Consider the following 144,179-nt stretch of genomic DNA (forward strand, 5'->3'; position numbering starts at 1 on the left):
TTCTTCCCCCCTCCCCCCATCTCCCTCTCCCCTCCCATGATAGGTGTTTTACCTTTTCAATTTCTTCTCTAGACTAATGTCTTTTCGCAAAAGACAAAAAGTTGCAGGGAAAGCAAATAAAATTCTGCAAGTCACAAACTTTTTGCTTTTTCATCATTCTTTATAAGGTTCTGCCTCCCCCCTTCCCAACTATGTGGCTCTCACTTCTCGGGACATGTCCGTCACAGTAATCAGGCATGCCACTGCTATCTTAAACCTCTTATGGGAAAGCTCCTCCAGCAGTCAGGAGCTGCGCAAGGTTTGGAGCTCGCCCTCCCCATTCTGAAACACACATCCCTATCCTTTGGAGCCTAACACTAGTAAGAGGCAGAATGAAAAAAAAAATGCACAGAAAAGTATGGAAACATCCCACTAAAATGGCTTAGTTCACCTGTGACAAATCAGTATGTTACTGTGGCCACAAGGTCGCCCTCTCTTCACCTCAGCACTTCGCAGCCTAAGCAGAAACACTGAGAATTATCAAGACTAGGTAAAACCCACGCGTGTGCAATATGGCACCTGTTGCAGGCAGGCTGGCATTTACCTTTCTCGGCTGATTAAGAAGTCACCCGAGTACCCTCAGCATTGCAGGAGTCAGGCAGCCAGGACGGGGCAGGAAGCATCAGGGCATGTGTCAGATTCATCACTGCTCGCTACACCTCCCCGAATTACAGAGGGTTTTGCAAGCCACACTGGAAAGGAGAGGGAATGGGAAGTATCATGAACCACCTCGCTGAACTTGTCCCCTTCCTCGAGGCTGCTGTCGGGTTGCTGCCATTCCTCGCTCTCTGGCGTCCTTACTAGGGGGCGAGGGGGGAGATCTCCGTGCACCCGCAAAGGCGCAGCCCCACCGCTACAGCAGTGTGTTCTACAACAGGGGCGAGCGGGAGGACTCTTCTCTCTGCCTCACGCGGCACGCGGGCAGTTGTCAGAGGCCGAAGTGGTGGAAGAGGCTGTGTCTCTGGAGAATGCCTGGAGACAGCAGTCTTGCCTAGTTTGGAGGAAGAAGGGGAGAGCCCCATCCAGTACATGTAAGCTACGCTCAACTCCGCGGCTTTCCCTGCGTTGGGTGGTGCCGATCCTCCTTTCCATTGGGTGTGTATTTCCTCTTCCTTCCTGTGTGCAGTAGCAGCGGCTATTGGACAGAGAAGGAATGAAGAAAAAAGAGAGAAAGAATTAAAAAAAACCAAAACAGGTGGAGAAGGAAAGAAACTGGGAGACCTTGAGCCTAGGACGGGAAAGAGCTGAGGGGTGCAAGGAGTCAGTGTTCTTACAGTAACAATAGAAGAGGGAACAGAGGTGGGGACTCAGGAAGAGGGGTGTAGATTAAAGCGGCGGAAGAGGAAGAGAGGCCTAAGATTCACTGTATTGCGGCGCCTGGGAAGTTACTGCTGGTGGATCCGCCCCCCGGAGGGAGGGAGGGAGGGAGGGAGGCAGGCAGGCAGGCAGGCAGGCAGGCCGGCCGGCCGGCCGGGGCCGTTGGAACAGATATCTCTTTGCTTCACCCCTCCATTTCTTTCCCCTTTTTGTTGCTTGTTCGCTTCGCGCTTGGGGGTCAGTGCGTAAGGCGGGAGGGACCTAGGCTAAAGCGACGCCCGAGCAGCCCAGCGGGAGCCTAGGGACAGGCCTGGGCTGCAGCCTCAAAATTAGGATGTCCCGACATGAAGGTGAGAGACCCAAGGCCGCGGGGGAGGGGGCGGGGAAGAGATGTCCTTGGGCCTTGTACGGCATTAGGGCCTCGCATGCCGCCGTGTGAGGTGGGTCAACATGGCGGCGCTGCCGTCGCTGAGAGCGGAGCCTGTGGAGTCGGTCGCGGAAAGTGGCCGTGGTGGGAGGAGGAAGGCGGCGGCCAGGCCTCGCTTTGCAGTGTCGCGGGAGGGGAGGTGGCGGCCGTGTCCGTTACGGGTAGGCCCCGAGTCCCTTTTCTGTCGCCACTAAGCACGTACGCTAGGCCCGTGCTCGCTGAGGTTGAAGGGCCTGCTGCAGCTTGAAGTGGGTCTGATCTCTGTCACCCTTCACTCACCTGCGACTCGGGCCTTGCCTCGCCCTGGGCAAGGAGTATGTCCGAGGCAGATAATAGAGGGGAGGAGATAGGAGAGCTGTTTATTTTCACTCCTCTTACTTCACTGTTTGAAGGATGGGCCTGAGAGGTGGGCCTGGAGGAATCTGCTTTGGGGGAAAGGAGGAAGGTGTAAGGGGGGTGGGAGGTGTGTGTCAGGGTGGCTTGCTGAGGTGTCCTGGGAGTTGTGAATGGCATGATGTGAAGGGAGAAGGGGTGCAGGAGGGGAAGGGGAGGCAGGCTTGGCATGATGTGCTCCCTGTGAGGGGAAGTGCCCCCAGGTTTCTTAGGGTGGGGGGGAGGAGAAGGGACTGTGGGGTCTGAGGCACGGGGAGAGTAGTGCTTGAGGGGAGGCGATGCAAGGAGGGTGGCCTGGCATCCAGGGGAAATGGATTAAGGTGTGGTCTGCTTTGGTATAATGAACGTGGTGGTGGGGGGTTGTGCGGCAGGTGTAGAGTGAACTCGTGCATGTAACTTGTTGTGGTGTTGGGATTGGAAGAAAGAGTTTATGCAGTCTTCATGGCCTTGTTCAGGTGTAGTTTGTATTTTGGTAGCTTTGGCGGGTTGAGAAGTAATATTCTTTTTTTAGTTTTGTATTTTAAAAGAGGAAACATGCTAATGTAGTAGCAGCTTTTGCAGAGAGGTCATCATACAATTATTTTGTGTGTTTGTCCTTGTTCTTCTGTTTTGTGGGGTTTTTGTTTGTGGGGTGTTTTTTTGCTATGGGTAAGTGAAGTGGATAGTTAAGGATTAATAAAAAAAAAAGTGAGAAGAATGGAGAGAAAAATGAAAGAAGGGAATTTATGTAGAGTGAAGTTGTGTGTGATATTTGTAAAGAAACTTGCTTGGTTTTCTACCTCTTCTTACCAGTAGTTGTACTAGTATAAAATATTCTGTAGAAGTTCTGCCTTGTATCTCGAAAGGATGATTTCTTGCTCTGTTAGGAACTAAATTTAGCACCTGTCTCCATACATAACTTTGATTCTCCTAGAGCTGTGAGAATAATCTTTTTAAAAGAAATGGAGATATCTTTATTTAATCTTAATGTTTTGAAAGCAATGTGCTAGAAGACTTCAATGTTTGGGAGTAATAATACTGACTTCTAGATGGAGGGTTGGTAGCTTGATGCTGAACTAGAGTAAGTATGATGGCTATTCGGTGTATAGCTACAGCATTTTGTTAGTGTGTGTGCTTGCCTATCTAAGACCAGTCTTGCCTGAATCTAACAACACTTTTTTTTCTAGTAAAGGTACCAAATCCTCTTGGTTCTTTTCTGATTAAGATGTGGTTTTGTGTGTGTGTTGCTTTTTTTTGGCGGGGTGTGGTTTTTTGGGGTTTGTTTGCTGTTTTTGGTGGTTCCCCCCCCCCCCCCCCCCCCCGAAGGTGAGTGGGGTTGTTGGATTATGCAGATAATGAGGCAAATGCTAACAACAGTGAGTAAAATAAGGGTTAATAAAAAGTTTTTGTTTGTGGCTTTGTTGGAGAAAGTACTCTGTAATCTGCTGCTGTGATAGATATCCATGGTATGCAATTTAAAGTGGGGTAGTAGGATGCAGACTTGTTAGGTTGCACTGGTTAAAGCTACAAAAGTTGTATGATGTGTTGTTCAGTGTTGTGATGTTTTAATAAAGGAGAAGAATTATCAAAACAGTTTTTTTTTAAATGTTTCTGATTGATAGAGGTTATGTTTTGAGGTTTTTCTAGTGGATATTAGGTTTTGTTTGTAGCACAGGGAATAATGTTTTTCTCAGTCTTTCTATTCATCAGCAGAAATCGAAGTATGGAAATAACGTTAAGCGTGGTTTTGTTAAAAATTGGAAACAGGTATATCAATGTTCTTTGAAGTTGCATGTTTTTAAAAATGAAAATAGTTATTTTCTAATAAACTGTTGATGGTAATGTTACATTGTTGACATAAATATCTTTTTATATAAAGAAGGAAAAACCCTATCAAAACTGAAAAGATATAAAGCTGCAGCAACAGTTGTACTTTGATAGAATTTTTTTTTATAGGAACCTGTTTTTTCTTGAGTTTAATGTTTTTCTTTTACTCCCCATTTAACATGTTTTAAGTGTTAATTTTATATTGGTTATAAGGTTAGAATAAGTTGCCTTGATGTAGGGTTTGTGGTTGGCTGAGAGTTCTCAATCTGTAAGTTGATGGAAGTTGTTTTTGCAAGGATAAGGTATAGGAGAAAAGTGAGTTACAACTTATTAACATGATTGAATCTCTGCTGTGTGTGTTTTGTCAAAATGGCTTGTTCTTGCCAGAATCAGTTTTGTGATGGGGAAGGATGTATTTGAGAAGATAAATGCTGGAGAACTTGGAATTCCAATGTCTCAGGGCTCTAAATAAGTATTTGATGGAGGTATAAGCTTACTTTTCATCAGGGTCTCTTGGCAATTTTCTTTGCTTTGCGGCAAGAAATTAAGTCATGTTGTGGATCAGAAGTTGGTTGGGAGACAGGAAAAGAGAGAGTAGAATTCAACCATCGACCTTTTGCCATTGACTGTTTAATACCTTCAGAAATGGAACTGGTATAGAACTTTAAAAACTATCCAGAGAGTGGAGGATGTGGGGGAAGGGAATAGTGGGATAGAAATGTTTGCAAATAAGACAGTTATTTGAGCTAGGGGGTGACTAGAAGGTCTTCCAAGAAAGAGCTAAATAAGCTTTTAACTTTAGAAAGAGCTGAATAAGCTCAATGCATGAGCAGCACAAGATGAGTGAAATTAACTTGTGTTAAAAGGAAAAGCAATAGGGAGAAATTAACTCTTCAGGTTCCTTAAAGTGTCTACTTCAGTGGTATCAACTTGGGAAAGGTTGTGGGGTATCACTGTAGATAATCATGCTTCTGTTTTTACTGCTACTGTGTTTGTTGGTAAGATGTGAAAAATGTTACTGCATTCAAGAAGCTGCTCAGAACAGTAAAGTTGTCAAGTTGAGCACTCAGGAGTTGAGATGTGCCAGAACTAGCTTGCGCAGAGAAACCTAATTCAGCCCTCTTTGAGTACATGCACTGTGAAATTATAGCCTCATTATCTTCTCTGTTGTACCCTGCCTTGTCAAGGGTGTATAGGGAAGGAGGCTGTTGTATGTAGGGGAGGATCCTTGTTCTTTTTTTGGAGGTGGACAGTAAACAAGGAGATGAGGCATTGTAGAAAGAAAGTATTTTTGTGATGTTGATAGTTGAATTTTGTTGTGGAAAGCTGGATTCATTCCTGCCTCTTCTATGGAGTTCTTGGGAAATGCCAGGCAAATCACTTGGACAAGAGTTTACAGTTGGCTGCTATCTGTTTGTTTTTTGTTTCATGAAGGCCCAACTGAAAATTTTGGGCATTCACAGCTGCAACTCTAATACCTGCAAATTAGTGGCTTTTCTCCTATTTTAGTTCTTAGAAATGTTTTGGCTGAAACTTACAAACAAAATGCATTCTTGGCCTAGGGAACTTTAACTAGGTGGACAAATGTGGTTGTTAAAGGCTGTGAAAATGAGCCATAAGGAGAAGACCAACAAACAGTTAAATTCAGGCAGCACTGTCAGATTTCAGTATAACAGTGTTATAAACTATTGTATGCAGCTTGAATCCCCTCCAAAGAACTGAAGAAGTGATGTGACTGGGGGGGACGACAAAGGACTATTGCATGAATAGAGACTGAAAAAATCTTTATCTTCAAGGTTGACAAAGAGAATCTAAAAAGAATGAATAGCTTAATATAGATGAAGAGTGCCTATAACTGTGGTTTTTTTAATAATGCAAGAACAGGAGGTTATACAATTACAGAGGCTGATAATTCAAAACTGATTAACAGAAGTGCTTTTTCACACTGTGTAACTAGACTGTGCAATACTTTTTCTGTGAAAAAGTTATACCACCTGGTTTCCAGTTTGAAGGATTAAAACTTTGGATTCTATCTCAAACTTCATATTTCATGTCTCTTAACTATTTGAGACTAAAAGGTTGCTGTAGAGAATCTAATGTCTGATATTCTGTGATGTTCCTACAACTTTCCATGAATAGTCAGCTGAATCTCTGATCTGAACTCATGAGAATTCCTATGTTCTTATGTAAATATGATCCTTAATGTCGTTCACATGTATTGGGTTTACGTGGCAAGGCTTTGGTGGTGGTGGTGGGGGGCTGCAGGGGTGGCCTCAGTGAGAAGAGACATGGGGCTGCCCATGTGCTGGACAGAGCTGCTTCTAGCTGGCTCTGCAAAGAACCCACTGCTGGCCAAAGCTGAGGCAGTCATTGAAGCTGATGGCACCTCTGTTAAAACAAATTTAAGAAAGGGTAAAAATGCTGTGCAGCAGTGTGTGTAAGAAAGGGGGGAGGGGAGTGGAAGTGTAAGAAACAATCTTGCAGACAGCAAGGTCAGAAAAAAAGGAGGGGGAGGAGGTGCTCTGGGTGCTATAGCAGGTATATTTCCCTGCAGCCTATGGAGAGGAGTGGGAGCAGGCCAGTGGTGGAACCTGTGGCCTGTGGAGAGGACCATGATGGAGCAGGCTCCAGGAGGAAACTGCGGCCCGTGGAGATGATCTGGTGCAGGAGCAGGCTAATGGCAGAAACTGTGGCCCATGGAGAGGACCCCATGCTGGAGTAGTCTTTTCCTGAAGGACTATAGTCCGTGGAGAGGATCTGTGCTGGAGCAGGGGAAAAGTGTGAGAAGGGAGCGTGTTGTGGTTTAACCTGGCAGGCAGCTAAACACCACACAGCTGTTCGCTCACTCCCCCCACCCCCAGTGGGATGGGGGAGAGAATCGGGGGGGGGGGGGGAGTAAAACTCGTGGGTTGAGATAAAGACAGTTTAATAGGACAGAAAAGGAAGGGAAAATAATAATGATAAAAGAATATACAAAATAAGTGATGCACGATGCAATTGCTCACCACCCACTGACTGATGCCCAGCCAGTTCCTGAGCAGTGGCTGCGCTGCCCCCCCCCCCCCCCCCCCCAGCCAACTCCTCCCAGTTTTTTTTGTTCATCGTGACATCATATGGTATGGAATATCCCTTTGGCCAGTTTGGGTCAGCTGTCCTGGCTGTGCCCCCTCCCAGCTTCTTGTGCACCTCCAGCCTTCTCAGTCGGTAGAGCATGGGAAGCTGAAAAGTCCTTGGCTAGTGTAAGCACTGCGCAGCAACAACTAAACCATCCATGTGTTATCAACATTGTTCTCCTCCTAAATCCAAAACACAGCACTGTACCAGCTACTAGGAAGAAAATTAACTCTATCCCAGCCGAAACCAGGACAGAGCGGCAGAGACAAACTGTTATTAACTGACTGCAACCCCCAATTTCACATCCCTCTTGTGCCTCTTGGTTTGGGGGGAGGAAGTAGAAGAGAGGAATAAAGGAGTGAAGTTGAGCCTGGGAAGAAGGGGGGGAAGGGAAGGTGTTTTAGTTTTTTGGGTTTGTTTCTCGCCATCCTACTTTATTCTTAATTGGCAATAAATTAAATTAATTTTCTCCAAGTCAAGTCTGTTTTGCTTGTGGCAGTAATTGGTAAGCGATCTCCCTATCTTTATCTCTACCCATGAGCTTTTCCATTCTATTCCACCCCCCCATCCTCTTGAGGAGGGGGAGTGAGAGTGGGTGGCTATCTGGTAGCCAGCTGAGGTTAACCCACCCACATGTTTGTTTCAAAGTTAATTATGATAATGCTGTGATAAAGTAACAATGAAATAAGGTCATTTTGAATTTCTTTCAGTGCAGAGTATAGTGACATGCTCAGTAGTTTCACTGGTTTCCAGTATATGTAAATGAATTTTTTGGTTTTGAGCTATTTCATGAGACTTTATTTTGCATAAGCTTGACAACTGTCTAGACTGTGAAAGTGAGTGAGGTCTCTGCAAAGTTAAAATATTTTCTCCCTCGTAGAAGTACCTTCAACTTTTCTTATCACTTGCATAAGTGCTCTTCGTTCATAGAGTTCAGAACTGAATCTCAGAAGTGAGTACAAGCAGTTGCTTGACTCATACCTTTTGCAGCCTTTGGTTCAAGGAGCCCTTCTTGAACATGAATAAAACCTTGAGGGTTTAATTCATGAAGAGTGACTAGGTTTGTTGTTTAAGCTAAAGCTGTCTTCTCTACCTCTGCAAAACATTTGAGTTGCTCTACAGATTCATGGTAGTGTTGCAAGAAATTGGTGGTAGCCTCTGTGAATAAATATATGGGCATGTGCAAGTGTGCTAGAAAGCCTTCAGTATTATTTGGGGTCTGGACATAAGTGTCTTGAAGGTATCCAATTGGATAGTCATGCTCTAAACTGCTTTATTAGTGATGATATCTGGGTACCTATCTCAAGTATCCCAGCCCCAGCAGCAGTGGATTATAGGAGTTTCTCAAGGTTGAAAATGTATTAGGAGATATTAGTAGAAGGGCTCATTGTGTACCTGTCAGTAATTTCAATCTTTGCTGTGAAAAAAAATTACTAAAAATAGCGTTCAGATTTATTTGCTACACATTTATTGCATAATTTATATACTTCTGTGTAAACTGGCTGTATTTTAGAGAATTTTTTGCTTGGGTGGATCTTGAAATTGCTGGGAGTCTCAATATAGATAAGCCTTTGTCAGCTGGACTTCTATGATTATTAGAACGTCCTTGTAGCCAGACAACAGATTCATTTACAGCAGATTTCATTCTAAATTTGACTATGGAAAGGTAGGTGTCTGAAAGAAAAATTCAAGATGCCCTTTAAGAAGGGCATCAAAGCTTTGCCAAAGTAGCCATAGAGAATGCAACTCTTCGCAGTTTAAGCTTTTAAAACACCCCCCTCCCCCCAACTCTTAAGATTGTGTGAACTACTTTATATATCTTAATTCTGTCCCTGTCCCCTGCTATTGTATGTATTGCCCATGTAAGATGAAAATATCAACAAATGTAAGTTGACTTGATTGGTGTACAGATAGAAGGCTCATCCCCAGACTCTTACTCCTGCTGTAAACCATGATCATCTTTCATTTTATAGACTTGTAATTGTAAATTATATTCATTAAATCAATTGCAGATTTATTAAGTTGAATTGGAAGCTGGGTGGTATCAGTTGACTCCTAAAGACTTTAGATATGCTTCCCAGCACTCTTCTCCCTTGGTTATCTTCAACTTCAGAGAACTCTAAGGATGAAAAGCTTTTTGCCCTGTGTTTTGGATACTGAAAGCAGAATAGATGCAATGATCTGCAAAATGTTCTCTTTCAGGTCTCTTGGTATAAGGCCTACAAATTGCCAGACTGTTTGGTAGGCAGGACCCAACAGTATGGAAAAAAACCAACAACTTCCAGGATAAGGAAGACTTGGTGTGAGGAGCTGAAAAAGTAATATGGAACCTTCTTATAGAAGAAGGCTGAACATGAGCCGGCAGTGTGCCCAGGCGGCCAAGAAGGCCAATGGCATCCTGGCCTGTATCAGAAATAGTGTGGCCAGCAGGAGTAGGGAAGTGATCGTGCCCCTGTACTCGGCACTGGTGAGGCCCCACCTCAAATACTGTGTTCAGTTTTGGGCCCCTCACTACAAGAAGGACGTCGAGGTGCTGGAGCGTGTCCAGAGAAGGGCAACGAGGCTGGTGAGGGGTCTGGAGAACAAGTCTTATGAGGAGCGGCTGAGGGAACTGGGACTGTTTAGCCTGGAGAAGAGGAGGCTGAGGGGAGACCTCATCGCTCTCTACAACTACCTGAAAGGAGGTTGTAGCGAGGTGGGTGTCGGTCTCTTCTCCCAAGTAACAAGCGATAGGACGAGAGGAAATGGCCTCAAGTTGTGCCAGGGGAGGTTTAGATTGGATGTAAGGAAAAACTTCTTTCCTGAAAGAGTGGTGAAACATTGGAACAGGCTGCCCAGGGAAGTGGTTGAGTCCCCATCCCTGGAGGTATTTAAAAGACGAGTAGATGAGGTGCTTAGGGACATGGTTTAGTGGACATGGTGGTGTTGGGTTGACGGTTGGACTCGATGATCTTAGAGGTCTTTTCCAACCTCAGTGATTCTATGATTCTAAGAGTGCTTTATAAGTAAAGGATGTTCTTAGAGTAGTTCTGTGACCCTCATGGGTCAAACTACTAGTGGTAGGTGTTGCTATAGATGTTATTCCAGATTGCGGATCCCCTGTTCCTTCAGACAGCTGAGCACAAGTTATTAGGCTTAACGCATGGCAGCGTATTAAAGAAATCATATTTAAATGGTGTTTTCACATATATGGGCGTGTGTTATAGTCTGTAATGGTGTGAGAAAAGTAAATTATTCAGTCTTTTACGTAATGGAGAATCATGGCTTTCCAGTAACTGGTTCCCTGTTACTCTTTTGTTTCTTGTATCCTAGAAGCAGGAATGATTTAAGCAGTGTGACCAGAAAGCTAAATAAGGAGCTCATTTCTGATAGAATTGTTGAGAATCATATGTAAAAATACAACAGTCTATTCAGGAATTAAAAAAAAACAACAAAAACCAACAAAAAAACCAACTTTGAAATAATAATTGGTTGGGGGTACAGAACTCTGAATTCTGGCTTGGAGGGAAGCCACAATGGATGTTTTCTGAGCAACTACATCAGATTAGCAGCTAATGGCTTCTGTTTGTGATGCTTGCACTGAATTTCATGTTAAACTTGCTCCAAACGCATTTTCCCTTTCCTCAAATGTTCTTTTTGTTAATTAATGCTTTTGAAGACAATGGAATTTTTTTTAACTATGTAGGATAATGTGTTAAACCTCTCTAGACTGCAAGAAGTTGCCTGCATTCTTCTTCGTGGCACTGACTTGGATCTCAGCTGTATGATGCAGTTATAGTCGTCTATGCTGCTTTAATTTCTTTTGGTTAAAATGAGGCAATACCTTTGACTTATTAGACTTATAGTTCAAGAAAAAAAATTAGAAGTTCAGGAGGCTAGAGAAGTTGTGTATAAATAATAAGGTTGAGAATACTTTTGTTTTCTACCAGTGGTTGTTCTAAGGCCTCTGCAAATGGTGCAGAAGAAAAGCAGACCTGTTCATAGGCTCTAACTTGAAAAAGCTCGAGCTATTTTGTAAAATACATTCTGTGGTAAATATTACAGCTGCTACACTAGGGCCTTTGCTGTATCATATCTCTCTCTTCTTTGACAGGCTAATGCAGGATTAAAAAAGTCTTGGACATGCGTTGGTATTGTCAGGAGGCTGGTATGAGGTGCTGAGCTGCTTCTGAATTAGTGTTCTGCAAAGCAACATTGCCAGTGCTGTAAGGTGGTGACTGCTATGGTGTGTGTGGCAGAATGTGGAAGGAGAGCAATTCATCCTTAGGATCTCCTGCAGGAGCCAGGGTGGGCTAACTCTCTATATAGAGAGCTCATAAAAGATGTGAAAATAAGTTTGTTTAAAGTAGTACTAGGAATATGGAAGTACTGTGCTACAGGTAGACTTACTCTATAGGCTAGAGCACCCCCCAAATGCCACCTTCTTAAAAATTGCTCTGAAATGAATTGATGGAATATCAAGCTCATGTATGTGTGTACATAATTTCCTAGACTAGAGAACTGTGCTGCCTTGATGTGGTAAAACAGTAGGGTGATAGAGTTGTATATTTCTGTGATGTGCATTCTTAAAAGGAAACTTGAGAATACAGCACATGGGTGAGACCATCTTATGTGCAGCATCAAAAAAAGAATGGTTTAGGTTGGAAGGGACCTTCAAAGGTCATCTAGTCCAACCCCCCTGCCATAGGCAGGGAAATCTTTCACTAGATCAGGTTGCTCGGAGCCCCGTCCAACCTGATCTTGAATGCTTCCAATAACAGGGCAACCTTCCAACTTCTCTGGGCGACCTGTTCCAGTGTCTCACCACCCTCATCGTAAAGAAATTTCTTCCTTATGTCCAATCTAAAACTACCCTCTTTCACTTTGTAACCATTACTCCTCATCCTATTGCTACAGGCCTTGGTAAAAAGTCTTTCCCCATCTTTCTTATAAGCCCCCTTTAAGTATTGAAAGGCCGCAATAAGGTCTACCCCAACTCTCTCAGCCTTTCTTCATAGGAGAGGTGTTCCAGCCCTCTGACCGCTTTTGTGGCCCTCCTCTGGACCTGCTCTAACAGGTCCATGTCTGTCTTTTACTGGGGACCCTGGAGCTGGATGCAGGACTCCAGGTGGGGTCTCACCAGAGCAGAGTAGAGGGGCAGAATCCCCTCCCTCGACCTGCTGGCCACGCTTCTTTTCATGCAGCCCAGGATACGATTGGCCTTCTGGGCTGCGAGCGCACATTGGCGGCTCATGTCCAGCTTCTCATCCACCAGTATCCCCAAGTCCTTCTCTGCAGGGCTACTCTCAATCCATTCATTGCCCGGTCTGTATTGATACTGGGGATTGCCCCGACCCAGGGGCAGGACCTTGCACTTGGCCTTGTTAAACCTCATGAGGTTCACACAGGCCCGCTTCTCAAGCCTGTCAAGGTCCCTCTGGATGGCGTCCCTTCCCTCTAGGGAATCAACTGCACCACTCAGCTTGGTGTTGTCTGCAAACTTTGTGAGGGTGCACTTAATCCCACTGTCTGTCACTGTTGAATATTTTCATCAGTATTAGTCTCAGTACGGACCCCTGAGGGACACCACTCTTGTTACTGGTTTCCACTTGGACGTTGAGCCATTGACATCTTATGTGCATCTTATGTTTTCTAAAGAAGGTGCTAACTACTGGAGGTGCATTTCATGTGAGGGTGAGCGTTTCCTCACAGGCATCTGACGATTTCAGATTGCTTATAAATGTACTGAGCAAAAATGACCCTTTTAAATGGCATTTGAGTGAAGCTCAATAGAAAACAAGATAGGGCTTATAGTTCTTTGAAATTTGAAGTTGGAGCTGTTTGCTCTTCAGTGTTTCAGCTGTCATAATCTCTTTCCCTGACATACTTCTATATTGTTACCTCATGGTTTTTTCTGTATTTTTCAGTGTGTCCCCTCCCTTTATTATCTAGGTTTTCTTCCTGAGCATCTGATTTCCTTTCTACTCTAGTGGTCAATACATGTAAGAACATACTATGCTTGCAGCAAGAGAGCACTGGACCTTTCTTTTGAACTAACTTTAGAGCATTGTCTTTCCTCTTACCTTTTATATGCAGATCAGAGACTCATGCTTTTCCTGTTTCATGACACTAACATAGTCCAGAGATCACAATATTTTCATATCCTAGCTTCTACAGGCAGTTTTTACCATACTGCTATTTATTGTTCAGTTGTGAGCCTCAATCAAATCTATATTCTCTCCTGTTATTTATCAGAACTACTGGGTCTTATTTTGCCACCTAGCAGACTTCTTAAGTCCGAAGTGCTGACTGTATCTCAGTTTTTATCCAATTCCTTTAGCTAAATATTAGATAAAAAAACTTGCTTCTCTGAATAAGTGAACAAGACTAAAATATACTGACTTAAAGATCAAGGGGACTCTTAGATAATCAATTGTGATTTTTTTTTTTCCTGAATGTGACTCTGCATCATATAAAAGGTATAATTGACAGAGTAGCTGTTTCTAGATTTCTAGCTTTATTTAAAATCTCCTAATTCTTAAGCATTTTGTAAGCTTTGCTTTTCTAATAGACAGGTCACTGAAATCATAATTGTCCTGGTGAAGGTTTGTCAAACTTGTGTTAATATAGTTGACCCCCCCACACCTGTTAAAATACTATTAAATAATATTATACTATTTTGTGCCTTTTCTTTTTGTAGTTGCACCTTGGGGTCTGAGTATATAATTAGGAATCATGAGACCTGGATTTTGATGCTCTCTTTGCTTGTGTCTCAATCTATGGAGTGGGATACATGTGTGTTGATGCAATGATTTATTAAATACAATGTTGCATCATATATTTCAACATAATAGTATAATAAAGTTTGTATTTTCAGAAAGCTAGTTCAGCAAATAAAGGAAAACATCTCTGTAGCATAGAATCACTTAAATTTAGGAAAAAGTTTTTTGGCTTCAAGTTTAATGTTCTAATTTTTAAAACTTGGTGCGTATGTGTCTTGTTCAGTAAGTCAATTGCTAAATTTGGGATTCTGTACTAAGCCTTTTGGAAGGGGTTTATGTTGAGCATAAAACCACAGTGACTATTTTAAGGGAACTACTTTGGAGTCATTGTCCCCAAATAAAAACAAATGCTCTAAGTAATGGTCTTAATGTGTTTTCAGTTTCTAGACATGCAGAAATAGATGAATTTATTTTTTAAAACTGCATGTAATTCTTCTGTTTTGTAGAAACAAAAGTGAATTCTCTCTTCCTGTCATGAAATTTCCTAATATGATTTGGATTGTATGGCACTGTAATAGTGAGGCTGATAAACTTGTATTTCTTATTTGTTCTCTACAGTATGTTGATCCGTTGCTATCTGGTGTTGACAGCATTATGAATTTGCTTTTTCCCAACTGTAGTCAGTGATGTCTCTTCTAGCTGCATTAGACTAAAAATGATGCTGCATAATGTTTTTGTTGTGGATCAGACTTTTATTTTCAGAGGATGGGTTTTCACACATACTCTAATTAAAGCATAGCAGTTTCACTTAAGTGTTAATTTATAGTGAAAAACTGAATTATGAAAGATTCCTCGCCAAGAGAAAGTGGTGGGTGATGATAGTTGGAGGCCTCCTGTGGGGGATTGAGGCATCCATCTGCCAGCCTGAATTGCAGTCTTGGGAGGCTTGTTGCTTATCAGGGGCTTGGATTTGGGCAGTAAGAGCAGAGACTCATCTGGCTCTTGGAATATTACCTCTTTTTGCTCATGCATGTGGGCACCAATGATAATGCTAGGGTGATCTTGAGTGTATCAGAGTTTTTATAGAGTTGTGGGCAGCCCAGGACATTGTCTGAGCATGCAGGGATGGAGTTAGGAAAGCCTGAGATCAGCTGGAGTTGCAACTAGAGAGGGATGTGAAGGACAGCAGGAAGGGTTACATTGGCAGCAAAAGGCCCGGTCTTCTCCTCAATGAACATGGAAAAGGCTGAGGTACTTAGGTACTAGATGCCACTTTGCCTTGGTTTTCACTGGTAAGGTCTGCCTTCTGGCCTCTCATGTCCCAGAGTCTAGTGACAGTTTGTGGGAGTGAAGTATTGCCCACAGTAGACAAAGATTAAGTTAGGGACCGCTTAAGCAAATTGCAGATTCACAAGTCCATGGGACCAGATGGGATGCATCTGAGGGTGCCGAGGGAACTGGCTCATGTTATTGTGAGCCCACTCTGTCATCTTTGAAAGGCCATGGTCATTGGGAGAGGTTCCTGATGACTTGGGGGGTTGGACGGGACAGGACACAACAAACAAACATTACTCCCATTTTCAAGAAGGAGGATCTGGGAAACTACAGGCCGGTTAGCCTTGCCTCAGTCCTTGGAAAAGTTAAGGAACAAATCCTCCTGGAAGTCATGTCTGAGAATGTGAAGTACAAGAAGGTGACTGCGAGCAGCCAGCCTTGGTTTACCAAGCGTAAATTGTGCCCGATTGCCCTCTCTGCGATGACTGGCTGCGTGGACAAGGGGGAAAACAGTGGATGTTGACTTTAGAAAGGCTTTTGATGTCGTCTCCATACCTCACAAATTTGGTGCAGTGGATGATAAGGTGGGTGGAAAATTAGCTGGACTGCTGGACTTGGAGGGTTGTGATCAGCAGTGCAAAGTCCAACTGGTGGCCAATTACTAGTGGTATCTCTTAGAGATGGATATTGGGGCCAATACTGTTTAATGTCTATTAACAACTGGATAATGCAACTTTGTCCCCTCTCTGCAAGTTTGCAGATAAGACCAAATTGTGGGGAGCAGTCAATATGTTATAAGGCTGGGCTGTTATTCAGAGGGACCTCAACAGGCTGGAGAAATGGGCTGGCAGGCACCTCATGCAGTTCAACAAGGACAAATGCCAAATCCTGCACCCAGGGAGGTATAACACCCCACGCCAGTCCAGGCTGAGCATCAACTGGCTAGAAAGCAGCTTTGCAGAAAAGGACATGAGGGTCCTGGTGGACAAATTGAATATGAGACAGCAGTATGCCCTTGTAGTGAAGGCTAACCAAATACTGAGTTGTGTTAGCAAGAGTGTAATAGCAGGTCGAGGGAAGAGATTCTTTCCTTCTATTCAGCACTTGGGACTCCAGGTGTGATCTCGTGTGTCCAGTTCTGGGCTCCCTAGTACAAGACCGACATGGACATGTGGTGCGGTTGACATGCCTGAGGGATGGGATGCCATTCAGAGGGACCTGGACGAGCTGGAGAAGTGGGCCCGTGTGAACCTCATGAGGTTCAACAAGGCCAAGTGCAAGGTCCTGCCCCTGGGTCGGGGCAACCCCTGGTATCAACACAGGCTGGGGGATGAAGGGATTGAGAGCAGCCCTGCCGAGAAGGACTTGGGGGTACTGGTGGATGAAAAGCTGGACATGAGCCGCCAATGTGCGCTCGCAGCCCAGAAGGCCAATCGTATCCTGGGCTGCATGAAAAGAAGCGTGGCCAGCAGGTCGAGGGAGGGGATTCTGCCCCTCTACTCTGCTCTGGTGAGACCCCACCTGGAGTCCTGCGTCCAGCTCTGGAGCCCTCAGCATAAGAAAGACACGGACCTGTTGGAGTGGGTCCAGAAGAGGGCCACAAAAGCAGTCAGAGGGCTGGAAACCCCTCTCCTATGAAGAAAGGCTGAGAGTTGGGTTGTTCAGCCTAGAGAAGAGAAGGCTTTGGGGAGACCTTATTGTGGCCTATCAGTACTTAAAGGGGGCTTATAAGAAAGACAGGGAAAAGACTTTTTACCAAGGCCTGTAGCAATAGGATGAGGAGTAATGGTTTTAAACTAAAAGAGGGTAGATTCAGACTCGATATAAGGAAGAAATTTTTTACGCTGAGGGTGGTGAGACACTGGAACAGGTTTCCCAGAGAAGTTGTAGATGCCCTATCCCTGGAAACATTCCAGGTCAGGTTGGACGGGGCTCTGAGCAACCTGACCTAGTTGAAGATGTCCCTGCCCATGGCAGGGGGGTTGGACTAGATGATCTTTAAAGGCCCCTTCCAACCCAAACCATTCTATGACGTATTGGAGCGAGTCCAGCAGGGGCCACCAACATAGTTGGGGACTGGCGCATGTGATATGTGAAGAGAGTCTGAACAAACCCAGATCCCTTGAAGAGAAGGATCAGGGAGATCTCATTGCTGTCTAAAACTACCTAATGGGAGGGAGTAGAGAAGATGGAGCCAGTCTCATCTCAGAGCCATGCAAGGATAGAACAAGAGGAAATGGGCAATGAGTTGGAACATGGGAAATCCTGATTAGATATAAGGAAAAACCTTTTTCTTCCATGAGGGTGGTTAAATGCTGGAACAGGGTTCCAGAGAGGTTGTGATATCTTCATCCTTGGAGGTATTCAAACCTCAGCTGGACAAGGCCCTGTGCAATCTGCTCTCATTGGCCCTACTTTGAGTACAGGGTTAGACCAGAAACCTTCAGAAGTCCCTTCCCACATAAGTTATTCTGTGATTGCATCAACTGTGATCCATTGGTCAGTGATGGCTCTTAAAGTCTTTATTGGTATATGTAAAGTTGTTTTGTCATTTGTTTTTACTACTTTCCTTGTGTTCATGTACTGTTAGGGAGGAATGTTTAGGCACTTTATGTTGAGAAATAGGTCTGAGGCGTGTAAAAATGATGCGAGACTGGAAGGGGTTCATATTGTGGTATATTTTGGATGCTTCCTGTGTACACCAACAGGAGAGAAATTAGAAACTTTGAATCATGAAGCCAACAGGGTGACCCTTGCTGATGAGACCAAGAGAAAGCAAGATGGATGTGTGGTATGGCAGGCAGATGTTTGGGTTGTGTATTTGGGGAAAGTACAAGCCAATAGCTAAGAAGCATGTGCAGTGGTGAGTGAAAGAAGGGGGGGAGAGGAATGGAACAAGTTTAAAGCTTGACTGAAGTAGGCATGAAAGTTCTTGAGGCTTTTTATTATAAAGACTGTACAATTCCCATATTAAAGACAGTACTTTACTAGTATTGCTTTTCCTTGTAAGCAATTGTAGTTTCTGTGGGTGTGTTCCTGTGGGTGTGTTATCTGACTGAAAAGAGATTCTCTGTGATAGTGAGTGGGAGTGGTTGTGAAGCCATTCTCTTTGTTATGTTTCCATTGTAAGAAAATGTTTGAGAATTCCTCAAGGTAGAACACGGGTAATATTTAAATGATCCAGCGTAGGTGGGTTTTTTATGTTCTATAATTTTTTTCAGTACACTTGTATTATTTTGGGTTCAAAGAAACCCTTATTTTTGCAAGTCAGCCCATTGTCTGGGTGTGAGACCTGCTGAGAGGAGTCAACAAGAGAGGCTCTCCTTATATTACTGTGCAGACTCTGGGGGATGTGTGTGTGTTCTGCCTTCAGGGATACAGGACTCATAGGATGCAGGGGGAAGAGCATTTTGGGATTTTGCAAGACTTAATATGGGGTATTTAGGGGAAGGCCCAAAGGCAAGGGAAGGGAGGTATCAAGGTGGATTGGAGAGGAATAAGCATGGGAAAATAGAGGGATAAGGGGATAAAAGGCCCAGTCACATGTAAACAGGTTGCTGATCAGTACGCTTGTCTGGCCATGCCCTGTGCCTGATCAGCGCAGTCTTGTCCTGTCTTATTAAACTCCCTAACTATTCTTCCTAGGTGAGGAGGTTCTCTGTTTTGCGTGCATGTGTGTGTATGGAGGTCTAGATGCCAGCAACTGGAGAAGGGGCCATGGAATTATAGGGGCTCATGAGCCTGAGGTCCCAGCAACTGGAGCGCCTTCCAGTTGTGTGGGTGCATGTAATAGCTAGTAAACTTCAAGCCGGACTAGCTGGCTTGGGAGCCAGGTATCGGAGAGGTTGTAAGTCTGGGTCAGTTACTGGAGAGACCAGAGGGTCTGAGAGACAGCTACTGGAAAGGCCATGAGTCTGGATGAGCTACCATAGAGGCGTGTTTGTGTGAGGCAACTGGAAGACCAGGGGATCCAGGGGCCAGCTGCTGGATAGACTGAGTGTCTAAGGCCAGTTACTGGAGGAATCCACAGTATGTGCATGTGTATGCATGCATGAGGTCTGAGTACCGGCAGCTGGAGTGGGGCTGCAAGCCTTGGGAGTTCACATGCCCAGTTGCTAGGAATGGGGGAGACTAGGGATCTAGGGGCCAGCTACTGGAGGGATTCATATTGTACATATGTATGTATTTTCCATTAATGTCTTTCATCCTGATCAGCCAGAGAGAGGAACAGGCCATTGGTGCTGTTTGTGAGAGTGCTGCTGTATTTTTCTGTCATTGATCTGTGTGGCTGGCTTTGTATGTATGTATTGCGTGCATGTGTGCCTATTGGAAATACATGCTCACTCAGTCTTGCTACTCTTTGGACCTGGGGGTATGGCACTGTGGTAGCCTTGCCTTTATTGAGCTACCAGCTTCGGCACCTCCTAACAGAGTGTACCTTTTAAATAGAATAGCCAATTTCCACCTAGCCTTGTGTAAAGGTAAGAGTTTACAAGGAAAATTGAGTTGTACTATTGCCAGATGTGTTAAGTAATTAGTGGCTGAAAGAAAAAGCTTGGTTAAGTCTATAAAAGTATGAGTTAAGGTGAAGGCAGTTTGTTCAACTGAGCCATACTACTTAGTTCTCTGAAGCCTAATCGGGTATATCACTTGTTCCCATTGTTTGCTTTCTCCTTTTTTTGTCACTCTTCTGTGTGTGTTTTGTTGTGTGTTAAGGCAAGTTCTTAAAAACTTTCAAAGCTTTTCTTCAAGAAGACAACCCCTAAGCCTTGCAGGACTTAGTTCTTAATTTTTTTTGTTTACCCTTAGGATTTTCTGTGTTCCTTCTCTTCACTATTCTAACTATAAAATTAATTTTCAGGTGATTCCTCCTCCCCTTCAGCCTGTGTTCTCCCAAGCTGAATGTTTGTTGTCCTTTCCACAACTACAAAAACCTCAGGACCTTGATCCCATGCTATTAAATGAGAAACTTCACCATTGATTTTAATGAGTGCAGGGTTAGGGTGCTGCTATTAATATTTTCTTGCACTTGTTACTGTTTAGAGCTCTCCTCAGTTCAGGTATTCTCTGTTCATAGAATTCATGTGCTGTTTACCAATTTCCAAACTAACAGAAATGTTAAGTAAGACCATGCACAGTGTCAATTCTTATGCTGCCACATAAGTATTTCTGTGCTGATACAATGCATTGCTGTTTACTTAAATTACTGTATTTATAGTAAAGCAAGCTGTGTTGTGATGGTGTTTGAAGACTGAATTATCTTAACTGAAAGATAAGGCTACTGAGAGACAACATCAGATATTTAATTAAAACAAAGTCTGCTTGATCCTTGCATCGTCCACTAAGTTCGTAATCCTATTTTATAAAGTTATTAGGTATGAAAAAACCTTTTATTATAAATAAGTTTTGCTTACAGCTTATGACTTCTGTTATCTTCTAAATGTTTAGATATGTTAAATGTAATATTTTGAAAAGATACCTAACTTTTTTCTTAAATGCAAAGGTCCATAGTAGTCTGAATACAGGCATATCTGTGTGCTGTAGGAGGAAGTGCTTTATTAATAGTTCTTTAAACTAACTCAGAGAAAAGTAGACTATAATAATAGACTGATTAGGGCATCAGGCATAAAGAATAAATTTTGGATGGTCAGTATTACCAATGTGAAGTTCTTTGCTTATTTAACTGTGGAAAAACATGGTTTGTCTTTTTTGCAGTGTTTTCTGGAAGTCGTAAAGCTAGCAAAAAAATGCATAGAAGGCAGCAAATAGAAGTGTTATTCTTGGAGGTTTCAGCAATAACAGCTCTTCTCCAATAACGCGAATTAAGCAATTACATGTTGCTAAACAAACTAAAGCATTCTTGAGATGAAGAGAGTTTTCTGCAGCTGTTATCTAGATGAGTTGCCTGGGAATCCTATAAGCATATTAAAATTGTCATCTTGTCCATGATTGCTTTCTGAATTTGGCATAAGGGTGTCCAGTTTGTTTGTCTGTTTTTCTCTTTAAAGCAGATAAAGGTTTCCTCTTCACCAGAGCTGAGACTGGGAAGTGTTCATCCTGGCTTGTCAGGAAGATAGTTGTATTAGATTGTAGGCCATATAATGATTTTTTTTTTTTGGGGGGGGTGGGTTCAAATGCTGTCTAGAGAGCAGGTCCAGTTTTCAAAAGTGTCTAACATAGAGGAGTCTCCGATTCATGTGCTTGGTGTCCCAGAGGTATACTTGAAGAGCTGAAAGCATCTGCAGATTTGCATGTAAATCCTTAGAACTGATTTATCTTCTTGGCATATTGAGAGAGAGTATATGTTTAATATTGGCAGAAACTGATCCAAGTTATACCTAGAGTGTTTTGATATAGAACCCATTCTGGTCTACCTCAGTATAAATGAGTAATGTTTTTATATTTTATCCCATAGAAGTATTTGTATTGTATCCTCTCAGTGGCTTGGTTCTTGTGATAATCAACTTGATAACATCAGTAGTTTACTGATTTGTTGGGGTTGGGCACACAAAGTTCAGTGAACTTGATCACTTGTTTGAATGTAACCTTGTATTGAATACATTTAAAAATAAACTGCGCTCCCTGGGTCTACTAGTAATCTGTGTTATGACATCCAGCTAGGATTGTAAGAAAACAACTTTAGCCAACAGGCTGTTCCACCTTGGGTGGTAGTGAAACTGTTTCGGTGATATAATATAAAAGGGAAAAAATAAGCACTTGGTGTTTATACTTGGGTTGCAAGATCATTCTTAGGCCTGTGGCATTGGTGTTAGTTGTGGCATGCCCTCTCCTGGTATGATAGATGTACTCAATTTTTTTGCCTCAGTTTTCACTGGCAATCTCTCTTCCCACATCTCTCAAGCCCCTGAATCTCAAAGCAGGGACGGGGAATGAAGTCCCTCCCATCGCAAGAAAACATCAAGTTTGAGACCACCTGAAGATACACAAGTCCATGGGACCTGATGAGATGTATCCCAGGGTCCTGAGGGAACTGGCTGATGTAGTTGCCAAGCCACTCCATCATATTTGAAAAGTCATGGCAGTCAGGTAAAGTCCCCAGTGACTGGAGAAAAGGGAAACATCACGCCCATTTTTAAAAAGGGTAATAAGGAGGACCCTAGGAACTACTGACCAGTCAGCCTCACATCTGTGCCCGGTAAGATCATGGAACAGATCTTCCTGGAAGACATGTAAAGGCATATGGAAGGCAGGAAGGTGAATAGAGATAACCAACATGGCTTCAGCAAGGGCAAATTGTGCCTGACTAATCTAGTGGTCTTCTACGATGGAGCGACTGCATCAGTGGACAAGGGAAGAGCTACAGACGTCATCTGCCTGGACTTCTGTAAGGCCTTTGATATGGTCCCCCACAACATTCTTGCCTCTAAACTGGAGAGAGGTGGGTTTGACTGGACTGTTAAATAGATAAGGAATTGGCTGGATGGCTGTGTCCAAAGAGTTCTAGTCAACAGCTCAATGTCCAAGTGGAAACCAGTAATGAGTGGTGTCCCTCAAGGATCCGTACTGGGACTGATTACTGTTTAATATCTTCATCAATGATGTAGACAGTGGGATTGAGTGCACCCTTAGCAAGTTTGCAGACAACACCAAGCTGAGCGGAGCAGTTGATTCGCTAGAGGGAAGGGATGCCGTCCGGAGGGACCTTGACAGGCTTGAGGAGTGGGCCCATGGGAACCTCATGAAGTTCAACAGGGCCAAGTGCAAGGTCCTGCACCTGGGTCAGGGCAATCCCCAGTATCAGTACAGACTGGGGAATGAATGGATTGAGAGCAGCCCTGCCGAGAAGGACTTGGGGGATACTGGTGGATGAAAAAATTGGACATGAGCTGGCACTGTGTGCTTGCAGCCCAGAAAGCCAATCGTATCCTGGGCTGCATGAAAAAGAAGTGTGGCCAGCAGGTTGAGGGAGGTGATTCTCCCCCCCCCCCCCCCCCCCCCAAAAAAAAAAATCATTGCTGCTTTTCTTGCAAGAGCTGATATGTGTGTTGGGAAGTTCAGGAAGGAAAACGATAGATTCATGTTTAAGACATTGGTGTGGAGAACTGATTGTACCTCTGCCACATGTCTGTTGTAGAGCGTCAGGCAAGTCAAACTATTGGGTGCTTATTAATCACTTGTTACTTGCTTTCTAGATGACTTGCGCTTTTTATGTGTAACTTTGGGAATCTGGGGTGTGAAAGCAAAGTGAAACAACTCCTTTTAACATTGTGTTTATACCCATGTGTGTTATGAGCAGAGCTGAAACTCACTGGCTCAGCAGTACTGGATGGTGCTCATATCTTTAGAATAGGGTCAGATGAGTATCAGATGCTGTAGCAGTGGAGTCCAAGCTTGTTGATAATAGAGAGAGAACAAAATCTGGGGATCTGCTTCTATTCCAGGTTGGGGGAGAGAGGAAGAGTCATTTGGAGAATAACAACTCTTGTGCCATTCTGGCTTAATGTAGGCCTGGTTTTCTTCCTCCTTTCTATTAAACTACAAATCTACCTTGCCTTTGGCTGCAGCCTGTCCTACCAATTAATTTTGGAAACACTTTAGTCTGGTTGCTTCTTTTTCCATGCTGCTGTAGGATGATGTTGCATGTTGAAATTCAGTGGTATTCTTGCATGTAATTCCATTAGTCTTTGAGAAGGATCAACCTACTTAACATTCTATAAGTTAGGAAGAAAAGATTAGATAACTGGCAATTTTCTTCTGGAGAAGAGATCATTGTTAGGCTAGTTTTGTATGTACATAGGATACCAAAAGGATTTGCTAATCCTTAATTTGTATATTAATGAAGGAAGGACTGTAACCAAGTTACAGGCCAGAAGGCTAGTTCTTGAACACTTAACTGGAATGTTACATTAATGGAACTACCCACAAACATCACATTGCTTCAGTGTCCTGCTAAAACTAAAGGGTTTTAGTCTAAATTGTTTTTCTAACCTTGAGATACTGTTCTGTATCCACAGCTAAATCTTGCTGTCCTCATTGAGCTTTCTTAGCCAGGAACATTTTCTCCTTGAATACCTCAGATGCAGATTTCGTGTCCATTTTAAGTAGGTTTTATAGTGATTAGGGGATAATCTTTTCTCACTTGGGTTTTTCTAAAAGTTAAATATGCATCGCAAAATATTGCTAAATGTGCAATGCTTCATAATGTTTGAGGCAGAGAGCAAGAGACAACTGAATATTTCAGTTTCACTGTATAATTCCCCTTGACCATGCATTCTTCATAAGAAAACTAGCTACTGAGTTCTAGTCCTGAATTAGTCTATTGATGAGTGAAGTTTGCACTGCTTTATAGTTTTGGCAGCTTAGATCTTGAGCTTTTCACTTCAGATGACAATTCATTTTCGAGACAGACATCTTTCATGTGGTTTGAAAATATCCTTCACATGGCTGCTTTGTCATGCCAATTGAAATAGAATCATAGAATCATTTGGGTTGGAAAAGACCTTTAAGATCGAGTCCAACTGTAAACCTAACACTGCCAAGTCCACCACTAAACCATGGCCCTAAGCACCACGTCTACATGTCTTTTAAATACCTCCAGGGATAGGGACTCAACCACTTCCCTGGGCAGCCTGTTCCAGTGCCTGACAACCCTTTCGGTGAAAACATTTTTCCTAATATCCAATCTAAACCTCCCCTGGCGCAACTCGAGGCCGTTTCCTCTTGTCCTATCACGTGTTAACTTGGGAGAAGAGACTGACACCCACCTTGCTACAACCTCCTTTCAGGTAGTTGTAGGGTACAATAAGGTCTCCCCTCAGCCTCCTTTTCTCCAGGCTAAACAACCCCAGTTCCCTCAGCCGCTCCTCATAAGACTTATTCTCCAGACCCCTCACCAGCCTCGTTGCCCTTCTCTGGACACGCTCCAGCACCTCGATGTCCTTCTTGTAGTGAGGGGCCCAAAACTGAACACAGTATTTCTGGTGGGGCCTCACCAGTGCCGAGTACAGGGGCACGATCACTTCCCTACTCCTGCTGGCCACACTATTTCTGAAACAGGCCAGGGTGCCATTGGCCTTCTTGGCCGCCTGGGCACACTGCCGGCTCATGTTCAGCTGGCTATCAAACAGAACCCCCAGGTCCTTTTCCGCCAGGCAGCTTTCCAGCCACTCTTCCCCAAGCCTGTAGCGCTGCATGGGGTTGCAGGACCCGGCACTTGGCCTTGTTGAATCTCATACAGTTGGCCTCGGCCCGTCGATCCAGGTCCCTCTGCAGAGCCTTCCTACCCTCAAGCAGATCAACACGCCCGCCCAACTTGGTGTTGTCTGCAAACTTACTGAGGGTGCACTCGATCCCCCTCATCCAGATCATTGATAAAGATATTGAACAAGATCGGCCCCAGTACTGAGCCCTGGGGAACACCGCTCGTGACCGGCCGCCAACTGGATTTAACTCCATTCACCATAATTCTCTGGGCCCGGCCATCCAGCCACTTTTTTACCCAGCAAAGAGTATGCCCATCCAAGCCACGAGCAGCCAGTTTCTCCAGAATGCTGTGGGAAACAGTGTCAAAGGCCTTCCTGAAGTCCAGGTAAACACCATCCACAGCCTTTCCCTCATCCACTAGGCGGGTCACCTGGTCATAGAAGGAGATCAGGTTAGTCAAGCAGGACCTGCCTTTCATAAACCCATGCTGACTGGGCCTGATCACCTGGTTGTCCTGTACGTGCTGTGTGATGGCACTCAAGGCGATCTGCTCCATAACCTTCCCCAGCACTGAGGTCAGGCTGACAGGCCTGTAGTTCCCCAGATCCTCCTTCTGGCCCTTCTTGTAGATGAGCGTCACATTTGCTAACCTCCAGTCAACTGGGACCTCCCTGGTTAGCCAGGACTGCTGATAAAGGATTGAAAGTGGCTTGGTGAGCACTTCTGCCAGCTCCCTCAGTACCCTTGGGTGGATCCCATCCAGCCCCATAGACTTGTGTGTGTCTAAGTGGTGTAGCAGGTTGCTAACCATTTCCCTTCATTCTGCTCCCCATCCCTGTCTTCCAGCTCAGGGGGCTGGGTACCCTGAGAACCACTGGTCTTACTATTAAAGACTGAGGCAAAGAAGGCATTAAGTACCCTGGCCTTTTCCTCATCCTTTGTCGCTATGTTTCCCCCCACATCCAATAAAGGATGGAGATTCTTCCTAGCCCTCCTTTTGTTGCTAATGTATTTAGAGAAACATTTTTTTTATTGTCTTTTACAGCAGTAGCCAGATTAAGTTCTAGTTGGGCTTTGGCCCTTCTAATTTTCTCCCTGCATAACCTCATGACATCCTTGTAGTTCTTCAGAGTTGCCTGCCCCTTCTTCCAAAGGTCATAAACTCCCTTTTTTTTTTTTTCCTGAGTTCCAGCCAAAGCTCCCTGTTCAGTCAGGCCGGTGGTCTTCCCTGCCGGCTCGGCTTTTGGCACATGGGGACAGCCTGCTCTTGCACCTTTAAGATTTCCTTCTTGAAGAATGTCCAGCCTTCCTGGACCCCTTTGCCCTTCAGGACTGCCTCCCAAGGGACTCTGTCAACCAGGCCCCTAAACAGGCCAAAGTCTGCCCTCTGGAAGTCCAAGGTGGCAGTTCTGCTGACCCCCCTCCTTACTTCTCCGAGAATCGAAAACTCTATCATTTCGTGATCTCTGTGCCCAAGATGGCCTCCAACCATCACATCACCTACAAGTCCTTCTCTGTTCGCAAACAACAGGTCCAGCAGGGCGCCTTCCCTAGTTGGCTCCATCACCAGCTGTGTCAGGAAGTTGTCTTCCACACACTCCAGGAACCTCCTAGACTGTTTCCGCTGTATTGTATTTCCAGTGGACATCTGGTAAGTTGAAGTTTCCCGTGAGAACAAGGAGAAGTCTCACATTCACTAGCCCCAGCTGCTTATAGAATATTTCATCTGCCTCTTCATCCTGGTTGGGTGGTCTATAACAGGCTCCCACCATGATATCTGCCTTGTTGGCCTTCCCCCTGATTCTTACCCATAAACACTTGACCCTTTCATCACCATCATCAAGCTCTAGACAGTCAAAACACTCCCTAACATACAGGGCTACCCCACTGCCTCTCCTTCCTTGCCTGTCCCTTCTGAAGAGTTTATAGCCATCCATTGCAGCGCTCCAGTTGTGCGAGTCATCCCACCATGTTTCCGTGATGGCAACTATATCATAGTTTTCCAGCTGCACAACGACTTCCAGCTCCTCCTGTTTGTTGCCCATGCTGTGTGCATTGGTGTAGATGCACTTCAGCTGGGCTATTGATCCTGGCACCTTTTTTGGGGGAGAAGCCCTAATTCCTATGGGACTGTTCTCAGGTGTTTCCCTGGTTTCTAACACATCAATAACTGTTGGGTCTTTGCTGCTGTGTGGATCTCCATCCCCTACCCCCACTGAGATGGCTAGGGTGCTGTGTGCATTAGTACAGGCACATTTCAAATGTGCTCCAGTGTACTCAGCACATTGTGGAGCAGGCCGAAGGACCTCGCTAGCACACTGTCCCACAAACATTGGCATGCTGCCCCCAGGCTGATCTCTAGCAAGCCTGGTTTTGTCCTTTTCCCCCTTCAAATCTAGTTTAAAGCTCTTTCAATGAGCCCTGTTAACTCCTGCGCAAAGATCCTTTTCCCCCTTTGAGACAGGCGTACCCCATCTGTTGCCAGCAGGCCTGGTGTCATGTAGACTGACCCATGATCAAAAACCCCAAAATTTTGCTGGTGACACCAGTCTTTGAGCCAGGTGTTGATCTGCTGGCTCTTCCTGTTTCTTCCCTCATCGTTCCCTGCAACTGGAAGGATAGAGGAGAACACTACTTGTGCTCCTGATCCCTTAACCAGTTGTCACAAGGCCCTGAAGTCTCTTTTGATTGCCCTTGGACTTCTTGTTGCAACTTCATCACTGCCTACATGAAAAAGCAATAATGGATAATAATCTGAGGGCCATACCAGGGTAGGAAGTCTTCTTGTCACATCTTTAACCTGGGCCCCAGTGAGGCAGCAGACTTCCCTAAGAAATTGGACCTTCTGTTCCCCTCAGTAGAGAGTCTCCTATGACAATAACTTGTCTTTTTTTTCTTTATGGAAGTGGTTTTGACACAGTGCATAGGCCGACTTGACCTTGGCGACACCTCCAAGCTAGATGAACCATCGTCCTTCGTCATTGTTTGGTTCTACTTACAGAGCCTTGTACCTATTATGCAAGGGCACTTGGGAAGGTGAGGTAGTCACAGAGGAGACGCGCCTGCTGCACCGGGCAGGAACTTGTCACCATTCCCTCCTATCCCTTAAGTCACTGCGTTCTGCTGGGTGGAGAGAGGATAGGGAATTTTCTGTATCATGTGTCCTGTCTGCCTGACAGGCCTGTCCCAGGGAAGGTAGAGCGCGTTTCCAGTAGTCAATCTCCCTCTCAGACTCCCTGATACTCCTCAACCTACTCACCTCCCAGAGCTCTGCCACTAAGCTGAGGAGTTCCTCTACCTGGGTGCACCTCCCACAGGTGTACTTACTATTGCTGCCTGATACTGGCATAAGCCTGACACCAGTGTGTTCCCATTGGAGCTCTGTCTGGGAAGCTGTGTCAGTCGCGACGGGTGCAGAGTTTAGAGAGGCCATGGCTTTCTGCCGGGTGGATACCATTGCTCCCTGGTCGGGCCGGCAGAGTCACAGCGCCCTTCCGCGCAAACTGTCGTGCCGCGCCCTGTTTGCTAGCGCTCCCTTTATACGTGTGGGGGCTTAGCTGCCGTTGCTCCTGGCCTCGCCCAGGTCGCGTCAGCCACTGTCACGTGAGCTGCGGGCTCCTGGCGGCTCTCTCGGCTCCCCTAAGGTTTCCCTGGTTCAGGAAACCCCCTTGTATACCGCGTTAGAGCGTTTCGCTGCCGATCGTGCCGGCACCGGAGCTGATCGCCTCGGCGACCATAGACCACGTCTTTTAATTTGATTGTGAAGGGATGAGTTATTACTCTCTACTTTGCAACTGTTACTTATTCTAATTAAAATCGGTTCTTTCTTGGGTATACGTTCTGAGTAGGAAGTAATTGTGGCTTAATGTCTTCAAGTAAAGAGTGCTTCTTTGTTTACAATGGACATGTTCTCTTTTTAATTGTTTTATATTTACATTGAAGTGTTGTTCCTATTTTGTCTAGTAGTTAAGTGGAATTCAATATTTCTGTGCTTTTCCTGTGAAATACTGAAACAGGATAGAGCCAGTCTTGGATAAGACTGACAAAGGAAGCAAGTTATTTAAAATTTTATCTCGGACTGATGTTCTCAAAATGCTATTTCTGAGGTCTTTTGATAAGCCTGAAGTCTTGTGTATCCTGTGTGAGCTGAATATGAAATTTCCAATGTTATTTTTACCTGCTCCTAATATTATCTTGATTGTCCATAGTATTTGGAGAAGTCAAATAGAAAAGTCTTTTACTGTTCAGAGAGAAAACAAGTCATTATTTCCACTTATTTAAGGCTACTCATTTTTTCATTTTGGATGTTCAGGTTATCTTATTAGATTTCACACCTGAGTTTTGTTTGTAGTTTTAAAAATTAATCCCAGTGCAAGGTGGTATTTGAACCCTAATATTATTCAGCACTATTCTCCTTTTCTTGACGTTAGATCAGATGTTCATCTTAATCTGATAAATACTTAGCTCCTTTTTTCTGTTTATTTTTATTAGAAATTAACCAAATTTTATAGCATAAGAATAAATTATATTTGATTGGGAAGATGAGAATAAATATGGAACTATACATATTTTTAATATGTTAGTATTAAGCATGTTGCATATAAAATGCTTGTGTGATAAATTCTTCTCTGAAATTTTCAGCCATGATAGAGGTGAAAAATGTGGTTAATTTGACATACCAGAATAGTGAGTCCAATGTGTTAAAGGAAAACATCCTTTTTTTTTTTTTTTTTTTAATTCATGGGACTGTTATGCATCTCTTGATTCGTCCATAAATTCAAAATGCTTACCTGTAGAAATTGATTGATATTACCGAGAAGGGAATACCGTTGAAGATGCCTGGGGTGAGGTTTGATCATTAAAAGGTATAATGAGTAAAAAAAATCTTAAGCTCAATGCTACTCTCTAGTGGAATACTGTTGCATTAAAAAGCAAGCACGTTTTTGTCCATGAGCAACAAGTTTTTTAACTAGACTTGGTAGCCCTAGTTATTCTGATTGTGAGGAGAGGGTACGTTGGTATAAATGTCATTATTTGGGCCTGTTTATCAGTCTACATCTGTATTTGTGTATTGATAATTGACAGTAGAAAAACTGAAAAAGTCTCCTTGCTATTCTCTAAGGTAAAATGCATCAAAAACTTTATTTAAAAATAAACCAGATTATTTCTCTTCTGTGGTCATTTCCATAAGGTCATTCTGGAGAAGATGCAGGAGAACAGTTTCCATTGAATAGGAATTAATTTTAAAAGCTTTTAAAAAGTCACTAACACATCATGTAAATCAGAACTTCATAAAGAATCTGAATTCTTTTCACAGCTTGTTTATTTGTTTCCTCTTTTTGTTCCCTGCTTATAATGGAACCCTTCCCGAGTGTGTGTGTTTCCTCAAAACCTGAGATTAATATGGATGCATCCAGTTCAATTTGGCATTCTGTTATCTTTCAGTGTTGGGTTTTTTTTTTTAAGGGGCAGAGAGGCAAACTTCTAAAATTCTAATTAACACAATGTATGGGTTAAAAAGAACAGAGCTGAACTTATGAGGCTTTTTTTTCTTGATACTTTCCTCTCCTGTTACATTAAAGGATATGAAAGTGTCATGGTCTAACCCCAGCCAGCAACTAAGCACCACACAGCCCCTCGCTCACTCCCCCCTGGTGGATCTTCCTCTACTAATCTTCTTGGAGTCAATGTCAGTGCTTTCTTCCAATAACATTGTTTCTATAATGTTTTCTGCATTTGCACTGAAGTATGAAAAGCTTGTTTAAATTGATCCTGAAAGAGGACTTCAATCAAAATATCGCATGTTTTGTACACACTAGTTATTTTCATGAAGGCCCTTAATTTGCTACTGCAAGTGAAAAGTTTTCATGGGCCTTGACAGGTGAAAAGATGATGAAGCTTCCTTTGCCCTTATCTAAATTAACAGCAGAGAGCTGAAATGACACAGAGAAAATTGCAAAAACTTTTAGAAGATAATGAAGCGTTTTTCTGACGCAGGCAGTGTGACTGATTTACAGTGCAAAGATTGAACTTCCAAAAGGAAGAAGCTGAAGAGCTCATTCAATATAAAATTAAGATGTATTCAAAGTTCTTCTGTACTTCAAAATAGGAGACCCAAATTTCTGCTCCCAGATATGTATACGTTGTGAAAAATGGTTGTGGCATTCTTCAGAATTGAACTATTAGAAAGTAGAAAAATAAACATAAAAGCCAGGGAGGGATGGTGTTATGTGGTGGTGTTGTGGTTTAACCCGGCAGGCAGCTAAACCCTACACAGCTGTTCACTCACTCCCCCCACACCTCCAGTGGGATGGGGGAGAGAATCGGGGGGGAAGTAAAATTCATGGGTTTGAGATAAAGACAGTTTAATAGGACAGAAAAAGAAGGGAAAATAATAATGGTAAAAGAATACACAAAGCAAGTGATGCACAATGCAATTGCTCACCACCCGCCAAACGATGCCTAGCCAGTCCCCAAGCAGCGGCCCCCCCGGCCAGCTTTCCTCAGTTTATGTACTGAGCATGACGTCCCATGGTATGGAATGTCCCTTTGGCCAGTTTGGCTGTGCCCCCTCCCAGCTTCTTGTGCACCTCCAGCCTTCTCAGTCGGTAGAGCATGGGAAGCTGAAAAGTCCTTGGCTAGTGTAAGCATTACCTAGCAACAACTAAACCTTCCCTGTGTTATCAACTTTGTTCTCATCCTAAATCCAAAACACAGCACTGTACCAGCTACTAGGAAGGAAATTAACTCTATCCCAGCCGAAACCAGGACAGGTGGTGGTGTGTGTTTTTGTGTGGCTTGTGGGATGGTCTGCTGTGGGCTTTTTCTTTATTTGCTTGTTTTCACAAATCTTCCAGATCAACCACTGTACTATTTAACCTCAAGAGTGTTTTGAACCAAGCTTCTGAGCAGGGGAAAAAAGTGATTAAAAAGAATTTATAGCCTAACCAATTATCGTTTTGAGTGCTTGACTGGTTTTTATTTTACTTTGAGTTTGACTTTCACTTTGGATGATTATTGCCTTTTTAAAGATATAAATATGCTTAAAATTGAGTCTTATTGTGCATCACCTGCATAAAAGCTTCTTGGCTGAATTCCTTTTGTTGTTGGGGAGCAATAGCAACAAATCTGTATCATTAAAACAATGTGAAATTATTGTTGTTTTCAAGCAATTTTCTTTGTTCACAGGTGTCAGCTGTGATGCATGTTTAAAAGGAAATTTTCGAGGTCGCAGATACAAGTGTTTAATTTGCTATGATTATGATTTGTGTGCAACTTGTTATGAAAGTGGTGCAACAACAACGAGGCATACAACTGACCATCCAATGCAGTGCATACTAACAAGAGTAGATTTTGGTAAGTAATAATTTAATTCATATTAGAGCTGTTTGTAGTAGTTAAAAACTTGTATTTTTGTTTCACTACTTAGGAACTTTTTTCCCCAAATAGCATGCTGAAAATTATAGCAAGTTCCTATCTCTGTGATAAAAAGCTTGCTTTCTCTTTGGTTCTAGCATATGAAATTTGCTTTACTCTTTTGGGTTAAGTGTTTTGGCCCACAGCAAATTATCAGACTATTAGATGTATATCTGATTAAAAGGATTACTCCTAAATTAACTTCCAATTCAAAAGGTGCAACAAAACTACATGCGCCCACCCCCCCTTCCCCCAATATGTTGTACCAGAAAGTACCATGGTGAAGAAGAGAAATAGTTGTGAGAGTTTGAGGAAAATGTTGTTTTCTAGTTACATCAGGGGATGTTAATGCAGCAGGGGTGGTAAGCTGTACTGAATGTGGAAGACTAGTGGCAAGGGCTAGGAAGTAGTCCTCTTAGTTGCTGTTTTCTCTTCCCTGAGTCATTTCTATCACATCGTATTTATAACACCAGTGTTGTAATTCAGGAGATACTTCCATAGCAAATCTTTGCATTAAGATGTTGTTGACATTGGATGCTTATTTCTTTTTATACCTGTTTTAAGCCCACAAGGCTAATGTTTTAGTAAAAACTGTTTGTAGTGATTCAAACTATATTGTTCTTGAAGTTTTTCAGCTTAGTCATTTTTTTACCTTATTGATTTAAAAAAAAAAAAAGTATTGAATATACATATTATGCTACTTCTTATATGCATTTAAAGCTCAGAACAGCTGAATATACCAAATATACAGCTTCTTTCTCAGAGCTCTCTTTGAGCAGAGAAGTCTCTCATTCACGTGTAATTCTCAAGTAGCTGCTTACCCTAAGCCTGCCTTGTAATGACTTTGAAATCTATGCTCTGAGAATCCAGAGTTTGGAAAGGCAATTTTAAATATACAAATATATTTTTGAAAATATATATATCATTTAAGTTTCTAGATATTTCTTCTTGGGCTTTACTTTTTTGCTTTTCCTTATTCATGAGGTAAAAATATTTGTGTAACAATATATATTAATTCAGTGTTCTGGTCACTATTTGAGATATATGGTTCAAACTTATTTGTCCCCGATGACAGTTATTCTTGTATATAACATATAGGGTTAAACGGCAGCATTGTCATAAACATTAAGTGTACATGATTCATAGGGAAAAGAGGACTGATGTATACTTGCTGTGGAGCCATAAGTTAACATTCAATGCTAAAAGTTTGAATGTAATACAATGGGAAAACTTATTGCAAGTCATTTAACTTTTTAAAAGTCCTTCCAACCAATCTTGTGAGTGTTCTGTGCATCTAGAAAACACTTTGTTTCTTGGAAACCTCAATATTTTTCTTTGAAAGCCTCTAAGTAAACACACCTTTGGATTAGGGTGTGTTACTCTTTTATAATTTATAAACCCCATGAGGGATACACATGGACAAGTAGAGGCTTGTCTGAACAGGGGGCATTCCCCAAGCAACTGACCCTGGACCCACTGATTGGAAGAGACAGCAAGGGGTGGAGCCTGTGCCCGGCAGTGTGGGAGATTTAAGCAGGTGAAAACAATCAGCCCAGCTGATTGCAATGGACAAGCATATATATTCCCAGCAGGCAGGTGTGTGGTGTGTGGCAGCATGGTGACCACCTGGCAAAAAGCAGTGTCCTCTGCTTCTGAGCTTCTAGCACCTGGTAGAACCAATGCAGCCACACAGACAGAGCTCCTGTTCAAGCATGCGACCACCCAGGTTTCTGGCTGTGGGATGTGTGAAGGGATATTCCTAGAGGTGGAAAGTGATTGCAAGCAAGACTGTGGGAGGTGTGACCAGACTGATGAACTGCTCTGCTTGGTGGCTGAGCTGCAGGAGGAGGTGAGCAGACTGAGGAATATTCAAGAGTCTGAGGGGGAGATTGATCAGTGGAGCCATACTCTGCCATCTGTGATGCATAGAAGCCAACTCAGCATGGCCACTACGGAGGCAGGTTCTGGATCTGCTTTGTGCCAGGAGGAAGGCAGTGTCACAAGGGATAAGGAGGGGTGGAAGAAGGTTACAGCATGAAGCAGTAAGAGAAACCCCTCCTTACCCTCTAAGATACCCTTACAGAACAGATACGAGGCCTTAGGTATGGTAGATGAAGCGCATAATGAGATAGAGGAGGAACCTATGCAAGCAGTCTTGCCAAGGTCAGAGAGACCAACCCCTCGCAACAAAATCTGCATTAAGACCAGCGCCGAGAAGAAACAATGGCAAGTTATGGTCATTGGTGATTCCCTCCTGTGCAGAACAGAAGCACCTGTTTGCAGACCAGACCCTCTTTTCAGGGAAGTTTGCTGCCTCCCTGGGGCCCGAATTAGGGATATCACCACAAGACTGAAGAGCCTAGTTCAACCTTCAGACTACTATCCATTCCTGCTCTTTCATGTGGGTACAAATGATGTTGCAACAAAAAGTCTGAGGTCAATCAAAAGAGACTTCAGAGCCCTGGGAAGAATGCTAAAAAATTTGGGAGCACAGGCAGTGTTTTCCTCAATCCTTCCAGTAATGGGGGGAGACTTTGGAAGAAACAGGTGACCCCAGGATATCAATACCTGGCTCCAGGACTGGTGCCTCTGCCAAAACTTCGTGTTTTTAAACCATGGAAGAGCCTTCAAGAGACAAGGTATGCTGGGGCCTGACGGGATCCACCTGTCCCGATGGGGAAAATGCATCTTTGGGCATAAGCTGGTGGGGCTGATTGAGAGAGCTTTAAACTAGAATCGATGGGGGAAGGGGGTACCTACTGCAGTCCTGTTGGTAAGCCAAGGGTTGGCATGGCATCGCCTGAGGGTGGCAATGCTAGTGGGAACATTTACACTGCTCCTGGGAGCACAGAGGGCTCAGGAGTGTATCTGAAATGTACACCAATGCACGCAGTATGAGAAACAAACAGGATGAACTGGAAGCATTGGTCAGCTCCCAGAGCTATGATGTTACTGGTATTAGTGAGACTTAGTGGAATAAGTCCCACGAATGGAGGGCTACAGGTTGTTCAGGAAGGATAGGCAGGGCAGGCGAGGTGGAGGTGTCACGCTATATGTAAGAGAGAGGTTTGATTGTACAGCCCTTACAGTTAGCAGTGATGTGGTTGAGAGCCTCTGGGTGAGGATTAGGAGGATGGAAAACAAAGGAGATGTTGTAGTGGGTGTCTACTACCGATCACCCAGCCAGGATGTAAGCACTGATGAGATATTCTATAGGCAATTAGGAGAAATCTCTGGATCGGTAGCCCTTGTCCTTATGGGAGATTCCAACTTCCCAGGCATCAACTGGGAATACCATACTGCTATGACAAGCAGGTCTTGGAAATTCTTGAAGTTTGTGGGAGAGAACTTCTTGTCACAAGTACTCAGTGACCAACTAGGAAAGATGCCCTCCTAGGCTTGCTGTTTGTGAATAGAGAAGGACTTGTGGGGGATATGATGGTAGGTGGCTGTCTTGGCCACAGAGATCACGAAATGGTTGAGTTTCTCATTACACTGAATATTTTAAAAAAGGTCAGCAGAGTTGCTACCCTGGACTTCAGGAGAGCAAACTTTAAGCTATTCAGGGAGCTATTTAGCAGAGTCCCCTGGGAATCTGCCTTTGAGGGCTTAGGAGTCCACGAGTGCTGGTCAGTTTTTAAGAAGCACCTTTTAGAAGCACAGGAGCAGGCAATTCCACTGTGTCGAAAGTCAAGCAAGCGGGGCAGAAGACCAGCTTGGCTGAAGAGGGAACTCCTCGTGGAGCTCAAGAAGAAAAAGAAGTGGTATGATCTCTGGAAGCGAAGTCAGACTTTGCAGAAAGATTACAGAGCTGTGGTTCGTATATGCAGGAAGAAAACATGAAAGGCCAAAGCTTGATTAGAGTTGAAACTTGCCAGTGTTGTTTCAGACAACAAGAAAGGCTTTTTTATGTGTGTTGTTACCAAGAGGAGGCCTAAAGAAAACATTGGACTGATAGTTGTTGAAGATGGTCACCTGACTAATAGGGATGAAGAAAAAGCGGAGGCATTCAATGCTTTTTTTGGCCTCAGTCTTTAATAATACTGATAGACTTCAGTCTGCCCGGTCCCCTGAGTCGGAGAATCACGAATGTGGGAACAGTGACTTTCCATTTGTGGACGCTGAAATTGTAAGGGACCAGTTGTATCAGCTGAATGTTCACAAGTCCATGGGGCCTGATGGGGTTCATCCCAGAGTACTGAAGGAGCTAGTGGATGTTACAGCAGGACCCCTCTCGATCATCTACCAAAGGTCTTGGGAGTCGGGGGAGGTCCCTGCTGACTGGAAGCTAGCCAATGTTATTCCAATCTACAAAAAGCACATGAGGGAAGACCCAGGAAACTACAGACCTGTTAGTCTAACCTCAGTACCTGGAAAAATTATGGAGCAGATCATACTGGGTGCTATTGAAAGGCATTTAAAGGACAATGCAATCCTCAGGCGCAGTCAACATGGGTTCACAAAGGGAAAGTCCTGTCTAATTAATTTGATCTCCTTCTATGATAGGGTCACCTGCCTAGTGCATGAAGGGAAGGCGGTGGATGTAGTTTTTCTGGATTTAATGTTAGTAAGAGGAGAAGAAAATGCTGAAGCTCGGTCCTTCAACAAGACTTTGTTTTATTAAATGTGGAACAGCATGAGAGGAAAGCATGTCATTATATTCTGAACTGCAACAAGGGCTAATGGCAGAGAACACCAAAGTACAACTCACCTTGTTGATTTATGCAGCAGAGTAAAATAAAGAATGTTTATAAATGTCTTTCTGCTTAGGCTTTAGGAAGGTTTATGACGTCATTCTGAAAATATTTATGCCTTGTATTACAATCCTGTATGGAACGTAAGGTAAGAAAGAGTATGTACGGTATGGTTAAAAACCAGATGCCTAGAGAAAGTGTAGTAACTTTTTAAAGGGCATTTTATAAATAAGGAGATCATGTGACTTAGAGGAACATAGAGGAATTTAGTAGATAAGGAAAAAATATAATTAATGCTGGAGTTAGTCTAAACTTGTTTCAGAGTTGTCAGGTTAGCTGTTCTAGTGAAACTAAAAATCATGAAGCAAATATGTACAAAAAGGTTAAAAGAAAACATTCTGAAGGGAAACAGTATAAAACTAAATGAAAAAAGATGGAACTGGACGGAGACGTCATTTGCTGTCTACGGAAGTATGAGTGGGAAACATAAGAATAAAGAACACTGGGAGGAAAACGCCTGAAGTAAAAACATAGAATGGAAGACTGTTAATGAAGGTAGATGTGTGATTACTAGAATACCTTTCCATTGACAAAACTCAGAATTATTGCTTGCAGTCAGATTTGAATAAAAGATGCAAGGTTGTGCATGTGTGAAGACTGTTTTAATGGGAATAGACTCATTGTGGTTGTTAATAGTTGATGGAGTTGGGGAGTGGACAGTAGGCAAGATGGTGAACACTTTATTTTGTGGTAAAGAGGAGGCAGGGGACTAAATTTTTTTTTTTTAATTGCAAAACTGAAATTTCAGAGGAGGTCAATATCCCCCCCCCCCCCCCCCCCCCCAATCTTTAAGGGGGGGGGGGAAGATGTGTCATAGGAATGATTTGTTCAAGATCCATCTGTAGTTGATGACGAAGATGGACCTAAGGGAAGGATCTAAGTATCTCTAGTTCCATTCAGCATGCTACCCAGTAGGCAGCACTGTCTCTATATAGAAACCTGTGGACGCTGTACTGGTAATCTGTGCTTGAAACCTTGTTCAAGTTCTGGTTTGTGATGGGGCAACGAACCGAGGAGATTCTCCTAGGTGTCAGAGATAGCTTGGACATCTAATGAAATTAGTGTGCAGTTGTATAACTCTGTAAGAATACTTGCCATGTAAACCCAATACACCAGGATTTGGTAGCAGGGTGGGGGGGCTGCAGGGGTGGCTTCTGTGACAAGACATCAGAAGCTGCCCCCATTGTAGGATAGAGTCAGTTCCAGCTGGCTCCAAGACAGACCCACCACTGGCCAAAGCTGAGCCAATCAGCAGTGTCGGTGGTGCCTCTGTGATAACATATTTAAGAAAGGGTAAAGAACACTGTGCAGCAGCTGTGAGAGAAGAGTGAGAAAAATGTGAGAGAAACAACCCTGCAGATACCAAGGTTGGTGAAGAAGGAGGGGGACGAGGTATTCCAAGGTGCCGGAGCAGAGATTCCCCTGCAGCGGACCATATCAGAGCAGGTATCCGCACTGCAGCCTGTGGAGGACCACGCACCAGAGGAACAGGCAGGAACTGCAGCCTGTGGAGAAGAGCCTATGTAGGAGCAGGTTTTTCTGGCAGGATATGTGGCCTATGGGGGACCCATGCTGGAGCAGTCTGTTCCTGAAGGACTGTGGAAAAGGACCCATGTTGGAGCAATTTGTGAAGGACTGAATCCTGTGGGAGGCGACCCCACACTGGAGCAGGGGAAGAGCATGAGGAGATGAAGTGTTATGAACTGACTGCAATCCCCCATTCCCCTGCGCCGCTCGGGGGGAAGGAGGTACAAGAATCATGAGTGAAGTGGAGCCTGGGAAGAAGAGGAGGGTAGGGGGAAATGTGTTTTTAGTTTTGCCTTTGTTCCTTATCATCCTACTCTATTTTTAATTGGCAATAAATTAAGTTAATTTTCCCCAAGTAAGTCTGTTTTGCCCATGACAATAACTGGTAAGCAATCTCCCTGTCTTTATCTCGACCCACGAGCTTTTCCATCTTATTTCTTCCCCATGTCCTGTTGAAGAGGGGGAGAGCGAGAGTGGTTTGGTGGGCACTTGGCAGCCAGCCTAGATCAACCTGCCACACCTGGTCAATTATTATAGTGCTTAGGAGCCTTAAAATGCTGTGAAATATATACTAACGAGAAGTTCCTGGAGGAGCTTTAGTCATGGCCTTGAATTTCCAGAGACTTGGACCAGTGTAGGAACTCATGTGAGACTGTTGGGAATGAATAAGAAGCACTAGTGACTTCCAGCTTCACCCATGTTTGTGTTTATGAGCCTAGTTGGCTCACTTCTTCTGTAAGTCAATGCACAATCTAGTATTTCTTCTGAATGAGGAAGGTGGAATTCTGAACGGTGACAGTTGTATTGGAATTCTGAACGGTGACAGTTGTATTGTTCTTCAGTTCCTAGAGTGATGCTGGGAAAAGATGCTTGTTAGACGTAAACTTTAAAATGCTGAATGGGCACAAACATTGGTGTGCTGTCATAGCAAAGGACAGAACAGCATTGCAATAGGTCTATTTAAAGAATAGGGATGTGCATATCTAGTAGTCTCTGTAGAAATTATACTTTTTGCTAGAACAGCATAGACATTCAGAACAGACTTCCCAGTTTTGGTGTTCCTGAAAAAGAATTGCTGGCAGGGAGCCACAAACTCTAATTTCTAAGCTGTTAGGATGCTTTATGATTTGTATTATGTGGAAGCATGTTGTTTCCTCACTATCCCTGCCATTTTCAAGGGGTTAGACTAGGCAAAGAAAGTAATACGATTTTCCTGGAAAATTGTATTAAGAACTTACACTGGGGACTTAAACAGAAGTAACACAATATAAGTTCAGCTCAGGTGCTTATAGAGTACAAGATCAAAACCCTCCAGCTACCTTTTGCAAAAACGTGAGCTGCTTACATGAAGTTAAGCTTAAAAATGCCAAGTCTGAGATCTGGATAGATTGACTAGAATACAGCTTGAGACTTTACCAGTCTTAAACTATTAAAAGATGATCCATTTAGTCTTGCATGTCTTGCTAAGTCAAGTAGTGACAGCTGTGTTGGCAGTGTTAGGTTTTGACAACTGGGCATCAAATCCTTTGTAATCTGCATCATCACCTGTGTGTGTTCATGGCTTTGGTATGCGGTATCAACAACAGAATGTCCAGCTACTGCTGGATGAATTAACTGAATCCCTGCCATGGGGTCTCTGTCAGACCCAGCAGAGTGTTTCTGATTCTCAAGTAGTTAGCCCAGCAAGCGCTACTTAGCTCTGTAGCTGAACACTGAGAAACTGATGAATTTGTATGAAGAAAAACAGAGAACGTGCTGTTTCTTGCTACTGGACATGGCTATACTGAGATATTTCAAAAAGGTTGAAATATTGATGTGCTATATGGAAGCAATTGGCAACTCTTTCTAGACTCTGCCAAACTTACGTTTTACTCTAGCTCTTGTGCTGCATTTTTATTGAAAAGGGAGATTTCTGTTAGAGAGTTCTAAATAAGGTGAATAGAAATTCTACTTGTTGGGATTAGATCACTCCGTTCAGTAAAACAGCATTTTTAGTTTATGTATATTACACTGAAATGAAGTTGCACTTGTATGAAAATAAGTGTTATTAAAATTCCTCTGTCTTCTGTGTACCATCTTAAAGTAATATGTCTCCTCAGTCTACAAGGACAAATTGTTACATTTAGTTCTGAATCATCTCCTTGAAATACTGTTTTTGTCTGAGGAATGCTAGTGTATTTCTGAATGAGTGCCAGGAGGTTTGCAACCAGAGAAGAATGTGCTAGCTCTGTGGTTGATGAAGCAAAATTGTTCTTTTTCTTCCCCATTGAGATTGTCAGATGTCCTAAAGCCATTTCCTTTAGGAAACACTATAGTTTCCAAATACCCTTAGACTTGAAATCTAATTTAGTATGCCATCAAGTCCCCTTTAGAGAGCGTTCTGAGCCTAAGCATCATCTTAGTGCTCTTCCTCTATAAGCAGTGAAGGAAACTCTTCCTGGAGTGATGCAATTTAGTATGAATTTAGCATGGTTTGTTAAATTTTCATGATCGGTTTGGCTCATGTTAATTGCTAAATTAGCGGCTTAAGGGAGGCTGCTACTTTGGTAGTCAAGAAGTGCTGAAGTATTGAAACTGGTACGTAACATCTCACTCCTTTTGCTTCATTTTTTTGCTAAAATTTTGCTAAAATTTCCCCTTATTGTTAAACACGATGTTATGATAGATTTGCTGCGAGTAAGGCTGTGAGAGCACAGTGCATCTACAGTGATCTTATCTGTAGTACAAGCTCACCTATGGTAAAAACAAGGATGGGGGAAAAGTGATGGTTCGGCAGCACCATCAGACTTTGCTCTTCCTGAATATTAGAAAATTATGTTGTTTGCTAGTGAAAATTGTGTAGTCTGTCTATTCTTTTGGAAGTTGAGTCATTGAACAACTTTAGAATATTGGCATATGCACTTTGTGCAGAATTAAAATGTTTATTTTGATTAAATGAATGAATTTGACAGCAATTACATGCACGTAGGTATATATATAAAGAGTTTATATAAATAAAATAATGAGCTATGCTGCTTGAAAATAACCCCTCCTAAAACATCATCTTTTTTCCAGATTTGTATTATGGTGGAGAAGCTTTCTCTGTAGAGCAGCCACAGTCCTTTACTTGTCCTTATTGTGGAAAGATGGGTTATACGGAAACATCTCTTCAAGAACATGTTGCTTCTGAACACGCAGAAACATCAACAGAGGTGGTAAGCCACTTCAGCACTGTTTTTCAATTACAATGAAAGTATATGAAAATTTCCAGGAAATGAGTCCTTTTTTTTTTTTTTTTTTTTCTTTCTTGAAGTATGTGTTCATTTAAATGCTGATTAGGAAGGTATGTACCATACATACATACACACCATGCTGGTGTTTTCCCTCTTGACTCCTTGAGCTACTAACAGTCCCCAACTCAATGATCCTACATCTGCCTATAACGTCACCTTTACCTCTCTACAGACTTTCTCACAGCTTGCTCTCAGCAGTCTGAGTCAAGGTTATGCAGCTGAGTCCTTGGTTCCTTGATATGCAGGCCACTAAATCTTGGTGTTACAGAGAGGGTTAAACCCTTGTAAAAATAAATAGCTTTTAAATATATTGACTTTTTATAAAGTGGCCCTTGCTGTTTCCCTTTACCCCCTACCACTTGATTTTCCTGATGATTTCAACAGTAGTAATTGCTGCAGAGCAATTATATACCGTATAATAGACTACTGGAATAATTGCTTTGCTTCTGTTTTTGTCAGTAAGTGTTCTGATCTCCTCAAGTTTTTATATCTAGATGTTACTGTTGCTTGTGCCAGAAGGTCTGAAATTTTTCCGAAACGTGAGGTGACTTCTTTGCTATGTAAACAATAAAATAATAAATAACTTGGTTTTTGATACTATTAGAAATGGTTTGTTCTCAGCCTTCATTACGATGTTGAGAAACTACATGCTTGCACTGCTTAGTGTTCAGACTACTTTCTTTTTAGAAAAGTCTGTAGCCCTGTTTTTAGATTTTCCTTTATGGTGCAGGGGTATGTTTTGTATTTATTTTTAAAGCCCGCTTCACTAATTCAACAGTTATGTGTGTTTGAAATCCTAGGTTAAATTCTTGACCAAGAAGTTTGGGTATCTTTCCAGCAGTGGGGGATATATTCATGTTTATGTGTGAATACTGTTTATGTCTGAGGAATGTATGATTATAGAAGGACATTCAGGGAACTGTTGTCTAGTTATTTTTGCTGTAGATTCCTATAAAAATGTGCATGCTTGAGGAAAATTATTAAAATCTTAATAAGTTGTGGAGAAAGGACTCGTGATTTTGAACTTGTTTGTTCTGACCTCTAAGCTCTCTTCACTTCTTGAGAAATTATGTGGGGGAAGGAGAATCTCTTTCCTTAGAGCCTGCTAAGGGCCTTATGTGAAGGAGTAGTAGAGGAGGTAAAATTGGTCAACCTGTTCTGAGACTCAAAGGTCTCCTGGTCTTGCCTAAGAACATATGAACTATTGGCGTATATTTCTTTATTTTTAGAACTAAAACTTCAGTAATTATTATTTCTCCATTAAATGATCAAGGATAATGGTCAGCAATACAGGGCAAGTGCGGATGGATGTGGCTGGCATTATGATGATTGTTACTGTTGCCTATTGGGTTTCAGTAGAGTGGAGTGATTAACAAATAAAACATAGCATTCAGGTAGAAGTTTTTTAGGGTTGCAGCTCTGAAAATTGTAAGAAATGCCATCAGATATCATCTTTGAATCAAATTTCAGAATGAAGACATCAGTTTTCTGCTACTCAGTCACACTTAGCGGATTCATTCTGTATTTAGTAAGGCAGCAACTAGACTGAAGTGAAAGGACCAGGTGGGGTGAGTCAACCTTGGCTGGCTGCCAGCCAGGTGCCCACCAAGCTGCTCTATCTTGCCTCCCTCCCCAGCAACAGGATGGGTAGAATATATGGTGAAAGGCTCATGGGTCAAGATAAGGACAGGGACGCTACTCGCCAATTGTCGTCACGGGCAAAACAGACTCGACTTGAGGAAACTAGTTTAATTTATTGCCAATTAAACAGAGTAGGACAATGAGAAATAAGAACAAATCTAAAAACACCTTCCCCCCACCCCTCCCTTCTTCCAAGGCTCAACTTCACTCCCAACTCTTCTACCTCCTTTTCCCTCTCTGAGCAGCACAGGGGGGCGGGGAATGGGGGTTGTGGTCAGTTCATAACGCTTTGTCTATGCCGCTCCTTCCTCCTCACGCTCTTCCCCTGCTCCAGCGTGGGGTCCCTCCCATGGGATGCAGTCCTTCATGAACTGCTCCAACTTGGGTCCTTTCCACGGGCTGCAGTTCTTCAGGAATAGACTGCTCCTGTGTAGGTCCCCCACGGGGCCACAGTTCCTGCCAGAAAATCTGCTCCTGCACAGGCTCCTCTCCATGGGCTGCAGCTTCCTTCAGGGCATATCCACCTGCTCTGGCATGGGGTCCTCCAAGGGCTGCAGTGTGGATATGTGCTCTGATGTGGTCCTCCGTGGGCTGCAGGGGGACAACCTGTGTCACCATGGTCTTCTCCACTGGCTGCAGGGGAATCTCTGCTACCTGGAGTACCTCCTCCCCCTCCTTCTTCACTGGCCTTGGTGTCTGCAGAGTTGTTTCTCTCACTCCTCTCATAGCTGCTGCTGTGCAGCTTTTTTTCCCCTTTCTTAAATATGTTATCACAGAGGTGCTACCACCATCACTGATTGGTTCAGTTTGGGCCAGGGGCGGGTCTGTCTTGGAGCTGATTGGAACTGGCTCTGTCGGCCATGGGGGCAGCTTCTGGTGTCTTCTCAAGCCAAAAAGTCTTTAACATGTACAGCAAAAAAGGGGGCATGGCACAGATCAGATTAACTTATCTGTTCTTGATATTAGTTTATATCGTGGTCAGCAACAGTTAAACAGCTATAAGAATTACGTGTTCCCTCTAATATGCTCTGGTCAAATCTGTCATTATCTCATACCCTTTGAGTCCCACGTTGGGTGCCAGAAATGCTGGTCGTGGTTTAACCCTGGCTGGCAACTAAGCACCACACAGCTGCTTGCTCACTTCCCCCCTGCCCCTAGTGGGATGGGGGGGGAGAATAAGAAGGGTAAAAGTGAGAAAACTCGTGGGTTGAGATAAAGACAGTTTAATAGGGAAAGCAAAAGCTGCCTACGCAAGCAAAGCAAAATAAGGAATTAATTCACTCCTTCCCATCGGCAGGCAGATGTTTAGCCATCTCCAGGAAAGCAGGGTTCCATCACGTGTAATGGTTACTTAGGAAGACAAACACCATAACTCTGAACATCCCCCCTTCTTTCTTCCCCATGTTTATTGCTGAGCATGATGGCATATGGTGTGGAATATCCCTTTGGTAAGTTGGGATCAGCTGTCTCAGCTGTGTCCCCTCCCGACTTCTTTTACATCCCCAGTCTATCTGCCGTTGGAGCTGTGTGAGAGACAAAAAAGGTCTTGATGCTGTGTGAGAGCTGTTCAGCAATAGCTAAAACATTGGTGTGTTATCAACACTCTTTTGGTCACAAAGCCAAAGCATAGCACTATATGGGCTACTATGAAGAAATTTTAACTCTATCCCAGTCAAAACCAGTATACTTGTATAAATAGGGAGGTGGTGGTAATAAGAGAACAGATCTAGAAACTGTCGAGTCAACTGTGAAGTTTGGAGCCTAACTGGCTTAAGGCTTTTTAATCATCTCCTGGATTTCATTCAAAGTAATATGGTGATCTGTTAATTTTAAGGGATGTTAAGAGCGTGGCTGCCTTCTCCAGCCCAGGGCTCCCTTCTGCTCAGCTGCTGAAGCCCAGCCCAGGGACCTGGGGCCTCTGCCTAGGCTGAGGGATGCGGCTGCCACTTTCCTGTTTGCAGGTTCAACCAATAGTGAAGCTGAGCACATATTCCAGAGACCCGTACACACACAGAAGATACTGATATGGCCCGTCACACAGATGACCACAGACATACCACACAACAGCACCTACGTGTAGGACTTGCATAAAACATAAGTATAGGCAGCCAAGTCCCCTTCTTCCTCTTCAGCTGGTAGAGATAGAAGGTCACTAGTGAAGGTACACACATTATACTCTCTAGATTCACAAGCACACACACGTTCACTGTGATCCCTTGAGTACTGGCATGGCCCCCTTTGTCTGTCTAGTACCCCTGCCTGGTTCCCAGGCACTCTTACCTGCTTCACAGGTCTCCAACTTGCCAGCTAGTCCAGCTTGATGCTCACTAGCAAACACGCATGCACTCATCCCCCAGGCATTCCACATTCACAAGTCCCCCTGGGCATACCAGCACAGACCCTTGCCTGCTTCATACTCCTGCCTAGACTTGAGGCTCCTTCCTACTCATTAGCTAGTCCAGCTTGAAGTTTGCTAGCCAATACACACACACCAGGTTTGGGGAAGATGCAGACACCCACCCACCCCCTTTCCCCCAGCAGCTGGCACCAAGCACCACAAGGGCTGTGACTGGTGGTCCTGTTCCAGCCACTAGTGCTGGGCCCCTCACTCATGCTGGTCCCCCCCCGATTAGTGGTTTGGCTTTTTTTTTGGGACACACACCATTCCCGCCCCAGTGGCTGGAGGCAGAGACCACGACTCGCTCCAGTAGCTGATGTTAAGACCCCACTCAGTCCAGTAGCTGACACCATAGAAGATGCATAGAAGTTGACTGGAGTAGCTGGCACCAAATCCACTCATGACAGCCCCCCCTAGTAGCTAGCACTCCAGGCACAAAGTTTGTAGTACCTGTCCTAGGTCTAGAGAGCTATGGCCCCTCCAACTACTGATGCTAGAACCCTCACTTGTTCCAGTAGCTGACACCACAGGCCTACAGCTCCAGTCTGACTCCAGTAGCTGGCACCAAATTTCATTCACACATACACAGGTCTCACCAGTAGCTGGCACTTAGTCCTTGCAGCATACATACACATGGGGTAGAGATTATGCAGAGGTTGTTAAGATTTAATAAGAAGATATAAGAAGACAGGACAGACTGCGGTGATCAGGCTCAGGGCTCAGCCAGGCAAACATACTGACCGGCTCTGTTTTACATGCGACCAGCCCACTTTATACCCCTTTGTGTCTACCCTCCCCTTTGTTCCTTCCTGCTCTCCCTTCCCCCTGCATGTCTCTTCATTGGTTTGTATGGTTCTATTGATTCCCTCGCTCCTCCCAGTCTGGTGTCGGGGGTCTCCCCCCTAGTTTACAGTCTTATCAGTTGCAAAGTCCAGGTTAATCTCCCTGGAAGAGTAGTTAAGACCTAACATACTGTGTGGAAGTTTCTCCTTTCTGGCTTATTAACCTGTGATCCGTCAAACTTTAAGGCTGGCCTGCAAAACTGTTGCAAAGGACTTTTAAGGCACGCTTCTCTCAGGTGGATGCAAAGTCATTAGGAGGAAAAATAAAAATAATAAATGAAGGTTGCTATGGCAGTAAGTGTTCCTAGACTTTTTTTAAATGTGTTTAGGCTTAAGGAAAAAACAAAACTATAATGCCATCTCCCAAAATACTTGGTAGGAATGAGGAGTTTCTCTTCTCTGCCAAATCTCTACTTGCATGTTACCTCAGTGGGTGGTCTCAGTGGTGATACTTTAATGAATATTCACATCTGGTTTCATTCTCCTTCCCACACTTCTCTGGTGAGATGAATGAGAAGTTGCTTGGGGATTCAAAGAGCAGTAAACGAACTTGATAATGTCATATGCAGGTACGTACAAGCAGTAATCCTGTGTAACCAGACCTACTCTCTGTGCTGGAATTGACATATAAAGACAAGCTTGAAAGCTGAAATATTGCAAATAGGATTTGAAAATTTTACTTTTTAGTTTCCATGGTATTATTAAAAGCATAATTACAAGGAAAAGTGGGTCTTAAAAAGATACTAAAATTAACAGCTGCATTTGAACACATTTACTGTTTTAAACCTGTGGCTGTTTAGATATAGGATTAGAATGCGATATTTAAAGTATAAGAATCCATGTCAAGCGATCAACTTTGAATTATGTGTTTTGTGATTTGTGTAAAGTTGTTTGTGTTTGGTTTTTTTCTCACTTTGCTGTTTCAGATTTGTCCAATATGTGCAGCATTACCTGGAGGGGATCCTAATCATGTCACAGATGACTTTGCAGCTCATCTTACACTGGAACACAGAGCTCCTAGAGATTTAATATCCTTTCTTAAGTTGAGGGAAAAGGGATAGACTATTTCTTATGATAGCTGTAACTACTTGTTTTGACTTCTGTAGTCAAGTGGCTACATCGCTTTTGCTTATTTTTTAAATTGGTGTTTAGTTATAGGGTTTTTATATATATATACACTGATGTATGTCTGAATTTTTTATACGTATATATATTTATATCTATCAGACTGTGAATGGGCTTTAGGTGTAGCTTGACAATGTGGGTATGTGTTTTTGTTTTATTCCTGATAGCAAAACCTTTTAAAGATGTTTTTGACACCCAGCTGCTTCTTTCTGCACTGCAGGTTTTACCCTTCTTGGTCATTAGTTCTGATGTCATTTTGTGTATGGGAAAGCAGCAATCCAGATGCAGTAGTGTATTATAGATAATTACGAGACTGAAAGCAGCAAATTTCACCAAAAGCAAATGTGTTAGAGAATGCTTTGAACTTTGAAATTGAGTGATTTTAAGTGTTTGATTAGTTTTATCACTATATTTCAATAGGGTAGTTTCGGCCTGTTATCAGGAGGCTTCCTAGGGATTAGGACAATTTTCTTTTACGTTACTTGGTCTTAGGAATAGTAACGTGGCTTGTTTTTTGCTGTACAAATACCTACAACATAGTTTCAGAAGGTACTCTTACTTCATGGAAGTACAGGACATAATGAAAAACTCGTTAAGTGATCTCTAAATTATTTATCTTTCTGTATCTCGTTTAAAAAAAATACAATCCTAGCGTAATTTGATAGTGCCTTTTTTGTTCAGGGCTTCTTAAAAGAAAAAAATAAAGCCTAACAACTCAAGTTCATTATATCTACTGCTAGCAACGTTAGAGGAAATGGTTTCGCTTTGGTTGTGATCTGTATTTACATTTAAATTTGTTAGCATTTAAATTGTCAGTCCCAATTACACAGTGAAATTAACTTCCTTATTGAAGTGGATGAGGTGTTGGATTAGAATTCACACTTCTAGAGCTTTTCCTCCCCCTCCCACATCAGTGATGTCAGATAACTTTTAATTGGGAAATGTGTGTTTATTACTAGCTACATAAGAGCTAGAGAAACCAGAATAATCTTTTCAATTACTGAGTCATCACAAAACTGATGGGGGGAGCTTTATAAATTGGACCATGTTATAAATAATTATAGAAAATGCATGTGGAAGTTTCTGTACAGTGTTGTTTTAGCAATCAGTGTTGCCAAGTCCACAAAACTTGATAGGGAAAATTTTTCTGGACTAGCTGTTCCACGTTGGGTGCTATTTCATGTCTTCTGACAGCTAAGACTAAAAGGAAGAAAAAGGGGGAGAGATTTCTCCCCACCCAGTTGCTAGCAGTTTAGGAAAGGATATTGTCTTCTGTATAGCAGTTAGAAGGGTTTTTTAAGCTGTTTTAAATGGCTGCACATATTTCTTGTGAAGAATCCTGTGCAGCCACTGCAAGATACCACCTTTATCCTTGGAGGCTCTGGACAGCTCTTTAAATTCCAGTTTAAACCACGACACTTTCTTAAACAATTTTCAACTGTTTTACTGTTTAAAACATGACTTTAGTCTTGACCATGTAAATGGTTCTAGCTTGGTTGTTTTCAGTATATGTTTGCAATGTGTTAAGAGTTCCAAATGCTTTTCTAACCCCAGCATAGTTGAGTGAGACATCAATATACTCTTAACTAGTATTTAAATAATGTTGTTTATCTTAAAAACACTTTGAAAGGTGCAGTAAGCAAGCTACTAAGATCCTTTTTTAAATGAGATCAAGGCTGGAATTTTTCAAAGGATTTATATTAAGGATGTTCTAGTTATCTTATTTCCCAAGTTTACTTTAAAAAAATCCCATAATGGGGGCATTTTTCTGTCAGATGTAGCTATGGAAAGCTTCCCAAACTGCATGAGAGCAGCAGTCAATCAGTAAAATATTAGTGACAATGTTCTGTCACTACCAGTATCAACAGATTCAAAGGAGGAACAAACCAATCTGTGCTAGACAACTGTATTCTGTCCCAAGAGAGGTCGTCCCGTGCCCCCCCCCCCCCCCAACCCTGCAAGTGAAATGTTTTATGCTCTATAGCATAATAGATTTGAAAGAGTCAATTCTTCCTGAAAATATTTATTATAGTAACTGGATATTCTTACTTGCCAAAAGAAGTCTAATAATTTTTCAGTCATAAATTTCTCAACTCGGTGATATCATGAGGAAATGAATTCTACACCATAATCATACGTTGTGTGATAAGTACATTGGGCACCAGTCTAATACAAATAATAGATTTTATACAAGTGATAAACATGCTATTTTTGAAAATAAGAAAATTGGAGATAAGGTGAGCTAAAGCTACTAATTTAGAAATTGGAAAAATAAGATATGTCCAATTACATTATTTCCTAGCTTAGTAGTTAATTGCACTAGTGCTTCTTAAGATAAAAGGAAGCTTTAGCTAGACTGTCTTGGGAGAACTCGTATGTTAACACTGTTCTGGGAAAGATCATCTTTAAATGATTTGCTGATAGTCTCTTAGTATCTATGAAAAAGCTTATATTTCAAGTCATAGCTTTTATAGACATCTTCTAAGAAATGTGGGAAATAAAGAAAGTGAAAGGGCTTGTTTTCATAATTGGAGCAAATGGAATTTGTGTGGAGAAAGAGAGGGAAGATGAAGCAAAGGGGTATGACAGAAGTGCTGAATCCTCTGTTGACCTGCAATTCCTTGAAGACTGGAGTGGGTGAAATTCCTTGGATAAAAGTATAAAATGCAATAATTACTGTGTGCTCTTGGTAAGAATGGCAATAAAACTTTGTAGATTATTTTCAGTATTTAAATACCCTTCTTTCCCAATTTTGATGTTAAAATCCTTACGTTCTGCTGAATATGCATCATCAGTTTAAATTATCTAGTAGAAAACTTTGATCCAGAAGGCAGGAAATCCATCCTGACATTTTTTTAGACATGGTAAAAAGCCTGGGAAAGATGAATTTGGTGCAAGCAGCCCTGGGTGCCTTGGGTTCAGATCCATAGGTCTGACTGGCACCATAGCTATGATTCCATTATGCTTATAAAGTTGAATCATTGTTTTATGAATGAGGAATAGTGTGTTGCCTGATTATTCCACCTAGTAAATGCTCTTGCTGTTTAATACTTGATAGCAAAAGACTTTTCTTAACTGCTTGGTTACGATGAATCTAGTGGCGTTCGGCATGTACGTAGAATGTTTCACCCAGGCCGGGGTTTGGGAGGCCCCCGTGCACGTAGATCAAACATGCACTTTACTAGCAGTTCCACTGGTGGGCTTTCATCTTCTCAGAGTTCATATTCTCCAAGCAATAGAGAAACCATGGATCCTATAGCTGGTAAGAGCTGTAACCACTGATTTTAGCTGAGAGTCCTTAAATAGACTTTGAAACAAAATCCAAGATGATAATAGTTACCTTGTTTTTCTGTGTTTTTGAAAAAAAATAAATATATATATGCTTCCCAATGTCGTAATTGATGGGTGTTTACTGATGAAAAGTATCCTTAATTGGATTGTCTACAGGGATTGAACTTGGAACTTCTGAAATGAAAAACACTGCCCCTTTAGCTTGTGCTTTTAAATTTAGAGACTTCTAGGCTCATTCCCATGACTGACCTGTCCACAGGTGGTATCAAAGAATGGTTGAGGTTGGAAGGGACCTTTCAAGATCATGTAGTACACCCTCTTCCCCCCCCAAGCAGGGCCACCTAGAGCAGGTTGCCCAGGACCATGTCCAGTCAGGTTTTGAATATCTTCACAGATGGACTCTACAACCTCTCTGGGCAACCTCTTACAGTGTTTGACCACCCTCACAGTAAAAAGTGTTTTCTTGTGTTCAGATGGATTTCATTTGTTTTAATTTGTGCCCATTGCCTCTTGTCCTGTCAGTGGGCAGTACAGAGAAGAGTCTGGCTCCCTTTCCTTCATTCCCTCCCATCAGGTATTTACATGCACTGATAAGATTCCTCCCCCTTGAGCCTTCTCTTTTCCAGGCTGAAGAGTCCCAGGTCTCTTAGCCTCTCCTCATATGATATGTATGTATGTATTTTTAAATGTAATTGTTTCTAACCACCATTACCTACTTCAATGCATCTAGCTTTAATTTGCCGTGTGCATAGTGGTGTTAGAGATGAATTTAAATTTTTTTTTTTAGCACAAACCAAGTGCTGTACATGAGTTCATCAAGATGAAATTGGTTCAATTGGAATATTATTGATAGACATTTAAAATGTGCTCAGTTTACTTTCAGATTACATTTTGGATGACAGGCTTGCTGATTTTTAGGAGGTCTTTTAACTCTCTCTTAAAATTCTTAAATAACTGTATTTTAATAAGCATTTTATATAGAGCTGAGCAACAGCCCTGCCTTAAGGTTGTGCAAGGGGAAGGTAAGCCTGAATTCAACCTCGAGCTGACTGACACAAGAAACTCACGAGATGAAGGAGACTGGACCCTTGTCTCTGCTCAGGGCAGAAGGAAGAACCTTCCCCCAAAGTGCCCCTGCATAACAGAGACGATGCTCTGGGGTTGGAGAACGAAGAGCACATGAGTAACGGACAGGATCCAGGAAAAGCTGACCATGCAAAGCTGATCCAACCATCCACCCACATTAGAACCGGTGCCACCAGAAAAGCATGGAAAGTATTAGTAATTGGAGACTCCTTACTGAGAGGCACCAAAGCACCCATTTGCTGTCCAGACAATTTCTCTAGAGAAGTTTGCTGCCTACCAGGAGCTCGCATTCGTGACATCACTGAGAGGCTGCCGAGCCTGGTGAACCCTACAGATTATCATCCACTCCTACTATTCCACATAGGGTCCAATGATACTGCGACGAGGCAACTTAGAACCATCGAAGGAGACTATACGTCCCTCGGAGCAATGTTAAAAGGATCTGGAGCACAAGTGGTGTTCTCCTCTATCCTCCCAGTCAGAGGAAGGGGTCCAGGAAGGAGGAGGCGAATTGAACAGGTGAATGCCTGGCTGCGTGGCTGGTGCCATACTCAAGGTTTTGGCTTCTATGATCATGGATCTGCCTTTGAGAAGCTGGGTCTGTTGGAAGCTGATGGGATTCACCTGACCAAATGGGGCAAGAGGGTCTTCACCAACATTTTTAAAAAGGGTAACAAGGAGGACCCTGGGAACTACTGACCAGTCAGCCTCACCTCCGTGCCCAGTAAGATCATGGAACAGATCCTCCTGGAAGATAAGCTATGTCAAGGCATATGGAAGGCAGGGAGGTGATTCAAGACAGCCAGTATGGCTTCAGCAAGGGCAAATTATGCCTGACTAATCTAGTAGCCTTCTATGACGGAGTGACGGCATCAGTAGACAAGGGAAGAGCTACAGATGTCATTTGCCTGGACCTCTGTAAGGCCTTTGATACGGTCCCCCACAACGTTCTTGCCACTAAACTGGAGAGATATGGGTTTGACGGATGGACTGTTAGGTGGATAAGGAATTGGCTGGATGGCTGTGTCCAAAGAGTTCTAGTCAATGGCTCAATGTCCAAGTGGAAACCAGTAATGAGTGGTGTCCCTCAAGGATCCGTACTGGGACTGATACTGTTTAATATCTTAATCGATGATGTAGACAGTGGGATTGAATGCATCCTCAGCAAGTTTGCAGACAACACCAAGCTGAGCGGAGCAGTTGATTCGCTAGAGGGAAGGGATGCCGTCCGGAGGGACCTTGACAGGCTTGAGGAGTGGGCCCATGGGAACCTCATGAAGTTCAACAGGGCCAAGTGCAAGGTCCTGCGTCCAGTATACATCCAACTCTGGGGTCACCAGTACAAGGAAGACATGGACCTGTTGGAGCGGGTCCAGAGGAGGGCCACAAAAATGATCAGAGGGCTGGAACACCTCTCCTCTGAAGAAAGGCTGAGAGAGTTGGGGTTGTTCAGCCTGGAGAAGAGAAGGCTCCAGGGAGACCTTATTGCAGCCTTTCAATATATAAAGGGGCCTTATAAGAAGGATGGAGAGAGACTTTTTATCGGCCTGTAGTGACAGGACAAGGGGCGATGGTTACAAACTGAAAGAGGATAGGTTTAGATTGGACATAAGGAAGAAATTTTTTTTACTGTGAGGGTGGTGAGGCACTGGGATGGGTTGCCCAGAGGAGTTGTGGATGCCCCATCATTGGAGGTGTTCAAGGTCAGGTTGGAGGGGGCTTTGAGCAACCTGATCTAGTGAAAGATGTCCCTGCCCATGGCAGGGGGGGTGGACTAGATGATCTTTGAAGGTCCCATCCAACCCAAACCATTCTTTAATTTGTGTGTCATATTTTGGTCAGATTTAGGAGGATTTTCAAGGGGAAGAAACTTTTAACTTCCAACAATCATGCAGGCGTGTTTTTAGGATTTACAGATATAATCTGTAAGTATTACAGGTTATAGTATTACAGATTACGGTAATCAACTTTGATTTTCAAGAATAAGTTCTCTATAAAGAGGTAAAAATAAAAATTGACCAAGAAGTTGATTTTTAAAAGAGCTATAATTTGTCTTAATGTAAAATCTTAAGACATCAATCTTACACTCCTATAGTGAAAGATGATAAGTGTCAGGGAAACTTCAGAACTTCCTGCACTTATATAAGTTCCTGCTATTATCTGCCTTTGCTTCAAACCCTGGTGGAAGGGCATGAATGTTTAAACTGGAGCTTCTTATTGTTAGGCTATGATTCCTTGAGAGGCAGTGAACCAACTTTAGAGTGCATTGCTTTTGAAAGAGGAAGCTGCAGCTCCACCCCCCACCCACCCACCCCCTTTCCATAGGCATAGTTCCTTTGCCTCTGTTGTGCTGGCTGTTCTTCAGGCCCTCTGTGAGCTGATTTAACTCATTGAAATGGCAGAAAAATAATAGAAAAATTTACTTCTGAATTGACCTCTGCAGGTTGTCTATTTCCAACCCCTTTCTCAAAGGAGGTCTATTTAGATCAGGTTGATCAGGTTGCTCGAGGCCTCATTCAGTTGAGTTTTGAATGCCTCCAAGGACGGAGGTCCTACAACCTCTCTGGGCAGCCTGTTCTAGTATTTAAAAACCTTCATGTTTTAAAAGGGGGGAGTGGGGGGGATAAAAAAAAAAATAAAACCCTTTGGATATAATTGGAATTTCCCATGTTCCCTTGTCTGACTCTTGTCCTATTGTTGTATGCCTCTGAGAAGAGTCTAGCGTAGTCTTCTCTGTATCTTCCAATCGGGTAGATTCAGACAGCAATAAGATATCTTCCAAAGTATTCTTTTCCAGGCTGAACAAACCCAGTTCTCCTGCTCTTTCCTCATGTACTGTGTTCCAATCTCCTGATCATCTTGGTGGCCCTCCACTGGACTTGCTCCATTATGTCCATGTGTCTCTTGTCCTGGGGAGCCTAAAACTGGACACAGCACTCTGGATGTGGCCTCGCCAGTGCCAAATAGAGGAGAAGAATCACTTCCCGGGACCTGCTGGCTGTACTCCTACTACTAAAAATATCCCAGCAAATGAGGATGAAAAATTTTCTGTCATCTTAGTGAGTTAAGTTAGGACATGGGTCTGTAAAGCACTAAAGTTGGTGCAAGAAGGGAGGATGTTTGTGTATCCTGGAGTGTAAGACTTCCTCTTACTGTTACAGTGGGTGTTAGTTCAGCAGAGTTAAATGTGGAATGACTGCCTTGGTTTGTTTCAGCCTCACAAGGCCTTCCCATTTAGGAGCATGTGTACTCAAAGCTTTGAGCTGTACTCAAAGTGATCTTACAAACAGTGAGGATAAATGCATCTGTCTTACCTGGCAGTGTTATAAGTCTTCCTTTGTATTGGGGTAATAATTAGTACATACTGCCAGAAGTTAGAACTTGTGCTTGTGACAGACCTGTAAACATTATTTATTTATTTTTCTCCTTGTGGTGGTTATCAGTAATTAGTGAAATAAAATATTATTGGTAGTTAATCTTGATATGATTAGCTGTGCTGATTAAAAGTAACTTGAGCATTTACTGTTGGCATTCCAAGTGTTCCTGATGCAAAGAGCTACTGCATTGTGCTTTATTCCCCTAAGAAAAGCCTAGTTTCAAAGGATTATATCTCGAAAGTAAGATTGAAGGAAAATTTTTATGACCTGTAATAACAACTTGCAGCTTTAATGAGGGTTGGATAGATAGGGTAACAAAATAATCTACTATTACTGCCCTCCTTGCATCAAACACAACAAAGTAGTACTCGCAACTTTGTATGGAATATAATCTGTAGTAAATCACTGAGCAATAACTTATTATTAATGTTTATTTTGGGAAATGCTTACATGGACAGAATTTGTCAGAGTCTTGAACTTTGGAGAAAAGGAATCCAGGCTAGACTTGTTTGTTTAAATTTTTTTATCATTAGAATTTCTCTTTTTCCAGCAGAGGTTGAAGGTCTCACAAAAAAGCCCTGCTGTGGTCAAATATTTTTCATATAATATAACACTTGAAAAACCCTTCTGAACTGAATATTTTCTAAAAATGTCTGAAATGATGCTGTAATATTTGTCTTTTCTGCAGCACAGCTTCCCTCTGGAATATGCATTGAAGGTGCATGGGGGGATATAAAGCCACCAACTGAAGTCAGAATGGAAGTGGTTTTCCAGTCAATAACTATTTGGACTTGAAGATAAAATTTTAGAGAATTGTTGCACAGGATATTACTTATGTTATTCCCCATAGGTTGACTCTTATTGGTTTAAAAAGCTTTAAGCTTTGACTTTCCTATTTATGCACAGTTCTTTACTCTAGATGATTCTTAATCTTCCTTACCCTATGGGCTTTGAGACATGGGATGCTTGTAATGGATAGCTCATGAAGCTTTTCAAATCAATACGATTTGTTCATTAATTTCATTGATGAAAGGTTTTAGAAAGCAAAGGTATTGATATACTGGTATTCAGGACATATTTATGCTGTTGTGATACGTATTTAAGCAGATTTCACTGTAGAAACTTCTCTCTTTTCTGGCAGAGCTTTTATCTCAGTTATCAGGCGTGAGACGTTCTGCAGGGCAGCTCAATTCTTCTGGCCCTTCTGCTTCTCAGTTACAGCAGCTGCAGATGCAACTGCAGTTGGAGCGACAGCATGCACAGGCAGCAAGACAACAACTGGAGACTGCACGCAATGCAACTAGACGCACTAACACAAGCAGCATCCCTACCACTCTTACACAATCTATAGCAGCAACCAATACATCTAACACAGAAAACAATCAGCAGACAATACAGAATTCCCAGTTTCTTCTTACAAGGTAACTTGTTCTGTGGGTTTAACTCTTCTGCCAATTCTGTTTTCCTTGGTCCTGTTATGGACATAGAGTTCAGTGAAACTGCTGCCAGATCCCTAATGAAGTTTGGAGTTGAGATACTATGCTTTTGTTTGCATTTGTAACATCTCCTTTTCAACCCTGCTGTGTGTTTGTTCCTAGGCAATGAATAAATATTACTTGCTGTTTCTCAATTTGAAGAGAAACGTAAGGGATATTACTTTGGTAAACTGTGCTTGTTTACCCTACTACTTCTGATAAAACAAGAGCCTTTGCAATAATATGTTTCCGACTTTTATGCTGATAATGTGAAGGGAGAGAACTTAAAAGGTATTTTTATTTAATAGGAAATGAATCTTTAATGAAGGCTGAAGGTTGAATAGAGGTTTATATATAAAGTATTTTGGATGAAAAAAGCAAATAAGGAATGTGCTATTAATAAGCAGAATACATATCTGTTTCAGAAAGTATAGTTAGATCCTAGAGTTCTATAGAATAGAATAGTTCAGTTGGAAGGGACCTACAACGATCATCTAGTCCATTCTACTATAGAAGAGTTGCCCACTCTCATTCCAGCTTTTTTAGGAGGTTTAGAATATTGATTTTCTGGATTCAAGGGGGGGGTGTGTGTGTGTGTGTGTTTTTCAATTAGATGTTGAGAAAGCACAGGCATTTAAACAGTTTCTGTGTCTAGAAACCTGGGTTGGGACAAGTTATTGCTGTCATGCTGATTTTTATCAAAACTTGTGATAATATCTCAATCCAAAACTTTTTGAAAATAACAACTTTAATGAAAGTATCTGCAAATGTCAGTCACTGATCTTGTGAGCTAGGATAGAACTGGAGCAAGCAGTTTCCTTGCTTCTATTAGGTGATGGTGCATGCACTGATAAGTGAAGCGAATGATGTACTGTGCTTTGGGAATCTCTGGGCATTATGTGTGTAGTAATGTATTTTGTGTCATGCTTGTATTTAGAAGTTGTCCTGGGGACAAAATGAGCACTTAAGGGATGACTAGAGAATTTTAACGCCCCTTAAAACAAAACCCCTCTGAAGGGAAAGAAACTTCAGAAATAGCTATTTTTTCCCTTCAGCCCTAGAATCCACTTCTGTGAAGTTTTTTGAAGCATCTAGGAACGAGTTTGTTAAATGTCTGTATTCTTGCATCAGGAGTGCCAGGTGTTGTCAGATCTGTACATGTCAAAAGAAGTGCAGCAGTACCTAGGCTGTTTCTCAAAGGAATCGCTTTCAGATGTTGTTCAGCATGCATCAGTCCAGCTGTTTAGGCAATTAGTGAAAGCCCATTTTGTTGATGATACTACTAAGCCTGTCGTCTTCTCTCTTTCTGTGATGCTATGCAGGTTGAATGATCCTAAGATGTCGGAAGCAGAGCGTCAGTCAAAGGAAAGCGAACGGGCAGACCGCAGCTTGTTTGTTCAAGAGCTTCTACTGTCCACTTTGATGCGAGAAGAAAGTTCCTCCTCAGATGAGGATGAACGGGGAGAGATTGCTGATTTTGGTGCTATGGGCTGTGTAGATATTATGCCTCTAGATGTTGCTTTAGAAAACCTAAATTTAAAAGAGAATAATAAAGGAAATGAGCCTCCTCTTTGATGGCATCCCACTTTGCAGACAATGTCCTCTGTGCTGTATTTGCCAATGAAAGTGGGCAACAACTATCTTGGGTTTGTTTTGGTGATTGTAATTTCAGGTCTGTCACTCTTGTTACATTGTGTACATTCAAAGGAAGAGAGAAAAGATATATACGATAATCATTTCCACTTAACCAATTTTTACTTTTAGCAAGTAAATATAGGTTGCAGTGCAGAGAAAAAAGCTCTGTGTCCTGTAGCTTGACGTGCAAAAAGCTCTCCTAATACTCCACATTCAAACTGAAGAGGAAAAAGTGAAAAATCTCTAATGAAGCTGCTGTGTGTATTTATGAATATTAATGAATAAAAATTGCTTGGATGGTTTACCTTAACTACTGCATGATTTTTTTTGCAGCGTGCATGAGTTTTAGTGACCTTGTCATTTAAAAAAATGTAAGTACAAGGAGTAAAACTATAAAACCCCAAAGCTTTCCCATTATTCAAAGGTAACGTGACAAAAAAAAAAAGATTAATGCTCACTAGCAGTTTGTGGCCGTGAAGTAGCCTTTGAGTAACACATGACCAATGACCTTTTTATGTGCTCTCCCTGCGTATTAATGCAAACTCTGCAGTGGGCTATATTTTTGCTTCCGGAGTGTGACGTTTTGCTATATCATGACCACTATGTTGCCCTGTTAGACATCATATCCATGTGGAATTGAACTTTGTATTCATCTGTAGGAGACAAAAAACAAGGGCCACTACTGGAATCTACCACAAAGGGCTTCTGTGTGCCCTAAAACCAAATTTTGCTCACCTTTCTCTAAAGTTTTCCTTTTTGTGTTAAATATACTTTATTTAGGTGTAAATGATTCATATATTCACTGTCGGGGGGGAGTTAACCTGGATTGTGTTGTCTTAGTTCTAAGCCTTCACAGTCCTTATCATTTTGAGTTATTTATGTATTTGCTTCATAGTTTGCAGAGACTCCTTAGTATCAGGAGAGCTTGAGGATTTGACTTCCCAGATATCTCCATATGTTACAATTGAATTCTTAATGCTAACTTCCTATAAACCTTTATTTATTGGGTTTTTGGGTTATATTTCTGACATAAAAAATAAAGCCTTTTTAATTGAGTCATGCTACCTATTTGCCTATACTGTTAATCCTATAAGGTTTTTTGTATGGATTATTATAATAGCCCCAAAGCAAGGGACAGCAAGGCTTTAGTTATTTGGAATGTAAAGTTAGCTTATAAAGATAAAAATGCACACAACTTCTGAAAATTAGACTTGAAAACCTGATGACGTTCCTAAGAGAACTGTGATATGTATGTTAATCTAAGATAACAGCAACAAAAGAAGCTACCCCATAGGTTGACATTTGAGTTCCATTCTCATTTTCTCAATTCTCAAATTCTGATTGTTTCCGTCTAGTACTGTATTAGCATTGTTTTTCTTTTAGTCTCTGCAACAGAAAATGTTTTAAGGGAACTTTTTACACTAGTCTTCTGGTTATCTCAGGAGTTACCCTCAATAAAGATTCATTTTTAATTGATTGTTTGAGGATGTTAAAAAAAAAAAATCAAACTGCAGTCTTCTCGGACACATCTTCTGCACATTACAAAAAGACTCAGTTCAATAAAGCATTTTAAGGGCTGTTGTTCAGTTGATTCTTTGGTGATGATGTAGAAGAAATTCTGGAATTAAACTATCATTCACAACTGTATGCAAAGGCATTTCATGGCGAAACCCTGGGTGATTTACATAAACAGTTTTTAAAAAGGTGCATATTCTGTGCAGTGCATGTAGCAGTGATTAAGCATGTAATCTTATAGCTTCATAGGTATGTGCATTGAATTTCTAGAAAAGACTTGTTTAAAAACAGTATCTTAATGAATTTTTTTTTTTTTAATCTAGATATACCTGGTCTATTGAGGATGTTTACATTGCAGGGTTTGCAAACTCCATTCTGCTTTTACATAAAGCACTTGGAAAGCCTGCGAACTCTTACTGTCCATGTTTATTATTAGAATCTGAGTATCTGCTGGCTTACATTTAAAATTAAATTTAGTTACTGCATTAACTCCTCTAAGAATCACAAGTGTGTGAGATTTTGTTAGTTTAGAAATAATGCCAAACAGCGACTGGGAGAGTGTTGTTCTAGCACTCTGCTGATGAGTATTTCAGGGAAGTGTTCTTCATTGAAAGAATGTTTCTCAAAATTATATTTTTGTTACTTTCAAAATACTGATGTTTATTTTCATAATGCTGTGGGCTATAGTGAAAGTAGCCTTTGGGAACTTTTCAAGGGGATCCTGGAGGGGATATCACATAATTTCCTACCTTAAGACCACCGCTTCAGAAAAGAGGGCCGTAGCATTCAGCATACCTGACATTCACAAGAAGTCTGTTGAATCCTGTGCATTTGTGTGAGAGAAGTTTGTTTTCCCAAAAATGTGGCACAGCCTGTGACAATCTTTGCAGAGACGCTACATCTATGAATAGAGAGCACATCTGGAATTTGGTGTGCTCTCCTATGAATTTGCACCTCGGAGCTCAGATGTGGCTTGCTTCTGCTTCCTCTGTTTAATCAGCCAAGAATCTGTATGTTGCCTTATGGAGTATGGAAGTTGTATGAATTTTGCAGGGGAGGGTAGGGTGCCCATGTGCCCTTAGACTGAGTCTTGCAAGATGGCAAATGAGACTCTACCTGTGTGAGGATGTTGACCTTTGTGTTTGTGTATGTATGTTAGCTCTGGAGACCAGTGAGACTGTTAGGTCAGCTTGGTTTTTTACCTGCATTCTGTGCTGACTGAAAGCACTGTAGCTGTCCTTAGTGTGATGCTGATATTGAGCTTACAAGTGCTGCAAAAATGATCCCTTTTGGAGAGATAAGGGCATATTCCTATATAGAAATGGGAAGAGATGTGAACTTTTTTGAAGCTGTTGGGGAACAAGTCCTGCTTTAGGTGCCTGTGGGTACTTATGTTTAGTATGTATGGTGCAATTCAGACTATTTGCAACTCTTCTAATCTGATTTAACCAGGTTTTTCATCTGTTTGGTACTGTGCCAGAAACAGACGTTTGCATGAGGTGGAACATGGAACAGAATGAAATTGCATTTTAACTTAAACATCTCTGGGGACTAATCAGTCAAATGAGATGTCCAGGAGGTGAAGTGGTTGACTACATCTTACTAGTATTATAACTGGTTCTGGAGACTGTCAGACCTACTAAACCTCTCAGTAGAAAGCCTTTATGGCTGTCACTACTTCCACTGGGTAGTTTCTTTTGGAAATGAGGCTTTGTTCTTCCCATAGGAGCTTCTTGGTTCTCTCACTTCTATAATGTTGTTGTTAGCCTTTGCCAGCTTCACCTACTGGAAGCTTTTCTGTTTTGTGGGAGTTAAGAGTATTGGCTCTGATCGGGTCATTGTTCCTGTTTATTGAGAGGGACAAAATTATTACTGCTGTAGCAGGGAAAGGACAGTCTGTCCCTTAGCAAATACTTTGTCTGGGAAATGAGTGGGGGAAGAAACATGACATTTGGTCTGGATGAGATCTGGGTCTTGGATGGAAACGTGATGGGTTGCAAACTAAGCATGGGATGTGCTCAGCAGTCTGGGCTCAGCACACGAAGGTAATGTTTTCATAGTGATTCTACACAGAAGGGACCAGCGTGATTCCTCATCTGACATGCAGTGAGGCTGGAAGTGGAACTGTGAGCTTAGGCAGTAGCTCTAACTTGTATATCTCCCTCTGTCTTTGAAAGAAATGAGCGCCTTTTTTTTTAACCTATCTTGGGTGTGTTATTTAAGGGTGTGGACTCTTACTCACAGATTACTTAAGGACGCTGTAGCTTGCCTCAAAAGCCGAGTGTCTACATGTGCATGCATTTCTGTCTTGGGGCCCCTGTCTGTTCATAGAATCATGGAATGGCTGAGATTGGAAGGGACCTCTGGAGGTCATCTGGTCCAACCCCCCTGCTCAAGCAGGTCCACCTAGAGCTGGTTACCCAGGATCATGTCCAGACGGCTTTTGAATATCTACAAGGAGGGAGACTCCACAACCCCACTGGGCAACCTGTTCCAGTGCTCAGTCACCTTCACAGTGAAAAAGTGTTTCCTGATGTTCAGACGGAACAGTTCTCCTAATACAGCCCAGGATACCAATTGCTGGCTCACGTTCAACTTGGTGTCGGTATTGGCTTTACATGGCAAGATTATGGTAGCGGGAGGGGCTGCCGGGGTGACTTCTGTGAGAAGACACCAGGAACTGCCCCCATCTCGGACAGAGCCAGTTCCAGCTGGCTACAAGATGGACCAACTTCTGGCCAAAGCTGAGCCAATCAGCAACATTGGTAGCACCTCTGTGATAACATGTTTAAGAAAGGGTAAAAAATGCTCCGCAGCAGCTGTGAGAGAGGAGTGAGAGAAACAACCCTGCAGACACCAAGGTCAGTGAAGAAGGAGGGGGAGGAGGTGCTCCAGGCGCCGGAGCAGAGATTCCCCTGCAGCCTGTGGAGAAGACCATGGTGACGCAGGTTGTCCCCCTGCAGCCCACGGAGCACCATGTCAGAGCAGATATCCACACTGCAGCCCTTGGAGGACCCCACACCAGAGCAGGTGGATATGCCCTGAAGGAAGCTGCAGCCCGTGGAGAGGAGCCCACGCTGGAGCAAGCTCCTGGCAGAACCTGTGGCCCTGTAGAGGGGAACCCATGCAGGAGCAGGTTTGCTGGCAGGACTTGTGACCCCGTGGAAAGGACCCACGCTGGCGCAGTCCGTTCCTGAAGGACTGTACCCCATGGAAAGGACCCACGTTGGAGCAGTTCGTGGAGAACTGTCTCCCATGGGAGGGACCCCGCGCTGGAGCAGGGGAAGAGCGTGAGGAGGAAGGAGCGGCATAGACAAAGCGTTATGAACTGACCACAACCCCCATTCCCCGCCCCCCTGTGCTGCTCAGAGAGGGAAAAGGAGGTAGAAGAGTTGGGAGTGAAGTTGAGCCTTGGAAGAAGGGAGGGGTGGGGGGAAGGTGTGTTTAGATTTGTTCTTATTTCTCATTGTCCTACTCTGTTTAATTGGCAATAAATTAAACTAATTTCCCCAAGTCGAGTCTGTTTTGCCCGTGACGTTAATTGCTGAGTGATCTCCCTGTCCTTATCCCAACCCTTGAGCTTTTCATCGTACTTTCTCCCCCTGTCCTGTTGAGGAGAGGGAGTGATAGAGCAGCTTGATGGGCACCTGGCGACCAGTCAAGGTCACCTCACCACCCTGTCCACCAGGACCCCCAGGCCCTTCTCTGCCAAGCTGCTTTCCAGCTCAGTGTCCCCCAGCATATATTGGTGCATGGATTTCTTCTTCCCCAGGTGCAGGACTTGGCACTTCCCCTTGATGAACTGCATTTGCCACCATCCATGAGTCAGTATAAAGTCCTGGCCATTTTTCTCGGTCAGCAATATCTAAAGCCAGCTGGACGGCTTTCTCCTCTGCAAACCTTTTCCTTCAGCGGATTCTGCGACTTGTCACGTAGGACTCCACACAGCAGCTTTCCACTTCCGATGTATTCCCACAATACGACAGGACCCATCAGTGAACAGAGCATATTGCTTCTCATTTCCTGGTAGTTTATTATACAGTGGGGCCTCCTCAGCATGCGCCACCTCCTCCTCTGGTGATATTCCAAAATCTTTGCCTTCTGGCCAGTCCATGATCTCTTCCAAGATTCCTGGGCAACTGGGGTTTCCTATTCAAGCTCGTTGTGCAATCAGTGCGACCCACTTACTCCACGTAGCATCAGTTGCATGATGGGTACAGGGGACCCTCCCTCTGAACATCCAGCCAGCACCGGCAGTCGGGGTGCCAGGAGGAGCTGTGCTTCAGTGCCGATCACTTCCGAAGCAGCTCAAACCCCTTCATATGCTGCCAATATCTCTTTTTCAGTTGGAGCATAGCGGGCCTCGGATCCTCTGTATCCCCGACTCCAAAACCCTAGGGGTCGACCTCGAGTCTCCCCTGGTGCTTTCTGCCAGAGGCTCCAGGTAGGGCCATTCTCCCCGGCTGCGGTGTAGAGCACATTTTTTACATCTTGCCCTGCCCGGACTGGCCCTAGGGCTACTGCATGAACTATCTCCTCTTTAATTTCTCCAAAGGCTTGTCGTTGCTCAGGGCCCCATTTGAAATCGTTCTTCTTTCGGGTCACTTGGTAGAGAGGGTTTACGATCAGACTGTAATTTGGAATACGCATTCTCCAAAAACCCTGCAACGCCTAAGAAAGCTTGTGTTTCCTTTCTGCTAGCTGGTGGAGACATGGCTGTTATTTTGTTGATCACATCCATTGGGATCTGACGACGTCCATCTTGCCATTTTATTCCTAAAAACTGGATCTCCTGTGCAGGCCCCTTGACCTTACTTTATTTTATGGCAAAACCGGCCTTCAGCAGGATTTGGACTATTTCCTTCCCTTTTTCAAAAACTTCTCCTGCTGTGTTGCCCCACACGATGATGTCATCAATGTATTGCAGGTGTTCCGGAGCCTCACCCTGTTCCAGTGCAGTCTGGATCAGTCCATGGCAAATGGTGGGGCTGTGTTTCCACCCCTGGGGCAGTCGGTTCCAGGTGTACTGGACGCCCCTCCAAGTGAAAGCAAACTGTGGCCTGCACTCTGCTGCCAAAGGGATTGAGAAAAACACATTAGCAATATCAGTTGTGGCATACCACTTGGCTGCCTTTGACTCCAGTTCGTATTGAGGTTCTAGCGTGTCCAGCACGGCAGCACTCAGCGGCAGCGTGACTTCGTTCAGGCCACGATAGTCTACTGTCAGTCTCCACTCTCCATTAGACTTCCGCACTGGCTATATGGGGACTTGTTAAAGGGTGAGCGAGTCTTGCTGATCACTCCTTGGCTCTCCAGTCGACGAATCAGCTTATGGATGGGAATCAGGGAGTCTCGGTTGGTGCGATATTGTCGCCGGTGCACTGTCATGGTGGCAATTGGTACCTGCTGTTCTTTAACCCTCAGCAACCCCAGCACAGAAGGATCCTCTGAGAGACCAGGCAAGCTTAATCTTCTCCGTACTCAAGGCAGCTATACCAAAAGCCCACCGGTACCCTTTTGGGTCCTTGAAATACCCTCTCCTGAGGTAGTCTATGCCAAGGATGCACGGAGCCTCTGGGCCAGTCACAATGGGGTGCTTCTGCCACTCATTCCCAGTTAGGCTCACTTCAGCCTCCAATACAGTTAGCTGTTGGGATCCCCCCGCCACTCCAGAAATACAGATGGGTTCTGCCCCTTTGTAGCTTGATGGCACTAGGGTACACTGTGCACCGGTGTCCACTAGAGCCTTATACTCCTGTGGGTCCGATGTGCCAGGCCACCGAATCCACACAGTCCAGTAAACCCGGTTGTCCCTTTCCTCCCCCTGGCTGGAGGCAGGGCCCCTCTAGTCCTCATCACAGTATTCGTTTCTCGTTTCTTGTACGTACGAGTCAGAAGTCTCTTCATTAAGATCAAGAGTAAGATCAGCCCTTCTACTCTCTCTGGGGAACTGCCCGCTGGAAACTGGAGCAGCAATTTTCCTGGAAGAACCCTCTTTTGTGACTGGTTTTCCTTGCAACTCACGTACCCGTGCCTCTAGGGCTGAGGTAGATTTTCCATCCATCGAATCCACACAGTCCAATAGAACTGGTTGTCCCTTTCCTCCGCCTGGCCGGAAGCAGGGCTCCTTTATTCCTGGTCAGAGTATTCATTACTTGATTTTTGTAACTGCAAACCAGAAGTCCCTTCGTCAGGGTCAGAAGTAAGATCAGCCCTTCTACTCTGCCCAACAGAAACTGGAGGAGTACTTTTCCTGGATGGATGCCTGTTGTCTGTTGTTTTTTCTTGCAATTCCTGTACCTGAGCTTCTAGTCTACAGGTTGGTTCACCATCCCACTTCCTCATGTCCTCCTCATGGTCACGCAGCTAGAACCACAGGGTTGCACGTGGTGTTCACCACTGGTACCCTTTCCCTTGAGCAGAAAAAGGCTGACTCTTAATAGCTGAGACCTTGGTTGGAGTGTGTGAGGAAGACCTATCCTTCTTTGATTGCTGGGACAATTTTTGGGTCAGTTCCTTCATAGCTGAGACGCAGGCCCATAGGGACGAAGTGAGATTCTCTTTGAATTCTTGGAGTTGGTTGGCCAATGCATCCACAGTTGGTGCCTCCGTGTCTGTCCAGCTCATCATTGCCAGGGTGTTGGCGTATGACATTGGTGCACAACTTTTTCACAGTGAAAAAGTGTTTCCTGATGTTCAGATGGAACCTCCTGTGTTTCAGTTCGTGCCCATTGCCTCTTGTCCTGTCACTGGGCACCACTGAAGAGAGCCTGGCTCCCCCTTTTATGGACCCTCCCTTCAGGTATTTACATGATGAGATTCCCCTGAGCCTTCTCTTCTCTAGGCTAAACAGTCCCAGCTCGCTCAGCCTTTCCTTATAGGAAAGATGCTCCAAACCCTTAATCATCTTCGTGGCCCTTCGTTGGACTCTCTCCAGCATGTCCATGTCTCTCTTGTACTGAGGAGCCTGGAACTGGACACAATACTCCAGATGTGGACTCACCAGTGCAGAGTAGAGGGGAAGGATCATCTCCCTTGACCTGCTGGCAGCACTCCTCCTAATGCAGCCCAGGATATTGTTTGCCGTCTTTGCGGCAAGGGCATGTTGCTGGCTCATGTTCATCTTGGTGTCCACCAGGACCCCCAGGTCCTTTTCTGTCAAGTTGCTTTTCAGCTGGGTGGTCCCCAGCATGTGCTGGTGCCTGGGGTCGTTCCTCCCCAGGTGCAGGACTTTGCCCTTCCCCTTATTGAACTGTATGAGGTTCCCGTCAGCCCATTTCTCCAGCCTGTCCAGGTCCCTCTGGATGACAGCATGACCCTCTGGTGTATCAGCCACTCCTCCCAGTTTTGTGCCACCTGCAAACTTGCTGAGGGTACACTGTGGCCCATCATCCAGGTCATTAATGAAGATGTTGAACAGGACTGGACCCAGTATTGACCCCTGGGGTACACTGCTAGTCGCTGGTGTCCAACTAGACTTTGTGCCACTGATCACCACAGTCTGGGCCCGGCCATTCAGCCAATTTTCAATCCACCTCACTGTCTGCTCATCCAGCCCATACTTCATCAGCTTCTCTATGAGTATTTTATGGGAGACAGTGTCAAAAATCTTACTCAAGTCTAGGTAGAAAATATCCACTGCTCTCTCCTCAACCACCAGGCCAGTCATTTCATCATAGAAGTTTATCAATTTTGGTCTGGCATGACTTCCCCTTGGTGAATCCATGCTGTTTACTCCCAATCACCTTCTGGTCCTTCGTGTGCCTTGAAATGGTTTCCAGGATTAGCTGCTCCATCACCTTCCCAGGAATGGAGGTGAGGCTGACCAGCCTGTAGTTCCCTGGGTCCTCCTTCTTGCCCTTCTTGAACATAGGAGGGACATTTGCTTTCCTCCAGCCCTCGGACACTTCTCCCAATCACCATGATCAGGGAAAGATTATCAAGAGCGGCCTTGCAATGACATCTGCCAGCTCCCTCAGCTCTCGTGGATGCATCCCATCAGGTCCCATGGACTTATGTATGTCCAGTTTGCTTAAGTAATCCCTGACCTGATCCTCTTCCACCAAGCATCTTCCTTGCTCCATATTTTTCCCCCTGGTCTCTGGGACCTGGGATTCCCGGCTGGTCTTGCCGGGAAAGACTGAGGCGAAGACAACATTTGGTACCTGAGCCTTTTCCATGTCCTGTGTCACCAGGTCCCCTGCCTCATTCAGCAGCAGGCCGACGTTTTCCCTAGTCTTCCTTTTGTCACCTATGTACTTAGAAAAGCCCTTCTATTTGTCTTTGATATCCCTGGCCAGATTCAATTCCATTTGGGCTTTGGCTTTCCTTAGCTCATCCCTGCATGCTCAGACAATGTCTCTGTATTCCTCCCAGGTTACCCATCTGTGGTGGGTCGACCTGGGCTGGCTGCCAGGTGCCCACCAAGCTGCTCTATCACTCCTCCTCCATCTACAGGACAGGGGGAAAATACGTCAAAAAGCTCATGGGTCAAGATAAGGACAGGGAGATCACTCAGAAATTATCGTCACGGGCAAAACAGACTCAACTTGGGGAAATTAGTTTAATTTATTGCCAATTAAACAGAGTAGGACAATGAGAAATAAGAACAAATCTAAAAACACCTTCCCCCCACCCCTCCCTTCTTCCAAGGCTCAACTTCACTCCCAACTCTTCTACCTCCTTTTCCCTCTCTGAGCAGCACAGGGGGGCGGGGAATGGGGGTTGCAGTCAGTTCATAATGCTTCGTCTCTGCCGCTCCTTCCTCCTCACGCTCTTCCCCTGCTCCAGCGTGGGGTCCCTCCCATGGGATGCAGTCCTTCATGAACTGCTCCAACTAGGGTCCTTCCCATGGGCTGCAGTTCTTCACGAACTGCTCCAGCATCGGTCCATTCCACAGGGTACAGTTCTTCAGGAACGGACTGCTCCAGCATTTTTTACCCTTTCGTAAACGTTACCAACATGACTGATTGGCTCAGCTTTGGCCAGCAGTTGGTCCATCTTGGAGCGGGCTGAAACTGGCTCTATCGGACATGGGGCCGCTTCTGGTGTCTTCTCACAGAAGCCACCCCTACAGCCCCCCCCTCCAAACCTTGCCACGTAAACCCAGTACACCGTCCTTAGAATCATAGAATCATAGAATCATTGAGGTTGGAAAAGACCTCTAAGATCATCGAGTCCAACCGTCAACCCAACACCACCATGCCCACTAAACCATGTCCCTAAGTGCCTCATCTACTCGTCTTTTAAATACCTCCAGGGATGGGGACTCCACCACTTCCCTGGGCAGCCTGTTCCAATGTTTCACCACTCTTTCAGGAAAGAAATTTTTCCTCACGTCCAATCTAAACCTCCCCTGGCACAACTTGAGGCCATTTCCTCTCGTCCTATCGCTAGTTACTTGGGAGAAGAGACCGACACCCACCTCGCTACAACCTCCTTTCAGGTAGTTGTAGAAAGCGATGAGGTCTCCCCTCAGCCTCCTTTTCTCCAGGCTAAACAGTCCCAGTTCCCTCAGCCGCTCCTCATAAGACTTGTTCTCCAGACCCCTCACCAGCCTCGTTGCGCTTCTCTGGACACGCTCCAGCACCTCGACGTCCTTCTTGTAGTGAGGGGCCCAAAACTGAACACAGTAGTCGAGGTACGGCCTCACCAGGGCCGAGTACAGGGGCACAATCACTTCCCTACTCCTGCTGGCCACACTATTTCTGATACAGGCCAGGATGCCATTGGCCTTCTTGGCCGCCTGGGCACACTGCCGGCTCATGTTCAGCCGGCTGTCGACCAACACCCCCAGGTCCTTTTCCGCCGGGCAGCTTTCCAGCCACTCTTCCCCAAGCCTGTAGCGCTGCATGGGGTTGTTGTGGCCGAAGTGCAGGACCCGGCACTTGGCCTTGTTGAACCTCATACAGTTGGCCTGGGCCCATCGATCCAGCCTGTCCAGGTCCCTCTGCAGAGCCTTCCTACCCTCGAGCAGATCAACGCTCCCGCCCAACTTGGTGTCGCCTGCAAACTTACTGAGGGTGCACTCAATCCCCTCGTCCAGATCATCGATAAAGATATTGAACAAGACCGGCCCCAGTACTGAGCCCTGGGGAACACCGCTCGTGACCGGCCGCCAACTGGATGTCACTCCATTCACCACAACTCTCTGGGCCCGGCCGTCCAGCCAGTTTTTGACCCAGCGCAGAGTACACCTGTCTAAGCCGTGAGCCGCCAGTTCTCTAGGAGAATGCTGTGGGAGACGGTGTCAAAGGCCTTCCTGAAGTCCAGGTAGACCACATCCACAGCCTTTCCCTCATCCACTAGGCGGGTCACCTGGTCATAGAAGGAGATCAGGTTGGTCAGGCAGGACCTGCCTTTCATGAATCCGTGCTGGCTAGGCCGGATCCCCTGGTTGTCCCGCTCATGCCTTGTGAGCGCCCTCAAGATGAACCGCTCCATCATCTTCCCCGGCACCGAGGTCAGGCTGACAGGCCTGTAGTTCCCCGGATCCTCCTTCCGGCCCTTCTTGTAGATGGGCGTCACATTGGCAAGCCTCCAGTCGTCCTTTGCTTCCTTGCTTCTACCTTCTGTAGGCTTCCTTTTTGTGTTTGAGTTTGGCCAGGAGCTCCTTGTTCATCCACACAGGCCTCCTGGCATTTTTGCCTGACTTCCTGCTCATTGGGATGGACCGCTCTTGAGCTTGGATTAGGTGATTCTTCAGTATCAACCAGTTTTCTTGGCTGCCAGGGCCTTATCCCATCAGACTCTTCCAAGCATATCGCTGACGAGGCCAAAGCCTGCTCTCCTGAAGTCCAGGGTTGTGATCTTGCTTTTTGCCCTGCTCCCTCCCCTCAGGATCCTGAACTCTGCCATCTCATGGTCACTGCATCCATGCCTGCCTTTGACCTTCACATCCCCAACAAGCTCTTACTTGTGGTTGAGTGTGAGGTCCAGCAGAGCCCCTCTCCTCCTTGGCTCCTCTACCACTTGGATGAGGAAGTTGTCGATGCTCTCCAGGAACTGTCTGGATTGCTTATGCCCTGTTGTGTTGTCCCTCTAGCAGATATCGGGGTGGCTGAAGTCCCCCATGACGACCAGGGCCTGTGAACGTGGGCCCTCTTTTGTTGATTTTGTGATCCCTTTCAGTCACATCACTCCAGGTCCTTTGCATGTCAACCCTGTCTGTCACTCCCTCACAGGACTGCTGGTTACTCTCTCCCTCCTTTTCATTCTTGGTTTAAAGCCCTTCTTATGAGATCAACCATCCTGCTGGAAAAGATACCTTTGCCCTGCTTAGGTGGGTCCCACCTCTCCGAAGCAGACACTGATATGCAAACAGGGTCCCATGGTCGCAGAACCCAAAACCCTGGCACCAACACCAGTTCCGCAGCCAATTATTGACCTGCGTTATCAGTGCCCTCCTCTTCACACCCTTTCCCCTCACCGGCAGGAGGGAGGAGAACACCACCTGGGCCCCCATGCCCTTGACTACCGCCCCCCAGAGCTCTGTAGTCACTTTTGATACTGTCCAGGTTTCCCCTATCAGTATCATTGGTGCCCACATGGAAGAACAGCAGGGGTTAGTAGTTGGAGGGTTGGACAAGCTTTGTCAGTCCCTCCACAACATCCCAGATCCTGGCCCCCAGCAGGCAGCAAGCCTCTGACCCCTGCAGCAGGGAGTCGCCCATTATGATCACTTTCTGCTTCTTCCTGGTAGTCTTGCATGGTTTAGGGTCAGGTGGACCAGGTTCATTGCTTGTGGGCACATCTGGCTCCTCTTCAACTTTGAGGGTGGTGAACCTAGTTTGTAGTTGTAAACCCTTAGGTGGGTCAGGAGCCTTCCTCTGGGTGCCAGAAGTCACCAGCTTTCATCCTTCGCCTTCTCCAGAGTTTGCACTTACCTTAGTACTAGGGGTGGACACTGCCTGCGTCTCTATTGCAATTGAGGTCCGGGCCTCTTCAAGCTATTGCATCTCAGAGAATCATAGAATCATAGAATCATTGAGGTTGGAAAAGACCTCTAAGATCATCGAGTCCAACCGTCAACCCAACACCACCATGCCCACTAAACCATGTCCCTAAGTGCCTCATCTACTCGTCTTTTAAATACCTCCAGGGATGGGGACTCCACCACTTCCCTGGGCAGCCTGTTCCAATGTTTCACCACTCTTTCAGGAAAGAAATTTTTCCTTACATCCAATCTAAACCTCCCCTGCCGCAACGTGAGGCCATTTCCTCTCGTCCTATCGCTTGTTACTTGGGAGAAGAGACCGACACCCACCTCACTACAACCTCCTTTCAGGTAGTTGTAGAGAGCGATGAGGTCTCCCCTCAGCCTCCTTTTCTGCAGGCTAAACAACCCCAGTCCCCTCAGCCGCTCCTCATAAGACTTGTTCTCCAGACCCCTCACCAGCCTCGTTGCCCTTCTCTGGACACGCTCCAGCACCTCGACGTCCTTCTTGTAGTGAGGGGCCCAAAAATGAACACAGTATTCAAGGTGCGGCCTCACCAGGGCCGAGTACAGGGGCACGATCACTTCCCTACTCCTGCTGGCCACACTATTTCTGATACAGGCCAGGATGCCATTGGCCTTCTTGGCCGCCTGGGCACACTGCCGGCTCATGTTCAGCCGGCTGTCAACCAACATATTGGTCGACATGGAACATATTGTCTATCTCCCTTTCATCTTCTCTGATGCCATGCAGCCTGCTCACTTCCTCCTGTAACTCCTCCACTTGGCGACACAGCTCCTCCAAGACAGCACATCTTCTGCAGAAAAGAAGGCCGTATCTCCTGGCATCAGAGAGAGGCCCCAGGCACTCCCTGCAGCCTGGGACTTGGAGGGCTGCATCCACCATCCCAAGCTCTGTCTGCAACAAAGCCTCTGTCCTGGCAGGGGCAGCGGCTCCAGCACCTCCTGGGGAAACTGCCTGTCATGGTTTAACCTCAGTCGGCAACTGAGCACCACACAGCCGCTCACTCACTCCCCCCTGACCCTGAAGGGATGGGGGAGAGAATCAGAAGAGTAAAAGTTAGAAAACTCGTGGGTTGAGATAAAGACAGTTTAATAATTGAAATAGAATAAAATAATAATAAATAATAATAAGAAGAAGAATACACAAAGCAAGTGATGCACAGTACAATTGCTCACCACCCGCAAACGATGCCCAGCTAGTCCCCGAGCAGCAGCCGCCCCGGCCAGCTTTCCCCAGTTTATGTACTGAGCATGACGTCCCACGGTATGGAACAGCCCTTTGGCCAGTTTGGGTCAGCTGTCCTGGCTGTGCCCCCTCCCAGCTTCTTGTGCACCTCCAGGCTTCCCAGTCGGTAGAGCATGGGAAGCTGAAAAGTCCTTGGCTAGTGTAAGCATTACCTAGCAACAACTAAAACATTGGTGCGTTATCAACTTTGTTCTCATCCTAAATCCAAAACACAGCACTGTACCAGCTACTAGGAAGAAAATTAAATCTATCCCTGCCGAAACCAGGACAATATCCACCCCTTATTCTATACCATCTACGCCATGCCCGGGTCCCCCACTTTGCAATACATTCCCATTAATCACCACCCTTTTCCTGTCTTTTGATATGTACACATACAAGTATCATTCCCTTAGTCTATGGGCCATCCCTCTAAAATGTTCGGTGAGTTCATTTAGTCCGTGACTTTGGGCTCCATCTGTCATAATAATCTTCCAGGGCAGGAAAGATGGAGATGGTATGTGGTGTTGGATTGTTGCATGTTGAAGTCAGTTCTGGTACCATCATCACTGTGCTTTGCTCGGTTTCATTGAAGTTATTCTTCATTAGTCTGGGTGATTCTTAGTGTAATAAGATTAGTATGGCATATAATATTACGTAGCAGTTAACATCATACAGTTCAGATCATTGGCTATTCTCACCCAAAATCAAATCCCCTTGAGGCACACATCGGACTGCCCCATCCTTCCGCATTATCCACCAAGTGCACCCAGGTCCTTGAGCAAAAGCAATCCCACGGATGGGTTTGCCTTTACCCGAGGCAGGAATAACCCAGACTGTCTTCCCCAGCATATTTTTTATGTGCACTACAGGAACTTTATTCCCATCTACAGTACGTAAAAGTTCTGACTGGGCAGGGCCAGCTCGATTGGCAGATCCCCGAGTGTTGACTAACCAGGTGGCCTTTGCTAAATGTGTGTCCCAACGTTTGAATGTCCCGCCACCCATTGCTCTCAGCGTAGTCTTTAACAGTCCATTGTATCGTTCAATTTTCCCAGAGGCTGGTGCATGACAGGGGATGTGATATACCCACTCAATGCTGCACTCTTTGGCCCAGGTGTCTATGAGGTTGTTTCGGAAGTGAGTCCCGTTGTCTGACTCAATTCTTTCTGGGGTGCCATGTCGCCATAGGACTTGCTTTTCAAGGCCCAGGATAGTGTTCCGGGCGGTGGCATGGGGCACGGGATATGTTTCCAGCCATCCGGTGGTTGCCTCCACCATTGTAAGCACACGGCGCTTGCCTTGGCGGGTTTGTGGGAGTGTGATATAATCGATCTGCCAGGCCTCCCCATATTTATATTTCAGCCATCGTCCTCCATACCAGAGAGGCTTTAACCGCTTGGCTTGCTTGATGGCAGTGCATGTTTGTGACGGTGTGCTCCCCCGCCCAACCTGACCTTTATCTCCTGTAACCCTACCTAAGTGATAACTACCAGGGGCAGTCGTTAATAGATGCTGATGGTGATACTTCGTCCATTAAGGAAGTGGATTCTGGAGCCAGATAACAACACAATAGCCCTTGGTTATTGTGAGAAATACGCCCACCTAACCACAGTTATCAGTATGCAAATATGACTATGAGTCAATCATCTTGCCCCTATAAACAGTGAGCAGCCCAAGAGCCCTTTGAGCTCTCCTGCACAGCAGCGGGCTGCACGCTGGGATATCCCCTTGAGTAGGGATGCCTCTCAAGGTTACTCCTCGAGGTTGAGAGATTCCTTGCCGCGACAGATCCTCGGTAAGTGACTAATAGCATGCTAAACTTTGAAATCTTAGCTAAGTGATATAAAGGATTGACTGCGCATATATAATCCTTTAGACATAAACCGTTGACCAAGACTGGGACTAGGATTGGATCCAGCCGCACCTAGACTCCTCTCTGAGAAGTTTAGAAAGCAAGGGGGTCCTTTCTGAACCTCATGACTCAACGGGAGGGTCTCCCTGACAGTTTTGTCTGACCCTGTCCTCTATGCAGTAAATAATCAAGTGTACCTTGCCATCGAATCTTGTTAAACCACTGTCGCATTTACCATTGAACTTTGTTAATTCACGCTTTAACTCACTGTTTTCTATCAATAAAGTATTGTTGCTTCTCTCTTACGAGTGAAGTGCAGTCTCACTCCATCCATGACAATGTTTCACATTCATGGATAACCTGTGCTATAGTGTCCATGGTCAAGTCTACCCCTCGATCACGAGCCCATCTGTATGTTGCATCTTTTCCTTGGTGACCTGAGGTGTCATGGGCCCACCGAGCTAGAAATAATTCACCCTTATGCTGCCAGTCCAGATCCACCTGAGCCACTTCAATCTTAGCAGCCTGATCCACCTGCTGGTTGTTTTGATGTTCTTCAGTGGCCCGACTCTTGGGTACGTGAGCATCTACGTGACGGACTTTTACAACCAGGTTCTCCACCCGGGCAGCAATATCTTGCCACAATGCAGCAGCCCAGATGGGTTTGCCTCTGCGCTGCCAGTTGCTCCGCTTCCATTGCTGCAACCACCCCCACAGGGCATTTGCCACCATCCCTGAGTCAGTGTAGAGATAGAGCACTGGCCACTTTTCTCGGTCAGCAATGCCTAAAGCCAGCTGGATGGCCTTTACTTCTGCAAATTGGCTCGATTCACCTTCTCCTTCAGCAGTTTCTGCCACTTGTCGCATAGGACTCCATACAGCAGCTTTCCACCTTCGACGCTTTCCCACACGACGACAGGACCCATCAGTGAACAGAGCATATTGCTTCTCATTTCCTGGTAGTTTATTATACAGTGGGGCCTTCTCAGCACGCGTGACGTCCTCCTCTGGCGATAATCCAAAATCTTTGCCCTCTGGCCAATCCATGATCACTTCCAGGATTCCTGGGCCACTGGGGTTTCCTATTCGAGCCCGTTGTGTGATCAGTGCGACCCACTTACTCCACGTAGCATCAGTTGCATGATGTGTAGAGGGGACCCTCCCTCTGAACATCCAGCCCAGCACCAGCAGTCGGGGTGCCAGGAGGAGCTGTGCTTCAGTGCCGATCACTTCCGAAGCAGCTCGAACCCCTTCATATGCTGCCAATATCTCTTTTTCAGTTGGAGTATAGCGGGCCTCGGATCCTCTGTATCCCCGACTCCAAAACCCTAGGGGTCGACCTCGAGTCTCCCCAGGTGCTTTCTGCCAGAGGCTCCAGGTAGGGCCATTCTCCCCGGCTGCGGTGTAGAGCACATTTTTTACATCTTGTCCTGCCCGGACTGGCCCCAGGGCTACTGCATGAACTCTCTCCTCTTTAATTTCTCCAAAGGCTTGTCGTTGCTCAGGGCCCCATTTGAAATCGTTCTTCTTCCGGGTCACTTGGTAGAGAGGGTTTACGATCAGACTGTAATTTGGAATATGCATTCTCCAAAAACCCACGACGCCTAAGAAAGCTTGTGTTTCCTTTCTGCTAGCTGGTGGAGACATGGCTGTTATTTTGTTGATCACATCCATTGGGATCTGATGACAACCATCTTGCCATTTTATTCATTATCAACATTATTCTCATCCTAAATCCAAACAACAGCACTGTACCAGCTACTAGGAAGAAAACTAACTCTATCCCAACTGAAACCAGGACACTGTCCTGTGGCATGTCACCACTATACCCGAGACTGTTATGCTGGTACAAATTCAGCTGAGGCCTCTTTCTTTGTGTCCTTTTGTGCAAACTGTTCTGTCTGTCAGCTGTACTCTAGGCCTGTCTCTTATATAGGCCTCTCCCTAGCACCAGCTAAAAGGGTGCTTGACCCTCCCTAATCAGGGGGCAGGTGTAACAAAGGCTCCAGATACCCTTGGGTTAAGGGCAGCTGATCATGCTTATTAGAAGCTGCTAGAGCTTCCTCCGGCCCACATCCTTGTGGCTCCCCCTACCTCATCCTTACCTAGCAGCAGCAGGCACCCTCACGTTTCTCAGAGGGTTCCCAGGCGTTCCTCAGTGATCCTGGATCTTGTCCCCAGAAGATCCAGAAGCTCTCAAAGCAGAACCAAGAGACTGCTGTACAAGCTGCTGCCTCTGTTGGCTGCACTTTTGGAGGGAATAAAGGTGATTCTTTGCTATTACACAGAGAATCATAGAATCATAGAATCATAGAATCATTGAGGTTGGAAAAGACCTCTAAGATCATCGAGTCCAACCGTCAACCCAACACCACCATGCCCACTAAACCATGTCCCTAAGCGCCTCATCTACACGTCTTTTAAATACCTCCAGGGATGGGGACTCAACCACTTCCCTGGGCAGCCTGTTCCAATGTTTCACCACTCTTTCAGTAAAGAAGTTTTTCCTCACGTCCAATCTAAACCTCCCCTGGCGCAACTTGAGGCCATTTCCTCTCGTCCTATTGCAAGTTACTTGGGAGAAGAGACCGACACCCACCTCGCTACAACCTCCTTTCAGGTAGTTGTAGAGAGCGATGAGGTCTTCCCTCAGCCTCCTTTTCTGCAGGCTAAACAACCCCAGTTCCCTCAGCCGCTCCTCATAAGACTTGTTCTCCAGACCCCTCACCAGCCTCGTTGCCCTTCTCTGGACACCGAGGCGAAGGGCTCCGGAGCGGAGGATCGCGCCGGGGGACCCTTCCTGAAGCGGCAAAACCGTGGCCAAACCCGCGAAAAGCAAAAGCGCAGGGAGCGAGAGGGAGCCCCAGCCCCGCCATTCCCTGAGCCGGAGGAGGGCGTTCCTGACGAGCGGCAGCTCTGACTCAGCGTGGGCGGGGACAAGAGGGGCGGCGGCCAAACCCCCTCACTTAGAAGAGCAGCTCCAGGGAGCGCGAGTGACCCGGAGCGCGGCGAACAGGGCGTGGCGTGTCAGAAGGGCGTGGCGCAGCAGTTTGCGCTGCAGTTCGCGAGGGAGGGCGTGCAGGAAAGACGAGCGGGCAAGGCACAGCCCCGCTCCCGGCTCCAGAGGCCAACTCAACTGGTAATCGTCGGCTTCCGAGAAGAGGACCGGCTATGGTTTCCACTCGGCCGAAAGCCGTCGCCAGAAGGAATGTGGCGACCCAGACGGAGCTCACACGCAAGCATACAGCTGTCCAGGTCTCTGGCTGCAGGGAGTGCCTGAGCCTGTCAGCTGTATTGGAGGGCGGCAGAGACACCACCTGTGTGCGGTGTGACCAGGTGGATGATCTGCTTGGCCTGGTGGCAGAGCTGAAGGAGGAGGTGGAAAGGTTGAGGAGTATCCAGGAGTGTGAGAGGGAGATAGATTGGTGGAGCCGCACCCTACCGTCCCTGAGGCAGAGGCAGCAGAAGGAGGCTCTGCGAGAAGCAGAGGATCCCCTGCCTTCTTGCCACCAGGTAGAAAGAGGGGACCTAAGCGACGGGGGGGGATGGAAACGGGTCCCTGCTCGGGGTGCCAGGCGAACCCCCGCCCGGCCTCCCTCACCTTCCCGGTTGCCTTTACACAACAGATATGGGGCCCTGGAACTTGAGGGCGAGGCAAGCGAGGATGTAGACGAAGGTCCATCCAGGCGGTTGCCTAGGGTGAGGCAGTCAGCCCCACACATTACGACTGCCGCTGCTAAGAAAAAAAGGAGGGTAATTGTCATAGGCGATTCCCTTCTGAGGGGAACAGAGGGCCCGATATGCCGACCGGACCCGTCCCACAGGGAAGTCTGCTGCCTCCCTGGGGCCCGGGTCAGAGACATCACTAGGAAGCTCCCTGGTTTGGTACGGCCTTCTGATTACTACCCGCTGCTGGTTATACAAGCTGGCAGTGATGAGGTTGCAGAGAGAAGTCCTGCAGCGATCAAAAGGGACTTCAGGGCACTGGGGCGACTGGTTCAAGGATCGGGAGCACAGGTAGTGTTTTCCTCTATCCCTACAGTGGCAGGGAAGGATACCGAAAGGAGCAGGAAAACACACCTGATCAACGCGTGGCTCAGGGGCTGGTGCCATCGGCAGAATTTTGGCTTTTTTGATCATGGGGAGGTTTACATGGCACCAGGCCTGCTGGTGACAGACGGAGTCCAGCTGTCTCACAGGGGAAAAAGGATCATGGCTCATGAATTGGCAGGGCTCATTGAGAGGGCTTTAAACTAGGTTCGAAGGGGGGAGGGGATAAAACCAGGCTCGCTAGAGATGAGCCTAGGGGTGGCGTGCCGATGCCGGGGGCGAAATCGATAGCCCAGCTCAAGTGCATCTACACCAATGCACGCAGCATGGGCGGCAAGCAGGAGGAGCTGGAAGCCATTGTGCAGCGGGAGAGATATGACTTAGTCGCCATCACAGAAACATGGTGGGGCGACTCTCATGACTGGAGTGCTGCAATGGATGGCTATAGACTCTTCAGAAGGGACAGGCGAGGAAGGAGAGGCGGTGGGGTGGCCCTGTATGTTAGGGAGTGTTTTGATTGTATAGAGCTCAACGATTGTGATGATGGTACGGTTGAGTGTCTATGGGTAAGGATGAGGGGGAAGGCCAACGAGGCAGATATCCTGCTGGGAGTCTGTTATAGACCACCCAACCAGGATGAAGGGGCGGATGAAGCGTTCTACAAGCGGCTGGCAGAAGTCTCTCAATCGCTAGCCCTTGTTCTCGTGGGGGACTTCGACTTCCCGGACGTCTGCTGGAAATACAACACGGCAGAGAGGAAGCAGTCTAGGAGGTTCCTGGAGTGTGTGGAAGACAACTTCCTGACACAGCTGGTAAGTGAGCCTACCAGGGGAGGTGCCTCGCTCGACCTGCTGTTTACTAACAGAGAAGGACTGGTGGGAGATGTGGTGGTCGGAGGCCGTCTTGGGCTTAGCGACCATGAAATGATAGAATTCTCCATTCTTGGTGAAGTAAGGAGGGGGGGCAGCAAAACCACAACCATGGACTTCCGGAGGGCGGACTTTGGCCTGTTCAGGACGCTGGTTGAGAGAGGCCCGTGGGAGACGGTCCTGAAGGGCAAAGGGGTCCAGGAAGGCTGGACCTTCTTCAAGAAGGAAGTCTTAAAGGTGCAGGAGCAGGCTGTCCCTGTACGCCGTAAGAAGAACGGGCGGGGAAGACGACCGGCCTGGCTGAACGGGGAGCTCTTGCTGGGACTCAGGAAAAAAAGGAGAGTTTACCGCTTGTGGAAGAAGGGGCAGGCGACTCAAGAAGAGTACAGGGATCTTGTTAGGTCATGCAGAGAAGAAATGAGAAAGGCAAAAGCCCAGCTAGAACGCAATCTGGCCGCTGTCGTTAGAGACAACAAAAAAAGTTTTTACAAATATATTAATGACAAGAAGAGAGCCAAGGAGAATCTCCATCCTTTATTGGATGCAAGGGGGAACATTGTCACTGAGGATGAGGAAAAGGCTGAGGTACTCAATGCCTTCTTTGCCTCAGTCTTTAACAGGCAGACCAGTTATCCTCAGGGTACTCGGCCCCCCGAGCTGGAAGACGGGGACGGCGAGCAGGATGAACCCCCCATAATCCAGGAGGAAGCAGTCAATGACCTGCTATGCCACCTGGACACTCACAAGTCTATGGGGCCGGATGGGATCCACCCGAGAGTGCTGAGGGAGCTGGCGGAGGTGCTCGCCAAGCCGCTCTCCATCATTTATCAGCAGTCCTGGTTAACGGGGGAGGTCCCGGACGACTGGAGGCTTGCCAATGTGACGCCCATCCACAAGAAGGGCCGGAAGGAGGATCCGGGGAACTACAGGCCTGTCAGCCTGACCTCGGTGCCGGGGAAGATGATGGAGCGGTTCATCTTGAGGGCGCTCACAAGGCATGAGCGGGACAACCAGGGGATCCGGCCTAGCCAGCACGGATTCATGAAAGGCAGGTCCTGCTTGACCAACCTGATCTCCTTCTATGACCAGGTGACCCGCCTAGTGGATGAGGGAAAGGCTGTGGATGTGGTCTACCTGGACTTCAGCAAGGCCTTTGACACCGTCTCCCACAGCATTCTCCTAGAGAAGCTGGCGGCTCACGGCTTAGACAGGTGTACTCTGCGCTGGGTCAAAAACTGGCTGGATGGCCGGGCCCAGAGAGTTGTGGTGAATGGAGTGACATCCAGTTGGCGGCGGGTCACGAGCGGTGTTCCCCAGGGCTCAGTACTGGGGCCGGTCTTGTTTAATATCTTTATCAATGATCTGGATATCTCAATATCGATCCAGCCTGTCCAGGTCCCTCTGCAGAGCCTTCCTACCCTCGAGCAGATCAACACTCCCGCCCAACTTGGTGTCGCCTGCAAACTTACTGAGGGTGCACTCGATCCCCTCACCCAGATCATTGATAAAGATATTAAACAAGACCGGCCCCAAAACTGAGCCCTGGGGAACACCGCTCGTGACCAGCCGCCAACTGGATTTGACTCCATTCACCACAACTCTCTGGGCCCGGCCGTCCAGCCAGTTTTTGACCCAGCGCAGAGTACACCTGTCTAAGCCGTGAGCCACCAGCTTCTCTAAGAGAATGCTGTGGGAGACGGTGTCAAAGGCCTTGCTGAAGTCCAGGTAGACCACATCCACAGCCTTTCCCTCATCCACTAGGCGGGTCACCTGGTCATAGAAGGAGATTAGGTTGGTCAGGCAGGACCTGCCTCTCATGAACCCGTGCTGGCTAGGCCGGATCCCCTGGTTGTCCCGCTCATGCCTTGTGAGCACCCTCAAGATGAACCGCTCCATCATCTTCCCCGGCACCGAGGTCAGGCTGACAGGCCTGTAGTTCCCCGGATCCTCCTTCCGGCCCTTCTTGTAGATGGGCGTCACATTGGCAAGCCTCCAGTCGTCCGGGACCTCCCCCGTTAACCAGGACCGCTGATAAATGATGGAGAGCGGCTTGGCGAGCACCTCCACCAGCTCCCTCAGCACTCTTGGGTGGATCCCATCCGGCCCCATAGACTTGTGAGCGTCCAGGTGGCGTAGCAGGTCATTGACTGCTTCCTCTTGGATTATGGGGGGTTCATCCTGCTCGCCGTCCCCGTCTTCCAGCTCAGGGGGCCGAGTACCCTGAGGATAACTGGTCTGCCTGTTAAAGACTGAGGCAAAGAAGGCATTGAGTACCTCAGCCTTTTCCTCATCCTCAGTGACAATGTTCCCCCCTGCATCCAATAAAGGATGGAGATTCTCCTTGGCTCTCTTCTTGTCATTAATATATTTGTAAAAACTTTTTTTGTTGTCTCTAACGACAGCGGCCAGATTGCGTTCTAGCTGGGCTTTTGCCTTTCTCATTTCCTCTCTGCACGACCTAACGAGATCCCTGTACTCTTCTTGAGTCGCCTGCCCCTTCTTCCACAAGCGGTAAACTCTCCTTTTTTTCCTGAGTCCCAGCAAGAGCTCCCCATTCAGCCAGGCCGGTCGTCTTCCCCGCCCGTTCTTCTTATGGCGTACAGGGACAGCCTGCTCCTGCGCCTTTAAGACTTCCTTCTTGAAGAAGGTCCAGCCTTCCTGCACCCCTTTGCCCTTCAGGACCGTCTCCCACGGGACTCTCTCAACCAGCGTCCTGAACAGGCCAAAGTCCGCCCTCCGGAAGTCCATGGTTGTGGTTTTGCTGGCCCCCCTCCTTACTTCACCAAGAATGGAGAATTCTATCATTTCATGGTCGCTAAGCCCAAGACGGCCTCCGACCACCACATCTCCCACCAGTCCTTCTCTGTTAGTAAACAGCAGGTCGAGCGAGGCACCTCCCCTGGTAGGCTCACTTACCAGCTGTGTCAGGAAGTTGTCTTCCACACACTCCAGGAACCTCCTAGACTGCTTCCTATCTGCCGTGTTGTATTTCCAGCAGACGTCCGGGAAGTCGAAGTCCCCCACGAGAACAAGGGCTAGCGATTGAGAGACTTCTGCCAGCCGCTTGTAGAACGCTTCATCCGCCCCTTCATCCTGGTTGGGTGGTCTATAACAGACTCCCAGCAGGATATCTGCCTCGTTGGCCTTCCCCCTCATCCTTACCCATAGACACTCAACCGTACCATCATCACTATCGTTGAGCTCTATACAATCAAAACACTCCCTAACATACAGGGCCACCCCACCGCCTCTCCTTCCTCGCCTGTCCCTTCTGAAGAGTTTATAGCCATCCATTGCAGCACTCCAGTCATGAGAGTCACCCCACCATGTTTCTGTGATGGCGACTAAGTCATATCTTTCCCGCTGCACAATGGCTTCCAGCTCCTCCTGTTTGCCGCCCATGCTGCGTGCATTGGTGTAGATGCACTTGAGCTGGGCTATCGATTTCGCCCCCAGCATCGGCACGCCACCCCTAGGCTCATCTCTAGCGAGCCTGGTTTTATCCCCTTCCCCCTTCAAACCTAGTTTAAAGCCCTCTCAATGAGCCCCGCCAATTCATGAGCCATGATCCTTTTTCCCTTGTGAGACAGCTGGACTCAGCCTTTGCCTCAGGGACGGTAGGGTGCAGCTGCACCAATCTATCTCCCTCTCGCACTCCCAGATACTCCTTAACCTTTCCACTTCCTCCTTCAGCTCTGCCACCAGGCCAAGCAGATCATCCACCTGGTCACACCGCACACAGGTGGTGTCTCTGCTGCCCTCCAGTACAAGTGACAGGCTCAGGCACTCCCTGCAGCCAGAGACCTGGACAGCTGTGTGCTTGTGTGAGGGCTCCATCTGGGTCGCCACATTCCTTCTGGCGACGGCTTTCGGCCGAGTGGAAACCATAGCTGGTCCTCTTCTGGGAAGGCGACGACTACTAGTTGAGTTGGCCTCTAGAGCCAGGAGGGGGGCTGCGCCTTGCGCGCTCGCCTTCCCTGCACGCCCTCCCGCGCGAACTGCCGCGCGAACTGCCGCGCCACGCCCTTCTGACGCGCCACGTCCTGTTTGCCCGCCCTGTTCGCCGCACTCCCTGGGGGCTGCTCTTGTAAGTGAGGGGTTTGGCCGCCGCCCCTCTTGTCCCCGCCCACGCTGAGTCAGAGCTGCCGCTCGTCAGGAGCTCCCTCCTCCGGCTCGGGGGGTGGGGCTGGGGCACCCTCTCACTCCCTGCGCTTTTGCTTTTCGCGGGTTTTGCCGCTTCAGGAAGGGTCCCCCGGCGCGATCCTCCGCTCCGGAGCCCTTCGCCTCGGTGGCTTCGCAGCAGAGGTGCAGCAGAGTGTTGTTCAGATCTTTGTAATCTTCCCCATTTCCAGCTATGAAAAAGTCCAGAGGTGCAGACGCTGTAATAGGGGAAAGTGGAGGCACCTCAATAATCAGGCATTTCTCAATGCTGATCTGCATTGGGGACACTTCAAACAAATCCAGCTCGGTTCTGGTACATTCTTCTGAGCAGCCATGAACGAAAGCCATCCCTTTTAAAATATATTTCCTTTTACAGTGGTAGAATGGGACCTCTTTCTCTGGGTTTTCTGTTTCTTTTGCACTGTTTGGCCTGGCTTGTTCTTTTTCTTCTTCTTGTCCCGGTCAGACTGTTGTCTGGTGCCCCCCTTCTTTGTTCTTTTAAAAGGCTGGGGCAGTCCTTCTCTCCAGGAACATGACATGGCTCTCATTAAGGCTTTTTCTTTGAATATAAGCAAATCCTGAGCTCTCCTGATTTGCCAGTGTTTGCAACTTGTCCGTGACAACCTTGGAAACATGTCCAAACATGTTTTTTGCAATATCTTGAGTGGCACTTTTAACGTGAGGCTTAGCAATTTCTAAAACCCTTTTCAAAAGTGGGATGGCCTTTCTAAACAGGCTACAGAATATACCTCCAGTGCCCACATCATACATCACAGGAATGCCTTGAAAACCAGGAAGACCATTGCAAGCCTGGGCTCTGTAATAATTCACATACGAGGATGAGTCCTCATAACTTTTTAACACTACCATTTTGGCGTGGTTACCTAAAATATCAGAGGCTTCCGGGGCCAAAGATGCAGCTTCCCAATCACCTTCCCAAAGCAAAATGAGATGTGCTTGTTCTGGTCGGTCTTTATTTCAATGCTGATCATGTCGATGTGCTGGTGGTTTACCGGCACATAGTGCAGCTTATCATACGTCACTGTCACAATCTCATTATTACCACCAGTCAGAACACAACACAATAATGGAACCACAAAGTCCCCGGCAAACTTGTGTTCTACAAGATCTGTGTAGAGGTAGGGCGAGTTAAACCCTAAGGTGATATCCGCCACAAAACAACCCCCAGAGAATCCCCCAAAGCATGTGCTTGATTCCCCAGTTGTAGAAAAAGCATAAGGCTTTTCATCCATTTTGAGCTTTGTTTTCCTTATGATGTGATCATAGATCAAGCACCCTGCTGGAGAATCAATGGCTGAAGCTTTGCTGTGGGGGTTAATAAGATGGTTCATAAATTCCATCAACATGGAAAGGGATGGATAATAGCCTTTCTGCAAAGTATACTGCCATGTCTTACCCTGCAGCACTATTTCAAAGATAGCATCTTCATTGATGTTATTCCAACTGTGCAGGTACTGTATTTCCACAAGCCCCACCTCCCACTTGCCTGAGAGCTCCAGGGGCCTCATCAGCTGTATGCTAAGGTTCAAGCTGGGGTTTTGTGGGAAGATTTGGTGCTAGCATTGCTGGGTAGCATGATGTAGAACCCCCATTTGTCATCCTTCTTTCCCCCCCGCTCCACTGCCAATCACTAGATGTCCTGGATTGGGAGGCTTCTAGCCAACTGTTAAATTTCTGGGGCTAGCCATGCCACTTCACCAGCAGCTATTTCTTCCTTTCCTTTTTGCAGCAATGATCTTTTCAATTCTATAGATTCTGTCTTCGTCGGGATTCACTTTTTTAACTTCTTCAGGGTAAAATTTTCCCTCAATTGCTTTGTGACCATAGTCTATTAAGCAGTACACAGGTATCTGTCCCTTTCTCACAATTTCAGCTACTATGAAAATTTCATCTGTGAATGTCTGTTCATAACCTTTCTCAAATCTCTCTTGTTCTTGATACCCTGAGGTGGTCTCCCTTTTTGAGCAAAGGTTCAAATTCTTTAATTTTAAGCACACTCCCATATACGGTTTTCTAAACCCTTGCAGAGTTGAAAGGGTTCATGTCTACAAGCCTGGCTCTAATAGTTCTCTGGAAGCTATGGTTATAGCTCTTTATAACCTCCGATAGCACATCAAAGTTGCATTATCCACCAAGTCTGCCTGCCATTGTGCATCCACCTTTGTCACAATCACCTTGTTTCTTTTAACGTGCTTTCTTACAGCCTAGCATAAGCTGTAAGCAGCCTGGTTTTCAAGCCAGGTGGCCACTTAGCTTCTGTTCAGATCAGCAATTCACCTTTTAGCAGCTTCAAAAAGGGAATTTACACCCGCAAAGCTTCTCACCTCCCCAGGAGCATAGTAAATCTCTTTTAACAGAAGTGGTGGCATAGACATGTCTACTGACATGCTGCTACTTCACACATGTATGAAATGAAACAATGGACAATCAATTTAACAAAGAAACTTTATTAACAGGGTATGAGTGGAGTTGGTTGCCAGTCAGACTTCTCCAGGCTTTTTCCTTTTTTTTCTTGAATGCCACTGTCACTTCTTTGCCCATTCTCCTTTCTTTGGCCATTGCAGGCCCGGACAGCAATGCAGACAAGTCAAGGTGCAGTTCTGTGGTGGTGTGCTCCCCCTGCCCTGTGTAAGCAATGACCACCAGTGGGGGTCGTTGTGGCTGCATCCAGCTTATGCTGGACTTTGGGGATGGATGGCAACATAGTAGCCAAGGGCTGCCTGGAGCAGTGACCCAAATGACTTGCTGATATGCAACTATGACTATAAGTCAATCATCTTACTCTATAAATAGTGGACAGCCCAGGGCCTGTTGAGCTCTCCTGCACAGCAGCGGGCTGCATGGCGGGATCTCCCCTTGAGTAGGGATGCCTCTCAAGGTTACTCCTCGAGGTTGAGAGATTCCTTGCTGCAACAGATCCTTGGTAAGTGACTAATAGCATGCTAAACTTTGAAATCTTAGCTAAGTGATATAAAGGATTGGTTGCATATATATAATCCTTTAGACATAAACCATTGACCAAGTCTGGGACTAGGATTGGATCCAGCCGCACCTAGACTCCTCTCTGAGGAGGAGATTGGAAAGCAAGGGGGTCCTTTCTGAACCTCATGACTCAACGGGAGGGTCTCCCTGACAGTTTTGTCTGACCCTGTCCTCTATGCAGTAAATAATCAAGTGTACCTTGCCATCGAATCTTGTTAAACCACTGTCGCATTTACCATTGAACTTTGTTAATTCACGCTTTAACTCACTGTTTTCTATCAATAAAGTATTGTTGCTTCTCTCTTACAAGTGAAGTGCAGTCTCACTCCATCCGCAACAAGTTCTGACTTTTCCCTCATCAGTCAGTCAGCAGGAGTTTTTTGAAACATTCTGTAAGGTCATCAACCTAAGGATAAAAAAGCATAGAGCACCAGCCTGCACCCCACAGTGGTCTCACAGGTAGCTGTAAGATCCCCTACAATCATAGGCAAAGGGAGCTTACCACCACCACCACCACCTGTCCTCTCTGTGACATCTCGAAATCCAGTTTGGGATTCATAGACCCATTGGCCAGTTCTTCTGGTTTGCCTGATCTTTTTTGGGAATCCCTTAGGGTCTTTTACTTATTGTCCCCATGCACTTGTTCTTCTGAAGTTGGCATTTTGTTCTGGTTTTCCATTTTTGCAGGCAGCATTGCCTGTGTCTTGCAGTATCATGCAAAGCCCAAAGTCTGCCCCAGTAATACTGTATGATCATCCTGTTGGGCTGGGCCTAGATGTGGGGGCCTCTCAGTCCAGCTCACAGGATTCATCTCTTCTTTCCATGTGACAGGATTTGTGCTGGGGGCACCTTGGTGGGCCGCCTAGCCCATAGTCCTCGGGCATGTTCCAACTTGTCTGTGTCCCCCACCTTTTTGGCGCCCCTCCACCGTCTTGAACTTCCCCCCCCACCCCAGACGTTCTAGGGCTTGTATTTCAGCCTTGTAAAGTGGAACACCCCAAACATGCCTTTTACCTTTGTTTAGTTATTGTCTATTCACATTTAAACTTTAATTATTCATTCCATTAGCTCTTATTAAAGAATATTTTAAAGAATGATTAAGGGACTGGAGCATCTGTCCTATGAAGAAATTGAGCCTATTTCTATGTATGTATATACTGTATATATTATATATAAAATTATATATTTTAATATCTGAGCATTTCCTGGTCCAAAGGAAGTGGGCAGCCAATCAGAAGGAGATCTTAGATCATGTGGGTATGACAGTGTCAATGACATTGAGGAAAATGGCAGCTACCTACCATAAAATGGTCACTGAAAAAACATGGTGGACTCTGCATATTTAGTGGGAGAGGGGCTTCCTGCTCTGACATCTTTCTGGGGTAAACAGGAAGGTGTGGGTGGCTGTCTGAGAACACATGGGTATGACAGTGTCAAGAAATGGCCATCAGCCAATCACAGAGCAGTATGAAAACACATGGATTATGCCATTTAACAAAATGGCAGCTCCCTGCCATAAAACATCTGGCTGAAACAAAATGGCACCACCCTGTGTATGTAGGTGGTGGTCTGATGTAAACTGGAAGGGGTGGCTGGTCCTTCCAGGCAATCACAACAGACCACATGACCTGAAGAGGGGAATGACTTCCAGGACAAATGCTACATGTGACTGTCTGCAGGGGGGTGGGACTTCTGCCAGGGCACCCATCACTTCTTATCTTATCTTGGATAAAAGTTGTCCCTATACTACTGAAGGCAGTACTAGCCTCACAGCCTGTAAAAGCAGCATGACTTGGGGGCCATCTCAAACACCTGTACCCAAATACACATTGCATGGGAAAAATAGGAGAAATTAGAAGCCTGTGCACAGCTGCAGAGCTATGACCTCATTGGGATTACAGAGAAGTAGGGGGAATAGCTCTCATGACTGGAGTGATGCAATGAATGGATATAAGCTCTTCAGGAAAGACAGAGTGGGAAGGGGAGGAGAAGGGGTTATGATCTCTCCAAAGGAGTGGCTTAAATGCATGGAGCTTTGCCTTGGAACATGTGATGAGCTAGTCAAGAGCTTGTGAGTAAGGATCAAAGGACAGACCAGCACAGATGATGTTGTAGAAGGTGTCTGCTACAGACTCCCTGAGCAAGAAGAGAAGGCATGAAGCCTTGTTTAGGCTGCTGGAGAAAGCCTGACAATCACAGGCCCTGGTATTCATAGGTGACTTTAACCTCCCTGATATCTGCTGGAAGGGCAGTGTGACTGAGCACAAGCAATTCAGGAGATTTCTGGAACATGATGAAGATAATTTCTTGATGCAGGTAATTAATGAACTGACTAGGGGAGATGCTATGTTGGACCTGCTCCTCACAAACAAGGAAGACTTGATGGATGATGTGAAGGTCAAGGGCAGCCTTGGCTGTAGTGACCATGAGACTGCAGAATTTAGGATCCTGAGAGGAGTGAGCAAGACAGCAGACCCTGGACTTCAGGAGAGCAGAGTTTAGCCTCTTCAGGGATCTGCTTGGCAGGATCCCATGGGAAACTACTCTGGAGGGCAAAGGGGCTCACGGCAGCTGGTTGATCTTCAAAGACAGCCTCATCAGAGCACAAGAACAGTCCATTCCAAAGTGCAGGAAGTCAAGCAAGCATGGAAAAAGGCCAGCATGGATGAACAGGGAACTCCTGACTGAGCTCAAACACAAAAAAGGAAGCACACAGAAGTTGGAAGCAGGGAAAGGCTACTTGGGAGGAATACAAAGGCATTGCCTGCATTGTGACTGTTCACTCAGCTCCTGCTCAGATTTTGGCTAACACAGCTCATGCTAAGGCCTGATGTATGCTGGAAGCAGCGCCATTAGGTCAAAACGAGAGCACCAGGTAGGCAGGACAGGTGGCCAGAAAGAGCTAGAGGGCATTATGCAGCCATTATCACCTGAAGATTGCTGTCTCCTGCAGCCATCATCTTTGCATATTGATTGTCTGGCAGTTTCGTCAGAATCTGCTAACTTATGGAAATGGCATAGACCAAACTTCCAAGCTGGAAGGTATAAATACATCAGCTTACCCAAAAAGCTTTTGACGTGGATCCAACAGCAGCTGGACTGCTGAGGCTTTTGTGCTTCCCGGTGTGATATGGGGATGCATGCACCGTGACGGAGGAGGAAGGATGAGCACTCTCACTGTTGGCTAGGTAACTATTTTGCTCATAGGTGCACGAGTTATGAAACCTCATGACTTAAGTGGTGAATTAGTGAATTCACGTGACAGACTGTGCAAAGGGGATTGAGCCCTTGTTTGTCGTGTTTGTTTGTTATAATTCTTAATGAGCTCATAAAATAAAGTTTAATTTGCAGAGTATGTTGTCCTGTAAAATTTGAGAGATCCAAATGGACTGTGACACTGCATATGTAGGAATGGAGTCAAGCTCAGTTGGAGTTCACACTTCGGAAGAGCAGTCACTTGCTTTAAGCAAAATAAGCATCTCTTGGGGGCAGTGGATGGTACATAAATATTAGGGTTTCAGGCAAGTGATTTGGTCTCTGACTAGGCCTTGGCCTGAGGTTCAGCTAACTGAACAAAATGTAGAAAACTACTGGCCGTGACATGAGAAATTGTTGGACATGACAGATAACAGAGTGAGAAGCTGCCAAAAGTTAAAGGCAGCACTGTGAGGAATGGCTGGATTGCACAGGTGGTTAAGGGGGAGCTATGTGAGAGATGGACAGACTTCACAGACACCTGACAGGGAGCATTGGGGGCCTTTTGGGGAGTCGAACCTTGTAAGGCCAGCAGTGCATGGGTAACTATATCAGTAATAGCATATAAGGCTGAGAGTGCCTAGGGACTGGTATCAGAAATACAAAATTTGGGTACAGATGTAGCAAAACAGACCAGTGGGGGAAAAGCAATTTGTGATGGGTTGTTTATTTGGGAGGAGACTAGGGTAGAGAAAAGGAGATATAAGAGCCGCAAAGGGAGGATCCAGGCAATTTTGCAGCTACTTAATGGGTAACATAGTCTGACCTGTCTGTCAGTCAAGCTGTTTAGCTATGGAAAACAAGGATCCTACAGTGCCTTGTTGTATCCTTTTTTTTTTCCTTTCCTGTCACTGAGTATGCACTGAACATCAGGAAACAATTGCAGCTAATTGGGAGACTGTGTATGTATGTGCATATGTACACACAGAGAACACACCACCCAGTGGTCTGCAGCAATGTGCAACATAAGTTAAAATTCCTCCCACATAATGTTTGGCTTCTTGTCGTGGTTTAACCTCAGTCGGCAACTGAGCACCACGCAGCCGCTCGCTCACTCCCCCCGACCCCGGTGGGATGGGGGAGAGAATCGGAAGAGCACAAGTGAGAAAAACTCATGGGTTGAGATAAAAACAGTTTAATAATTGAAATAAAATTATAATAATAATTTAATAATAATAATACACAAAGCAAGTGATGCACAGTACAATTGCTCATCACCTGCCGACCGATGCCCAGCCAGTCCCCAAGCAGCGGCCCCCCCCGGCCAGCTTTCCCCAGTTTATGTACTGAGCATGACATCACATGGTATGGAATGTCCCTTTGGCCAGTTTGGCTGTGCCCCCTCCCAGCTTCTTGGGCACCTCCAGCCTTCTCGGTCGGTAGAGCATGGGAAACTAAAAAGTCCTTGGCTAGTGTAAGCATTACCTAGCAACAACTAAAACATCGGTGCGTTACCAACTTTGTTCTCATCCTAAATCCAAAACACAGCATTGTACCAGCTACTAGGAAGGAAATTAACTCTATCCCTGCCGAAACCAGGACACTTCTAAAGCTTGGTTCCAAATTGGCCATTACCAGGGTAATGATTCAATCCGTTTTTAACAGTTGTTGTACTCCCTATCAGTGGATAAGCATGCAACCTTGCAATAACACCCTTGTCACCTCTTCTGTAGCTATCATTAGAAGAGATGGTCTTATTTAGGGCAGTTATTATACAGCTCTGCCAGCGTTCCACTCTCTTGAATTCCCAAGGCATCATATCCAGTGGAGGGAAATCTGCAATCCCAAAGGGAAAAAATAAAATGGAAACCACAGCAGCAGCTGCCATTAATGTTAAAATTCCAACTTCAAACTAAAACTAGTGCTAAGTTACCTCCTGGACATAAGGGCTTGGAGAATCAGGTCTAATTTTCAAGGTGAAGAGTGGGCCCTCTGTTCATTTTGATGCTATATCTCAGGCTTGGAGAACCCATGCTATGTTTAGAAAAAGAAGAGCTCAAAATAACCCCTGGTGGAGATATAAAGGACATTCAAGACGTCTTTGGTGCATTCTGCTCTCTCTTGCTCACTCTTACCTTTCCCCCTGTTATCGAATCCTTGTCAATGGCAAATGTCTTTGAATATTAATGTAAATATTAATATTAATGTTAATATTAATACCACATAAGGAAAGCCAGGTCAGCTGTCCACTTTGCCCACTCTCCAAAAGTGGCAGATAGGTGTAGTAGAGTAAGAGCAAGGCAAACATGCATGCTACTTCCCCCTAATATTCTCCCAACCTCCACCTATTTTCAGCTCAGTGATTTCCTGATCCATGTGTAATTGCTATGGATTTAGTAATCCTCAGTGGATTTCTTTTCCATGGACTTGTCTGAGCTCCCCTTGAACCCATGAAAACATTTAGAATCCACAATTACTTCTGTCAAAGAGTTGCTCCAATCCACTATCTATTACATAACAAACCACATCCTTTTGTTTCTTTTCAACACAGCTCCTACTAGCTTCATTTTTTGTATTGGAAGACATAGTGAACAGTCCTTATTTACAAGCCACTCATGATTTTATTGAACTTTGCCATATCTACCTTCCATTGTCTTTTTTTCAGACTGACAAATCCCTGCTTACTCAGTAATTCCTATACAGAAGCAGTTCCACTGTATTTGGTTTATGTGGCAAGGTTTTGGTAGCGTTGGGGGCTGCAGGGATGGCTTCTGTGAGAAGAGATCAGGAGCTGCCCCCATGTTGGTCAGAACCAGAATGGACCCACCACTGGCCAAAGCTGAGCCCATCAGTGGCACTGGTGGTGGCTCTGTGATAACATATTTAAGAAAGGGTAAAAAAACGCTGCACAGCAGCTGTGAAAGAGAGGAGTGAGAAAAAAATGTAAGAAAAACAACCCTGCAGACACCAAGGTCAGTGAAGAAGGAGGGAGAGGAGGTGATCCAGAGCAGAAATTCCCCTGCAGCCCTTGGAGTAGACCATGGTGAAGCAGGTATTCCCTGCAGCCCATGGAGGACCACATCAGAGCCAATATCCACACTGCGGCCCTTGGAGGACCCCACGCCAGAGCAGGTGGATATGCTTTGAAGGAAGCTGCAGCCCATGGAGAGCCCATGCTGGAGCAGGCTCCCGGCAGGAACTGTGGCCCATAGGGGACCCACACTGGAGCAGTCTGTTCCTGATAGACTGTGTAAAGTACCCATGCTGGAGCAGTTTGTGAAGGACTGTATCCCATGGGAGAGCAGGGGAAGAGCATGAGGAGGAAGGAGTGGCAGAGACAAAGCGTTACGAACTGACCACAAACCCCATTCCCCATCCCCCTGTGCTGCTTGGGGGCAGGGGAGGAGGTAGAAGAATTGGGAGTGAAGTTGAGCCTGGGAAGAAGGGAGGGGTGGGGGGAAGGTGTTTTTAGTTTTGTTTTTATTTCTCACTGTCCTACTCTATGTTTTAATTGTTGATAAATTAAATTAATTTCCCCAAGTCGAGTCTGTTTTGCCCATGATGGTAACTGGTGAGCGATTTCCCTGTCCTTATCTCGACCCACGAGCTTATTTTCTCCCACTGTCTTGCTGAGGAGGGAGAGTGATAGAGTGGCTTGGTGGGTACCTGGCAGCCAACCAAGGTTAACCCACCACATCCAGATATTTGTTCATCTTTGCTGAGCTCTGAATCTTTCCCAGTTCTTCTATATATAATATAGAATAATATATATAATACCGACTACTACCCACTGTTGGTTATACAGGCTGGCAGTGATGAGGTTGCAGAGAGAAGTCCTGCAGTGATCAAAAGGGACTTCAGGGCACTGGGGCGACTGGTTGAAGGATCGGGAGCACAGGTAGTGTTTTCCTCAATCCCTACAGTGGCAGGGAAGGATACTGAAAGGAGCAGGAAAACACACCTGATCAACACGTGGCTCAGGGGCTGGTGCCATCGGAGGAATTTTGGCTTTTTTTGATCATGGGGAGGTTTACACGGCACCGGGCCTGCTGGCGGCAGATGGAGTCCAGCTGTCTCACAGGGGGAAAAGGATCATGGCTCATGAATTGGCAGGGCTCATTGAGAGGGCTATAAACTAGGTTTGAAGGGGGAAGGGGATAAAACCAGGCTCACTAGAGATGAGCCTAGGGGTGGCATGCCGATGCTGGGGGCGAAATCGATAGCCCAGCTCAAGTGCATCTACACCAATGCACGCAGCATGGGCGGCAAACAGGAGGAGCTGGAAGCCATTGTGCAGCGGGAGAGATATGACTTAGTCGCCATCACAGAAACATGGTGGGGCGACTCTCACGATTGGAGTGCTGCAATGGATGGCTATAGACTCTTCAGAAGGGACAGGCGAGGAAGGAGAGGCGGTGGGGTGGCTCTGTATGTTAGGGAGTGTTTCGATTGTCTAGAGCTCAACGATTGTGATTCACCCAACCAGGATGAAGGGGCGGATGAAGCGTTCTATAAGCGGCTGGCAGAAGTCTCTCAATCGCTAGCCCTTGTTCTCGTGGGGGACTTCAACTTCCCGGATGTCTGCTGGAAACACAACACGGCAGAGAGGAAGCAGTCTAGGAGGTTCCTGGAGTGTGTGGAAGACAACTTCCTGACACAGCTGGTAAGTGAGCCTACCAGGGGAGGTGCCTCGCTTGACCTGCTGTTTACAAACAGAGAAGGACTGGTGGGAGATGTGGTGGTCGGAGGCCGTCTTGGGCTTAGCGACCATGAAATGGTAGAATTCTCGATTCTTGGTGAAGTAAGGAGGGGGGCCAGCAAAACCACAACCATGGACTTCCGGAGGGCGGACTTTGGCCTGTTCAGGACGCTGGTTGAGAGAGTCCCGTGGGAGACAGTCCTGAAGGGCAAAGGGGTGCAGGAAGGCTGGACCTTCTTCAAGAAGGAAGTCTTAAAGGCGCAGGAGCAGGCTGTCCCTGTACGCCATAAGAAGAACGGGCGGGGAAGACGACCGGCCTGGCTGAACGGGGAGCTCTTGCTGGGACTCAGGAAAAAAAGGAGAGTTTACCGCTTGTGGAAGAAGGGGCAGGCGACTCAAGAAGAGTACAGGGATCTCGTTAGGTCATGCAGAGAGGAAATGAGAAAGGCAAAAGCCCAGCTAGAACGCAATCTGGCTGCTGTCGTTAAAGACAACAAAAAATGTTTTTACAAATATATTAATGACAAGAAGAGAGCCAAGGAGAATCCCCATCCCTTATTGGATGCGGGGGGGAACATTGTCTCCGAGGATGAGGAAAAGGCTGAGGTACTCAATGCCGCCTTTGCCTCAGTCTTTAACAGGCAGACCAGTTATCCTCAGGGTTTCCCATCCCACTTCCTCATGTCCTCTCCATGGTCACGCAGGTAAAACCACAGGGTGGCCTGTGGTGTGTACCCACTATATCCTCTTTCCTGTGCAAAAGAACGCTTATTTCTAATAGCTGAGATACTGGTCCGTACAGGTGAGGAGTAGGACCTATCCTCTCTGAGTCGCTGGATCTCCCGGGACAGTTTCTCCACAGCTGAGACGAGGGAGGAAGAGAGACTTTCCTCATATTGCCGGAGTTGGCCAGCCAATTCATCCACTGTTTGTTCCTCTCTGTCTTTCCAGGTCATCAATGCCAATGAGTTGGCATATGACGATGGTGCACTCCTTACAAACTTCCGCCACATGGGTCGTGTGCACTTGACTTCATCTGGATCTTTGGATAGCTGCTCGTTGTCCAGGTCACCATACATCACTTCCATCACGGCTAATTCCCTCAGGTACTGGATACCTGTCTCCATAGTGATCCACTTGCCTGGGTGACATATAACATCTTCCTTGAAGGGATGCCTTTCCTTCACGCTTTACAGGAGTTGCCTCCAAAGGCTGAGGACTTGTGTCCCTTTTCCAATCGCTTTGTCAATGCCCCCTTCCCCGGAAAGGGATCCCAGCTGCTTGGCTTCTTTACCCTCTAATTCCAGGCTACTGGCCCCATTATCCCAGCATCGGAGCAGCCAGGTGACAATATGCTCACCTGGACGACGGCTGAAATCTTTTCGTATATCTCTCAGCTCACTCAGGAATAGAGATCGGGTGGTTACTGCCTCATTTATGAGTTCTTCCTCTTCTTCCTCCCCGAGCAGCGGCCGGCTCTCGTCCTCCTGTTCTCGTGATAGCCCTACTCCGCGATAGTCTGCCTCGTCCACTTCTTCCTCCGGCTCCCTTTTAGAAGAAGCTTCTTCCTCCCTTACTAAACGAGCCGACTTCCGCTTCCAAGATTTCTTCTTGTGTATAGGGGCGACTGATACCGGCACAGGCTGGTTCTTTGGTTCAGCCACAGGGCGTGTTGCCCGGGTCTGAGTGGCCACAGTGCGTGTCATTTTACTGTCAGATCCAGAGACCTTCTCTTCCCCTTGAGGGTACTGAATGGTGTTGAACAGGGCTTGGTAGGCATGGGCCAGGCCCCAGCACGTTGCAATGATCTGCATCTCTCTGGAGTTGCCAGGGTGACAGCATACTTTTTCCAAATATTCTACTAACTTTTCAGGATTCTGCACTTGCTCAGGGGTGAAGTTCCAAAACACTGGGGGTGCCCATTGGCCTAGGTACTTGCCCATCTTGTCTCACACACCCTGCCACTCATAACTCTCCAGCCTTGGGGCAGATCTCTGGATGGCATTCTTAAATAGTTGTTTAACTTAAATAAGACCTGAACCACATTCAGGAGACATAGCAATAGGAACATGCTTGTTTGAACATCCCAAGGATATTCAAAATTCTCAAGAGCTGTTGTAACAAGCCTGGAGGAGAAAGGGAAGGTGAAGGAGCTGGGGAAAGTGTCCCCCCTTGTCTCCCCCATAGATTGGCTCTCTGAGGAGAAAAGGTAAAGGTGTAATTATTAATAGTTTCCGAGAGATGGTTCCCGAAGTACGGAGATGACGGCAATGCTGAGTACAAATACCAGATTAGTCTTACGACCATTAATTTTATCATATCATAAGCCACTGTTACCCAGTACAGCGAAATGCTAACCCTAATCCAGCCCCCAGAGGTGATAAACAGCACGACAGGGAACATATACAGCAAGTAAGATGTTACATAACACAACTCTGAGAACAAGCACAACAACTCTGAGAGCAAATAAATCTACATTGCGACCAGCGACTATTAACCTAATAATGAATGCTCATAAAAAAATTGTTTTAACACGCTCTGGTCAGATCTGTCGTTATCTCAACTCTTCGAGCCCCACGTTGGGTGCCAAAAAGGACTGTCGTGGTTTAACCCGGCAGGCAGCTAAACACCACACAGCCATTCACTCACTCGCCTCCCCCTTAGTGGGATTGGGGAGAGGACCGGAAAAAGGGTAAAACTCGTGGGTTGAGATAAAGACAATTTAATAGGACAGAAAAGGAAGGGAAAATAATAATAATGATAAAAGAATATACAAAGCAAGTGATGCACAATTCAATTGCTCACCACCTGCTGACGGATGCCCAGCCAGTTCCCGAGCAGCGGCCCTGCCTCCCCAGCCAACTCCCCCCAGTTTTTGTTCAGCATGACGTCATATGGTATGGAATATCCCTTTGGCCATTTTGGGTCAGCCATCCTGGTTGTGCCCCCTACCAGCTTCTCGCTGACAGGGCATGAGAAGCTGAAAAGTCCTTGACTTAGTGTAAGCACTGCTCAGCAACAACTAAAACATTGGTGTGTTATCAACATTATTCTCATCCTAAATCCAAAACACAGCACTATACCAGCTACTAGGAAGAAAATTAACTCTATCCCAGCCGAAACCAGGATAACATCAGAGTTTGACTTCTGTCTCTGAGTTCTGTGTAGTCTATGCCAGGTCATGTGGCATGTCTGAGCTGAGGTTCCTACACCACTGAAATGGGGTTAATGATAACATCCCTTTACCTTAATAGATGACTTTGCACAAAGGAAGTGAGAAAGTGCTCTAAGACCCTTAGATGGAACCATGCTGTAGCAGGTCAAAGTATTGTTTGATGTTGCACATTTTCTGAACAGTCTCTGAAATCCCTACCAGTATACTGCAACTTGGGGATGGGGAAAGGAAGGGAACCAAAACAAACAAAAAACTGTCTGGAGAGAAATCAGCTGCTATCAGCTCTGTCAAAGTATCTCAAAGCTGGCAGTGGTTAAGGTGGGAAAATCTTGACTTTTTCTCTACAGATTTATGACATACTGTCTGTAAGAAATAAGCCTCTTCTTCTAGAACAGATTTTGATATGCTATAGTTAGAGGGAAAATATATTATGCTGTATCCAACCACTTGAGTGATGTGAGCCCCACCCCAGTTGCTGGAACAGACTGTTGCATGTGTGTGCAACTGTTGCAGGTGAATTATTAAGATAAGTCATCGTAGTGGGGTTAACTAAAAGGTTTTATTAATGATTAAACGATGATCAAATGATAATTAAATGATAATTGATTGATAATTAAATGGTGAATAAGTGATAATTGAATGATAATTAAACAGTGATTGAACAATAATTGATTGATAATTAAGTGGTAATTAAGTGGCATTCAAACACTACTACTTGCTACACTTCTAACAATTAAGCTGTAGCTTGATATATATATAAAAAATGTCGCTAGCATACAATATACCTTTAGATCTAATATAAAATGTCATTTACCTCGTTATAGATATCAGATGCCGGGTAAGGGGGGGTCTCAGCCTCGAGGAGTAACCTTGAGAGGCATCCCTTCTCAAGGGGGAGATCATCGCCATGCCGCCTGCTGCTGTACAGGAGAGCTCAATGGGCTCAGGGGGGCTACAGATATTTATAGCGTAAAGTGATTGACTCCTAGTCAAACCCCTCTTTGGTGTATGTGCAGGTGTGCAGCTGTAGCAGTTTTAGTTTTGTCTAGTCCCAACTCAGGCTGGTACTGTTAGTTCCTGATAAGACGTGGCCTAGATTCCTTAGTTCCCGAGAAGATATGGCCTAGCACAATTTCTCACGGTTTGCACAGCAGGGCTGATTTCAGTCAGGCCTACTTGTCGGTGATGCCTGAACCAAAGTACTGTTCACTCACTCAGAGTAGGTGCATCCATTACAGCAACCCCCTCCCCCCCCCCTTACTCCCAGGCCACTTCTCCTACTCTCCTGCAAGTCCAACTTGATCTTAGCTAATGCTCACACACTCATCTGCACACCTGCAATTGCTCCAGTTGCTGGCACCACAGACACATGGGCCCTCTGACTTGTGGTCTGACTCCAGTTACTGGCACTCATACCCCCATACACGCACATATGAACACAGAGTGCCAGGAAAGAGTTAGAAAGAAACTTAAGAAGATAGGACAGACTGACTGATCAGGTGCAGGGCATAACCAGACAAGCATGTTGAATTTCATCTTAAGTTTTACTGAATTTTAGGTTGTGAAATAATCAACTATAAGAACATTTTTATTCCAATAAGTTAGCCCCTATGGTAGCGTTATGTATTGGATGCTGTGTTAATTATTATTTGAGGCTGTGTTGCTTGAAGTCCCTATTCCCTATTCTCTGGACTCTCTAGACCATAACCAGAGCCCCTAGGTTCTATTGTATATGGGATGAGTTATTTGACAACCTGGCAAGGTAGATATCTAGCTGGCCAACTTGGCAACAAAACCTACTTTTAAGGTGTCCTGAAGGGAACTGCCTTCATTATAATACTAAAAAACACACCCACAGGTCAAGAAGACCCTTGCCCAGGTGAAGACCCTTCCCCCGCGCAAGCGTAGTAACAGAAGAGAATGACATAACCAATATTATAATTATATGTAAATCACTAACCAATCATTGTAACTGGGAGCGTACTACCTTGTAATTTTTGTGTATAAATGTAACGGTGATCTAGCCATAGGTGTGCTTGATTTGTGGAATTCCACCTTACACCCGGCACCGCAATAAAGAATGCCTGCTTTCTAAAACTCCAAAATTGAGTCTTAGAGAGTTCATCATCTGCCGACTTACGGTAACAAGCATACTGACCAGCAAGCTATTTACATGTGACCCCTTACCCCTCTGCTTTCCCACACGTGAGCCTCCCCAAATCACTTCAAAGCCTCCCTTGTCCTGCCTTTGGTTCTTCCCCAAACACCCAATAATAAGTCCTGTGCAATCCTGAACTGCTCTTCCCCTGCATCCTATAATGTGTCCCATATCCCAGGCAGTAACCCCCTTAGTCTGAAAGGTGATCCAGAGATGACTCATTGTGATGGGTTTCACACCTGGACAATGGGACTAAGGGGTCTCCTGAGACAGCCCTGGATGTTACTCCCTCTGAGTCCCTAATTTGGGTTCCTGCCTGCCATTGTGCACCCCTGTGCTCCTCTGGGCTTGTAGAGATGGGCCTTTGATGGCTCCTGTGGTGGGCCTGGGAGTAGCCCAGCAGGGTAGCATTTGGGCTCCCCCTCCTGCCATTGTCTCTCTGAGCTCCTTTGTGGGTGTGCAGATGAGCTTTATCACATAACCTAACACTGGCAAGGGTCATCCAGCCCTCAGGGTAGTTGCTCATCCACATAGGCACCAATGATGCTGCCAGAGGTGACCTTGAGCACATCAGGAGTAACTACAGGGCTTTAGGGGCAAGAGTGCTGGGCATGGGGGAACCAGTGGTGCTCTCAGTGAGTCTTGGGTGGGAGTGAATGTATCATCTAGTGGGTCAACACTGGGCTATATGGCTGTGTTGCAGGCCGGGCATTGGTTTCTGTGACCATGAGGCCTTCTTTGAGGAACAAAGACTGCTAGGTACGGACAGGACAAAAGTAGGGTAAGAATTTCTTTGCAAAAAGTCTTGGTAAACTAGTGAGGAGGGTTTTAACCTAGGTGTATCACAGAAGGGTTATCATAACCTGAGAAGAAATGAAGGCATGGGGGTCAGTGAGGAGGTGCCCGGGGGACAGCATGAATGGAAAGCACCTCACACTTCCCCTATGAAAGCAGCTTGAATGGGGGCCTATCATCTCAAGTGCCTGTCCACAAATACAGCATGGGAAACAAACAGGAAGAATTTGAAGTCTGTGCACACTTAGAGAGCTAAGATCTCATTGGGATTATAGAGAATTGGGGGGATAGCTCATGTGACTGGAGTGCTGCCATGGATGGATACAGGTTCTTTAGTAAGGCCAGATTGGGAAGGTGAGGAGGAGGGGTTGGCCTCTATGCAAAGGAGTGGCTTGAATGCACGGAGCTTTGCCTTGAAATGGGTGACGAGCCATCTGGGTACTTGTGGGTCAAGATCAGAAGACAGCCTAACATGTGTGATGGCATGGTAGGTGTCTAATACAGACCCCCTGATTAAGAAGAGGAAGTAGATGAAGCCTCCCTAAGACAGCTGGAAGAAGCCTCTGTAAGGATACATGGAATATAAGGACATCTGTTTCATTAAGATATATAGTTAAGGACTGCTCAGTATAAAAGAAACAAGCAACAAAGGGATAAATTAAACCCACAGACACAAAAAACCTTAACGAGCAGGCAATAAGGGAAACAATAATGAAACTTATTATGGGATGCTTAGGGGAAGGGCCAAAGGCGGGGAAAGGGAGAGATCAAGCTGAATATAGGAGGAATGAGCATGGGAAAATGGAAAGAAGGAGGAATAAAAAGGGGCCAGTCACATGTAAACATGCTTGTTTGCTTGTCTGGCCAAACTCTGCACCTGATCACAGCAGTCTATCCTATCTTCTTATTAAATCCTATTCCTATTTTCCGTGTGATCTCACTCTCTACTCCTTGTCTGTGTGGAGACCTAAGCATCAGCAACTGGAGAAGGGGCCACAGGTCATATGGCGCATAGGTCTGAGTGCCAGCAACTGGAAAGATTGGAGTGTGTTTATGTTTCCCTAGGGAAACATACACACTATGTGTATACATGCATTTCTTGCGTTCATCCTGTGTAACTCAAAATGGTCAAGTGTCTGATTTTGACTGTTGTTTGAGCTAAAGAGATGAGATCTGATGCTAATTAACAGGGGCACCTAACACCTTGGAGGGAAAGATAATTTTTTTCTTGTATAGCTGTGCCCGCCCCCCCCCCCCCCCCCCGTCTCCCTGCAGTGCTGCCCAGTTGCCATGAGCTCCCTCCATCCCAGGAGCCTGGCCCAGCTCAGCAGCAGAGGACCAGCCCAAGGCAGCACTTTCTCTGCCCCCTCTGGATTCCCTCGAGGTGTCCCTGGGACTCCAGGGGAACCTACTGTGAAAGAGGCTGAAGTAATCACTGATGTTCCATCCCTCAGCTGGGGAGAGACACTTATTTCCAGCAGTGTCATTTCTCCTATCAGAGTTAGGTCTAAACATCACCTTTTCTTGTCTTATTAGACGGGACACCTAGAGAGTGACAGAGAGGGATCTCCTGTACCCCTGCTGAGGGAAGGGATTCAGCTGAGTCAATCGAGGCATCTCATCCTGGGTTTGTAGTCCTGGGGCTGGAAGGACTGAGCTCCCTCCTATGCCTGCCACAAACCCACAGGAATTGGGATTCCTCTTGCCTCATTTCAGGTGTGCACAAAATAGGCATGTGCATGTGAGCTCCTTGTCTCAGCTCCCATGCTAATTAATGGAGATGGAGGGCAGGAGTGAGTTGTTCAGACACAAACACCTGGTGACATTTGAGGTTCCAGAGGTGGTCCAAGATATGTGCAGGTAACTGCAAGCTTTAATGGAGCAGTTCATAGAGACAGAGCAACATCTGAGGGTATCATTTTTGAACCTGGTAGGAAATTCCTTTGGCCAAATAAATGACAGCTGATGGCCAAATTAAGGACAACTGAACCTGTCTCTACTCATTACATTCATGGCAGTTTATAGAGGTATTCATCTGAATGATTGGAGTTACATGCCGTAGGGAAAGCTATGTCTCTTTCTTTTCCATCAGCTGTATTTACTAGATCTCAACTGACTATAATGGCAGTTGTCTCGTGTTCATCCCCACGTTGCCTCACAGAATTCAGGGCAGGTACTCAATTTAATGTTCAAATCCAAGCCCACAGAGCTACATGAGATACCAGGGCCGGCAGGGACCACACAGGACCTACAAGAAAGCAATTCCCATCTGGAGCGGGTGCGTGACACATGCCCCAGATGGCATCGTAGAGATTTGGTGCCTGTGTGCTGAAGACTGATACCATCAGTCAGAAGCATCAGTCATCAGATGCCATCAAAGAGGCAAGGTCTGTCCCATTTCTCTTCAAAAGTGTTTGACACTGTTTCCCACAGCCTTCTCCTGGACAAACTGGCAAGATGCAGATTGGATGGGTGGTCTGCGAGGTGGGTAGGAAAATGGCTAACAGGTCGCACTCAGAGGGTAGTGTTCAATGGTATTCAATCCCCTACAAAGGGAAAGGAAGAAGGCAGAACAAGAGACCACCCTGGCTTAACAAAGAGCTTTTGGCTGTGCTTAAAAGCAAAAAAGAAGCATACCAGCTATGGAAAGGCAGCCAAATAGCCATCGAGGACTACAAGAACCTTGCTAGAGCATGCAGAAATGCAGTCAGGAAGGCTAAGGCTCAGCTAGAACTGAAATTGGCCAGAGGTGTCAAGTACAACAAGAAAGGGTTCTTCAGGTACGTGAGCAGTAAGCAGAAGCACAGGGAAGACAGAGGCCCATTGCTAAACAGGGCAAGAAAAATAGTCACTACTAATGCTGACAAGGCAGAGGTTCTCAGTGCCACCTTTGCCTCTGTCTTTAACGGCATAGCTGGACCCCAGATCACAGGATCGAGTAGCTACAGCAACATGTGTCGACCCACCAGCAGTGGAGGAAGGGCTGGTCTGCGGCCTCTTGCAAGGGCTCAACCCGTATAAATCTATGGGCCAGGATGGAATCCATCCCAGGGTGTTAGGAGAAGTGGCTGACATTGTTGCAAGGCCACTGTCTATAATCTTTGAAAAGTCGTGGAGATCAGGGGATGTCCCTGATGACTGGAAGAGGGCAAATGTCATACCCATCTACAAGAAAGGCCCAAAAGAGGACCCAGGAAACTACAGGCCCATTAGTCTTGCTTCAATCCCTGGGAAAGTAATGGAACGAGTCCTCCTAGAAACTGTCACAAGCCAAATGAAGCAGGTGACTGGGAAAAGCCAGCACGGATTTACCAAGGGCAAATCATGCCTGACTAACCTGATCACCTTCTACAGCAAAATAACATCTTCTGTCGACACGGGGAGAGCAGTGGATGTTGTTTACCTGGACTTCAGCAAAGTGTTCAACACTGTTTCCCACAGCCTTCTCCTGGACAAACTGGTAGGATACAGACTGGATGGGTGGTCTGCGAGATGGGTAGGAAATTGGCTAACAGGCCACACTCAGAGGGTGGTGGTCAATGGTTTCTACTCAGGCTGGCAGCCTGTCACAAGCGGGGTCCCCCAGGGGTTGATACTGAGCCCCATGCTGTTCAACATCTTCATAAATGACCTGGATGATGGGATTGAAAGCACCCTCACCAAGTTTGCTGATGACACTAAACTGGGTGGTGAGGTGGACACTCCAGAAGGGTGAGCCATTTTACAGAGAGACCTGGTCAGGCTGGAAGAGCGGGCTGGCAAGAACAGTATGAAGTTTAACAAAGACAAGTGCAAAGTCCTGCACCTGGGTCGGAATATCCAAAATAAAACAAATAACAGGCTAGGATCTGTGTGGCTGGGGAGCAGCCTTGCTGAAAGGGACCTGGGGGTCCTGGTGGACAACAAGCTGAACACGAGTCAGCAGTGTGCCGCTGCAGCAACAAAGGGAAATCAGATTCTGGGCTGTATCTGCAGGGGCATTACTATCAGAGATAGAGATGTAATCATCCCACTCTATTCAGCACTTGTCAGGCCGCACCTGGAGTACTGTGTCCAGTTCTGGTCCCCACAATTCAAGACAGACGCGGTTCAGAGGAGGGCCATGAAAATGATCAAAGGGCTGGAGAACCTGCCCTATGAGGAAAGACTGAAGGAGTTAGGTCTTTTCTCCCTGGAGAAGAGAAGGCTCAGGGAGGACCTCATCACAGTATTCCAGTACTTAAAGGGTGGCCACAAAGAGGACGGAGGCTCTCTCTTCACAAGGAGCCACATAGAGAAGACAAGGGGCAATTGGTACAAGTTTTAACGGGATAGGTTTCATCTCAATATAGGAAAAATTTTTTACAGTGAAAACAATCACTGGAACAACCTCCCCAGGGACATGGTAGATTCCCCATCACTGGAGGTTTTCAAGACGCAAATGGACAGGGTGCTAGATAATCTCATCTAGGCTCCCTTTCCCACAAAAGGTTGGACGAGATGATCTTTTGAGGTCCCTTCCAACCTGGGCTGTTCTATGATTCTATGTCAGTTCTAACTATTTCTCCTGCCTTATTTATCAGGAAGGGTGCATTTTCTTTAATCTTCCTTTTCTGATAAATGTACCTGTAGAAGCCCTTCAAAGAATCACAGAATGGTTGAGGTTGGAAGGGACCTCTGGAGGCCATCTTGTACAACCCCCCTGCTCAAGCAAGGCTATCTAGAGCCAGTTGCTCAGGACCATGTCCAGACAGTTTTTGAATATCTCCAAGGCGGAAGACTCCACCACCTCTCTAGGCAACCCCTTCCAGTGCTCAGTCACCCTCACAGTAAAAAAGTGTTTCCTGATGTTCAGACGAAACCTCCTGTGTTTCAGTTTGTGCCCAATGCCTCTTGTGCTGTCAAGATCCCCCCTGAGCCTTCTCTTCTCTAGGCTAAACAGTCCCAGCTATCTCCTCTTCTCCTCATATGTGAGGTGCTCCAGTCCCTTAATCATCTTCGTGGCCCTTCGTTGGACTCTCTCCAGTATGTCCATGTCTCTCTTGTACTGGGGAGCCGAAACTGGACACAGGACTCCAGGTGTGGCCTCACCAGTGCTGAGTAGAGGGGAAGGATCACCTCTCTCAACCTGCTGGTAATACTTTGTCTAATGCAGCCCAGGATACCGTTAGCCTTCTTTGCTGCAAGGGCACGTTGCTGGCTCATTTTCAACTTGGTGTCCACCAGGACCCCCAGGTCCTTTTTTACCAAACTGCTTTCCAGCTGGGTGGCCCCCAGCATATATTGGTGCCTGGCGTAGTTCCTCCCCAGGTGCAGGACTTGGCTCTTCCCCTTGTTGAACTTCATGAGGTTCCCGTCAGCCCATTTCTCCAGCCTGTCGAGGTCCCTCTGGATGACAGCACCACCTTCTGCCATATCAGCCACTCCTCCCAGTTTTGTGTCATCAGCAAACTTGCTGAGGGTACACTCTGCCTCATCAGCCAGATCATTAATGAAGATGTTGAACAGGAGTGGACCCAGTATTGATCCATCGGGCACACTGCTAGTCACTGGCCTCCAACTAGAGTTTGCACTGCTGATCAGCACCCTCTGGGCTTGGTCATTCAGCCAGTTTTCAATTCACCTTCTGTCTGTTTATTCAGCTGTTACATCAGCTTCTGTATGGGATCTTATGGGAGACAGTGTCAAAGGCCTTCCTGAAGTCTAGGTAGACAATATCCACTGCTCTCCCCTCATCTACCAGGCCAGTCACTTCATCATAGAAGTTTATCAGGTTCATCAAGCATGACTTCCCCTTGGTGTAACCAGCTTTTTTTTTCTGACAAAAAAATTGTTGAGTACCTCAGCCTTCTCCACATCAGCTGTTACTAGTTCTCCTGTCTTATTTATCATGGTGGGTACATTTTCTTTAATCTTCCTTTTCTGGCCAATAGACCTGTAGAAGCCCTTATTATTCTTCGCATCCCTTCAGCTCCAGCTGTGCCTTAGCTTTCCTAATCCCATCCCTATGCATCCAGGCAGCGTCCCTATATTCTTCCCCGGATACGTGTCCCTGGTTCCACTGCCTGTGCATTTCCTTCTTACACTTTAGTTTCACCAGAAGGTCCTTACTCAGCCATGCCGGTCTCCTGCCTTCCTTGCCCAATTTCTTACACATGGGAATCAAGAGGTCTTGTGCTCTAAGAAAAATGTCCTTAAAGAGCTGCCAGCTCTGTTCAGCTCCTTTGTCCCTGAGGGCAGTTTCCCAGGAGATCATATCCACTAATTCCTTAAATAACTGAAAGTTTGCTCTCCTAAAATTCAGGGTCCTGACTCTGTTCTTCACCTGGCCCATAGCTCTCAAGATTGTGAATTCCACCAGGGCATGATCACTGCATTCCAGGCTGCCACCAGTCTTGACTTCTCTAATTAGTTCATCTGTGTTGGTAAGCAACAGGTCTAGTAATGTTTCTCCTCTGGTTGGACTTTCTATCACCTGGATTAAGAAATTGTCCTTGACACACTCCAAGAGCCTCTTGGACTGCTTACATCTTGCTGCGCTGGTTTTCCAGCAGATGTCAGAGTGATTCAAATCCCCCAGCAGGATCAGAGCCTGTGAGCATGATGTTTCCTGTAGTTGACATAAGAATGTGTCCTGGTTTCGGCAGGGATAGAGTTAATTTCCTTTCTAGTAGCTGGTACAGTGATTTGGATTTAAGATGAGAACAAAGTTGATAACGCACCGATGTTTTAGTTGTTGCTAGGTAATGCTTACACTAGCCAAGGACTTTTCAGCTTCCCATGCTCTACTGACTGGGAAGCCTGGAGGTGCACAAGAAGCTGGGAGGGGGCACAGCCAAACTGGCCAAAGGGACATTCCATACCATGTGACGTCATGCTCAGTACATAAACTGGGAAAGCTGGCCGGGGGGGCCGCTGCTCGGGGACTGGCTGGGCATCGGTCAGCGGGTGGTGAGCAATTGTACTGTGCATCACTTGTTTTGTGTATTATTATTATTATTATCATATTATTATTATCATTTTATTTCAATTATTAAACTGTTTTTATCTCAACCCACGAGTTTCTCTAACTTGTGCTCTTCCAATTCTCTCCCCCATCCCACCGGGTTCGGGGGGGAGTGAGCGAGCGGCTGCGTGGTGCTTAGTTGCCAACTGAAATTAAACCACGACAGTCCTTTTTGGCGCCCAACGTGGGGCTCGAAGGGTTTGAGATAATAACAGATTAACCGGAGTGTATTAAGGAACTTATATCTGTTAGTAGTTGTGGGTCACAATGTTGGTTCCTCTGTTCTCGATTTTAATTTGTATAATCTGCATCGCGCTCTTTTTCCTGCTGTACATGTTAAAGATTGGTGTTGGGTTTTGCAGTTTGCTGTGGTCTGCAGTGAATAGTGATGTCTCGCTTGTGAGGTTTGTTTTTAGAACATTGACCTTGACGTTTCTGTGGTATGTAAACTTCGCAATGAAGCCGTTACTGTACCATGGATACCATATCGTGGAGACAACTAGCAATTGCAGTAACCTTTCTGAGAGTTTTTTTACGGAGGAAATACAGAATGGCAGTGTCACTACCTTCTTCTATGATGTTTCCTCCTTCATTACAGTAACTTTTCAGTATTTTGAGCATCCTTGGGCAGTTAAGATACTTCTATTAATACTTCTTGGGAATATTGTTTCGGTTTTGTCTAAAGTTGGTAAGCAATTTAAGAATATCATCCAGAGATCTGCCCCAAGGCTGAATAATTATGAGTGGCAGGGTGTGTGGGACAAGATGGGCAAGTACCTAGGCCAATGGGCACCCCCAGTGTTTTGGAACTTCACCCCTGAGCAAATGCAGAATCCTGAAAAGTTAGTAGAATATTTGGAAAAAGTATGCTGTCACCCTGGCAACTCCAGAGAGATGCAGATCATTGCAACGTGCTGGGGCCTGGCCCATGCCTACCGAGCCCTGTTCAACACCATTCAGTACCCTCAAGGGGAAGAGAAGGTCTCTGGCTCTGACAGTAAAACGACACGCACTGCGGCCACTCAGACCCGGGCAACAGGCCCTGCGGCCACTCAAACCCGGGCAACACGCACTACGGCCACTCCAACCCCGGCGACAGGCCCTGCGGCCACTCAGACCCCAGCTACAGGCCCTGCAGCCACTCCGACCCCGGCGACAGGCCCTGCGGCCACTTCAACCCCGGCGACATGTACTGCGTGTACTCCAACCCCGGCGACAGGCCCTGCGGCCACTCAGACTCCGGTGACATGCACTTGCACTGCGGCCACTCCAACCCCGGCAACAGGCCCTGCGGCCACTCAGACTCCGGTGACATGCACTTGCACTGCGGCCACTCCAACCCCGGCGACATGTACTGCGGCCACTCCAACCCCGGCGACATGTACCGCGGCCACTCCAACCCCGGCAACAGGCCCTGCGGCCACTCAGACTCCGGTGACATGCACTTGCACTGCGGCCACTCCAACCCCAGCAACACGCCCTGTGGCTGAACCAAAGAACCAGCCTGTGCCGGTATCAGTCGCCCCTGTACACAAGAAGAAATTTTGGAAGCGGAAGTCGGCTCGTTTAGTAAGGGAGGAAGAAGCTTCTTCTAAAAGGGAACCGGAGGAAGAAGTATACGAGACAGATGACCCTAGAGAAGGACCATCACGAGAACGGGAGGAGGAAAGCCGGCCGCTGATCGGGGAGGAGGAAGAGGAAGAACTCATAAACGAGGCAGTGACCACCCGATCTCTATCCCTGAGTGAGCTGCGAGATATATGAAAAGATTTCAGCCGCCGTCCAGGCGAGCATATTGTCACCTGGCTGCTCCGATGCTGGGATAATGGGGCCAGTAGCCTGGAATTAGAGGGTAGGGAAGCCAAGCAGCTGGGATCCCTTTCTAGGGAAGGGGGCATTGACAAAGCAATTGGAAAAGGGACACGTATCCTCAGCCTTTGGAGGCGACTCCTGTCAAGCGTGAAGGAAAGGTATCCCTTTAAGGAAGATGTCATATGTCGCCCAGGCAAGTGGGCCACCATGGAGAAGGGTATCCAGTTTCTGAGAGAATTAGCTGTGCTGGAGGTGATTTATGATGACCTGAACAATGAACAACTATCCAAAGATCCAGATGAAGTCAAGTGCACACGACCCATGTGGCGGAAGTTTATAAGGAGCTCACCATCGTCATACGCCAATTCATTGGCAGTGATAACCTGGAAAGATGGAGAGGAACAAACAGTGGATGAATTGGCTAGTCAACTCCGGCAATACGAGGAAAGTCTTTCTTCCTCCATCGTCTCGGCTGTGGAGAAACTGTCCCGGGAGATCCAGCAACTCAGAGAGGATAGGTCCTACTCCTCACCTGTACGGACCAGTATCTCGGCTATTAGGAGTCAGCGTTCTTTTGCTCGAGAGAGAGAATATAAAGGATACACACCACGGGGCACCCTATGGTTTTACCTGCGTGACCACGGAGAGGACATGAGGAAGTGGGATGGGAAACCTACTGCAGCCCTAGGGGCACGGGTACGCGAATTGCAAGGGAAAACAATCACAGAAAGAGGTTCTTCCAGGAAAATTGCTGCTCCAGTTTCCAGCGGGCAGTTCCCCAGAGAGAGTAGAAGGGCTGATCTTACTCTTGATCTTAATGAAGAAACTTCTGACTCATACGTACAAGAAATGAGAAACGAGTACGGTGATGAGGATTAGAGGGGCCCTGCCTCCAGCCAGGGGGAGGAAAGGGACAACCGGGTTTACTGGACTGTGTGGATTCGGTGGCCTGGCACATCAGACCCACAGGAGTATAAGGCTCTAGTAGACACCGGTGCACAGTGTACCCTAATGCCATCAAGATATATAGGAACAGAACCCATCTATATTTCTGGGGTGACGGGGGGATCCCAACAGCTATCTGTATTGGAAGCCGAAGTGAGTCTAACTGGGAATGGGTGGCAGAAGCACCCCATTGTGACTGGCCCAGAGGCTCCGTGCATCCTTGGCATAGACTACCTCAGGAGAGGGTATTTCCAGGACCCAAAAGGGTACAGGTGGGCTTTTGGTATAGCTGCCTTGGAGACGGAGGAAATTAAACAGCTGTCCACCTTGCCTGGTCTCTCGGAGGACCCACCTGTTGTGGGGTTGCTGAAGGTCGAAGACCAACAAGTGCCAATCGCTACCACCACGGTGCACCGGCGGCAATATCGCACCAACCGAGACTCCCTGATTCCCATCGATAAGCTGATTCGTCGACTGGAGAGCCAAGGAGTGATCAGCAAGACCCGCTCACCCTTTAACAGTCCCATATGGCCAGTGCGGAAGTCTAATGGAGAGTGGAGACTGACAGTAGACTATCGTGGCCTAAATGAAGTCACGCCACCGCTGAATGCTGCTGTGCCAGACATGCTAGAACTTCAATACGAATTGGAATCAAAGGCAGCCAAGTGGTATGCCACAGTTGATATTGCTAATGCGTTTTTCTCAATCCCTTTTGGCAGCAGAGTGCAGGCCACAATTTGCTTTCACTTGGAGGGGCGTTCAGTACACCTGGAACCGACTGCCCCAGGGGTGGAAACACAGCCCCACCATTTGCCATGGACTGATCCAGACTGCACTAGAACAGGGTGGAGCTCCAGAACACCTGCAATACATTGATGATATCATCGTGTGGGGCAACACAGCAGGAGAAGTTTTTGAAAAAGGGAAGGAAATAGTCCAAATCCTGCTGAAGGCCGGTTTTGCCATAAAACAAAGGAAGGTCAAGGGACCTGCACAGGAGATCCAGTTTTTAGGAATAAAATGGCAAGATGGACGTCGTCAGATCCCAATGGATGTGATCAACAAAATAACAGCCATGTCTCCACCAACTAGCAGAAAGGAAACACAAGCTTTCTTAGGCGTCGTGGGTTTTTGGAGAATGCACATTCCAAATTACAGTCTGATTGTAAACCCTCTCTATCAAGTGACCCGAAAGAAGAACGATTTCAAATGGGGCCCTGAGCAACGACAAGCTTTTGAACAAATTAAACGGGAGAGAGTTCATGCAGTAGCCCTGGGGCCAGTCCGGGCAGGGCAAGAGGTAAAAAATGTGCTCTACACCGCAGCCGGGGAGAATGGCCCTACCTGGAGCCTCTGGCAGAAAGCACCTGGGGAGACTCGAGGTCGACCCCTAGGGTTTTGGAGTCGGGGATACAGAGGATCCGAGGCCCGCTATACTCCAACTGAAAAAGAGATATTAGCAGCCTATGAAGGGGTTCGAGCTGCTTCGGAAGTGATCGGCACTGAAGCACAGCTCCTCCTGGCACCCCGACTGCCGGTGCTAGGCTGGATGTTCAGAGGGAGGGTCCCCTGTACACATCATGCAACTGATGCTACATGGAGTAAGTGGGTCGCACTGATCACACAACGGGCTCGAATAGGAAACCCCAGTCGCCCAGGAATTCTGGAAGTGATCATGGATTGGCCAGAGGGCAAAGATTTTGGAATATTGCCAGAGGAGGAGGTAACGCGTGCTGAAGAGGCCCCAATGTATAATGAACTACCAGAAAATGAGAAGCAATATGCCCTGTTCACTGATGGGTCCTGTCGTCTTGTGGGAAAGCATCGGAGGTGGAAAGCTGCTGTATGGAGTCCTATGCGACAAGTGGCAGAAACTGCTGAAGGAGAAGGTGAATCGAGCCAATTTGCAGAAGTAAAGGCCATCCAGCTGGCTTTAGGCATTGCTGACCGAGAAAAGTGGCCAGTGCTCTCTCTCTACACTGACTCAGGGATGGTGGCAAATGCCCTGTGGGGGTGGTTGCAGCAATGGAAGCAGAGCAACTGGCAGCGCAGAGGCAAACCCATCTGGGCTGCCGCATTGTGGCAAGCTATTGCTGCCCGGGTGGAGAACCTGGTTGTAAAAGTCCGTCACGTAGATGCTCACGTACCCAAGAGTCGGGCCACTGAAGAACATCAAAACAACCAGCAGGTGGATCAGGCTGCTAAGATTGAAGTGGCTCAGGTGGATCTGGACTGGCAACATAAGGGTGAATTATTTCTAGCTCGGTGGGCCCATGACACCTCAGGTCATCAAGGAAGAGATGCAACATACAGATGGGCTCGTGATCGAGGGGTGGACTTGACCATGGACACTATAGCCCAGGTTATCCATGAATGCGAAACATGTGCTGCAATCAAGCAAGCCAAGCGGTTAAAGCCTTTTTGGTATGGAGGACGATGGTTGAAATATAACTATGGGGAGGCCTGGCAGATCGATTATATCACACTCCCACAAACCCGCCAAGGCAAGCGCCACGTGCTTACAATGGTGGAGGCAACCACCGGATGGCTGGAAACATATCCCGTGCCCCATGCCACTGCCCGGAACACTATCCTGGGCCTTGAAAAGCAAGTCCTATGGCGACATGGCACCCCAGAAAGAATTGAGTCAGACAATGGGACTCATTTCCGAAACAACCTCATAGACACCTGGGCCAAAGAGCACGGCATTGAGTGGGTGTATCACATCCCCTGTCATGCACCAGCTTCTGGGAAAATTGAACGATACAATGGACTGTTAAAGACTACGCTGAGAGCAATGGGTGGTGGGACATTTAAACATTGGGATACGCATTTAGCAAAGGCCACCTGGTTAGTCAACACGAGGGGATCTGCCAATCGAGCAGGCCCTGCCCAGTCAGAACTTTTACGTACTGTAGATGGGAATAAAGTCCCTGTAGTGCACATAAAAAATATGCTGGGGAAGACAGTCTGGGTTATTCCTGCCTCGGGCAGAGGCAGACCCATCCGTGGGATTGCTTTTGCTCAAGGACCTGGGTGCACTTGGTGGATAATGCGGAAGGATGGGGAAGTCCGATGTGTACCTCAAGGGGATTGGATTTTGGGTGAGAATAGCCAATGATCTGAATTATGTGATGTTAAGTACTAATTATAGTTATAATAGTTATACTAATAATACACAGATATACTAATAATACTAATAATATTATATGCCATACTAATGTTATTATAATAAGAATCACCCAGATTAATGAAGAATAACTTCAGTGAAACCAAGCAAAGCACAGTGATGATGGTACCAGAACTGACTTCAACATGAAACAATCCAACACCACATACCATCTCCATTTTTCCTGCCCTGAAAGCTTATTATGACAGATGGAGCCTGAAGTCATGGACTAAATGAACTCACCGAACATTTTAGAGGGATGGCCCACAGATGAAGGGAATGATATCTGTGTATGTGTGTGTATATATATATATAAAAGGGGGTGGTGATTAATGAAAATGTACTGGAAAATGTGAGACTTGAGCATGACGCAGATGGTATAGAATAAGGGGTGGATATTGTCCTGGTTTCGGCAGGGATAGAGTTAATTTCCTTTCTAGTAACTGGTACAGTGTTTTGGATTTAGGATGAGAACAAAGTTGATAACGCACCGATGTTTTAGTTGTTGCTAGGTAATGCTTACACTAGCCAAGGACTTTTCAGCTTCCCATGCTCTACTGACTGAGAAGGCTGGAGGTGCACAAGAAGCTGGGAGGGGGCACAGCCAAACTGGCCAAAGGGACATTCCATACCATGTGACGTCATGCTCAGTACATAAACTGGGAAAGCTGGCCGGGGGGGCCGCTGCTCGGGGACTGGCTGGGCATCGGTCGGCGGGTGGTGAGCAATTGTACTGTGCATCACTTGTTTTGTGTATTATTATTATTATTATCATATTATTATTATCATTTTATTTCAATTATTAAACTGTTTTTATCTCAACCCACGAGTTTCTCTAACTTGTGCTCTTCCAATTCTCTCCCCCATCCCACCGGGGTGCAGGGGGGAGTGAGCGAGCGGCTGCGTGGTGCTTAGTTGCCAACTGAAATTAAACCACGACAGAATGCTTTGTCAATTCCTACTCGTTGCTGATTCCTAATCATTGCTGATTCTTGATCATTGCTCTCAAGACTCTTCCATGCTCCCTCCCAGAGCCACTTCTCTTTCCTTTCCTCCTTGTCCCGAAAATCCCAACACAGCTTTCCTTCTGGCCAAGCTGACCCCATAAAAAGGAAGGTGAACAACCCTGTTTCTAGATACAGCTTTTAACCAGAACATATCATTGAGGGGAAGATGATAGAACATGTATGTCTCTAGCACCCCAGAAGAGCTTCCTGGAACAGGGTCAGAGTGACAAACTCAGCTGGACTTTGCTGGGGACATAAAGGCTCTAGCAAGGAAAAAGCCCTTGGCCTCCAGAATCACATCATCACTGAATGATACTCACTTAGCCATTTCTGCAAAGCAACAGCAAGGAGAAAGAAGCAGCAGAGCATGACTAGCATCACCACCAAGCACAGACATTCACAGACACAGCAAACAGTTTGGTGTGAGATTTCCCTGACTGACAAGTTTAATGTGGGAGAACTTCAGCAATTCAAAAGGATTAATCTAAAAACAAGTTCTATACATCTAGAGAAATTCTCACAATTAGAATGAAAACACTCATGACAGACACCAAAAAACACCAATGAGCATTTAGAAACAATATAAAAGAAGGTTTTCAAGCTTCAGATATTAATTTAGTGGTGGAATTTATTGGGTTTACATGGCAAGGTTTTGTAGCGGAGGGGGCTGCAGGGGTGGCCTCTGTGAGAAGAGATCAGGGGCTGCCTCCATGCCGAACACAGATGGTTCCATCCGGCTCCACAATGGACCAGCCACTGGCCAAAGCTGAGCCAGTCAGCGACACTGGTGGCACATCTGTGAAACCATAGTTAAGAAGGGGTAAAAACTCTGTGCAGCAGTGTGAGAAGTGAGGAAATAAAAGTGTAAGAAACAACTCTGCAGACACCAAGGTCAGTGAAGAAGGAGCGGGAGGAGGTGCTCCAGTCACTGGAGCAGAGATTCCCCTGCAGCCCATGGAGGAGACCACAGTAGAGCAGGTAGTCCCTGCAGCCCATGGAGAGGACCACACTGGAGCAGATAACCACACTGCAGCCCCTGGAGGACCCCACGCCAGAGCAGGTGGATATGCCCTGAAGGAAGCTGCAGCCTGCGGAGAGCCCACACAGGAGCAGGCTATCTGGCAGGAACTGCGGCCCATGGAGAGGACCCACACAGGAGCAGTTCTTGAAGAACTGTAGCCCATTGGAAGGACCCAGGCTGGAGCAGGGGAAAAGTGTGAGGAGGAAGGAGAAGCAGAGATGAAGTGTTATAAACTGACCACAACCCCCCATTCTCCATCCCCCCTGTGCCGGGGGGTGTGTGTGGGGAGGTAGATGAGAATGAAGGAGTGAAGTTGAGCCTGGGAAGAGGGGGGGTGGGGGGAAGGTGTTTTTAGTTTCGTCTTTGTTTCTCACCATACTACTCTATTTTTAATTGCAAATAAATTAATCTTCCTCAAGTTGAGTCTGTTTTGCCTGTGACAGTAATTGATCTTTATCTCAACCCATGAGTTTTTCCATCTTTTTTTCTCCCCCTGTCCTGTTTAGAACTGGACAGACAACAAAATTCTACTACTGAGATTCTACACACCACTCCTAGTTACTCGCACCTCCATTTAACAGTACAAAGAAAAATTGGACATGAGCTGGCAATGCACACTTGCAGCCCAGAAAACCAATCGTATCTTGGGCTGCGTAAGAAGAAGCGTGGCCAGCAGGTCGAGAGAGGTCATTCTCCCCCTCTATTCCGCTCTCATGAGACCCCACCTGGAGTACTGCACCCAGCTCTGAGGTCCCCAGTACAAGAAAGATATGGACCTGTTGGAGCAGGTCCAGAGGCGGGCCACGAAAATGGTCAGAGGGATGGAATACCTCTCCTCTGAAGAAAGGCTGAGAGAGTTGGGGTTGTTCAGCCTAGAGAAGAGAAGGCTTCGGGGAGACCTTATTGCAGCCTTTCAATACTTAAAGGGAGCTTATATACAAAAGACAGAGACACTTTTTACCAGGGCCTGTAGTGACAGGACAAGAGGCAATGGTTATAAACTGAAAGAGGGTACGTTTAGACTGGACATAAGGAAGAAATTTTTTACGATGAGAGTGGTGAGACACTGGAACAGGTTGCCCAGAGAAATTGTGGATGCCCCATCATTGGATGTGTTCAAGGTCAGGTTGGAGGGGGCTCTGAGCAACCTGATCTAGTGAAAGATGTCCCTGCCCATGGCAGGGGGGTTGGACTAGATGATCTTTGAAGGTCCCTTCCAACCCAAACTATTCTATGAAAGCTCAATGGAGAGTTTGGGGTTGCATTGGTGGATAAAGCTTCATCCTCTTTGCTAGAGCACTGGACAAAATCCTTTGCAATGCTTCTACCCCCAACCAATAGCTGTTGGTAGAAGCCCTTGAATGGAAGTACCAGGATTTTCCAAGTCACATGTGCATGCACATAACTTTCATCAGTTTCACAGTATGATGTTGCCTTACTCTTATTCTGGGCCGGAGCTACAACAAAATAGATTATTTTAATACCTGTTGGAGAGGTTTGATGAGAACATAGCAGCAGGGTTAGGACTCATTTTTCTCTTTGCTTGGGTTCCACCAGTTGCAACTCATTTTCTTTCCCCTTTTACCAACAAAGTTTACGTTTAAGTTTGGGTAGTACTGTTCCTCTAAATGGAGACATTTCTTCATTTTTTACTAGACTGGATTTTAGAGAAATACAGTTAGGTTTTCCTTGTAAACTTCCCTACCACCACCTCCCCATCTCCTGGCAAGTGTTGTGACCAGCAACAGACTGATAAAACAAAACAACATGTGGTTCCAAAGTTGATGGATTTTTTTTTTATGTTATTGCAATGTTGTTGCTTTTTTCCTTGCCCAAATGACATTTCATCAAAATAGGTGCCTTGATGCAGAAAATCTGTTCTGACAAAACTACACTTTCTTAAGCAAAAGCAGTGCTCGGAAGGCTTGGCCGATTTTTCTGATTGTGAACATCAATGATGTTTCAAAGCCATTAATGTTTTCTGGAAAAATATTAGGTTTAATATCTAATAAATATTTCTTGAACATTCTTGTACCACACTGCAAGCATAAGATCAAACAAAGCACAGTCTGATGAGCTGTCTGCACAATCCCTTTCCCATCCTCACTGGGTTTTGAAAACTGAAGGAAAGTGTGTGGGAAAGCTCTAATTCAAAGTTGTTTGGTTTTATGGTTGTGTTGCAAAACACTTGAAACAAGGTGTGACTATTAGTCATATAGCAAGTATTGTGTATGTATAAACATCTGTGCTTGAGGGTTCTGAAGCAATTTGGTGCAGGGATTAGCAACTAGGAATGCTCCTGTTCTGCATTTGAAACTCATGGGAATGGCTGAAATAAGGAAAGGAAGGAGCAAATATTGTCTGTGGTGAGTCCACTGTTTTCCTTCAGTTAAACAAAAACTTGGGAAAGAATTATTGCAACATTTGAGAAATCATAGTAACATTCAGAAGTCGCATACTAACAATAGTACATGACTTAAACAGGTCAGGTCCCAGCATCTTCTCTTGCAAAATTCTTATCTGTCTGGTTTCTTTAAGGCACAGGCTTTCATCAAGTGTTCCTGTATATGAATTTGGGACTGCCATTTATGCTCTGCTCTTTGGAAATCTTGGGGCCGGCAGCTTCTAATAGTTCTTGCTGTTGAAAGGAACTGAGAAATCTAGATTCCAAAACCAGAACTACTCACTATCAGGGACATATTCTGCTTGTACTTGTAAAATTCAGATGGGCTCCAACAGGCAGAAATTTCGCAGCCTGATTGGTTATCCAGCAGCTTTATGTATATACACGATTCTTGGTACAGTTAGACTTGGGTGATACTAGCTGTATTACAGCTATTAAGAATCCCAGGTATTTCTGCTCTACTTAACTCTCTTTGGCTATTAAAAGATCTGAATTACACTTCTGGTACTGGTGGGAGGCATATAGCATGCAGGCACTTAGGTAGGTTCCTGAACATGACATTTGAAGGGACCAGGGACATATTTGCTGTGAACAACAGTACTACCACAAACGCTGATACAATTCCAGCATGGTGCAAGCAGGTCCATTTGCCCTCTCTCAACCTACACAGGCAAAAAAATGTTTGCAGCAACAGATAAGACATGCTTTTCCACATAACTCAGGCTTGGCTGGCAGATCCTATTGGCACATTTCTCTGAAGCCCAGATCTTTGTGAGCTTTATAAGACAGACTGGATAAGAACACCCAGCTATGTAACAGTAAATGCAGACAAGTAACCCCAAGCTCTGGGGGACCAAAGCCTTCCAGACGATTTGTATGAACTCACCTTTTGTAGTGACTGTCTCCATGGAGTAGTTTATCCATGTGCCACCTCCATCTCTGCATCAGTAGGTGCTCACCAAACTCACCAATGTGGCAGCACTTACCTCTGGCTTGTGATGTTCAGATCCTATTCATCTAAATTAAGCAGAGAGAAAACGCACATCTGCATGTTAATGGCTGTATCTAGAGATATCCAGACTCCTGTTGAAAGTGGCAGTGCTTTCCCCTTTATTAGCTATGTACACAGAGATAATTGGGCATGATGACTTGTGCAGACAGACCCTGTTCCCCCTTCATGAAAAACCTGCATTTGTTTGTTATTATTTCAGGTTCTGTTAGCTCTGCAGTGTTCACACTACTCGGGAATACCCTTATGGGCAGAGTGATGAAGCATGAAGAACACCTTGAGAAACTGGGATAAACAGCCAGAGCTGAGTCTTCATCAGGCCCTTCCTTGCTTGGGTCCTGTTCTCTGTCTGAGATCCCAAACATTGCTTAAATATGTGTTAGTATAATTGTATCACCCATTAGGAAGATGGTTTGTGTCAGAGAGAACTAATATTTAGTAACGAAGGAGGGGAGCTGTTTGGACGATGAACCTCTGTTGCTCATTCCATCTCCCTGCTATGTAGTAATACACTTGAATAAATAGGAAGTGGGTTAGGACTTGTGCCAGACTTGTGCTTCTGTCTAACAGAATTTGGGCTCTTCTTTTCAATCACTGTCACTCCAATGCTAACAATGGTTCCTCAGGCTGTTCTCAGGGGATTGAGGTTTCCAGTGGGTATAACCAGAATAGAGCAGCATTGTCTTTCCCTTAGGTAGGGTAGGCACATAGCGGGTTGGGACTTCACTAACTTGCCACTGAATAAACACTTAGCTAATTTTTGTTTGCAAAAAACTCACATGCATCTTGGTAGCCCCAGGGGCACAATTCAGAGTTTATTCAAAGATGCCAAAAGACCTGTTCTACGAGGCTTTTATTTCCAAAATCATCAACTAAAATTAACAAAGCATTATGTCAGTCCAGAGTGCCATTGTGGGAAAATCTGGTTTGTGAAAGGAAGACAAGGAACCAGTGAGAATGACAACAAAATGAGAGGTTCTGACTGGTCCAGAAGCACAAATCATAGGAAAGCTTCTTACAGTGAAGAACAAGAAGATGTAAGTGACTGTCCTGGTTTCGGCTGGGATAATTTTCTTCCTAGTAGCTGGTATAGTGCTGTGTTTTGGATTTAGGATGAGAATAATCTTGATAACACACCGATGTTTTAGTTGTTGCTAAGTAGTGCTTACGCTAGTCAAGAACTTTTCAGCTTCCCATGCTCTACCGACTGAGAAGGCTGGAGGTGCACAAGAAGCTGGGAGGGGGCACAGCCAAACTGGCCAAAGGGCTATTCCATACCATGGGACGTCATGCTCAGTACATAAACTGGGGAAAGCTGGCCGGGGGGGCCGCTGCTCGGGGACTGGCTGGGCATCGGTCGGCGGGTGGTGAGCAATTGCACTGTGCATCACTTGCTTTGTATATTCTTTTATTATTATTATTATTTTATTTTATTTCAATTATTAAACTGTCTTTATCTCAACCCATGAGTTTTCTCACTTTTACTCTTCCGATTCTCTCCCCCATCCCACTGGGTGGGGGGGAGAGTGAGTGAGCGGCTGTGTGGTGCTCAGTTGCTGGCTGAGGTTAAGCCACGACAGTGACAGAGGCTTTCCATAAAAAAGAGAGCAAATTCTTCTTCTCTACTTTGGTCTGGGTACCCTACCTTTGGGTCTAGCTGCTAATCCAGTTCTTCTGCAGGTTGTTGTTTTATAGTAGCCCTATTCTGTGTAGCCTTAGATTCACTGTGTCAGACAGTAACTCCTAGGAGACTGAAGTGACCTAGAAGGTGAAGAAGGGTCATCTCAAACCTTCAGGTTTTCAGGCCAAGAAGAGGCAAAGTCTTGGGAGGGGGAGCTACCATTCCTCAAGAATGTATCTGGTGCTTCTAGCTCAGGTTGGCACTTCTAGAGTCCATTTTCTGTCATCAGCTGCAGAGTGGTTCTTTCTTAACACAGTCCAAAATACCCCAGGTCACAGAGGTTTAGAAGTAAAGCACAGCACAGAACACTGCCAAGACAAATGTTTGGCTGGAAGAGGAGCCAGTAACGTACCCTTTCAATGAGCAGCTGGGATACCAGAGACCTTCAGCACCAATGGACTGAAACAGCTGAAATCTTCCATGGCTGAGACACTCCCCTGTTCTTCAGAGCTAGCCACCTTCAGCAAGCGAATAGACAACCTGAGTGTTGAGTACACTTTCCTTCCCACCCACCTGTTCAGGAAAGCTGTCACTCACTCCAGCAAAGCTCTATAAGCTAAGAGACAATCCTCTAGAAGTGTGCTGTGACCAGGATGGAATCTTGGAGATCCTTTACTCAGCAAGCACTCTCATGAAGGAGGAACTTCCCAGGCATCTCTTTCTTCTCTTTCTTTTTAGGTAAATTATATTACTGGGCCACAACCCAGCAAACAGACAACAGCAGGACTGTGGGGATGCAGACAACATGGGTGTGAGGACCCACCCCTAGTATTAAGGTAAGTGCAATCTCTGGAGAAGGTGAAGGATGGAAGGTGGTGACTTCTGGCACCAAGAGGAAGGCTCCTGACCCACCTAAGGGTTTACAACTACAGACTAGATGCACCACCCTCAAAGTTGAAGAGGAGCCAGATGTGCCTTCAAGCAAAGGATCTGGTGGTCCACCTGACCCTAAACCATGCAACACTACCAGGAAGAAGTGCGAATGATCATAATGGGTGACTCCCTGCTGCAGGGGACAGAGGCATCCCATCTGCCAACCTGACTTATCAACAAGAGAGGTTTACTGCCTGCTGGGGGCCCAGATCCGGGATATTGTGGAGGGACTGCTGAAGCTGGTCTGACCTTCTCATTACTACCCCCTGCTATTTTTCCATGTAGGCACAAATGATACTGCTAGAGGAAACCTGGACAGTATCAAAAGTGAATACAGAGCTCTGGGGGAGGTAGTCAAGGGCATGGGTGTCCAGGTGGTGTTCTCAATCCTGCTGGTGAGGGGAAAGGGTGTGAGGAGAAGGGCACTAATAGTACAGGCTGCGGAACTGGTGTTGGTGACAGGGTTTTGGGTTCTATGACCATGGGACCCTGTTTGCAGATCAGCATCTACTTGGGAGAGATGGGACCCACCTCACTAAGCAGGGCAAAGGTATTTTTGCCAGCAAGATGGCTGACCTCATAAGAAGGGCTTTAAACCAAGAATGAGAGAGGAGGGAGAGAGTTACCAGCAGCCCTGTGAGGGAGTGACGGACAGGGTTGATAAGCAAAGGGCCTGGGGTGATGTGACAGGAAGGGATCACAAAATCAACAAAATGGGGCTTAAGTGGAGTCACTTCCAGCATTTGCATGTAAGCAAGGAAGTGCCTACAAGGCCCCATGATGGAGAAATGCCCCAAACCCTCTCCAGGAACTCAACATGCTAGGGTGCCTCTCTAAAGTGCCTGTACACTAATGCACGCAGTATGGGGAATAAACATGATGAGCTAGAGATCTGTGTACAGTTGCAGGGCTACGATCTTGTTGGGATCACAGAGACATGGTGGGATGGCTCCCATGACTGGAGTGTTGCGGTGGAGGGATACAGGCTCTTTAGGAAGGACAGGCCAGGAAGACGAGGAGGGAGAGTTGCCCTTTATGTGAGAGAGCAGCTGAAGTGCATGGAGCTCTGCCTGGGGATGGATGAGTTGATGGAGAGCTTATGGATTAGGATTAAAGAGAAAACAGGTAAGGGTAGCATTGCAGTGGATTGCTACAAGCTGCCTGATCAAGCGGATGAGGCCCTCTACAGACAGATAGGAGCAGCCTCACATTCGCAGGCCCTGGTCCTCCTGGGGGACTTCAACTACCCTGATATCTGCTGGAGGGACCACACAACAGGGCATACGCATTCCAGGAGGTTCCTGAAGAGCATCGATGACAACTTCCTGACACAAGAGATAGAAGAGCCAAGGAGGAGAGGTGCTCTGCTGGACCTCATACTCACCAACAAGGAGGGGCTCATTGGGGATGTGAAGGTCAAAGGCAGCCTTGGCTGCAGTGACCATGAGATATTGCAGTTCAGGGTCCTGAGGGCAGGGAGAAGGGTGAAAAGCAAGATCACAACCTTGGACTTCAGGAGAGCAGCCTTTGGCCTCTTCAGCAATCTGCTTGGAAGAGTTCCATGGGATAGGGACCTTAAGGGAAGAGGGAACCAAGAAAGCTCATTAATATTCAAGAATCACCTCCTTGAAGCTCAGGAGTGGTCCATCTGAATGAGTAGGAAGTGAGGCAAAAATGCCAGGAGGCCTGCGTGGATGAACTAGGAGCTCCTGGCCAAACTCAAACACAAAATGAAGTATACAGAGGGTGGAAGCAGGGGCAGGTAACTTGGAAGGAATACAAAAAGATTGCCCAAGCATCCAGGATGATGTTAGGAAATCCAAAGCCCATCTGGAGTTGAATCTGGCCAGGGATGTCAAAGGCAACAAGAAGAGCTTCACTAAGTACATAGGTGACAAAAGGAAGACTAAGGAAAATATAGGTCTGCTGCTGAATGAGGCAGGGGACCTAGTTACACAGGACATGGAACAGGCTGAAATACTGAATGCCTTCTTTGCCTCAGACTTTACTAGCAAGACCAGCCTTCAGGAATCCCAGGTCCCAGAGACCAGGGGGAAAGGCTGGAGTAAGGAAGATGTACCCTTGGTGGAAGAGGATCAGGTCACAGAATACTTCAGCAAACTAGACATTCATAAGTCCATGGGCCCTGATGGGATGCACCCGCGAGTGCTGAGGGAGTTTGCAGATGTCATTGCGAGGCCACTCTGGATAAACTTTGATTGAACGTGGCAATTGGGAGAAGTGCCTGAAGACTGGAGGAAAGCAAATGTCATCCCCATCTTCAAGAAGGGCAAGAAGGAGGACCCAGGACTACAGGCCGGTCAGCCTCACCTCCATCCCTGGGAAGGTGATGGCCCAGCTAAGAAGGACTTGGGGATACTGGTGGGTGAAAAACTGGACATGAGCCAGCAATGTGCGCTCGCAGCCCAGAAGGCCAATCGTATCCTGGGCTGCATCAAAAGAAGCGCGGCCAGCAGGTCGAGGGAGGTGATTCTGCCCCTCTACTCTGCTCTGGGGAGACCCCACCTGGAGTACTGCATCCAGCTCTGGAGCCCTCAGCATAAGAAAGACACGGACCTGTTGGAGCAGGTCCATAAGAGGGCCACGAAAATGATCAGGGGGATGGAACACCTCTCCTCTGAAGAAAGGCTGAGAGAGTTGGGGTTGTTCAGCCTGGAGAAGAGAAGGCTTCGGGGACACCTTATTGCAGCCTTTCAATATATAAAGGGGGCTTCTAAGAAAGATGGCGGCAGACTTTTTACCAGGGCCTGTAGTGACAGGACAAGAGGCAACAGTTTTAAACTGAAAGACGGTACGTTTAGATTGGACATAAGGAAGAAATTTTTTATGATGAGAATGGTGAGACACTGGCACAGGTTGCCCAGAGAAATTGTGGATGCCCCATCATTGGAAGTGTTCAAGGTCAGGTTGGAGGGGGCTTTGAGCAACCTGATCTAGTGAAAGATGTCCCTGCCCATGGCAGGGGGGTTGGACTAGATGATCTTTAAAGGTCCCTTCCAACCCAAACCATTCTATGATTCTATGATTCTATGATTCAAAGAGATGAGACAAGACGAGACAAGACGAGACAAGACGTGAAGCGAAAGAAGAGAAGAGACGAGACGAGACAGAAAAACAGAAGGAAAGAGAAAGGGAAAGAAAGAGAAGGGGAAAGTGAAGGGGAAAGGGATGGGAAGGAAGAGAAGAGACGAGACGAGATGAGACAAGATGAGACGAGACAGTAGGGTTCTGGAATCACTGTTTTACAAGTCTGTTAAACAAGTCAACATGTGTGGGGTGGGGAGAGGAGAGTTAAAGGGGAGGGTGGGGCTGAAGGTGGTGAGGGAGCATGAAAAACTGAACATGTCTGTGGGGCAAGGGGCTAATCCTGTGAGTCTGACCAGACACTCCCTCACTGGCTCCCAAACCACTAGGATGACCATACAGTATTACTGAGGAAGCTTCTTTGTACTGTGCTGCAAGATACAGGCAACCAGCACCTACTAAAATGGAAAACCAGAACAAAATGCCAACTTAAGAAAACTGAGTGAAACGGAGACTGAATTTTAAGGTAAGTTTCACACAGAGAGGATGGGTGGTTGTGCTGGGGGAGCTCCATTTGCCCACAGTTGTGTGTGTGGGAGGGGTCTTCAGCTACCTGTAAAGACCACTATAGGGTGCCTGCTTGTGCTATATGTGTTTCCTTATACTTAGGTCGATGACCTTATAGAAAGTCTCAAAAAGTTCTGTCTGAGTGACTGAGCAGGTAGAAGACAGAAGTGTGCTGTGACCTGTTTGATTTTCTGCCCAGGCCTGCTGCAGTCAAAGAAAGGGGAACGGGCATAGAAGGGACCATGTCATTCTAGGAAAAAAGGAAAAAAAGCTGGAGAAGCTTGACTGGCAACCAACTCCCCTTATATCCTGTCAACAAAGTTTCTTTGTACATGAGATAAGCTGGTTGTCCAGTGTTGCATTTCTTACATGTGCGAAGTAACAGCATGTCTGTAGACATGTCTATACCACTGCTTCTGTTAAAAGACATTTATGATGCTCCTGGGAAGTTGGGAAGCTTTGGGGGTATAAATACCCTTTGTGAAGCCACTAAAAGGAAAATTGCTGATCTAAACAGAAGCCAAGTGGCAACCTGGCTTTGAAACCAGGATACTTACAGCTTACACAAGATGGCAAGAAAGCACTTTAAAACAAACAAAGTGAATGTGGCAGAAGTGGATCCACAGTTTTCCAAATCCAACAGTGGTGTTAAGTACATCTTAATGGTGATAGACATATTATCCAAGCATGCCTAGGCCACTGATATAAAATGCAAAATGGGCTCTAAAATAGCCCAGGCTTTTAAAACAATTTTTAGCAGGAGGCGAATGCCTCAGAAATTAAAGACCAGCTGGGGAAAAGGATTTCTAAACCAGCCTTTAAACAAGCTGTTAAAGTAGTATAATGCTCACAATTTTGTTGCTAATAATGAAGTAAGAACAAAATCTGACAAGGACAGAATCTACAAAATTGAGAAGATTATTGCTACAAAAGGGAAAGGAAGAAAGAAACAGATGCTGGTGAAGTGGCATGGCAGGCCCCAGAAATTGGACGGAAGCCTCCCAAGTCCAGGACATCTAGTGATTGGCAGTGGAGTGAGGGAAAAAGGATAGTGGACAGGAGTCTCTACATCACGCTACCCAGCAATGCCAGTGACAGAATTTTTCCACAAAACCCCACCTTGAACTTCACCATACAGCTGATGAGGCCCCTGGAGCTCTCAGGCAAGTGGAATGTGTGTCTGGCAGAAATACAATACCTGCACAGCTGGAATAACAGTAACGAAGATGCCATCTTTAAAATAGTGCAGCAGGGTAAGACATGGCAGTATAATTTGCAGAAAGGCTTTTACCCATCCCTCTCCATGTTGATGGAACATATGAACCATCTTATTAACCCCCACAACAAAGCTTCAGCTGTCAACTCTCTGGCAGCAAGCCTGGTCTATAACTCCATCATAAGAAAAACAAAGCTCAAAACATATGAAAAGCCTTAAATGTTTTCTAGCACATATTTTGGGGGCTTCTCCAGGTGTTGCTGCTAAGAAATATCCCTTTGTAACAGACATCATTGGAGGTTTAAACTCACTCTACCTCTACACAGATCTTGTAGAGCACCAGCTTGTCAAGGACTTTTTGGTCCCATTATTGCATGTGCTCTGACAGGTGGTAATAAAAATGAGATCATTATGGTGACGTATGATAAGTCACATTATGTGCCTGTAAACCACCAAGACATTGACATGATCAGCACTGAAAAAAAGACTGACAAGAACAAGCACGTCTCATTTTGGACACTGAAATTGTAAGGGACCAGTTGTATCAGCTGAATGTTCACAGGTCCATGGGGCCTGATGGGATTCATCTCAGAGTACTGAAGGAGCTAGCGGATGTTACAGCAGGACCCCTCTCGATCATCTACCAAAGGTCTTGGGAGTTTGGGGAGGTCCCTGCTGACTGGAAGCTAGCCAATGTTATTCCAATTTACAAGAGGGGCATGAGGGAAGACCCAGGAAACTACAGACCTGTTAGTCTAACCTCAGTACCTGGAAAAATTATGGAGCAGGTCATACTGGGTGCTATTGAAAGGCATTTAAAGAACAATGCAATCCTCAGGCGCAGTCAACATGGGTTCACAAAGGGAAAGCCCTGTTTAACTAATTTGATCTCCTTCCATGATAAGGTCACCCGCCTAGTGGATGAAGGGAAGGCGGTGGATGGAGTTTTTCTGGATTTTAGTAAGGCTTTTGATACTGTCCCTCACAGCATCCTTCTGGACAAGCTGTCCAACTGTGAGATGAGCAGGCACACAGTGCGCTGGGTGAAGAACTGGCTGAAGGGCAGGGCTCAAAGGGTTGTAGGGAATGGGGCCACATCTGGCTGGTGACCGGTCACCAGCGGTGTTCCTCAGGGCTCAATTCTAGGGCCAGTTCTGTTCAATATTTTTATCAATGATCTGGATGCAGGAGTTGAATGCACCGTTAGCAAGTTTGCTGACGATACCAAACTGGGAGGTGCTGTTGACTCGAGAGAGAGACAAGAGGCCTTGCAGAGGGATCTAGAGAGATTGGAGCATTGGGCAATGATTAATGGCATGAAATTTAACTAGTCTGAATACCAGATTCTGCACCTGGGACAGAGTAATGCCGGGCACAAGTATAAATTGGGAGAGGAGTGGCTGGAGAGCAGCCCTGCAGAAAGGGATCTGGGGGTGCTGGTCGACAGCAGGCTCAATAGGAGTCAGCAGTGTGCCCTGGCAGCCCAGAGGGCAAACCGCATCCTGGGGGGCACCAAACACAGTATAACCAGCCGGTCAAAAGAGGTGATTATCCTGCTGTATTCAGCATTGGTGCGACCTCACCTTGAGTACTGTGTGCAGTTCTGGGCCCCACAATCTAAGAAGGATGTGAAGGTCCTTGAATGCGTCCAGAGGAGGGCAACAAAGCCGGTGACAGGGCTGGAAGGCATGTCCTATGAGGAGCGGCTGAGGACTCTGGGTTTGTCCAGTTTGGAGAAAAGGAGGCTGAGGGGTGACCTCATTGCTCTCTACAGCTTCCTGAGGAGGGGAAGTGGAGAGGGAGGTGCTGAGCTCTTCTCCCTGGGATCCTGTGACAGGACATGTGGGAATGGCTCAAAGCTGCGCCAGGGGAGGTTTAGACTTGACATTAGGAAACATTTCTTTACCGAGGGGGTGGTCAAACACTGGAACAGGCTTCCTAGAGAGGTGGTCGATGCCCCAAGCCTGTCAGTGTTTAAGAGGCATTTGGACAATGTCCTTAATCATAGAATCATAGAATCATTGAGGTTGGAAAAGACCTCTAAGATCATCGAGTCCAACCGTCAACCCAACACCACCATGCCCACTAAACCATGTCCCTAAGTGCCTCATCTACACGTCTTTTAAATACCTCCAGGGATGGGGACTCAACCACTTCCCTGGGCAGCCTGTTCCAATGTTTCACCACTCTTTCAGTAAAGAAATTTTTCCTTACATCCAATCTAAACCTCCCCTGCCGCAACTTGAGGCCATTTCCTCTCGTCCTATCACTTGTTACTTGGGAGAAGAGACCGACACCCACCTCGCTACAACCTCCTTTCAGGTAGTTGTAGAGAGCGATGAGGTCTCCCCTCAGCCTCCTCTTCTCCAGGCTAAACAACCCCAGTTCCCTCAGCCGCTCCTCATAAGACTTGTTCTCCAGACCCCGCACCAGCCTCGTTGCCCTTCTCTGGACACGCTCCAGCACCTCGACGTCCTTCTTGTAGTGAGGGGCCCAAAACTGAACACAGTATTCGAGGTGGGGCCTCACCAGTGCCGAGTACAGGGGCACGATCACTTCCCTACTCCTGCTGGCCACACTATTTCTGATACAGGCCAGGATGCCATTGGCCTTCTTGGCCGCCTGGGCACACTGCCGGCTCATGTTCAGCCGGCTGTCGACCAACACCCCCAGGTCCTTCTCTGCTGGGCAGCTTTCCAGCCACTCTTCCTCAAGCCTGTAGCGCTGCATGGGGTTGTTGTGGCCCAAGTGCAGGACCCGGCACTTGGCCTTGTTGAACCTCATACAGTTGGCCTGGGCCCATCGATCCAGCCTGTCCAGGTCCCTCTGCAGAGCCTTCCTACCCTCAAGCAGATCAACACTCCCGCCCAACTTGGTGTCGCCTGCAAACTTACTGAGGGTGCACTCGATCCCCTCATCCAGATCATTGATAAAGATATTGAACAAGACCGGCCCCAAAACTGAGCCCTGGGGAACACCGCTCGTGACCGGCCGCCAACTGGATGTAACTCCATTCACCACAACTCTCTGGGCCCGGCCGTCCAGCCAGTTTTTGACCCAGCGCAGAGTACACCTGTCTAAGCTGTGAGCCGCCAGCTTCTCGAGGAGAATGCTGTGGGAGATGGTGTCAAAGGCCTTCCTGAAGTCCAGGTAGACCACATCCACAGCCTTTCCCTCATCCACTAGGCGGGTCACCTGGTCATAGAAGGAGATCAGGTTGGTCAAGCAGGACCTGCCTCTCATGAACCCGTGCTGGCTGGGCCGGATCCCCTGGTTGTCCCGCTCATGCCTTGTGAGCGCCCTCAAGATGAACCGCTCCATAATCTTCCCCGGCACCGAGGTCAGGCTGACAGGCCTGTAGTTCCCCGGATCCTCCTTCCGGCCCTTCTTGTAGATGGGCGTCACATTCGCAAGCCTCCAGTCGTCCGGGACCTCCCTCGTTAAACAGGACTCCTGATAAATGATGGAGAGCGGCTTGGCGAGCACCTCCGCCAGCTCCCTCAGCACTCTTGGGTGGATCCCATCCGGCCCCATAGACTTGTGAGCGTCCAGGTGGCGTAGCAGGTCATTGACTGCTTCCTCTTGGATTATGGGGGGTTCATCCTGCTCGCCGTCCCCGTCTTCCAGCTCAGGGGGCCGAGTACCCTGAGGATAACTGGTCTGCCTGTTAAAGACTGAGGCAAAGAAGGCATTGAGTACCTCAGCCTTTTCCTCATCCTCAGTGACAATGTTCCCCCCTGCATCCAATAAAGGATGGAGATTCTCCTTGGCTCTCTTCTTATCATTAATATATTTGTAAAAACTTTTTTTGTTGTCTTTAACGACAGCGGCCAGATTGCGTTCTAGCTGGGCTTTTGCCTTTCTCATTTCCTCTCTGCACGACCTAACGAGATCCCTGTACTCTTCTTGAGTCGCCTGCCCCTTCTTCCACAAGCGGTAAACTCTCCTTTTTTTCCTGAGTCCCAGCAAGAGCTCCCCGTTCAGCCAGGCCGGTCGTCTTCCCCGCCCGTTCTTCTTACGGCGTACAGGGACAGCCTGCTCCTGCGCCTTTAAGATTTCCTTCTTGAAGAAGGTCCAGCCTTCCTGCACCCCTTTGCCCTTCAGGACTGTCTCCCACGGGACTCTCTCAACCAGCGTCCTGAACAGGCCAAAGTCCGCCCTCCGGAAGTCCATGGTTGCGGTTTTGCTGGCCCCCCTCCTTACTTCACCAAGAATGGAGAATTCTATCATTTCATGGTCGCTAAGCCCAAGACGGCCTCTGACCACCACATCTCCCACCAGTCCTTCTCTGTTTGTAAACAGCAGGTCGAGCGAGGCACCTCCCCTGGTAGGCTCACTTACCAGCTGTGTCAGGAAGTTGTCTTCCACACACTCCAGGAACCTCCTAGACTGCTTCCTCTCTGCCGTGTTGTATTTCCAGCAGACGTCCGGGAAGTCGAAGTCCCCCACGAGAACAAGGGCTAGCGATTGAGAGACTTCTGCCAGCCGCTTGTAGAACGCTTCATCCGCCCCTTCATCCTGGTTGGGTGGTCTATAACAGACTCCCAGCAGGATATCTGCCTCGTTGGCCTTCCCCCTCATCCTTACCCATAGACACTCAACCGTACCATCATCACTATCGTTGAGCTCTATACAATCAAAACACTCCCTAACATACAGGGCCACCCCACCGCCTCTCCTTCCTCGCCTGTCCCTTCTGAAGAGTTTATAGCCATCCATTGCAGCACTCCAGTCATGAGAGTCACCCCACCATGTTTCTGTGATGGCGACTAAGTCATATCTCTCCCGCTGCACAATGGCTTCCAGCTCCTCCTGTTTGCCGCCCATGCTGCGTGCATTGGTGTAGATGCACTTGAGCTGGGCTATCGATTTCGCCCCCAGCATCGGCATGCCACCCCTCGGCTCATCTCTAGCGAGCCTGGTTTTATCCCCTTCCCCCTTCGAACCTAGTTTAAAGCCCTCTCAATGAGCCCCGCCAATTCATGAGCCATGATCCTTTTTCCCTTGTGAGACAGCTGGACTCCATCTGTCACCAGCAGGCCCGGTGCCGTGTAAACCTCCCCATGATCAAAAAAAACAAAATTCCTCCGATGGCACCAGCCCCTGAGCCACGCGTTGATCAGGTGTGTTTTCCTGCTCCTTTCAGTATCCTTCCCTGCCACTGTAGGGATAGAGGAAAACACTACCTGTGCTCCCGATCCTTCAACCAGTCGCCCCAGTGCCCTGAAGTCCCTTTTGATCACTGCAGGACTTCTCTCTGCAACCTCATCACTACCAGCCTGTATAACCAGCAGCGGGTAGTAATCAGAAGGCTGTACCAAACCAGGGAGCTTCCTAGTGATGTCTCTGACCCGGGCCCCAGGGAGGCAGCAGACTTCCCTGTGGGACGGGTCCGGTCGGCATATCGGGCCCTCTGTTCCCCTCAGAAGGGAATCGCCTATGACAATTACCCTCCTTTTTTTCTTAGCAGCGGCAGTCATAATGCATGGGGCTGACTGCCTCACCCTAGGCGACCCCCCGGATGGACCTTCGTCTACATCCTCGCTTGCCTCGCCCTCAAGTTCCAGGGCCCCATATCTGTTGTGTAAAGGCAACCGGGAAGGTGAGGGAGGCCGGGCGGGGATTCGCCTGGCACCCCGAGCAGGGACCCGTTTCCATCCCCCCCCGTTGCTTAGGTCCCCTCTTTCTACCTGGTGGCAAGAGGGCAGGGGATCCTCTGCTTCTCGCAGAGCCTCCATCTGCTGCCTCTGCCTCAGGGACGGTAGGGTGCAGCTCCACCAATCTATCTCCCTCTCGCACTCCTGGATACTCCTCAACCTTTCCACCTCCTCCTTCAGCTCTGCCACCAGGCCGAGCAGATCATCCACCTGGTCACACCGCACACAGGTGGTGTCTCTGCTGCCCTCCGATACAACTGACAGGCTCAGGCACTCCCTGCAGCCAGAGGCCTGGACAGCTGTATGCTTGCGTGTGAGCTCTGTCTGGGTCGCCACATTCCTTCTGGCGACGGCTTTCGGCCGAGTGGAAACCATAGCTGGTCCTCTTCTCGGAAGCCGACGATTACCAGTTGAGTTGGCCTCTAGAGCCGGGAGTGGGGCTGCGCCTTGCCCGCTCGCCTTCCCTGCACGCCCTGCCTGCGCGAACTGCTAACATGCTTTAACTTTTGGTCAGCCCTGAAGTGGTCAGGCAGTTGGACTAGATGATTGTTGGAGGTCCCTTCCAACTGAACTATTGTATTCGATTGTATTTTCTTTTGGGAAGGTGTACTGGGTCTGGCTGGGATGGAGTTAACTTTCTTCATAGCAGCCCGTATGGTGCTGTACTTTGCATTTGTGGCTAAAACAGTGTTGATAACACACCAATGTTTTGGCTATTGCTGAACAGTGCTCGCACAACATCAAGGCTGTTTCTCCCAACCCCAGAGGCCAGTAGGTTGGGGGTGGGCAAGAGGTTGGGAGAGGACATAGTTGGGACAGCTGACCCCAACTGACCAAAGGGATATTCCATACCATATGACATCATGCTCAGCAATAAAAGCTGAGGGAAAGGGGGAGGATGCGGGGACGTTCATGGTTATGGCATTTATCTTCCCAAGCAACTGCTACGCATGCTCAGACCCTGCTTTCCAGGAAGCAGCTGGACTTCTGCCTGCCGATAGGAAGTAGTGAATGAATTCATATTTATGCTTTGCTTCCACATGCAGCTTTTGCTTTTATTAAACTGTCTTTGTCTCCACCCATGAGCTTGTCCATCTTTTCTCCCCATCCTGTTGAGGAGGGGGAATGAGAGAGCGACTGGGTTGGGGGTCTGGCAGCCAGCCAAATTCAACCCACCACAGAAGGTGACTGTGAAGCTTCATCATCAGCCCCAGAAGTCTCTCATATTTTAAGAAACCACTCCAAAATGGTAGTGGTAAAGAATTATGGGGACTCAGCCTTGTACATGAATTATTACAGATCCCAGGCAGGCAATGGTCTCTCTGGCTTTCAAGGCATTCTTGTGATGTATGGAGTGGCATCGTAGCTAAATTACATAGCCTCTTTAGAAAGGCTGTTCTGCTTTTGAAAAGAGGCTTGGAAATTGTTAAGCCACACATTAAAAGTGCTACTCAAGACATTTCAAGAAACGTGTTTGGACATGTTTCCAAGGTCGTTCTGGACAATCTGGAAACACCAGCAAATCAAGAGGTGTCAGGGCTTGCTTATATTCAAAGAAAAAGCCTCAAAAGAAAGAGACCCATGTCACGCCCCCAGAGGGAAGGACCACCCGAGCCCTTTAAAGGAAAAAGGAAGGGGGGGCACTAGACAGCAGTCTGGCCAGGACAAGAAAAAGAAGAACAACAAGCCAATCCAAATGGTGCAAAAGACAGAAAACCCAGAGAAAGAGGGCCCGTTCCACCTCTAGGAAAGGCAATATATTTTAAAAGGGATGGCTTTCGTTCATGGATACTGGGAAGAATGTACCAAATCTGAGCTGGATTTGTTTGCGGTGTCCCTGATGCAGACTAGCACTGTGAAAAGCCTATTGTCGTGGTTTAATCTCAGTTGGCAACTAAGCACCACGCAGCCGCTCGCTCACTCCCCCCACAGTGGGATGGGGGAGAGAATCAGAAGAGTAAAAGTGAGAAAAACTCGTGGGTTGAGATAAAGACAGTTTAATAGGTAAAGCAAAAGCCACACATGCAAGCAAAGCAAAACAAGGAATTCATTCACTGCTTCCCATCGGCAGGCAGGTGTTCAGCCATCTCCAGGAAAGCAGGGCTCCATCACGCGTAACGGTTACTTGGGAAGACAAACGCCATCACTCCAAACGTCCCCCCCTTCCTTCTTCTTCCCCCAGCTTTATATACTGAGCATGACGTCACATGGTATGGAATATCCCTTTGGCCAGTTTGGGTCAGCTGTCCTGGCTGTGCCCCCTCCCAGCTTCTTGTGCACCTCCAGCCTACTCAGTCGGTAGAGCATGGGAAGCTGAAAAGTCCTTGACTAGTGTAAACACTACCTAGCAACAACTAAAACATCGGTGTGTTATCAACATTGTTCTCACCCTAAATCCAAAACACAGCACTGTACCAGCTACTAGGAAGGAAATTAACTCTATCCCTGCCGAAACCAGGACACCTATTTATAGAGGTGCCTCCACTTTCTGCTATTGCAGAGTCTACACCTCTGGACTTTTTCATAGCTGGGAACAGGGAAGATGACATAGATCTGAACAACAATGCTAAATCTTTGCTGCAAGATTGTAAAAGGTGACAAGTCCAACCATGGAGCTGGTGAGGCTGTGGGTCTCTTGAATTACCCACTGGCCTCTATATTCAGCCAGCTGGACGTTATGCTGGGAGACTGTACTGTGTCTAGCTGGGATGGAGTTAATTTTCTTCATAGCAGCTTGTATGGTGCTGTGTTTTGGATTTGTGACCAAAATAGTGTTGACAGCACACCAATGTTGTAGATATTGCTAAACAGTGTTTGCACAGCATCAAGGTCTTCTCTGTTTCTCACTCTGCCCCTCCACAGTGAATAGATTGGGGGTGTGCAAGAGGTTGGGAGGGGACACAACCAGGCAGATGACCTGAATTAACCAAAGAGGTATTCCATGACATATAATGTCATGCTCAGCAATAAAATGGAGAGGAAGGGGTTTAGGAACATTAACCATCTTTTGTTTGGGAACTGGTTGGGCATCGGTCTACCCATGGGAGGTGGTGAGTGATTGCCTTTGCATCATTTGTTTTGTTTTCTTCCTCTCTTCTTCCACTTCTCCTTCGCTTATTGAACAATTTTTATCCTGACCGATGAGTTTTCTTTCTTTTACTCTTCCTTTCATCTTCACCCATCCCATTTGGGGTGGTGGTGGGAAGTGAGTGAGCGAGTGGCTGTGTTACCGTAAGTCGGCAGACAAAAAAACTCTCTAAGACTCAATTTGGAGTTTTAGAAAGCAGGCATTCTTTATTGCGGCGCCGGGCGCACAGGGGATCGCTCCACCTAGTGTGCGCGCCGAATCTCTCAATTACCAGAGTTATGTACAGTCAGAATATACATATTCATTAGGTTTCATTAGCATATTCATGTTATTTCCTGGAACTCATTAACATATGTAAAAGTCTTTAACGCATGCGCTCTTATGTTCGTTGGTGATCTTTCAGGGTCCTCTGGTGGTCGTCGATAGTCTTCCTCACCGTGTCCGCTAGTTGAACTCAGTCTTTGCGCCTGCACAGTTTGTCTTTTGGCCCAGCTGCACTAACTAGCTGATTTCAGCAGAACTTCCTTATCTATTCCACCCCTGTACACAGAGCTTCAAGGCTTCCTTTTATCTACGGAGTGTCCAGTCTATCTATCCACGGAACATTTAGCTACTTTGTTTCGACAAAGAGAACCGTATGCCTCCTTAGTATTTCTTTTATTCAGTATCAATCCCTCCTTTTCTTTTGAGGATTCGTAGCTAGCAAGCTACAATCCTCACTTCATTAAGAGAGTTAACACAGTTCAATGGTAAATGGGATAGTGCATAAAAGACAGAGTATATCAATAGTATATACTAAGTTGGGTTATTTGTCTCATCATGTACCAAACCTTTATGTATAATATAATTATAAGCAACAAACATATTAATATTAAAGTTAGTAAAATTACGACTGGATGAAGTATAAGGTTAAGCACTCCTGTTGCTGTCGGTGACCATCCGAGAAGAGTTTCCGACCAGTGATGTTCTCCATCCTTCTTCACTCTTTCCAAGATTTGGCATATTTCTTTTGTATCATGATGAATGGTGATTAGAGTTTTGTGTCCATTATTTCGGACACATTCTAACAGTCGACACAGATCATTGTGATGTAATAGTTTCTTTACCAATGTAAGATTCATTCCAATGGGAGCAGGCAATAAGTCTTCACTTAATGTATAATTTGAGTGCAACAATTGATAAGATGTAACAGGAGCGGAATAATTAAAATCACATCCCATAATGTTAGTAAAGTTACAAACACATATATTTGAGCGATTGTCTGTATCTACAGTAACGTCATCTACAAAGATAAAGTCACAAAGGGTTCTCATACAAACACATCCTTTTCCAATATATACGAGCACAGTTTCAGGTGTTTCATCGGGATGTATTTCAAAGTGGCAAACATTTTGCTCAGTGTCGAGACAAATGTCTTGGGGTTTGATGGTGTTACTTTCACAAATAAATCTCTGCTGTTCTCGTACAACGCATGTGCTAACATCGACAGTTTGCCACTTGTTTCCATTTTGTTGGGCCCATACTCTATGTTCTAGTGGATAGAGTATAGCTCCATTGTGATTTAATCCTAATGCAATGATTGGGTATATGGTGTATACTGAAGCATTGTGAATTGTTAAAACAAAAGCTGTGGCCTTATTGTTGATAGGGTCATAAGTGAAATTAACCAAATACCACCAAGATTGGAATTCCTTTTCAAATTTAGTTGCATTGTCCCAGATTACCTTTCGAATTTCAGTGGGTAAGGTGCCCTCTTCTTCTCTTATAATTGCTGCATGTGTAGTTAACAGGATTTGAAATGGTCCTTTCCATTTCTCTTGTAGCGGTTCAGAAGTCCAAGATTTGATGTACACCCAATCTCCAGGCTGGAATGGATGCGCTGGGGAATCAAGACCTAGAGATTCATTTAAAATCACATATCTATTTAGTTCTCGTAAAACTTTCCCGAGGGCAATTAAGTAATTTCTTGCATCACTTTCCCCTTGTATTCGCATGTCTCCTGGTAGTCCAGGTATTTGGTACGGTCGTCTGTACATCAACTCATACGGGCTGAGATGTTGCCTACCTCGTGGTTGGACTCTAATTCTTAACAAAGCCAGAGGCAAAGCTTGTGTCCAATTCATTGAGGTTTCCTGACATATCTTGCTTAACTGAGTCTTAAGGGTGTAATTCATTCTCTCTACTTTACCACTAGATTGAGGCCTATAAGGGGTATGTAAGTTCCAATTAATATCTAATAATCTGCTTATTTCAGTAATTACTTTGGCTATAAAATGTGGACCTCTATCTGATGACATCCCTAGAGGTACTCCAAATCTTGGAAGTATTTCTTTCAACAATATTTTTACTACATCTTTCGCCTTATTGGTGCGACATGGAAAGGCCTCAGGCCAACCTGTATATGTATCCACGAGGACCAACAAATACTTTAGCCCTCCTTTTCTTGGCAATTCGGTAAAATCTATTTGCCAATATTCCCCAGGTGCCTGTCCTTCAGCAGTTTTTCCAAATTGAACTTTATTCTGTGTTTTTGGATTATTCCTACAACATATTTCACATCTTCGTGTGACCGATTTAATAATTTCCACCATGTTCCTGCTAATAACCGACTTCTGCAAATATTTTAGCAAATTTTCAGTTCCCCAGTGCACAGCGTTGTGTTCCTCCTTTACTAAATTATTCATGAGGGAATGAGGTATGACTACTAGACCTGTAGGTGTAACTGCCCATCCGTCTTCTCATTTTTCTGCTTGTAAAGTTTCGATTAATTTTAAATCTTGCTTATCATAAATAGGGTTTTTCTGGAGGGAAATTCTCTTCTCTGCCACTATAGCTAGCACTTTCTCCTCTATGCCTTTTTCTGCAGCCTGCTTTGCAGCTAAATCAGCCAGCTTATTTCCTTGCTCTTGAGTGGTTCGTCCTGATTGATGAGTTTAACAACGCATAATAGCTACAGCAGCAGGGGCTTTTATACTTTCTAATAAACTCAAAATTTCTTCCTTATGTTTCACCTCTGCCCCTTGTGCGGACAATAGTCCTCTTTCTTTCCAGATTGCTCCATGCACATGCACTATTCCAAAAGCATATTTCGAGTCAGTCCAAATATTCACGCGCTTGTCTTTACTTAACTGCAAAGCCCGAGTGAGGGCAATCAATTCAGCCTTTTGGGCAGATGTTTTAGTGGGCAATGCTTGTGCCTCTACCACCGTCTCGACAGTGGTAACTGCATACCCTGATACTCGCTTTCCTTCTTTCATAAAGCTGCTGCCGTCCGTGTATAGTTCCCAATCTGGATTCTGCAAGGGAATATCTTTCAAGTCGGGCCTGCTTGAATAGACTTCTTCAATGGTTTGCAGGCAGTCATGTTCAGGTTTACCTTCTTCTTGTCGAGCTGAGAGGAACATGGCAGGATTAATTATGGCAGTAGTCTTTAAGGTCACATCATCTGGTTCTATTAGTACCACTTGATATTTTAGCATTCTACGAGGAGACAACCAATGTCCACCCTTTTGGTCCAATACTGTGGTTACCATGTGTGGAACATAAACAGTTATTTTTTGTCCCATGGTGAGCTTCCGAGCCTCTTGTATTAACAGTACCGTTGCAGCCACTGCTCTTAAACATCCGGGCCATCCCTGGCTTACTGGATCCAATTGCTTGGAAAAATATGCCACTGCTCGTCTACATTCTCCCAAACGCTGGGTTAAAACACCTAAGGCCACTGCTTGCCTTTCATAAGTGAACAGTTCAAAAGGCTTTTCTAAATTAGGCAGCCCTAAGGCTGGGGCTTTCATCAAGGCCCTTTTAAGTTGAATATATGCATTCCGACTTTCGTTTGTCCATTGCAGGGGACCTTTCGATGATTTCAGTAACTCATACAAGGGTTTTACCATCAGTCCATAATTAGCAATCCATAAGCGACACCATCCCACCATTCCTAGAAAGGTTCTCAATTCATGAACGTTTCGAGGTTCTGGAAGTTGGCAAATAGCTTCTTCCCTTTCATTGCTTAACTGTCTCTGCCCCCTCAGAATTTCAAAGCCTAAATATGTTACAGTTTCTTTTGCAATTTGAGCCTTCCCTTTTGACACTCGATAACCGCTGAGTCCGAGGAAGTTTAATAGACTAATTGTCAGTTCCAAGCATTCTTCCCGGGAGTTCCCAGCTAATAGTATGTCGTCAACATATTGTAACATTGCTCCATTTTTATTGTCTTGTCTCCATAATTCTAACTCTTTCGCTAGTTGATTTCCAAAAATCATTGGACTATTTTTGAATCCTTGCGGTAGTACTGTCCAGGTATACTGAGTCCTTCTTCCCGTCTCAGGGTTTTTCCACTCAAAGGTGAACAATTCCTGACTTCCGGAGTCAAGTGGGATGCAGAAGAAGGCATCTTTTAAATCTAGGACTGTAAACCGCCCCTGATCTTCAGTGAGAGCAGTTAATAGTGTGTACGGGTTTGCTACCACTGGGTGTATATCCCGGACAATTTGATTCGCTGCCCTCAGGTCCTGGACTAACCTATAAGATTTCCCGTCAGCTTTCTTAACAGGTAAAATCGGAGTATTATACTTAGATTCACATTCTCTTAATAACCCATATTCCAAAAACTTCTGTATAATAGGTACCAACCCAAGTTTAGCTTCTAATTTTAAGGGATACTGTTTCAATCTTACCGGTGCTGATCCTGGTATAAGGTCTATCCTTACGGGTTCAGCCCTCTTTGATTTTCCGGGTATTTCTCTTGCCCAGACGACAGGAATCACTGCATCCTCAACTTTAGCCGGGATTTTTCTTTCCACCTGCTCAATTTCCTGCAATAACAATATTGAGGCTTGGACAAATTTAGATTCAGGCATTGACACTTCTACTTCTCCATTTTTGAACTTTATTTCAGCTTCTAGTTTTTCTAATAAATCTCGGCCTATTAAAGGTTTTGGTGCACCTGGTAGATACAAAAACTGATGCGTTACCCATTGTTTTCCAATTTTAAATTTTAAGGGTTTAAAGAAGGGTCGTGTCTCCGGCTTTCCCGTCGCACCAATAATTCTCACAGTATCATATCCTAACTCATGTTTCTTTGTGTTCAAAACCGAATAGGTGGCCCCTGTATCGACCAAACGTTCTATTTCAGTTTCATCTTCCCCCAGCTTAATTTTAACCAGAGGCTCTGCTGGGGAAGATTCCTCTTAGTGCCGCAAGGTCACTAGGTCCCTAGCATCTGTTCCTTGTAATTTCTGCAGCTTTCTTCGGATATCATCAGCAGACTGCCCGATAAACAAAGTTGCTAACTGATTCTTCCCTTCCTCTGATTCAGGATCCAGAGTGGTATACTTCCGAGCAGCTTCTTTCAATCTATTTAGGAAATCAGTGGGAGACTCCTTTCTATCCTGCTTAATCTCGTATAATTTTGACCAATTTATCGCTTTTGGTATAGCATTTCTTATACCAAACAGAACCCACCTCTGATATTGCGTTAATAACAATTTCTGGCCATTATCATTAGGGTCCCAGCCAGGATCCGCCGAGGGAAAATGATGCTCCAACTGTCCTTGTAATGTCCCTGCCGCTATTTGGGCTTCAACCTGAATCCTTGTCGTTTTACGAATCATCTCCCTCTCTGTACTATCAAACAATACTTGCATGATAACTTCGATATCTTTCCAATCTGGATCCTGAGTTTTTATCATCATTTCAAAGGCAGTAGCCACTCGATCAGAATCATCCCTATAACTACCGGCAACTGCTTTCCAGTTGTTTAAATCTGTAATCGAAAAAGGCACTGTCACTAAACTGGACCATCATTCCCTACTGCTTCTCTCAACGGAGCTTGCAACGCGGTTCCCTGTCGGTTATGAGTTCTCCTTGCCACCGGCATGGCCCCTGCAGCATCTCTCTCTGGCTCATTGTCCAATCCACCCTCTGCCCCAAAGGGCTCAAGTTCATGGTTCTGAGGCCTCTGCCTCAACCCTGGAGCCACTAACATCTCTAAATCCTCTTCCTGCTCATTCTGGGTCAACTTCAAACATCTCTGTCCAATACTGCATGCCGAACAACACCTCTTTAACCCTCTCCCTTTTTCTCTCTCTCGCTTCTCCTTTTCCAATGCCAATACCAGAGGATCAGTTGGGGCCAAATTAATTCCACACTCCTTTTGCCACTCAGAATGCTGACAATACCTCATCCCATTTTCCTTCTCTCCTTAGGAACAGCATTAGTTGTAACAGAGTATTATAATTCAGAGTACCATTCCTTGGCCACTTTTCTCCATCTTCTAGTTTGTATAGTGGCCACCATTGATTACAATACTTAATTAGATCATCCCTTTTTGCAACCCCACCAGAGGATCCTGCAATTTGTTTCCAATGCTTTAAAATACAACCCAAAGGTGATTTCTTTAAGATTCCCCCCACCCGTGGATGATCCGGCGGATGATCCAGTGCCCATTTTATACACAGAGAATCACACACACAGACGAGCCTTTCGTACGCAGGGAATCACACACGCAAACAAGTCTTTCGTACAACAACAACAACAACAATACAAATAACTACAATAATACAAATAACATCACTATAACAGATAAATACTTACAATAATAGAAATCACACACACAGACAAGCCTTTTGTACAGCAACAATAACACAAATAACTAATTACTATATCAGACAAATACTTACAATAATAGACAAGCATTTATAATAATTGTTACCGCGGTTGCTCTTGATGTTTATCTTGAGTGGGGACTCTAACCCCTGGTGGGGACTCTAACCCCTTCCAAACGGGGACTCTAACCCCTACCCGGGTCTTAAACCCAACCCTGCGGAGCTTTCGCTGCGTCTGATGGGCAGGTAGTGGGGACTCTAACCCCTAGTGGGGACTCTAACCCCTTCCCAAATTTCTAAAAGAATGCCTTATTACTCACAAAGCAGTGTTCTTCGCTCAGGGGCTCTTTGGTCCAGGGATCGGGAGAAGTCCTCTCTGAGAATCCCTCGGTGCCGGCTGACGTTCCGAGATCCCAGGATCCGTCGAGGCTCAAGAGCAGTGTCCCATCTGGGGTGCCAAAACTGTTACTGTAAGTTGGCAGATGAAAAACTCTCTAAGACTCAATTTGGAGTTTTAGAAAGTAGGCATTCTTTATTGTGGCACCGGGCGCACAGGGGATCGCTCCACCTAGTGTGCGCGCCGAATCTCTCAATTACCAGAGTTATGTACAGTCAGAATATACATATTCATTAGGTTTCATTAGCATATTCATGTTATTTCCTGGAACTCATTAACATATGTAAAAGTCTTTAACGCATGCGCTCTTATGTTCGTTGGTGGTCTTTCAGGGTCCTCTGGTGGTCGTCGATAGTTTTCCTCACCGTGTCCGCTAGTTGAACTCAGTCTTTGCGCCTGCACAGTTTGTCTTTTGGCCCAGCTGCACTAACTAGCTGATTTCAGCAGAACTTCCTTATCTATTCCACCCCTGTACACAGAGCTTCAAGGCTTCCTTTTATCTATGGAATGTCCAGTCTGTCTATCCACGGAACATTTAGCTACTTTGTTTTGACAAAGAGAACTGTATGTCTCCTTAGTATTTCTTTATATTCAGTATCAGCTGTGTCATGCTTAGCTGCCTACTGGGGTTAACCCACAACGGTCCTTTTTGACACCTAATGTGGGGCTTGAAGGGTTCGAGATAATGACAGATTTGATTAGAGTGTGCTAGACTGAATTTATAGCTGTTTAGCTATTATTTGGCAGGCTCCTGTGCTTGCCATAGGGTTTGCTTGCCTTATTGTATATTAGTCTAGTGCTTGTTAGTGGCTGCTTCTTGCTTTTGCTGCTTGCTGTATTGCTTATCATCTTATTCTGCTGTGCCTGGGAACATTTTGAAAACAGCAATGGCGATGTGCCTGGGCTGGCAGATGTCTAGGGCACTGCTGCTGTTCTTGTGCTGCTGTATTGGACAGGCTACAAC

The 144,179-nt window shown here is 46.0% G+C and overlaps 1 protein-coding gene across 3 annotated transcripts; it reads left to right on the forward strand.

Moving 5' to 3' along the window:
* The first annotated feature begins 1,493 nt into the window (after nt 1-1,493).
* On the forward strand, nt 1,494-59,385 carry LOC143172047 (E3 ubiquitin-protein ligase KCMF1-like). Of its 3 annotated transcripts, none has more exons than XM_076361265.1 (7): nt 1,494-1,706; nt 32,425-32,592; nt 41,988-42,127; nt 48,013-48,114; nt 51,299-51,473; nt 57,107-57,386; nt 58,763-59,385. In XM_076361265.1, exons 1-7 carry the CDS (start codon nt 1,691-1,693, stop codon nt 59,013-59,015), a joined length of 1,134 nt encoding a protein of 377 aa, XP_076217380.1. In that variant the 5' UTR covers nt 1,494-1,690; the 3' UTR covers nt 59,016-59,385. The 3 variants fall into 3 exon arrangements, with proteins under 3 accessions (XP_076217380.1, XP_076217378.1, XP_076217379.1); XM_076361263.1 differs by lacking the exon at nt 1,494-1,706 and adding an exon at nt 22,259-22,471; XM_076361264.1 differs by lacking the exon at nt 1,494-1,706 and adding an exon at nt 22,259-22,471 and having other exon boundaries at nt 41,988-42,124.
* The last annotated feature ends 84,794 nt before the right edge of the window (nt 59,386-144,179 follow it).

The sequence above is a fragment of the Aptenodytes patagonicus genome, chromosome W (genome assembly GCF_965638725.1).
Source record: "Aptenodytes patagonicus chromosome W, bAptPat1.pri.cur, whole genome shotgun sequence".
NCBI lineage: Eukaryota > Metazoa > Chordata > Aves > Sphenisciformes > Spheniscidae > Aptenodytes > Aptenodytes patagonicus.

Excerpts from the sequence above, each read along its gene's own strand:
- LOC143172047 (XM_076361263.1), top strand. The coding sequence starts at position 22,273 with ATGGAAGGCAGGAAGGTGAATAGAGATAACCAACATGGCTTCAGCAAG. Across the intron at positions 22,472-32,424 it reads TGCCTCTAAACTGGAGAGAG|GTGTCAGCTGTGATGCATGT; the intron begins GTGGGTTTGACT and ends CTTTGTTCACAG. Across the intron at positions 57,387-58,762 it reads TCCCAGTTTCTTCTTACAAG|GTTGAATGATCCTAAGATGT; the intron begins GTAACTTGTTCT and ends GATGCTATGCAG.